General features: G+C 41.1%; 10 protein-coding genes across 16 annotated transcripts in view; 6 read left to right on the top strand and 4 right to left on the bottom strand.

Annotated features, from left to right (window-relative positions):
* Window positions 1–1781: 1781 nt before the first annotated feature.
* gpr135 (G protein-coupled receptor 135) lies at window positions 1782–13433 on the bottom strand. The gene is made up of 3 exons (XM_084013397.1): window positions 13064–13433; window positions 12170–12427; window positions 1782–4939 (listed from the first exon to the last, which is right to left on the bottom strand). The coding sequence occupies exons 2-3, from the start codon at window positions 12283–12285 to the stop codon at window positions 3595–3597; spliced, it is 1461 nt and encodes a 486-aa protein (XP_083869523.1). The 5' UTR covers window positions 12286–12427; window positions 13064–13433; the 3' UTR covers window positions 1782–3594.
* A 1394-nt stretch (window positions 13434–14827) lies between these two features.
* On the top strand, window positions 14828–21720 carry jkamp (jnk1/mapk8 associated membrane protein). The gene is made up of 7 exons (XM_084013122.1): window positions 14828–14932; window positions 15672–15751; window positions 17178–17332; window positions 17662–17868; window positions 18615–18796; window positions 18902–18978; window positions 19919–21720. The coding sequence occupies exons 1-7, from the start codon at window positions 14929–14931 to the stop codon at window positions 20135–20137; spliced, it is 924 nt and encodes a 307-aa protein (XP_083869248.1). The 5' UTR covers window positions 14828–14928; the 3' UTR covers window positions 20138–21720.
* Window positions 21721–23109: 1389 nt separating this feature from the next.
* fam241a (family with sequence similarity 241 member A) lies at window positions 23110–27567 on the bottom strand. Its single transcript, XM_084013568.1, has 2 exons — window positions 27310–27567; window positions 23110–25671 (listed from the first exon to the last, which is right to left on the bottom strand). The coding sequence occupies exons 1-2, from the start codon at window positions 27457–27459 to the stop codon at window positions 25375–25377; spliced, it is 447 nt and encodes a 148-aa protein (XP_083869694.1). The 5' UTR covers window positions 27460–27567; the 3' UTR covers window positions 23110–25374.
* Window positions 27568–29833: 2266 nt separating this feature from the next.
* Window positions 29834–37021, top strand: lrit3b (leucine-rich repeat, immunoglobulin-like and transmembrane domains 3b). The gene is made up of 6 exons (XM_084013858.1): window positions 29834–30016; window positions 32299–32673; window positions 34142–34227; window positions 35077–35370; window positions 35459–35518; window positions 36518–37021. Exons 1-6 carry the CDS (start codon window positions 29907–29909, stop codon window positions 36979–36981), a joined length of 1389 nt encoding a protein of 462 aa, XP_083869984.1. The 5' UTR covers window positions 29834–29906; the 3' UTR covers window positions 36982–37021.
* Window positions 37022–39460: 2439 nt separating this feature from the next.
* Window positions 39461–61733, top strand: enpep (glutamyl aminopeptidase). The gene is made up of 20 exons (XM_084013418.1): window positions 39461–40135; window positions 41541–41682; window positions 43638–43772; window positions 43905–44025; window positions 44380–44534; window positions 46802–46915; window positions 47008–47142; window positions 47435–47500; window positions 47623–47688; window positions 48313–48473; window positions 51223–51305; window positions 51551–51687; window positions 52404–52459; window positions 52544–52694; window positions 54318–54391; window positions 57200–57304; window positions 57875–58048; window positions 58494–58634; window positions 59503–59584; window positions 60437–61733. The coding sequence occupies exons 1-20, from the start codon at window positions 39513–39515 to the stop codon at window positions 60581–60583; spliced, it is 2868 nt and encodes a 955-aa protein (XP_083869544.1). The 5' UTR covers window positions 39461–39512; the 3' UTR covers window positions 60584–61733.
* A 582-nt stretch (window positions 61734–62315) lies between these two features.
* Window positions 62316–74164, bottom strand: rrh (retinal pigment epithelium-derived rhodopsin homolog). The gene is made up of 7 exons (XM_084013334.1): window positions 74051–74164; window positions 72646–72836; window positions 68880–68979; window positions 68549–68702; window positions 64413–64581; window positions 63076–63254; window positions 62316–62555 (listed from the first exon to the last, which is right to left on the bottom strand). Exons 1-7 carry the CDS (start codon window positions 74160–74162, stop codon window positions 62450–62452), a joined length of 1011 nt encoding a protein of 336 aa, XP_083869460.1. The 5' UTR covers window positions 74163–74164; the 3' UTR covers window positions 62316–62449.
* A 2189-nt stretch (window positions 74165–76353) lies between these two features.
* Window positions 76354–79580, top strand: cox8a (cytochrome c oxidase subunit 8A). The gene is made up of 2 exons (XM_084013149.1): window positions 76354–76549; window positions 79238–79580. Exons 1-2 carry the CDS (start codon window positions 76433–76435, stop codon window positions 79331–79333), a joined length of 213 nt encoding a protein of 70 aa, XP_083869275.1. The 5' UTR covers window positions 76354–76432; the 3' UTR covers window positions 79334–79580.
* Window positions 79581–80812: 1232 nt separating this feature from the next.
* Window positions 80813–84725, top strand: LOC311016245 (glucosamine-6-phosphate deaminase 2). The gene is made up of 7 exons (XM_084013838.1): window positions 80813–80921; window positions 81261–81399; window positions 82264–82365; window positions 82543–82725; window positions 82840–83024; window positions 83339–83513; window positions 83919–84725. The coding sequence occupies exons 2-7, from the start codon at window positions 81276–81278 to the stop codon at window positions 83975–83977; spliced, it is 828 nt and encodes a 275-aa protein (XP_083869964.1). The 5' UTR covers window positions 80813–80921; window positions 81261–81275; the 3' UTR covers window positions 83978–84725.
* Window positions 84726–85980: 1255 nt separating this feature from the next.
* On the top strand, window positions 85981–111802 carry dglucy (D-glutamate cyclase). 3 transcript variants are annotated; one of them, XM_084013831.1, is made up of 15 exons: window positions 85981–86020; window positions 86704–87078; window positions 97539–97692; window positions 102263–102349; window positions 102774–102927; window positions 104715–104865; window positions 105175–105297; window positions 105393–105629; window positions 106155–106272; window positions 107207–107349; window positions 107967–108066; window positions 108855–109003; window positions 109676–109795; window positions 110638–110786; window positions 111030–111802. In XM_084013831.1, exons 2-15 carry the CDS (start codon window positions 86964–86966, stop codon window positions 111189–111191), a joined length of 1962 nt encoding a protein of 653 aa, XP_083869957.1. In that variant the 5' UTR covers window positions 85981–86020; window positions 86704–86963; the 3' UTR covers window positions 111192–111802. The 3 variants fall into 3 exon arrangements, with proteins under 3 accessions (XP_083869957.1, XP_083869958.1, XP_083869959.1); XM_084013832.1 differs by lacking the exons at window positions 85981–86020; window positions 86704–87078 and adding an exon at window positions 90017–90209; XM_084013833.1 differs by lacking the exons at window positions 85981–86020; window positions 86704–87078 and adding an exon at window positions 91910–91982.
* Window positions 111803–120408: 8606 nt separating this feature from the next.
* The window catches only part of gpr68 (G protein-coupled receptor 68), an 18443-nt gene continuing 16462 nt past the window's right edge, over window positions 120409–122389 (bottom strand). For all 5 annotated transcript variants that reach the window (XM_084014273.1, XM_084014274.1, XM_084014277.1 and 2 more), the window contains exon 7: window positions 120409–122151. In XM_084014273.1, coding sequence (XP_083870399.1) covers window positions 121655–122151 — 497 coding nt within the window. In that variant the 3' untranslated portion in view covers window positions 120409–121654. The remainder of the gene's footprint in view (window positions 122152–122389) is intronic.

The following is a 122389-nucleotide window of genomic DNA, read 5'->3' as shown; positions in this document are numbered from 1 at the left end:
AACACATTTGGTTGGACATCACATCACACCATTCGTTCGTCCCCTTTAATCATTCATTTGCTTTTCTGACTTGAGTGTCACTAGTCCAGCTAGATATTGACTGACAGATCATGAGTAGATGACAAATGTATAAACCAATGGGATGTGACATTTTTAATTTGAACTTTCGGGTCACTTTTAAGGGCTCAGATGTCAGAATGGTAAAGTCATCTCTACTCTGTTATATGAGAGGATTTCACGGCCACATCAAGCCAAACGTTGCCAGGGTGCTGTCTTTTTCCGTCCTCTCTCAGATCTCCTTGTCTTTAAATAGACCCTGTAGGGTAACAATCTTCAAAGAAAGGTGACATTTAGGCTTCAGTAGAGGAGGGGAACTGATCAACTAGCTTTCATGACACAGGACAGCAGCTACCCTCCTAAACAAGCTGCTGCCCCACATTCACTCTGCCTTAGTTACCATTTAAAACTGTGGATCAGTTTATATTACATTACATTTCTTCATAGACACAGTGGGCCCTAGTTTCGTGGCGCAGCGCAGGGTGGCGCAGGGTGGCGGAGCCGGCGTAATGCAAGTTTCGACCCGCGCAGCCTTGCGCACGGTCAGTTTGGCAGTTTGGTGGATCGCCTGCGCCAAGATGGGTGTGGCGGCGCAGCAGGGGGAGGCGTCACAGATTCAGCTTGGCGCAGCGGAAGTTTCGTGGCAAAAAGCCTCGCAGAGACTGCGCTGAAAGCTCGCCAGCTCCAACCTGGTCTACTCTCGGTGCAAGGCGCAAGGCGCAAATAAAGTCCATTCATTCAAGGCGAATCACAGCTGGTGGAGTGGAAGTTTGGCTGACAGCGCGCAGTGCGCACACGTCACCGAGACCTCACAGGCAGGTTTCCACAGTTCCAGGCACATTTAAATGCAATACATAATCACAACATACACTATTTAATGCAACTAATTGAATCAACACGTGAATTTATATCTATATAGATTGTCCCGTCACATCTGACGTCAGATCAAAGGCGGATGGCACGCGTAACGGAAACTCAGTCTCTCGGATCAAAACATCTCCCTCTCTCTCTCCTGTTTTTTTTATAATATCGGCATTGTTATTATTATAGGCGCGTTTCGAATCAAGCATGCGCATGCGTTTGCCTCGCAAAACCAGGCATTCTGTGAAAAAAAGTCACAAAAGCTGGTGATAACTTCCCTTTGCGACATGTCACATGACTTTAAAAACTCGCGGTATCTCCAGGGTACCTCCCTCTGCATGCTTTTCTGTGCAGATGGTCTCAAATAAGTGCGGACATAAGACACTCCCCTCAACGTTGCCCTAGTTGGTTAGAATTATCACGTGAGAAAATTCCTCAGCCTCCGTCAACAACGGGACTTCAAATGCCTCGGCTCGAGTTCGTCAGCTACGAAGAAAGCCAGCGCCACTGGGTAGAACATATTATTTGTGCAAAGTCCGTGAAGTTTCCACTGGCGCGATCATTTTTGTTATGTTTATAATTATTAATACTTAGGAAGAAAGCACTGACAGACAGGCAGGCCGGCCAATTATTTTCTCCGGCCCGACTTTTTTGATTGGACGTGGTTTTTACAGTCCTGCTATGTCCACAACATTTTTAAAAACATTTTTATGTCAGAGCATTTCATTTATGCATTGCTATCGGTATGTTAAAAGGATTAAGATAACAGAAATAATATAACAGAAAGTGTTTCTGAAAAGGATAAATTCACGGAGCACCTCTGTTGCAATTAAATGTAATTAACAAAGCAGATATAGATAGACGTGCTGAACTGGACGTAACAGTTTTAACAGTCCCAAGGCTTCACATCTGACTCACAAGGTTCCATCTTTCACTGTATTTGTCAGAATGTGACACAAAACCTGTTAAGAAACGTTCAAAATGACAACTGTACACAGATAAATAACCATAAATACAATAAATATTAATGTTTTACCTCATCAGTGAAAAAATTGTAATTCCACAACAGACAGAAAAGCTGATCCCCATCCCTACAATGAAATAGTATGTAGCCTTTTCTTGACACAAAGTAACGTATGAGCACCTCACTACTGGCCTGGTAACACCAGCATTTAAAGTGGCAACATCAGGGCAGAATTTATTCATTTCTACGTGGATCTAGTCATAGAGGTGAGGTATCCAAGCAAAGTATTTTCTTATTCATGCATACAAATCAGTTAGCTTCAGTTAGTTAGCTTCATAATTCAAAGTCAGCTAACAGCTAATAGCTAATTGCATTGGCAGCGTGGTAGCAAGGCCATGGTAGCGACCTGTCAATCACATGCTTTATGGGCTATTTGACGCTAAATCGGAACATAATTTACTCAGTGAACATCATGCTGTAGGCTATTGAAGAAGACCTGAAACTAGCGATTGAGACCATAGACTCATGTTCACAATGTTTAATGTCATAGACTTCCATGCAATCGGACTTCTTTTTGCAACCAGAAAGGTCGCCCCATGATGGCCAGTAGAGAGAATTCACCGGAGTGCAGCATTCACAGCCACCCAAACAACTATTTCAATTCACAATGCCACTTTCTGATGCGTGACCAGGCCTTTGCTTCTGAAGGAAGAAAGTTAGGAGCTATGGGTTATTTTAAGAATTTAAAGATTGTCATTTTTCCAGAGAGGACAGTCTGAAAATGTACATGACAAGTACAGTCCATATATGTTTTAAGCATGGAAGGTTTAGGATTAGGGAAAAGCTAAATCCTATCAGTTTTCCACATCCACATGCTGCATTTACAGATGAAATGACACAAGCACAAACCTGTCATGGTTCTCTACAGAAATCCTTTGCATCTCCTCCCGTGCTTAATCACTGAAGGGATGCCAGAGGTCCTTCAGGTGTGGATCCTGGAGGGGAACTGATGGTGGCCACCAAAATCAGGAAGGAATTTCATGGACCTACTTATTGTACAACAGCACCTTCAATGGAGTTTTCCCTATCATAACTTTTGTCTTTCTACACTATAGGGCTGCACGATATTGAGCATTGGTAATGTGATGTGTGCATGCACAGTATTCACATGTGGGATGTGCGATGTTGACAAATTAATCAAACAATTTTGCTGCTTGATAGAAAGTAAAACTCCATGATTTTAATGTTCATGACTAATTCCGTATTTCTGATTAATGACCTACAGTCTAGGTCGGCCAGTTTCAATATATTTCTACACACACCAGCTACTCTGTGTGGGAGGATCCTCTCACCAGTCAGATCATTTCTCCTCACCCCTCGTCGTGACCTCACTGCTTCCTGGCCCTCTCCCCTGGTGGGATGTATGTCTTGTATTATTTTACATAAAATACATTGCATAAAATATATTTTTGTTTTGTTTCAGTATCGTGCAGCCCTACCACAAAGTGTCAACTGTAATTTAACAGTAGTATATGAATGGCACAAATAATCCTTTTCATTCCTGGAACAAAATCTGATCAGGTTTGACTCACAAACGTTTGAGTGTGTGATCGCAAGTGACATGGTTTCCAAAAAAACGTTGACAGCAGTCTCTAGATCCACAACAACACACGCAAACAAGATGCAATCGATGGATGAGTGAAGCCAGGATGTCACAGGCTGGTGTCAGCTGTCTTCATCTTCGGAGTGCTGACAGAGTTTGCTAGTGTTGCCGTGTCGGGCTGGGCATCCCTGCAGAAGAACACGGCAGGGTTTTTACAGGCCCACATTGCCACCTCTCCTCCCCCTTTTCCTGGACTTGAACGTGACAGTCGGCCATTATTATTCACCCCTACACGACTCACGTAGCGGTCCCTTATCCTCTCTGCTTGGTTGAGCCGACCCTCCCGGTTCTGGGTTTGGCTGGAGAGGTACGTGGCAATGTTTCTGGTCCGATAGCCCTCCTCTCTGCTCCGCCCCAGCAACATTGATATGTTGGGGTTCCTCAGGGCGTAGATCAGAGGGTTGATAGCTCCGTTGGCCCAGGCCAGCCAGATGGCCACTGTGTCCATTGCAGGGTTGAACCTGTAGTCCCCCAACGCTGTAACCAACCCCATTAAACAATACGGCCCCCAACAAAAAATAACAAAGACGATCATAATCAGAACCGTCGTGGCCGTTCGCATTTCACTGTAAAATCGCAGCAGGTATGCGTATGTGGTCACCGGCCTGACTCGGATCTCAGAGAGACGAACGGTCTTACAGATGTTATAATGACAAAAACACATGAGGGCGAAGGGCAGTAAGTAGCATATGACGATGAGGCAGATGCTGTAAGCTGTTCCCATGTGCGACGTCCCAGAGTGGAACACATACATACAGTGGTAGAAACCTCGCTTATGGATTTCTTTAGGCGTTTGGACTAACAGATACCAAGGAAGAGAGAAAATGACTGCAGTTAACCACACGGCTATCAGCAAGTGGGTGGCTTTCTGGCGCCCTATTTTAGCCTGAGGCTGTCTGACTATGGCGTAGTACCTGTCGAAGGAGATCAGAGTCATGGTCAGGGTGGAGATGATGCCAAAGCAGGTGTTGAAAAAGCCATTGGCCACACAGAAACGGTCCCCGAACATCCAGACACCATCCTTGCTGAAGAGCATGACGAAGGAGAACGGCAGACACAGAACGGCTGTGAGGAAGTCGGACAACGACAGTGACATGATGAAAGCGTTGGTCACCGTTCGGAGCTGTCTGTGTTTGATGATGACGATGATGACTGCTGAGTTGCCGAGACTGGAGAGGAGGAAGATGGAAAGGAGCACCAGGGCCTGAGTTGCCACCGTGATGCCCTGCAGGACGGAGTTACTGTCGGCAGCGCTCAGCACCGACGGGGTCGACGCCTGATGGATCAGACTGAGTTCGCTCCCTCTTTGGTCTCTGAACGTCGACATGTTTCCTGTGTTTCCCACCATGGCCTCTGTGGTGGCGGTCACTAGGTTGGTCACTATGGAAACAACCCTAAAGAACCACATTGAGAAAGAAAAGAGACATAATTGATTGTACAATCAGCATAGTTAAGATAAAATATATTCTCACAGCACTAATAAATATTCCCTAAAAGATTATGTGACACAATATCTGAGTTTCAGTACGCATACCAAAGCAATACTGACCAATGCCTGACTTAAATATACATGTTTTTCAACAAAAAACGTCTTGTCGTTTAAGAAAAGAATCTCTAAAATTGTGAATGTTGTCGTAAAGTCTGAGGTAATTTGGAAAAAAACACAGAAACTTTGACTTTGAAGGCATCGCAGAGCTGAAAAAGTCCCGCCCCCTTTGTTCAGACCTGTTCAAAGCCGCTCCCCCAGAACGAGTGCTTGAGATCGGCAGAGTGCAATCAGGAAGTAAGCATCGACAGACAGACAGGCCGTCCAATTATTTTCTCCGGCCCAACTTTTTTGATTGGATGGGGTTTTTACAGTCCTTCCACGGCCACAAATTACATTTAATAGACATTTTAGCATTTAATATATTCATTGCTATCGGTATGTTTTGAGGATTTCTACTAATATAACAGAACGTGTTTCTGAATAAAATCACATCAACTTACAGCTCATCAGCTTAGCTAAATAAAATAATTTAAAGAAATTACAGGAAGTTCTTTGGCTTGGATTTGAAAGAGGTCTGCATTATCTTGAGTTTCTTGATACGCAATATGGTATTGGTCACTTTTTCAGTGCTCTTGTACGTAGATTTGGGTATCTGAAGACATAAGTCAACCAAGTTTTTGTGGGCTGTCTAGATCAGAAAACATGTGATTCAACAAGCCCTTCTGATTAAGCAAAGAACTATCGTAACATTGTGATGTCATCAATTGGTTTGTGGACTACAGTTTTGAAGCCTCGACCATATTTGGACTGCAGAGGAACTACGGGTGGATCTAACGAACACAAACAGCAGAGCGTCACCCCCGAGCAGCAACCTTAGTCGATCTGGATCCGCCTGGCTTCTGGTGTGATGTTGTTCACAATGTTAGCTTCATAATTCAAGGTGAACTTTACAGCTAAGTGTTTAACTAATTGGAGTAGCTGATTTCATTGGTTGCATGGGAGCGAACATACCCAGCTTTATGGTCTATTTGACACTAAATGGACCATCACTTACTAAATGAAGATCATGCTGTATTGAAAGAAGACAATTAGAGATTGAGACCATAAACGCATGTTTCATCAATTAAAAGTAAAGTAATTCATTCATAGCCTTCCATGCAATCAGACGTCTTCGTTGCCCCCTGATGGCCAGTAGAGAGAAAGTAAGTTTAAGGCGCTTCAGCATTGCATTGTATCTGTGCCATATGTAAACGTAAGTCAACGCCTGCATCCATCTCATGATGCACACTTGCCATTTTTGTTCCTTTTTTCATGGATGTAGTGCGGTAACTTGCTATGTAGGAAGCTGACATTCTGGTTCTTAAAGATCATCACTTCTGTTCCCCTCTGGTTCAGGTTCCTACCAGAACATACTTTTAATATATTTTCCATCCTGGCTGTGCTGCAGCAGTTCTTCTCAGCTTCTCTTTCAAATGCTCTGTTTGAGCTCCTGACCCTCCCTTCCAAAAAAGCCCAGTGTGCCCTGATTGGTCAGCTGGCCCACTCTGTTGTGATGGGTCACCTTCTTAGTGTTTTTGTCAGAAATGTCCCACCCATTACTATCACCAGATAACAGGAGTTGTACTGCTGCACCTCAACTTTCTTCAGAAGTCCATTCAAAGGACATTTTTACAGCAGAAAACAGCGTCTTCTCAACATGGAGGCTCTATGCTCAGCTCCTCTCTTACTAGCTTATCACCACTTTATGGAAGTAAAGGGAAGATTGGAATTGAGGCGTTTGAAACAGGAGCAGCGTTTCTCCAGAGTAATTCCTTTTGGAAATTAACTTAAGCCTTTGACACTACGGAGACCTTTTACATGCACAACAATCTATATAACACACTAAATAAAAGGGCTAAAGCAGAAAATAATAATAAGTCCACTTTAATGCCTGGTGTTGTGTGTGGAAAAAAGTGTTGTGGAAAAAATGAATCTGCCCAATAAAGATCAACAACCAGGATCAGCTTTTTCTCCAAGGTTTATTCCACAAAGAATTTTCGTCTGCAGAGGAAAATAATGTTCACCCCTGCCTTCTGATGCAAAGGTTCAGAGTCAGCAGGAACGACCCTGAGTCTAACAGCAATCTCCCTTTTGAGGAGGAGGAATGGTACCGTATAAAGACAAGATGTACAGACAAAGACAAGATTTACAGAACACAGATGTCATAATGTCCTCTGAAATTATCTTAAGTCAGGTGGCACTCATGCTCATATCACCTACAAACAGGCATTCATTTTAGTCATAGCATAACAGTCGAGAAGAGGAGATGCGGATCAACGTCTGGCCTGACAAAGATTCTGATTATAAATAACAAACATCCAAAATTCCCATTACACAATGGAGCTGTGGGCAGAGATTCAGATGGTTAAAAACAGGCTTAGTCAGATTCCTTTGTAACAGGTCAGCACACGGTGTTCCTCACATGTCTGGTTGATTTAAGATTATGATACAATAACATCAAAATGCAGGGGAGTTAGAGAAGATTTAAAGATTTCCCTAGCTACTGAGTAGAGAGTGAATCGAGTTAATTGGTAACACTGAAATCAGAAGATTATCAGTGAAAAAATCAGGTTCCTCTGTTGCTTCTTTCTCTTCCCGCTGATAAAGAGTCACTAGATAAAACATCCATCCATCCATCCATCCATTTTCTACCGCTTTATCCTGTATTCAGGGTCACGGGGGGGCTGGAGCCGATCCCAGCTGTCATTGGGCGAAGGCAGGGTACACCCTGGACAGGTCGCCAGTCTTTCGCAGGGCCAACATATAGAGACAGACAACCATTCACACTCACATTCACACCTACGGGCAATTTAGAGTCACCAATTTACCTATCCCCATCCTGCATGTCTTTGGATAAAACATATCAGGTAAAATAACGCTACATTAGTGATGGAACGAAGCTAGATTAGCTAGTAGCATGTTAAGCTAACGTACATTTTGTCAGCTGAGAAGTGTAGTTCACTGAGTGGTTTCACACAAAACTAAAAGATACTACGACAAACCTACCAGAGTGTGACTTTCTTGACGTGTAAAATTATATTTAAAAACATCATATGTGTAATTCATGGTACAATTCAAACAGGATAAAAAAAAGTCTTTCATTGTTGGCTAGCGTGTATATTCTTTCCTAAATAGTGTGCCATAAGGAACACCAGAGTTGGCGTGACTTAGCCTCTCTATAGCGTGAATTAAAAAAATTAATATCACACCACTCTTAACACTGTGAATTATGCAATTCATTTGGTGTTACTTTGGATTTTCACACTGATGGCTTTTTCAACATGCCAGATGTCCTGAGGGAGTTGTTTTCAGGAAAATGTAACCACACCACCGACACTGATATCAGATTATTTTATATAAATATACAAGTCAACCATCTACTCTACATTTTAGACATGAAATCAATTCCCTTTGCTTATTGTTTCTCCGGTTAAATTAGCTGGTTTCTCTAGTTTCACAGTTAAAAATGTTTGTGACAGCTGTCGGTCACTGTAGCTGCCAGAAAGGGTCTTTAGACTATATTTTAAACACATCATCACTAAAAAATGTGTTAGCCAACGCCAGTTAGCTTGTTGTAAAGCTGTCAGCTATCGGTCATTGTAGCTCCATGAAAGGGTGAATGGACGGCGTAACCATTCCTTCTTTAAGGTGAAGTCCTTAACAATGCTTATAGTTACGGCTGGCTCAGATTTCCCTTGCTCTTATGCTGCTATAGGCCCAGACTGCCGGGGGATTGTTTTTGTCCAGCAGTGTCAGCCAGGGTTCTGCCCGACACTGACTGCTACCTGGCCTGATGATGGAAGCACCGTATTGTGGTCCCACCTGCCCTGCTGTGAGGCTGCTCAACCTTGACTGCTTTCTGGTCTACGGGGACATGTTGGAGATAGAAACATCTAAACGTGGCTACATCTGCCACCATGGACGACTACTGCTAATATTACTACTACTACTACTACTGCATCACGTAGGCATCAAAGGCACAGCCCTGAAGTTCTTCCAGTCCTACCTGGCCAACAGGAGCTTCTCTGTACAGCTTGGTGATTCCATCTCGTCTGCTGCCCCCTTCACCTGCGGGGTCCCTCAAGGCTCCATACTCGGCCCCATTCTCTTTCTGTTGTACGTTCTACCCCTAGGGGAAATCCTAATCAACCACAACATCTCCTTCCATTGTTATGCAGATGATGTCCAGCTGTATCTCCCCCTCAGGGTTGATGGGCAGGCTGCACTCCATCCACTGCTTGACTGTCTGGCTGACATCAAAGCATGGATGGGTGCAAACTTCCTCAACCTCAATGACAGCAAGACCGAGACCATTGTTTTTGGAAAAACCTCTCCAGCCTTCTCCAACGATGCCCTGGGCCCTCTCGCCTCTACCATCAGGCCTTCTGTCAGAAATCTGGGCATGATTTTTGACAGTGCCTTCAAATTTGAGCAGCAGGTCAGTGCAGTAGTTCGAAAAAGCTTTTTCCACCTGAGAACTATTGCCCAGGCCAAAGCCCACCTGCCCCAGAGTGACCTGGAGAGAGTCATCCATGCTTTTATAACTTCACAACTGGACTACTGCAACGCCCTATACACCGGCATCGACCAATCACAACTCCGCCGCCTGCAGTTAGTTCAAAATTCAGCCGCCCGACTCCTCACCCGTACAAAGAAGCGAGATCACATCACCCCGGTCCTTGCATCACTCCACTGGCTCCCCATCCGCTACCGCATTGACTTCAAACTTCTCCTGACTGTTTACAAATCCCTTCATGGTCTGGCCCCCACCTACCTGTCTGATGTTCTCCACCGCCACATCCCATCGAGAGCACTCCGGTCAGCCGACCAACTGTTGTTGGAAGTGCCCAGGTCCAGGCTAAAAAACCAGGGGGGACAGAGCCTTCGCAGTGGCAGCCCCCAGACTCTGGAACTCCCTCCCCCTACACATCCGGGCAGCCCAGTCTTTAAATATTTTTAAACCCCAGTTAAAGACCCACCTTTTCTCCCTTGCCTTCGATTAGTGTCTTTTATATTGTCTAACTCAGTCGTTGTCTTTTAACCCTTTTCTTTTCTTTCTTTTTCCTTTTAAGTGCATTTAGCACTTAAAGACAAGCACTTTCTGTGAAGCACTTTGGTTGCGGCTCAGCCGCTTGTATATGTGCTATATAAATAAAATTTGATTGATTGATTGATACTATGAGTACTATTACTACTACTGTTAATACAACTACCAAAACCAAATGCAGATGGAACCAAACTGGTGAGCTCTAGATTTTTGCCTGAAGTGCTTAAATGCAGTTTTTTCTCGTATCTGTCTAACTGTAATGCTTGCTCCTGGGTGATGTTCCATCCATCCATTGTCTACCGCTTAAGCCCAAGTTATGCTTCCGCGTTGACACAACGCAAGGGGGCTTGCGGACACCTCCCAAAAATCCTTGACGTGCGTCGAGGCGACACAACACCAACGCAACACCAACGCAGCGGCATTGGCTGTGATTGGTCCGCTAACTACATCCGCTGGAGACCGCTTTTCCGGTTTCCACTCATAAACACCGCCATTTAAACTTTTAATAGGCTACTTTTATTGTTTGCACCTTGTTTTATTGTTTGCACCTTGTCGCTTTTGCACAAAGAAATAAAACACCAAGTTCTGAAAAATTGTGGATGTTTAAAGCCGGAAGGTAAACAAATAGGCTATAACAAGGCTAACGACGATATACGTCAAGAGTCTCGGTCGGTCGTTCAGTCTTTACAAAAAACATAGCGCCCTTTACCGGTGTGGCTTTGAATTGCATTTCGACACGTAAACCCAAGGCAGAACCATCACGGTCTCCCAGCAACTGCGTGGCCATTGCGTTGCCATTGCGTGATCACTACGCGGAAGCATAACCGAGCCTATCCTGTATCCAGGGTCGCGGGGGGCTGGAGCCGATCCCAGCTGTCATTGGGCGAAGGCGGGGCTAACATTTAGGGGCCGTCCAGACGAAGCAAAACAAACTTTTTTTCTCAGTTTTGCCTTGGCGTCGTTTCAAGAAAATCCGCGTCCAGACGAATCCACTGAAAACGACTCAGCGCGCTGTAGTACATATTCCAGGCCCTTATGCGGCGCTGTTTCTGCTACAAAAACGCAGAAGAAGAGACGGCGCTTGACCGGATGTTTGCCATTGCTATGGCAACACGTGAGAGTTACGGCTAATCTCCGCCCAACCACCCGATCAATAAACACCCATAAGATGACAATTTGGCCCGTATAAATAAAACCAACAACAAGCATCAACAGCCGTCACCCTAAGGACCTTGACGAGGCGTTGTCACACGTTGGGATGGATTAATTAGACAAATAAATGCCTACATTCATGGGAAGTTAGCTAGCGGTTGTTTGTTAGCATCGTAATAAAGTAGCTTTTTCCCCGGAATATCGTACAGACGAGCAGAATATCTGCTATGAGCACGGAGGCCGCCGTTATTGTTGTTGTAACGAGACGTCGCGGGGGAAGAAGTCAGGCTCGAGGGTCGAGGGGGCAGGCCGATGACGTCAGCATATTCGTTTTCGCCGTCCACACGAAAACGAACACGAAACGGAGGGGTGCCGTTTTTTTCTTTTCCACCCTGAGAGCTGGTTTCAAAAAAGTGTGTTTTCACGCCGCAAAAACGCCGGATCCGTATGGACGGCAGGGCGAAACGCACAAGACTTCTGCGTTTATGCACTGAAAACGTTTTTGTGTGGACAGGCCCTCACATTCACACCTACGGGCAATTTAGAGTCATCAATTAACCTATCCCCATCCTGCATGTCTTTGGACTGTGGGAGGAAGCCGGAGAACCCGGAGAGAACACACGCTCGCACGGGGAGAACATGCAAACTCCACAAAGAAGGAACCCGAACCCAGGAATCGAACCCCGGACCCTCTCGCTGTGAGGCGACAGTGCTACCCACTACACCACCGTGCAGCCCACCCTGAGTGATGTTTAGACTCTGAAATTCCTTGACTCTTAAAAAGTCATCTATGTGTATAGTGTCCTGAGACAGTGATATGACACTATAAATAAAATTGAAATTTCCGGACAAGTTGCTAACCCCAAGTGATTCCTTCCTATATAAGTATGAAATTACCTTGGCACCACAGGTGAGGAAGTGCCATGGTGGTTGGTGAAGCTTGAACCCGAGGTGTCGGCTGTGTAGTTGCTGCCGCCGCTGCCCTGCAGGGCCGTGCTAACAGACGGATCCATCGACGAAGCCCAAAGACAGCACAGTAGAAGTCATCCCACGTCTCACTCACATCCATTCAGATTACAGTCGGTCCGTGTCGGTTTCATGGATTCAAACGTAGCTGCTGATAAGTCCTGCTCGTCCATTTGTAGTTTTCATTATCTCCAAATTCATCGACATAAGAAGGGAAAAGAAAAGGATAAGTCAACACAGATGTTTTAGGCTGCTTTGAAATAGTCGTGCAATATCTAGGAAGACAAAAATGGCAGCAAAACGAAATAGTTTAAAATCCGAATATATAGAATAACCCCTGACTCCATCGTACAAAAAAGGCAATTTCAGATATTATTATCTAGAACTTACAATTGATTTGTTCATCAATATATATATATATATATATATATATATATATATATATATATATAGACTAAAACAAGATTTACGATATTATAGAGAACATTAGATTTACACTCACATTAACTAAACAAGAAAAACAAACAATATATATATCTTGTTTTTATGAATTGTGTCTGTAACTATATGATATAGCAGAATACTTGATACAGGTGTTAGTAGTAGTGTAATACTGTCGCTACAGTGAAAACCACAGAAGGACATATTAGCCTACTATAGTCTGAATTATACAAATGATAGCATATCGCTATAAACTAATTTGTTTTAGGTTGAGCCTGATGTTACCCAAACAGTCAGTAACTCACCCGGAAGTCATCTATTTGTTTACATTCCCTAAAAACGGCCCCTCGTATTGACATGTATTCCCTCTCGTCCTCGTGTTACCTCGTATTTTGGTCATTTGGTTACAATCCGTCCACAAACACGGAGTGGGTCTCCATCAGTCATGCTGGTCCGGACGCTGGTTTTCCTCGTGTTTTGGCGTTTCCTCTGGGTGTTTTACCGACATGTGTTGTTCAGATGTTGGCCTTTTGAATCTCTCCGTACGGAGACAAGAAAGTCAATTTATTTTCTCCGTAGCTGCTTCTGCGGCGCTGGGAGAGAAAAGAAAACATGGTCGGAGAGACGGCGGCTCCCACCCTGTTGATTCCTGGAGGACAGACGACACTACAGTCCGCCTTCTGCGCCTCTACACCCCCATCACAGCGGCTCAGAAACCAGGAGACCCGCTTCACAAATCCAGGGTTTGGACTCGATCCTGCAGGAGCGCACCAACTCTCTCTCTCTCTCTCTCTCTCTCTCTCTCTCTCTCTCTCTCTCTCTCTCGGGGTCTCTCTACCTGCCTACGGTCCCTCTCTGGAAACCACGCCTTCCAGATGAACGCGCTCACATCTTCGTGTGACGTTGAATGCTGTTGCCATGGTAACTGGTGATAAATTTTGCACCCATGTCCATGTAAAATGACATTGTAAGGTGTTTGCAGAAGACACTGGTGAAAACTGATACAATAAGCAATAAGCCACAACACACTGGATGTAGGCGGTTTGGTGAGTTTAACAGCTGGTCTGGTTCTGACCGTACTGGTCTATAGGTGCAGGACTACAGAGCTGAGGTTTTTCATGCTGGTACACTAGTTAGACAAGGTAATACTGTAAAAATGTCCCCAGCTGCAGATGTGGTCAGACAATGAGCAGCAGAAATGGCCCGTTCTGAATGAAAATAACCACCGTCATTCATGATGTGTCTTCAATAGCGTTTTGATGGTTTGTGCATTGACATCTGTCTCGTTATCCAGCTGGACCATGACATGTTATGGTAGTAATGACTGTGAGATTACAGCAGACGTGACACTGGAAGGCCTACCTCATGTACATAAAGCAACATTAATTAAACCATATTTATTCCAGCAACCTTTGCACTCTGTCTCATTGCATGTTTGTATTACTGTCTATGCAGTGTGCATATATATCACAAAGAGGGGATGCTTTGAAACCAAACATCTTAGCTAGCTGCGAAGGCAACAAAGCAGATGTCCAGGACGGCTACAAATACCTCAGAGTATTGCAGGCAAATGAAAACCATCAAGAGACCAAAGAAAGTCCACACCAGACCCGCAGGTGCTAGCTGTGCAAAGATGACCACATAAAAATCCTGCATTTTAGGACTTTTCATTTTAGTCAGGCTGAGAAATGCTGGAAATACATGAGATTGCCAAACTTCATAAGGCCAACAGCCAATCAAGGAAGTATCCGACTGTTTGTGGGAAAGGTCTAGATCTGATCTGAGAAAATAAGGATTAGAGGAAACTAGAATGAAAAAACTTGCTGGGTTATTGCAGGAGTAAAAAGGGGGGCAATGTTTTTTTTTATGTATGTATATATACAAATGTAAATTATAAACATTATATCTCCAGTTGCTGGCAGCCCTGGGGTTCAAGCATGGTTCATATCTGTATTTTTTTTGTATATGTTTTTTAAATACAAAATGTACTTTTATGAGTAAGAAATAATATATCATTCTTGTATTTTTACTTTTATTCCTATTTTCTTTTAATTAAATTTCCGTATTCAATATATATGGCTATTGTCAGTGTTGTAATGTTATTGTTTTTAATAAAGTCTTAAAAAAACGTTTTCCTGTTGGTGTGACGTCACTTTGGTCTACATCCGGTTTGCGCAAACATTGCCTGCCAAATGAAAATACGGTTTCACAGAGGAGGGTGAACTGTTTTAGTTAGTATTGGGCACACAATGGGTAGGTTAACGCTGTCTTTGATTCTCACTTTTCACATGAATACCATTAACTTGTTACGTTTGACCTTCGCGTCAATCATTGTGTGGTTTTCTCACGTTAGCTAAGCTAGCTGTGAGCTAGCTCGTTAGCTAACAACAACCCACTGCACCTTCAGTAGGAGACAACGCTTGTATGAAATTATTTTGCTGCTGACATTTTTTACAATTAACCTGCGACACTGGCTTGTTGGTCGTGAAGCGTTTTCGTGAAATGATGTTCCGTTCTAGAAAGCCATTCAGTTTGAACCTAGCTACACCATCTTGCCAAAATCTTGGACATATTTGCTGTTTGCTAACATGCAGCAGTAGTTTGGAGATCTCCTTGCTGTCAGGCTTCTGTGGACAAATGTGTCAGCCTGTTTGCTTCCACAGTGGAATGAAAGAGCACAGATGTACATACTTTTGACCTGAAATAATGAATGAGGAATACAAATTGTAGTAAAATTGTACTTGAACATTCATTCCAAGACACACCGATATCAAAATGTGAGAAAGGCATTCAAATGGCTGTCTATGGACATATTTATTTGCTGCACTGTGTATTTGTACACATTTAATGTGTATATTATTTTTGATCTCTGTATTTGGTGGCAAATGAGGTTCCCCATCAGGGGTGACTAAATATGTCTGATCAAATCCAATGCCGGCAGACATGTTTACCGGTGTTGACTGCTGTATAAGGTGTTTGTATTTCCTTGCAGCTGTGGCCATGACTTCAACATGTCCAGGGATGTACTGTGGCAGGATGATGGTCAATGGATCAGTGGAGGGAGAGTGTGGTGTGAGTACTGACCATCAGATTTGTGTCTGACTGCTTGTTTATGTGTGGGACTGTGGGGCATTTCCTGTCATGTGTCTTCTGGAACAGAGAGCCAGGATTGATGTGCTTTTGATGAAGCTTTCATGCTGGTATCCAGTCTTATGTGCTGTAGCAGAAGGGTTTGAGTAGCTAGGATTATGTGCTATTAGAAATCAAGTTACTTCAGGAGTGCCGGGTATCGTTGCTCACTATTAGACACTGACTGAATCATGGCCACTGAGGGCGGGACAACCTGTTCGGACTCATCTATTGATCCATTTATTCACATAGTATAATGTCACTATTACAGTGTGATAGAGCCCGACCAGTATATCGGCGGGCTGATAATATCGGCCGATATTAGCCATTTTCCAAACTATCAGTTACTATTGGTAACTTTATAATATTTATATTTATTTAATAATAATTTGGTATATTTATAATGGCCGATAAATTCATATTTTAAAAATAAAATAAAAACGGACAAAACACCCTTATAGAACTTAACAGAATTTGTCTCCAGTCTTGTTCAAAGTTATATTTATGAAGCTTACCAAGTCTTTTAATACTGGTAACTTTGTGTTTGGTTGTTGTTGTTATTGTGTTTTAGTTCAAAGGACTTTAAGTTTTATATCTTAAGTTTGTATTTTTATACATTTTATTTATCAGAACTTTAATATATTTTGATGTTCCTCTGTTCCGTTGTGACAATAAAATAAACAAGTTTATTTTAAAACTGCATTATCATATTATTTTAGTGAAGTCTCATAAATAACAACAAATAACAAATGTTGGGAAATCTGTTAATGTTTTGTTACGCGTTTCTGAAATAAAATAAAAAAATATCGGCCGATATGTCGGATTTTTTAAATCAACAAACATTTGTATCGGTATCGGCCTTCAAAATCCTTTATCGGTTGGGCTCTACATTGTGAAGATGCCAACAATGTTTGATTTGGGTTTCCATTCAAAGATCAATAAACTCACACCTGATCCTCATCAGCAGGCACTTATGTACCGGTATATGCAAATTTGTTTCACCAATGTAAATGATCACCTGGCGGTTTCCAAACATAGAGCAAGCAAAACGCATTATAGCTCCAACTTGAACTAATATCTCTTGATTGTCATTTCAAGAAAAATGGTCTCATGATTAGGCTATGAGATTTTCATTCATATGAAGTATTGAATAAAGTATTGTTGTGATATCTGTATCGAATTCAAGGTATTGAAAATGTTCAATCAAAAGCCAGTCCATGCTTGAGGATATGTTTTAGATATAGATGAACTACTGGTTTAGATCAGGGAGGGAAAAGAAGGGATTGAGGGCAAAGAGGGGGGCTGTTGGGCTTGAAGTTACTTTTTCAGGGGTTGTTTCTAATTATAATGTCTCTGTGTGTCCTGCCAGGTTTGTCCTCGTGGAGAGCGGGCCAACCTCCAGAATGTGTGTGAACCCTGTACTGAGTCCCCCGAGCTCTACGACTGGCTCTATCTGGGCTTCATGGCCATGTTACCCCTCGTGCTGCACTGGTTCTTCATTGAGTGGTACTCTGGAAAGAAGAGGTGGGGCCACACAGGATCACACACTATATATGTCCCTGTGTTTTGAGGTTCCTGATATAATAACTAATAAATAAAGCACAGCAAAGTTTCTTTGTGCACAACTATTTCCAATTACTTAATAAACACCCAGCTGTCAATGTGTCGAGGCACACGTTGTACACTACAGATGCACGGATCAGCTGTGACCTACACATAAATCATCATCATCAAATCCTAATTTTCTCCGATTTAGAGATTGATGTAAAATGTATTTGTATGAAATATCGTATAAAATGTTTTCAAAAACAGCCACCCAAAATGTTGAGTGTTTGTTGTTTGACCTTGTTCAGTTCCAGTGCTTTGCTGCAGCACATCACAGCCATGCTGGAGTGTGGATTGTCAGCTGCGGTCACCTTGCTGGTCACAGAGCCAGTAGGAGAGCTCAGCATCCATTCGTGTCGAGTCCAGATGCTGTCTGACTGGTACACCATGCTGTACAACCCCAGTCCAGACTACATCAACACACTGCACTGCACCCAGGAGGCTGTCTACCCGCTGTAAGTACTGGAAATCTCATTCAACAGTTAAAGACCTACGATAAAACAAAATAAAACAATCGTACAACTGGCAAAGTCTTTGAGACAGCATTCAGGGAAAATAAAATAAATATGTATCCTTTCCAAAAAAATCTTGCAAAAAGAATGTTCCAGTATATATAATTTAACAGTTAAATGATTGAAAAGGGAAACATCTGAATAATTAATAACAACAAAAAACTCCAGGCCTTTTTTCGTCTCAGGAGGACAGGGGTGCTTGGATGTGAGTGTTTTATTAAAAATCCTGTTTGTAGCACCCAGACCAGATTTGACTTTTTAAAAGGGGCGGGACTTATCCTAATTATTCTAATTCCATACTTCAACATGTTATTACCATAACTATTCCATTTGTATCTTCTTCGCCTCATGTTTAAAGTAATTTAGTCACTAGTACCATTCTTACTGGTTTGAGTTAACAATGTGATAGTGTTTTCTTTGCTGAGCAGTTCTGTGTGAAAATAAAAGGCCGTTCCCATAAAGACGTCTGTCCCAAATATACACCGGTTGAGTTCAGTGGTTGAAGCTAATAAAAGCCAGACTTTAAATTTCAGTTTTCCAACACATGACATTTCTTCTTCTTAGTATTGATCACTGATGCACGGGGGATTGTGATCTGTCAACCTCAAATCATTTCATGTTTTCTGCTGTTGGATTCCATCATGTGACCTCTAGTTTACTGTGATTTCATCACCTTTTCTCTTCCTCAGCTATACCATCGTGTTAATCTACTATGCATTCTGCTTGGTGCTGATGATGCTGCTGCGCCCTCTGCTGGTGAAGAAGATAGCATGCGGTCTGGGCAAATCTGATCGCTTCAAGAGCATCTACGCCGCTCTGTACTTTTTCCCCATCCTCACGGTGCTGCAGGCTGTAGGAGGAGGACTGCTCTGTGAGTACTGAGTCCACTTCCAACTGCGACCAATGATTGTGACCAAATTCCAGTTTGATGCTTTGTTGACGTGTGCAGCTGTGAGTGACGGTGTGTTTCTTTCAGATTACGCGTTTCCGTACATCATACTGGTCCTGTCTCTGGTCACACTGGCTGTTTACATGTCTGCGTCTGAGATACAGGTAACAACACTCACCTCACTGCTCTGTGTTTCATTACATACAGCATTACAATCAAATCATTAACAGTCACTGGGACATTCTTGAAGTGAATGGTTAACTGCAATGTAAACGTCACACATCGACCACATCAAGGTGGTGAACTTGACTCATTGTGTGGACTCTCAGACTTCTGAGTTAATCACCAAACTGATAACTGATAAAACTGAGTTTCTAAGTCAGTATTACCTAGAGCATAGGAATCCTATCAGTGAAACTACACACAAATACACACATTCATACTCAGGCGAATACTGCCAGTCTACTGTGGTCTATTTTCATTTTAAAAGAGGAAGTGAAACATCGCATTTCCTTCAATCTTGTTTAACTTCTGGAACTCTGACAGACAGAGAACCAGCCTGCCATAGCCTTACATTACAAAAGCATGATTTGTGCTGTGGAAGTCTAAACCACTCCTTCAGTATCAGGGATTTGAGTCTGCTCTACGTTTCTAGGGAGGGAGCCTCAGGATTTTATGATTATTGATATCTTTCTTTTCAAATGAAGATTGATATGAATCATAAAATAATTTGTAGGATTGTGGTTCCTTTGTTGGTATTTGATATTTGTCTTAATATTATTGCAGAGAAGATTGTCAAGTCCAATGTGTGTGAAACATGCCTTAGTATGTGTCTGTTGGAAGCTGATCAACCAGTGTGCATAGTTCTGACCTGTGTGTGTGTGTGTGTGTGTGTGTGTGTGTGTGTGTGTGTGTGTGTGTGTGTGTGTGTGTGTGTGTGTGTGTGTGTGTGTGTGTGTGTGTGTGTGTGTGTGTGTGTGTGTGTGTGTGTGTGTGTGTGTGTGTGTGTGTGTGTGTGTGTGTGTGTGTGTGTGTGTGTGTGTGTGTGTGTGTGTGTGTGTGTGTGTGTGTGTGGGGTGTGTGTGTGTGTCCCTCAATCACCAGTCTTTTAAGAACCTGGTTGCTAAGAAGAAGCGTCTGGTTGTCCTGTTCAGCCACTGGCTGCTCCACGCGTACGGCATCATCTCCATCTCCCGACTGGACAAGCTGGAGCAGGACCTGCCGCTGTTGGCCCTCGTGCCCGGCCCCGCCCTCTTCTACATCGCCACGGCCAAGTTCACCGAGCCCAGCCGCATCCTGTCCGAGGGCGGCAACGGACACTGACGGATCCCGCAACCATACCGTTTCACAAGTTGCTGCTTCCATCTGAACTGACAGCAGTGTGTTACTGAGGTTAAGAACGGGCTTCAGTTTCTGACATGATTTGATCTCACGAGCTCAACCAATCGATGGACAGATGATGATGAGGTTACTTAACATCGGGGAAACAACTTAGTCATGGTCAACACATAATACAGTGCAAGTATACGAGCAAGTTGGACATTATTACTACTCTAGGTTTTGTTTAATTCATTTGATTCTATTCATGATGTCTAAACAGGACAAACGGTCTATGATTTGTATGATTCCACTTGAATCATTCAGCTGGATGTTGCCTTATTTAAAGAGTAAAACACACTTACACTTATATTTAACCTGGTGTTTATATTTACATTCCATACCAATTCAAATACTGTTTAAAATCAAGTCTTATCTTACAAGGACAATTCTTGGATAGAGTCCACTGTTTGGGACTCCATCTCAGAACATCATGAATGAAACAAGATCGCCCTTCCTCACCTCTAACCACGGTGTCTTTCAGTGTAGCATCACAATCACGCCACAGGTCTGTTCTTTCTTTCCATTATAAGCTCCCACCACATTATCACGCTGTGACAGGAGGAAGCATTAACTCATCTCATTTGTTCACAAAGCGGCTGGCCAGTTAGCTCGCTGAGGTCAGTTTACTGATCCCACCATGTTTCCGTGCTGACGTTACAGATAACGAGCAGAACATCAGGCTGGGTGGCTGCTTCCCACCGCTCGGAGACTATAGCCAGGGGGACGGTTGCTGGTGAGGTAATCTCCCAGCTGCAAAGAGTGAAGCAGAGACTCGTAAACCCTAATCCATAAAATTTAGTCAGCCAAGCCACTGTGGACGTCATACAAGAGTGATCTCTCGGCCCCTTGCCTACTTGGATTCTTCAAAATGATGCAGTGGGTTGGCTTCAGCTCAGACCTGGAGGGGAAGTTATTTATCGTATAACTCTTCCTGAAAACTAGCTCTTAGCTACACTTGTTCGCAAACAACCCTTTTCATTTCATGTTACCACAGTTGCTACGAATGACACTCTTCATTCGACGTAGATTAATCTATCAATAATTTAAATCAATTCTCCTCCACTTCATGACGATGACAAACACCAGTTAGAGAGGGGGACACGGGGGCCAATGCCTTTTCTCACAGCCTGCCTCTCAATTACTTGTTTTGACTTGACAAATAAGCTGATCTGTTTTATTTATACGTGTTATGGTACCACAAACTACCTGGTTCTGTCTCACGTCTTATTTAAATGAGTTTTTTGCACTGTTGCCTGTCCTGCACATGTAAATACAGTAAATGTTGAGAATGAAGATTGATGTTGCATCAGGTTGTGATGAGGAGGTTCACTGGGCTTCATGTTGAAAACAAGATTCTGTGTGCTGGATGACGAAACTGATTTTTAATCAATTTATAGCAGCAACCGTTTCTTAATCTATATCAAGACTGTAGCTAGAAACGACACGTGACTTTACCTGATTAGTACAAAACTCATTTTATGAGTTCTTTATTTGTCTATATTAATGTTAATAAACCATAGAATGCTTTCATTTTTCCTGTGTTGTACAAAGCGAGCAGAGATAAATAGACTTGCAAACTATTTCATGGTGCCGTGGACAGATTAGTGTTTTTGACTGCCAGAATCCTCCTCACTAATACGGATATAAATATATGATTGACAGCATATTTACACACACATGACAATATATATATATATATATATATATATATATATATATATATATATATATATATATATATATATATATATATATATATATATATATATATATATATAGTGTCATGTGTGTGTAAATATGCTGTCAGTTTTGTGATGCTTTCAGTTTTATCCTCGGTGTTCTGAACCAAGGTGTAATCCTTCAAAACTCTTGCTGTTGATTGTTGAGTTGAAGCTGCTGCTGTACTGTACATCCTGTATATGTTGTATATATATATATATGCTTGTAAATACCAGCGTGTTCAGTAGGATTGGCTACATGCACACACAAGCTCAAATTCCAACAACGGCATGAAAGGGTTTTTATGGTCGTTGTCCCTACACGTATAATGTAATGAGCTCAAACCTGAAGTATTTATACGAGTCGTGTACCTGCAGTCAAAGTGTTTGAACACACACAGCTTTTCTGTCGCTTCCTCAAAGTTAAGTGGTGTAAGCTATCTTCCTCATTTAATTGATCTTATAGTATAATGCAGCACATTGAATCAAGTGTTTCTACCATTTATTCGTCCGCTTTTAGAACACAAGACGATTTATTTTTTAAATTAGGCTGACAAATGTGTTGACAGTTTGGTTGTTGTTGCAAATATAAATCCAAGAAACTTTTTATTATTTCTTGCCATATGATTATTCAATTTCTTTAACATAGTATGGGTTGTGTGTGGCCTATAGGAAGTATGAACATTTCTTGTTACGATTGTATTATTTTATATATATAAAACTGTTAAAGAGACATACCGGTATGATTCATATTTTGTTAAGAAAATATAAGTATTGCTCTACACGAGACATATTTTTTAGTGTTAAATCAGGTGATCAGAGGTCTCCCTGCATTTAACATAAATACATTTTAAAAATGTCTATTTTTCACTTTTCTACCATGATATCGAGCTAGACAGCTTCTTCAAATCACTCGTGACGATATTTACAATTATCCCGATAACAGAAACTCACCACGATCTACAACCCAGTGCGTACTCGACTGTACATAACAAACCGCTGTGAACTCACTGACAGACAGAGAACATTTTTGTCGACGCTTGCCTTTAATCGTAGACCTTGCAGCAAATTCTGATCCAATATTTCTTTTATAGCTTTGTGATGCATAAAACTCTCAGTGCAAACACCGTAGAAACAATAAGTTATGATCAAAATCATGAGTTTCAGTCTTTGACAACAAGAACAACTGCAGCATGTCGAGAATGAGTCAGCGTGAACATACTGCACATCCACCATCAGTGGCGTTTGTTTTATATCAGTAGTGAACTTTAAAGTCATGTGTGATGTTCAATCTTCTGCAACAGTGTGGACATCTTCACATTCAACGGTACAATAAAGAGTTACAGAGGTCCAACTGTAAAAACTACCTGAGACTACCAGAAAAAACTAAACAAAACAAATGATTAATTTTCCTTCAACCTGCCTTAACAGCCATTTTTCCTAAGTTTTATCCCTGCACTCAAATGCAACTAGTTTGCATTAAATCAAACCATTTATGGTGAAACAAAATGCAGTGAATGTTTTTTTTACAAGATATGTTGATGGTGACCGTACAGTGTTTTCAGAATATATTCGACCTTCACTTTTTCACATTTAGTTGTGTTGGAACTGCATGATAAAATAATAATAATATCCCTCATCAATCCACACTAAATATCCCATAATGATAAAGCCAAAACATCCTATTTTTCAGGATGTATTTGCTGAACTATCACGCTGACATCAGCATCCAGGCCGTCTGCTGCGACATTGAGCTCGGCTGCCTCCCATTGCCCTTGATCACCAAATGAGATGTCTCTACACTTTGATTGGAGTCCACCTGTGGTGAAATTCAGTTGATTCGACATGATTTGGAAAGACACACCTGTCTATGGAACGTCTCACAGATGACGATGCAAAGCAAGAAAGCAGTGTGTGGAGGTCTGGGAGTCACAGTGGCCTATGGTCCTTATCTGGACCCCCCATGACTTTGTAAAGAGCCGAGTAAGAACCGTTTCTTCAATAACTTTGCAAATATTCCTAAAATCCTGTTTTGGCTTCGTCATTATGAATGTAAATGGCCCCTAAAAAAGCTGCAATGCTTCATGGGAGATGGGGTTGGTCTCATCGACTTCAGTTTTTGTAGTTTGAACATTCAGCTTTGGATTTGTATGCTTGTGATTGTGGACCTATTCTTTATTTAAATACACCTGAGCCCGAGAAGGCTTCCAAAACAGACGCTATATATAGTAACCTCAGAGGATTTGGAGTTTGATGACAATCAGATATGATTATTTAGTTGTTGTTGTTTTTTTAAAGAGGCATTGTGTGTTAATTGCACTCAAATAAAATGATCTAATGTTATGTATGTTGACTGTAAATTTAAGGCATTTCAATAAATAAGCAAAACCCCAAAACAAAAGTTGCCTGATAATAATAAATATAATATTGATATGCAATACTCATAAACAGCCTTGAATGTCAGCTCCAGAGTAGCTGTCAGACAACTGGAAGACTACACACCCCTTTTTTTGCACAAAAAATAAAGGTTTACTTTTGTCGCTCCACAGGAACACTGCTGTATCTGTTGAACACTTTTAGTTTTCCACACAAAGATGGGAGAAGTCATACATACTTCCCATTCCTGTCAGTTCCCTTGAATTGGCTAAGAACAGGCACCAAGACAAAGAGAGGAGAGACTGTGGTTCCAGCTGTCTTGTCTGGCTCATCCCATCACAGAAGTTCCACTCTTATTTAGAGCTGATCATGTAGAAGCAGGTTTTGCAGCCGGCATCCATCTCTGCAGCTATTGCAAAACGCATTACTGGACGTAATTACCGTTTGATTTTCCACTATTGGAACCAAAACAATAATTACATTTTCTCAGTTATCGGCCACCACCATCTCATGCATCCCCAGCATCGACTGCAAAGTAAACAAAGCAAAACGGTTTCGAGAGAACGTAACACGTACTGTGTGTCAGCTTTACATTCAGACACTATTTCTTTTGACTGATTATTGGCGTTTGCACACATTAACATGTATGTTAGCAACGATCTCTGATCTCGAGTGGAACCTTCCACATAGAGATGTGTGCAGCTCCGTTTCCTGAGTGCTGGGACTCCCGGCAGCCTCAAACAGAAGCAAACCATTTCCCACAATGCCTTCCTGTTCCTTTCTAAAAAAAAGCTGATTGAGACCACAGGACAACATCGCTCTGGTTACTTAGGGACAAACTCCAGAACAGACCTGAAGAATGGACCCAGCTTTGGATTAACTCACTGAACAAGCATCAGACCATGTTAGGACGCTGCTAAGCCCCCATCACTACAGCGCGGGGCAGTCCTCTCCACAGCTGCCCCCCTAGAAAGCACAGACCCACCGCAGATTCCAATCCAAACATCCATTCGCGTGAAATTAGTCCCACATATGTAAGCAATAAACAAAGAAAACCGCAGGCTCCACTCTGACCATCCGCTCTCTTTACTTCTGGATATAGATGATGATGATGCACAGAGTTCCCACCAGTCCCAGGGCCTGGATTCCCAGGAACCACAGGAGCAGCCAGAAGAAAACAATCACTACTGGTTCCACTATCTTGTCCCCAAAGTACATCTGGCTGAAGCCCATCCGCCGCAGGCACTTGTTGAGCATCCCGAACAGAGTCCCCATCCGCTCACAGTCGTCCAGCAGAGGCTCTCTGGTGGTGGGGTTGTCCTCGTGGGGCCATCTAGTGCTTGGATCACTGGGAGGTCGGGGTCTGATCTGGCTGCCATCAACCTGTGGAAGAGAGGTTAAGGACAGGTTCAAATACACCAGGACATATGCCACACAGTCATTTGGTCATAAAATCCCCATCGATGCAGCAGGACTAAAGGACGAACCAAAGAAAGCTTTGTTCAACCATTACCACTCATCATCTCTTCAAATAAACAGCTATTACAAGGTTACACAGTTCCCAGCTGTATTTCTTAATGCATGCTAATGTGAACGGTGAAAGTAAAACAACCGTGGACTTCCACCATTATTACAGCATTACACCATTATCTCCCTAGGCAATTCCCAGAATGCATTGTAAAAAGCTGTGTTGTTTCCTCATTATGTGCACTGACTAGAACTGATATGAGCACTGTTCAGATTCAGACGTGCCAGTTTTAAAGCATGTACTGCAAACTGACCACTGTTAATCATTGATTATTCCCTTATCTCACCCACTAGTCATTTCTTTAATTGCATTTCGCCTCTACTCCTTTATCATTTTCTTTTCATGACACTAGATCATATCTTTGTTGCTGTGGAGATACTTGTTGGTCATGATGCCTTCATCTGAGGGGCGCCCCTCCTGCATATATAGTAACAGAATCAGTAACGTTAATCCATGTGGCAGCCTATAATCCCGTTCACTGCTGAACTAGACACACCCCATCCTGTCAGCAATGATACACACTACACTCGCTCAAACGCACTGCACCTGCTAACTTTCTGAACTGAACACACACAGTATCTTTACATAAAGAAATTGACAAATTGACTAGAAATCAGAACAACGGAAGGCTACATCCAACATGAATTTGAAGAGAACAGAAAAAGTGAAAATGACAATTTAGGAACTAAAAGTGTAAAAGGTTTAATTCTAGGAAGGCATCAACGACAGTAACGTTGCCACGAGCCAATGGTTGTGGGAAATGTGGTTTTACTTGTTAGCCTGAGGGAGTCACAAGCTAGTGATCCAGCCAGTTTTAACTCAAGGTAATGTTCATCTGGCTGTTATTATTAAATAATAAGTTAAGATGCACCAAGGTGATGACGTCCAAATAGTGGTTAAAGCCCTGCTACTTGAGGTGACACGTTAACAAACTCAATGTGACAATAAATTGTAATAACACTTTGTCAAACTGACAAATTATTAGTGATTTACGATAAGGCCCTGGCATATGGTGATATCTCTTGTGATGAGGAAATACCACCAATCTACATGTATTAAAATTGCTGTCGCATCCTAACAGGAACAACAGGAACAACAGGAAGACACGCCGAGTAGGACCTGAGTCGAGACTTTACTTCGGGGCGTGTAAGCTTCTGTATTGTCACACACACAGCGCCGAATTTGAGTTTACATCCTGTTTATTCGTAATAAGTAGTAAGTCCCGCTCTAACGGACGTGTTTCGTTTTCGTTTTTAAAAGAAACGTTCAAGTGTCAGATTTTTTAATCGGAATTGGTTACTCGGTAACATATGCTTACTGAAAACTGTTCAAACTGACGTGGTGTAGTTTAGTTAAAGCGACACCGACGAGCTCTTCCACTACCGGTACATAACCGAGCTTAGCCCGAGAGGAGCCTCTCTCTGGGGGCGACTAGCTTAGCTTGGGATCTAATAAACGGCTACAGCTAGCTTGTTAATGTACTTTTGCTTTACCCGGTGCCGCTGCTGGTGTAGTGCGGTCTGCCTTGCATCGTGGTCGGGTTGAGGACTGTGCCATCTTCTCTGGTTCTCTGGCGGAAGCTCTTCACATTCACGTCGACGGAAAACATACCGGTCATGTGCAGGTTGCGTTACAGTGGACATTTCACAGCCGGTCCACTGACGGTAACTTTCGGGAATCAAAACATGCGAGTCGAGTGATTGATAGTGCCCGGTCCCGACGTACGCTCGCCCTGAGTAACGAGCCGCGCGCTCCCGATACATTCGCGAGAGCTCCGCATCATCCAATAGCAGAGCCGCAGCGCCAGCAGTTCTACACATGTCCGCACGCGCCCCCTACAGGCTACGGTAGTAATAACCACAGCAGGACTGCTTACAAATATTAGTTTTAGTTTACTTTATTGGGACGGTACTTTTAGTCACACGTTTAGGTATGACATTAATCTTTTTCTAGACAGAAATTTAGATACTGAAGCTTTTAATTTAATTAATTTGGTCCTGTTGCTAATTAAATACCTGTAAAGAAGATATTGTATATATTATCAATCTAATTATTTTATTAGGTAAAATTATATGTACACGTCAGCCAATTTTCTATTCAGAAGCCAACCTCACTGTCTTGATGTCTTACTTAAAATCCAACTCTATACTGTACAAAGCTGTGGAAACCAGAGCCTGAAACTTGTTGTAACTTATTTTATTTAGTATGTTTCACGTCTTATCCTCATGTCTTTGTTTAGTTCTTTTTATTTGTTTTCACATCCATTGCCTTATTTCAGATGAGATGAAATAGCAAACCTGTAGTGAATTTCATTATATATATATATACACACATTGTGTGTGTGTACCAATGAAATTGATAAAGAAGTTCACACAGAGCTAAATAGAACACCCTTCTTTAAGGTGTAGGGTAGATTGTGGCAACACCCCTTGATTAGGACATCCCTGTTAATTCAAAGAATAACTTGATGACACATAAAAATGAATCTTGCTCTAGTTGGGTTTGTGGAGCTCATGACTATAGACTACAGCAGCTATTTCTATGTCAGACTTAAACAACATTTCAATGAATACAAAGGTCTGTCTCGGTATCTGCAGAAACGACTCAGACCGGGACCAAAAGCATTTGATGGAGACATCCCTTAGTTGAATACAACCCGTCCCATTTCTCAAATGGTATTATGTCATTGTGTTGTCGAGCTTTGTTCAATCATTACTATTTATCATCTCTTCAAACAAATATTACGACCTGGAAAGCTTTCAGCAAGATACAAGGTTACAAAGTTCCCAGCTGTATTTCTAACTTGCATGCTAATGTGAACGGTGTGAATACAGTGACTTCCGCATTACACCATTATCTGCCTACACAATTCCCAGAATGCATTGTAAAAAGCTGCAGCGTTTCCTCATGATCTACACTGACTAGAACTGACATACAATTGAGATTCAGATGTGTCAGTCAGCAAGCATGTACTGCATACTGACCACTGTTAATAATTTATTATACCCTATAATAACCTCTAGTCATTTCAGTAATTGCATTTTACCTCTATTCCTTTATAATTTTCTTTTCATGACACGAAATCCTAAAATGTTTTGATCATGATGCAATCTTCTGGGCTGCACCCCATCTCTAATTGCATTGGTGGTAGCGATGGTAGCAAGGTAGCATCATTTTTCAGCAGTGGAGGTTGCTTCCCCGCTTGTTTTGATCACTTTGAACAGGTTACTGCAAAGCAATATGAAAAAAAACAATGCATACTTTCCTCTAAAGAAAGAACTATATTCGTGCCCCTAAAAAGGGATATAGAGTATCCATCCATCCATCCATTATCTACCGCTTATCCTGTATTCAGGGTCGCGGGGGGGCTGGAGCCGATCCCAGCTGTCATTGGGCGAAGGCAGGGTACACCCTGGACAGGACGCCAGTCTATCGCAGGGCCAACATGTAGAGACAGACAACCATTCACGCTCACATTCACACCTACGGGAGTCATCAATGAACCTATCCCCATCCTGCATGTCTTTGGACTGTGGGGGGAAGCCGGAGAACCCAGAGAGATCCCACGCTTACACGGGGAGAACATGCAAACTCCACACAGAAGGAACCCGAACCCGACCTGGGAATCGAACCCAGGACCCTCTTGCTGTGAGGCGACAGTGCTACCCACTACACCACCGTGCAGCGGTATAGAGTAACCGAATACAAGACATACTGTAATACAAAAGGGCTATTTTTGTGTACTTTAACTTTTGGTATTTTTTACTCATAATACCTCAGTCATTTTACCTATAAGTGAGATTATGAATGCAGGACTGCCACTTTCCTTACTATGTTTTATACTACTCAAAGTGAAATACTTGCAGGGTGGGGTGGTGTCCTCAAGGCCCAAAAAAGGCTTGCCCTGATGTTGTGATTTGTTATTCTGACAGGGAGGCGTAGGATTACATGCCGCTTGTAAGCAGAGTAATCCCAGCTAATCTGGGCTTCCGTTTCACTCTGCACTGTGGACACAAACCTCAGACTGGAGAGGACTGGGAATATGGAGATGAAAAGTGCCTGTCTGAGTATGCCGCTCATCTGATGAAGCATGTATCTGCTGGTCCTCGTTCACATCTTGCAGTCCTCTCTGTCGGCGGTCCAGTCCTGTCCAGCTCCATGTGCCTGCACGTATGGGGACGGTGGAATAGCAGAGCTCAGGTAGCGTGAGGCTGATTTCATTCTCAGCTCTGCATTTGTGTGTGCAAATGATTTGTTTCTGCCGGGAACACGACTCATTATAGCACATTATATTTAAATAGTCATCATATCATTGAACTAACACAGAAGTGCTCATGCAACAAGTGTGATATTTGGTGATGTCACTATTTGACATGTTCACTTATCAGTAATATTAATAATAATAGTACATTTTATTTATGGGTGCCTTTCTAAACACTTAAGGATACCTTACAGTTAAAAAGAAGCAAATAAAGTTAAAAGAAGCAACATAAAAACAATACAAAAACATACCCATGAATTTAATAGAGAAATAAAGTGGAGTTAAGTGGGATAGGCCCGTCTAAACAGGTGTGTTTTGAGGGAGGTTTTAAAGGTGGGGAGAGCCACTATGGAGCAGCTGGAAGGAGTTCCAGAGACGAGGGTCAAAGCGTCCGAAGGCTCAGAACCCCACCGTGGACAGGCAGGCAGATGGTGCGGAGAGCTGGGAGGAAGAAGAGGATTGGATGGATGGATGGCGTGTAAGGCTGGAGGAGGTCAGAGAGGTATGGAGGAGCGAGATGATGTAGGGCTTCGAAAGTGAGGAGGAGAATCTGAAAATATGTTATTGGACAGGGAGCCAGTGAAGTAGTTAGAGCATGGGAGTGATGTGTTCAGATGATGGGGTAATACTGCAGGCAGTTGAGTTCTGGACTAATTGGAGGAGAGAGTTACAGTAATCAATACGAGAGGTGACGAGTGCGTGGATGAGCGTAGCAGTGCAGTTGGGTGTGAGTGATGAACAAAGGTGGATAGTGCAAAGGTGAAAGTAAGCAGACAGAGTGAGATTATTGATGTTTTTCAAAAGAAAGGGTGCTATCAAGGATGATACCCAGACTCTTGACCTGTGGGGAAGGAGGAACCATGGAGTTGTCAATGGTGAGGAGAAATTGGAACATTTAGAAAGGGTGGATTTGGAGCCAACAAGGAGGATTTTAGTTTTGTCGCTGTTGAGTTTCAAGTTGTGAGCGAACCAGGTTTTAATTTCTGCTAACAGTCAGACAGGGAAGAGGGAGGAAGCATGGGTTTGCTGGTAGAGCTGGTGTCATCTGTGCAGCAGTGAAATTGAATGTTATGCTCCCTAAAGATAAAACCAAGGGGAAGAAATATAAATTGTAATAAGGGGCGGCCCCAGGACTGAGCCCTGGGGACCACCACTGGTGACTGGGGAGGGTTGTTATTGGATATTTTTAAGATCTACAAACTGAGTGCGGTCCGAGTGGTATGAAGTAAGTCACACAAGTATCCCATATTGCAAAAGAAAGGTGTAATCATAAGATCTCTCCCATGCATAAATGTTTACATTGTTTGGAAAATGGTGGATAGCATTCAGGGACAGGGTTGCAGTAATCTTGTTGCAACCAAATTTAGTCACACAATGGACTCAAACATGGGCTCACGTGCATGCTAGATAGGCCCGGCTATGTAAACAAAGCATGAGGTGTCAGATTACAACACACACAGAGGGACTGACTTTGTTCTCTGCTCAGGTAGACATTACTACACTATATATTTACAAAGCATATCATTGTTTGCCGCTACATCAATGCTCTGTATATCTTAAAGAGAACTAATAAAACGTTTTTACCAATAGTGGTGCTGTCGAGCAAATGGTGGTCGTAATTTTGATTCAATTAAAATCTAGTTGTACGGTATACAAAAGCAGTTCAAAGTGCTACATAAAACTGAAAAAATTAACAAATAAACATAGATGTGCATGCATACATACACATAAAAAATACATAAGTCCATACATGCATACATACAAAGTCACACTATGTTATGGAAATCTTGTGTAAAAAAGAAGGGTCTTTGGTTTTAAAAGGAGATAGGCTCCATGGTGAAACCCACATGTCGAAAGTGCTTACATGGAGTGTTCCACCTACCCCGGAGAGATCTGCTGGGGTTAAGGTAGATGCCCCCCTGCCGATGTTCAGAAGCTGGAATTTGTGATGGTGTAGTGTAAAGCAATGAGCCCAGAGAGAGCACCTGAATTAATTATGCTTTGACAGCATTAATTGAGTTGATTCAATATAAACTCTAAAAATATGATGATGACATGATAATATCATTACCCAGTAATACTTCTACTCTCATATTGTTTTAAAAAAATGAATTTGATTTTAAAACTGAAAACGGTTTACAGAATACAAAACTAAAAAATAATCATATGGTGTGAATGACTACACTTTGTTTATGTGTCCTAACTGTGTTTAACCTCACAGGTTAGTGCAGTGCAGTGACCCTGGCATCTCAGCTGTTCCCATCAATGTCCCGGCTGATACGGTCAAACTGCGTCTAGAGAAGACCTTGATCTCCAGGGTGCCCCGGGCAGCCTTCTACAACCTGTCAGAGCTGCGTTTCTTGTGGCTGACCTACAACTCCATCACATCCATCCACCCCAGCAGCTTCGTCAACCTGAAGGCCCTGCGTGAGTTGCGCCTAGATGGGAACCTCCTGACATCCTTCCCCTGGGAGGGGCTCAGGGACATGCCCCGCCTCCAGACTCTGGGTCTCCACAACAACCGTCTGTCCAGCCTTCCTGCCCACGCCACCCTCTTCCTTCCCAACATCACCTACCTCGATCTGTCCAGCAACAGGTTTGTCCACCGGGAGGCAACCTCCAGTTCTGAATAGTGAAGCAGGGGCGTAATTTGTAGGGGGGTTACAGGGGTCATGACCCCCGCAAACCTCAAGCCCAGACAATATAACCCCCCCAATATAATCACATAATTCCGATAATTATTTTGCATGCATAATTTTATCCATTTTATGTACCTGCAAAATAGTTTTGTGTTTAATCATGTGGTAATGTAACCCCCTCTCCCACCCCTACCCCCCCTACACACACTTGGTATTTCCCAACCCACGTTCTCTAAAGTTTACATTTGAAGTCAGTCACTCGCCGCTATGAGTTCGGGAGAGGAGAAGTAGCTCAAGCAGTGTCAGGCTAACATCATGAAAAGATCTTCAAAAGGCGGACAAACAACTATTTTTCACTGTTGGACTTCGGCCACTAATAAAAAAATAAAAATTCATGAACAAAAGGAGGTAAATATAGATGCACATGTTGTTAAATTAGCTGAGTGGCTAGCTAGTTGTTCTGCAGCAGCCTCCTGTCAGCATAGGCGTAATTTATGGGGGGGATGGGTGGGTTGCAACCCACCCAATTTGATATCATAATTATTGATATTGAATGTTAAGCATTGTAATCACAACAGTGTGGTAGATTTTCTCAATTTACCAGTAAAAAATAGTGACGTTTGTCTGTGCCCCCTCCCGCTCTGAGATTTGGTTTCGCCCACCTTGCCGGACCTGCGCTTCTCTACTGTCTCTCCGGTCTCTCCCTGCATCAGCGGTGGTATGAAGAAAGCACGCGAAAAAAAGCAAAGAATAAAAGTATCTTCCCAACAGGAGGTAGCTACTGCTAGGGCTCCAGTGCCACCACTCACGAGTCAAATCATGTTACTGAACAAAAGTAATAATAATAATAATAATAAACAAATTGTGTTTTAGTCATTTTTGTTTTCATCTTTTCTTGAATGCTTAAACTCATTATGGGCCATTTAGAGTCAAATAGACCATAAAGCAGGGTATGCTTTTGGGCGTGGCTACCCTGTGAGTGATGGGTCACTACCAAGGCTTTAAACAGCGGCCTCGCTACCGTGGCCTTGCAACCGTTGCTACCCCACTAGCAATGCTATTAACTACTAAGATGACTTATGAGATAGCTGTAAAGTTGACCATGAATTATGAAGCTTACTTTAACAGCTTTGTCACCAGAAGCCAGATGGATCCAAAGCTAGTAAGTTTGCTGCTCTGGGTTGTGGCTTGCGTTCGTTAGATCCACCCGTCGCTCCTCCACAGTCCAAATATGGTCACTTCCATTTAACTAGTTCCAACATTTCACGATGGCTTCAAAATTGTAGTCCACAAATGGGTGATGTCATGAGGACTATGTCCACTTCTCATACACAGTCCATGGTTTGTCCAGATACCACAGAACCACGTAGCCTACATGTAGAAAACTACAGTCAGTAGTATGAAATGTTTCTGTCCTCTCCTTAGACTGACTATTTTACCTGCTGAGCTGCTGGACCTTTGGTTTCCTCTCCCAGGACAACAGGAAGGACCAGTACTAAGAAGAATTCTGGGTAGGCCTACAGTACGTTTTGGATAATATATATTCTATACGCTGGGTGAAGAAGCGTCACTTGATTTAGATCAGCAAACATGAAGACGCCAATGTGTAAATATCTTTCAGACAAACAGAGCTCTATTCAAGTAGGACCAAGTTTTAACCCATCCATGTTTATTATTAGTTAAGGTTAGCAGTCCGTTTGGTTTACATTTGTAGTTTTACTGTCATGTTTGTAAAATACCACATTTATGTTCCTCCTTCAAGGCAAGGTCTCATCAGTGTATTTTTGTTCTTAATACCTTTCGAGAAGCATTGGTAAAGAGGTACCATCAAATGGGCTCTAGCGTCACCTTTGGATGTCAGGGACAGTGTGTCCAGTTTCTGCTTGTTTCAGGCATACTGTCCCTTTTCAAAATAAACTTCCAACATAGGTTCACTTAGTTTTTAAGTTTACACAACAACAAAACTACTTGGTAAGGTTTAGGAAAAGATGGGGTTAATTATGTTTGCTAAGTAATAGTGCTGGTTACAAACTGGTATTACTAAAGATACATAATAAAACTGCTAGGAAGTATTAGAAAGTAAACAATTTGTATTGATAATAAACAAAAAACAAAGTGAAGCCTCTTCCCTGCCACAAATACCGATGAATTATGTCACGTGATGCTACGTCATATGCTACTTCCTTAGCTTCAGTTCCGTAACAAGCATCTCTGGTACAAAGTCTTTCAAAGGATTCCACGACTGAACAACAATATGGAAACATGTATTGCGTACAATTTAGAAACTGCCAATACAATATTGCTTGTATGACACAAACATGACAATTATGTAAATAAGTCAAATTGTCCTGAATATCCAGGTCTCCATGACAACCCCTGGTTGTGTGACTGCCAGATCTCCATGGTGATGTCCCTGTCCATGTCCCTGGGGAGTCCCGTAGTGCTCATGGACCAGCTGCTAATATGCCGCAGGTCTCCAGGTCAGTCAGGGATGCTGCTGAGCCAGGCTAAGCTGTCCCGCTGCATGAGGCCTTCGGTCCAGCCTGCAGCCACCAGAGTCATCTCTCCACTGGGCAGCAATGTCATCCTCCGCTGTGACGCCACCGGCTACCCAACACCAACGCTGACCTGGATCAAAAGCTCAGCCTACAATGGTAAGCAAGCCAGTGTCCCTCTCATCTGAGGAAGTGGTGAAGATGTGAGCATCAGTCAAGTCATGTTGTGATCTGGTTCCCTGTGCAGATTGTTGCCAACAAGACATCATTGAGGGCTCTGACCAGCTGCCCAGGAATTTGGAGAGTTGTAAGTGGTGCTTTCTTGTCTTTTTCAACAAACTCTTTCACATAATTTTTTTTCAGGGCTCACATAATAATCTCTTACAACCAGTGTTTCCTCACATATTTTGGTTTCTGGCCAAGGAGCTCCATGAAAACCGGATTCAACTTCACTCAATTTATAGCTGAGATGAAGTTTGTTATCTTGTTGCATTGAAAATAGGTATATTGAACATAAAATTAAAAAAAGTAATATGCACGACTGATTTATTATACATTTATTATAACTTTTATAAATCCCACTGCAGTACTCCAAAGTACCCCTAAGGGTAGTAGTACCCCCATTTTAGAAACACTGGTATTTAATTACCACTGAGGCTTATAGCTGTAGCAGCTTTCAGGCCACAACATACCAGTCTAATTCTGACTCTCCATTAGTAGAGATTCCCTTCAACGCATTTTGTGCCATTCATGTTGAAACAGTGTTTAAATACATTCTACAAGACTGTTTGTGGGTTTAGGTAACTCCACCTTGTGAAAATCACGGCATTGTTTATTTGATCTTAAATGACTGTATTATCACTGACGTCGCTGAATTAGCATTTTAAAAGATGTTTGTTGTCATCTTGCAGACAGACCGAAGAAACCACAACTTCATACTTTTTACAAATCACCATTTTTATAGTGATTTCAGCATCCCTTGTATCTGTTTATTGCATCAAATCACAGCAATATTGTTTATTTTGGGTTATACAGCTGTAGTAAACCAGCCGATGTGTTTCACTAGATACAGTGAATACAGCTTTGAAGTTATGAATTCTATTAGGTCGGCATTTATATCCTGGCGTAACATGTAAAGCAGCAATCGGGGTTATTTCAGCCATGATTGATGAAACCTTGCAGGTAATGCCCCCCTCCTCTCCAGCGTGAGATGAAACGATGCTTAGCGTTTGGTGTTAACACACCTTTTAGAAGGAATGGACAGGTATGCTGAGAGCTAAAATGTGCAACTTTTTCCATGTTCCAGTTATGCAGGAATCTCCTCGAGTTGGGGTTCGCTGGTCAATAATCAGCCTGAACGGGTTATCGTACAAGGATGCCGGTGAATATCGCTGCCAGGCACGGAATATGGCTGGAACATCGGAAGCCCCTATTAAACTGAAGGTGGTGGGAGTCACGAGACTATCCCGTCTTCCAAAGAAGAAGTCCCCAAAGACTCCACCCAAATCATCATCAAAAAACAGGAAACCAAACCAGACTCTTAACACCCCCTCAGTGAAGGATAATCAGATACTCCAAAACATTACACCACCTTCCACTAACAAGACCCAGACGGCTCCTAATCCTTTGCCCAAAGTGTTCCCCATAGACAAGTACATTAAACGGCGCAAAGTGAACTTAACAGATGCAAAGACCCCCAAATCCATGAAGTCTTCTCCTGCATCCCCAGAAAACTCTACAACTGTGGTATTGCCAGAAAGACTTGTATGAGACGCACTGAAGTTGGTCTGGATCCGTTGGTTGACTTCAACAAAGGATAGCAAATTAAGCTTAATTATTTGTCAATCTTTATTTTTTTTCTGACTTTTTTGGGTCATTCTGGCAAAAATAATTCAGATTGTTGATGAACTATCCTGTAAATTAAACTTTTTTGTAAAAATAAAAAGTGTGAGTGTGTCTGTGATGTCTATAATTTATAAAAGGATGTTGTCTCAAATTACTGGCAGAATAAGGCTCCCTCACAATTTAGGACTTATAGTTAAATTTGAGACAGAACTCTGTTCATCATTTTAGTCATTTATTTTTAACCCAGTTGTCGTAATAAATGTTAGCATTGTGTATTCTTACAAACTATACTATACGTAAAATTTTAACCTTTCAGAGCATGCGTCTCACAAATATGTTTCATATCTTTGTCTATTATTCTAGCTTCCAAATAAGCAGGGTGAGAAGTGAATATACCAGGTATTCCTGAAAAAACTGAACACTCATTTCAAGCAGCACATCCAGCATCCATACAAGGCCCTATTTATTTATTCAGGGCCACGAGGCATGTTTTCATCTGATGTCACTTCCTGTCCATTTCCTTTTCAAGAAACCACAAAACAAAAACATTATTATTATTATTATTTCCTTGGTGTTGCTGTTTTGTTCTATCTTTGTCGATTGGAATTGTGTGACTGACTGTACATTGTTATAATTAAATTTAAAAAAAGCCATATACATTGTATAAAAATGGAATAACAACTATGGATTGCTCAGTATGTCCATGGTGAATGCCTTACAATGGGATCGTTCGAGATGAGCCAGCTAGAGAAGAATTTGTCACCGATAATCGCCGCTGCTAGACTTGTGTTAGACATTACTGCAAACAGTTCTGATGTTATTTAGTTTTTAGAGCCAGACACAGCAGTTGCTCTCCTCCATGTATGTAAGAAGTGGATGTGACTTCACACATTTCTGAACTGCCCCTTTGAAGCCTCATTTTTTCCATCACCACCTATATTTTTGTCCGTCACCATCTTGTTTTGTGGCCATCACCATCATTCTGCATTGTTGAAGACCTGAAACTAGAGATGGAGATATTTAAGTCATGTTGACAATGTTTACTGAGATGATAAATCAAGAGAGAAATAGTTTTTTTCATAGACCTCCATGCACTCTGACTTCTTCTTGGAACCAGAGGTGTCGCCCCCCTGATGGCACTTGAGCATTGGCATGAATGACATGAATATGAAGAACATGAAGAACATTTTCTTTCTTTTCTTTTCTTTCATGATAGAAGCTTCTAAATGTGAGAGCTAATTGACTTTCATGTAGATGTTTACTGAAGGTCAAGGATGACGGAGCCATAACATTTATGAGTGTCTTATCGCTGTGAAACTTGTAAAAAAAAAAAAACCCATAAAGATATAATGTGAGGAAGAAGCTCAGGGTCAGAGCGGTTGTATATTAAAACATGGGAAACATGACTTCTGACTTCCCCCTGTCATCGTCTACTCAATGTCTACTCCTGCAGCATAACACAACAGATTTTTACTGTAGTTGACTTCTCTTCTGTTCTTTCTTCATTGACTTGTACCTTTGACTTTTGATCAAAGAAACAGATATTTTCTAACACATTGTTCATATTTTGTATTGATGATTCAACCAGGAAAGTCTCGTATTCATCCAAGCCTTAAAAGTATCTTACCTAACATTATTTGTAGGAAAGTAAACAGGATTCTTAGTTCTGGAAATGATAGACGCTTCCATTTTGAACGTAAGGCTATTGCATATCCAAATGCAAAGGGCAAAATCACTTGGGATCATCCTCTGGGGGTCATGAATATTCATCTTTCCATTAGGTGTTGACATATTTGGACATGATTGGCATCATCATCCTCAGACTGTTTGCTTATGAAACAAGATGTTGGTGCAATACAATAAAGACATTGTTTTGCTTTTTTTTAACATGTCACTCTTTTGCAGTAACTACTATGTTGAGCAAAGAGCAAATGCAATAGGCAGTGTAGTTATTTCCAAACAAAAGACCCTTGCCCTTTGCTTGGACAGACTTCACTGATTCAACTTACTCTGAAATTCAAATTCCTCTGACAGGGATCCAAAACAAACACATACAACCGTTCACTTACTCTTAAAGTTGCCCTGACTTCATGTTCTATTCACGTGCATACAAACAGAACGACATGGAGCATTTTTGAAAAACAAGCCACATAAAGTTAAACTTCAGCTGTTGATTTACAGGCAGATTGTAGATGTTTAACAGGAGGAGGCATTTTAACAGCACGAGGACAGAATAAATCTTGCTCAGTGTGCAAGCTTCCCTCTGACAAATTTCCTCTCCTCACTTCTCCTCCTCTTTCTTCTCTCCACCCCTCAGCACAACAGAGGCAAGCTTTGGATCAACTCATGCTGCTAATCTCAATACTGTAAGCCTGCAGCTCTGACTTTAGGTCAACTTTAGGACCTGGAGGAAGTTGTGTTTTGGTGCAGTGAAGTTTTCAGCTTTGGAAGGCACCATGGTTGACAGCATGGACATGGAGAAGCAACAGAAGCGTTACTGCATCCGCAGTAAGCATGTAGTAATTATCTGTGTGACGGTGGTGGTGTGCTCTTTGGCAGTGGGCCTCGGGGTGGGCCTCTCCAGGTCAGACACCACCCCCACACCGGCCCCCACAGCACTGCCAACCGAGCCCCCCTCGCCTGCCAGAGGACCATGCCTACCTTCCACTGTCTCCAGGGGGGACTGGGTGAATTTCCGTCTCCCGAGCTACGTGAACCCGGTCCACTATGACCTGCACCTGGAACCAGACCTGGTCGACGACACCTACACGGGTACCGTGGATGTCCACGTGGAAATCAGCAAGCCCACTCGCCATCTGTGGCTTCACATTCGGGAGACATTTGTCAGCAGCGTGCCCAGGCTGAGGATGCTGAACAGCCAAGCGGGCCAGAGGGACGTGGCGGTGAAGGGCTGTTTTGAATACACTCCTCAGCAGTATGTGGTGGTGGAGGCAGAGGAGGAGCTGGCAGTCACCGGCCCGGGAGAGGTGTACGTGCTGAGCCTGGACTTCCAGGGCTGGCTCAACGGCTCCGTGGTGGGATTCTACCGGGTGGTCTACACCGAGAACGGGGTCACCAAGTAAGTTCTTTGATTTGATTCAGTCAAAAACACAATAAAGTATTTGAAGTTAATGCCGGTAACGCTTTGTGAAATAAATGAATACATATTTATAACACATAAAATGTGTTATAAATGTATTATTTGTTATAATGTAAGTATACCTTTTAATTATGTATTAACCAGCCTAATATTTGACAGTTTACACTGTAAGTATTTGTTTTTCAGAGCATGATATCCATTTTTATAAATTAAGGTCTCACTGAATGTAAAATAAGAATAAGATGATAAAGCTGGATATGATTGGGGGCGTGGCTACCTTGTGATTGACAGGTCGCACTACAAATGGAACTAGCTACTAAAAAGACTTACATCACTTAGCTGTAAAGTTGACCTTGCAAAGCTCACTTCATGGAAAACAAAATATGATACATGTTTCCAACAGCTAACCAATGATATCATGACATCCATTCTTTGAATAGAGAAAAGGTCGTGAGCTCATCTTTTCAACAACCAAATCAAATTCCACCCAATGTTATGTCTCGCCTGCCGATCCTGTTTCACTCAGAAATGCATCACGATATGGAAATATCTCTACTAAACCAACTAAAGTCCAGCTGAAATGAAAAATGCACTGGTTGCCATTTAAGGTTTTTTTTTACAGTACATCCCACAAAATCACACATCTTCATGACATATTGAACATAAGTGAGTTACAGTTTTGTAAAAAGAAAAAAAACACGTTTTGTTTACGTTTTGTATTGTCTTGTCATTTGCGAGTCCCTTCCTCATTTCAAGTGTGTTAGTTGTAAAAAGTTGTAAAAAGAAATATTGTTTCTGAATCTTGAAGGTTCAGTTTTGACCTTGGAAATAATAGATCAAATCAAATCAACCCCAGCCCCAGTTTGCATGTTGCTACTTCACTGCTGGCCTCAGTCTGGGTTCATGCCAGTTACAACGGATTCCAATAGTGACACATGTTTACACTTCAGGGAAAAAATGACCAGACCATACAAACTGTTCATACCACTCCAGAAACATAATCCACTTCAGTCCAGCATGCTCAGTATGTTCCAGTCTTTGTTTTTATATTCATACTGAGCATGTAGATGGACAGCAGATTTGTGGATTATGCTGCAGACGAGGGTTGAAAACATTCTATGGATACACTATTGGCTCCTTTAAAACTCAACTGATTTCAATCCATGTCTTCAGGGGTAAAGTATTCAAAATTTCACGTGTTTATTCCCTACTAATAAAAAATATACATTCTTAGGAGAGACATTTATACGTTTAGTAACAAATCCAAAAGGTGTTCTCAATCAGAGATGAAAACTTGCATCTCAACATAATATTACACAGAATTTTCTTGGTTAAAAACTATGTGTTTACATTTGCAATAATCTGTCTTTCATTTGATCACCAGAAAGATTGCTGCGACTGATCATGAGCCAACAGATGCTCGCAAGTCATTTCCTTGCTTCGATGAACCCAACAAGAAGGCCACCTACAAAATCTCCATCACTCATGATAAGGCATATGAAGCTCTGTCCAACATGCCACTTGAGGTAGGACTCATTTTAACCCTAGAACTCAAATTCAAAACACCATCACTAACGATTTTTACCCGAGATAATAAACCCAATAAAAAGTACTTCAAAATATATAAAAACATGATAATACATGACAAATTTGAGTAGTGTTCTTTTATTTTAAACTGTGTCATGTCTAATAAAATGAAAGAAAAGCATCATGAGGGAACCATATAAAAAAAAGGTCGAAAATTACTGGAAAATTAGGGGACAAAAAATGTATTAAAAAAAAAAAGAAAATAATGAAGATGGAAACTTGATTTTTGGTCCACCCATTCCTGGGATATTTGAGACTTCCCTGGCGGAGGCTCAGTGTCCTTGGCACACAAATAGTTGCAGGAGAGAGAAACAAAATATGTCATATTTTGAATGAGTACAAAAGACCAGCTGACTAAAATAACTTTATCATAATATGAATTATCTTAGAGATCACCACTTTGTGATAGTTATTCATAACCACTGCACTTAATAAAGACAACATGCAATTCTAGGACCAATCTTACTTACCTTATTCCTTACATGCAATTGGTACACGCAGATAGTAAACTACTTTACCTTCTATCACTATTGCTGGGTGAAAATCACCCAAATATATGCCTGTAGAAAAAAGTGTGTTTTGGATTAGGAAATAACCCATGCCATCAAATCACATGGCATAAATGTATTTGCTCGGGTGAAAATCACCCGGCAATGGTGTTCTAGGGTTAAATGCTGTTTGAATTCAAATTTACCTTTGAAACGAAATAATCCTAACTCTATAAAACCTTTGTGAGCATGCCTTGAAGATGTCAAAGCATGGCTGGCATTTTAATGACAGTAAAACCGAAGTTCTGGTGTTTGGTCCCAGCAATGTCCATGTGTCTCCTTCTGGTGATTTGGGAACCCTTCAACTGTTTGTGAGTCACCAATCTAGGGGTGAAAATTGACTGTGACTTTAAGATGCTTTTATGACTTCTCGTCTTGATTATTGTAATGCCTTGTATGTTGGCATCAGGCCTCACTCTCGCTTGCAGTCCAGAATGCTGCTGCTCGTCTGCTAACGGGTACTCGTAAGCGAGTACTGGTTTCCCCTGTACTGGCTTCTTGTGTGTTTTTGGATTGATTTTAAGGTCCTTAAAGTGCCTGAATGGCTTGGCACTATTCTACCTCTCGGACCTGCTGAAACCCCCACTCTGCAGGGGTTTAAATCACGCCTCATAACACATGCATTTCCTTGGCTTTTGATATAGCTTAAGAGACTTGACTTTTTTATGTGACATACTGTGTATGTGTGCTTTTGATCTCTGTGTGATTTGTTGTTTGACTTGTACAGCACTTTGGTCCACTTTGTTGTTTTTAAATGTGCTCTATAAATAAAGTGGATTGGGTTTAAATGTATCCAAAAAAGAAGGCTTAACATTCATTTTTGTTGTGGCATGTCAGTTTCAGTTCGTTCGTGTTTGTTAATTCAAAGATTTTGCATAAAAACAAAGTCACATTTTGTTGTATAACTTTTGTAGTAGTATTAAGGTGTGTTCATACCAAAGCCAAAGTGTTTGTTTTTTTTTGCATGGGTTGAATACAAAGTGAATGCAAAGACGTGAATAGAGAAAGGGATTTTGAATGGAGACGATCCCATACTCTTTGGTAGGTTATTTCAGTCAATCGCTAAAAGGTATCATGTACCAGTATCCAGGATTGCATTTTTATTGACAACAGTGAAACTGTTAACAAGCTTGTTAGCTTGTTAGGATAGTTGCTGTAGCTTGAGGAGCATAATTACTTATTGGAGGGGAAAAACAAGGGGAAGCCAGACTAGGAGCGACCACTTTGAATACTAAAGCAGAGGAATCAATCTTGTGCCTTTGTTTTTGGGCCATGGGATCCACCCATCTCCGAAGTCTATGTGGCATCCACATTAACTCATTAGCCTTTTTGCTCTGCCTCTCCAGGGTTCCCCTCAACAACTGTCTGGCAATAAAGAGAAGACCTCCTTCCAGAAATCCATTCCAATGAGTACCTACTTGGTATGTTTTGCTGTGCACCAGTTTGATCATCTGGAAAGAATTTCTGCCGGAGGAATTCCTGTGAGTTTACCATTATGCGTCACTAATAAATCCATCAGTTTAAAACCAGTATTCAGATAATAATATTAGATTTACACTGAGAGGCAAATGCCAAACGTACACTTGTGTGTTTGTGTTCATCTCCCTTCATAGCTGAGAATCTACGCCCAGCCAAGTCAGTTAGCAACTGCAACGTATGCAGCCAACACAACCAAGGTCATCTTTGATTTCTTTGAGGAATATTTCAACATGACATACTCCATCGACAAATTGGGTACGTTTTGGCCATACACGATAGAGAGTCTAAGTCCCGCCCCTTAAAGTGGACCACCATGGGTCCTTATTTTGGAAGAAAACAAATTAAACAAATTAAACAAATGTATGGCAGTCAGTAGTGAGAGAACTTATAATCTATCCAGTAATGGGAACTTCGTTCTGCTGCCAAAGGAAATATCCAGATTTTGAATGTCATTTAAAACAATTAGGAATCATCTGGGGATAAATATCATCCTTTCCATCGTCCTGAAGATACAATCTCACTGTCTCACAAGAATTAGTAAGGCAGTAATGCAGTAAACGATATGATAAGCGTTTTCTCCAGTGGACTCTCTGTGCCGTTTTAATCCAGATAAGATAGCCATCCCTGACTTTGGGACTGGTGCCATGGAGAACTGGGGCCTCATCACCTACCGGGAGACCAACCTGCTATATGACGTTAACCAGTCGTCGTCCTACAACAAGCAGCGAGTGGCCAGTGTTATCGCCCACGAGCTGGTTCACCAGGTATCACAATCCATTTGTGTATTTTATACATGCGGCAGTCAGAGTTTAGCAGAAAGACTATACATCACATGAAGGATGCTTTTCCCTACTTTGTCATTTACTCAAGTACCATCATTTTAAATATATAAATAATACAAATATTGTCACTCTATTTTGGTGTGATGTTTTTGGTGGACTAACAGTGTCCAAACGAAAATGCATGGGCTTGAGAATAAAAGCCTCAAATCAGGGAATTCTGTCTGCCCCTTTCTCTAATAAGTGACTGTATTAATGTCTTGCATTGTTTTAAAGGTTGAGTAGGTGATTCTATTCAGAAACACTTTCTGTTAATTACTTAAAATACTGATTGCCATCAATCAATACATTAAATGCTTTGACATGAAGAGAAAATGTCATCTGTGCTCATGGCAGGACTGTAAAAACCCCGTCCAATCAAAAAAGTCGGGCCGGAGAGAATAATTGGACGGCCTGCCTGTCTGTCAATGCTTACTTCCTGATTATGCACACTCTGGTGTTCTGGGGAAGTCAACGTCTCTGTGGTTTTTTTTGTGACTTTAAATTACATATATCTCATTCAGAGGTGATCAAGCTCAATTAGATAAGTTATTTTATAAAAAGATAAACTGCAAAAATGCAGAAGCAGATTTTGTAATTTTTTTTTTTAATAATTAAAAACATCTATAATTACAAAACAAGGATCAGCAGAGGGGCAGTTTTGTGTCTTCTACTGTCCACAGATTATTTGCTGAGTTAAGTAACTTTGTACATTTTAAGACAGCTAAATCGTGCAGGAAAGAGCAATGAAGACATGTCATGGGGTGACGAATAAAATCAATGAGGTTTGTTAAAGTAAAGCAACACTACATTCGTTAAATATTTCCACAAAATCTCTCCATAAATCTATACATATATATTTGACGCACGAGAATGTGATGAGAATGTTTTTCTGAAGACAATGATAGTTATCTTTTCCACAGTCTGATATATCATAAGTGTTCAGGAAGTAACCAGCACCTTGTTTTTTTTAGGAGATGATATTCAATTCAACATTCAATATTTCCAGAAAATAATGTGGAACATTCCAGTGTTGATTACGCTCTGTAATGCTTTTTCCCAAAGGTAGGACGGCTGTTATCTTTATTTCACACGGATGGAAAGATTGGTTCATTGAAGAGGAACAAAAAGAGTTCAGAGTTCAGAAGTGTAAATGTTTAAAATCCTTTATGTGCTATTGTTCAAGCTTTTTATGATGCAGACATCTTTCCACGACAGCTATATTACTATGAGGTGAGATAAGAGGCCTTGAGGCAGTCAATAGAGTTTTATGAACTCTTCAAACTGACAGGAATGAGGGATCATTAGTGTTTCATTTGTGTGCAAACGATGATGTGATCTTCTGGGCAGTAAGCTTTTATGAGGCCATCTTGTACTGTAAGTGTCCGGTTCTCTATCCGCTGGGTCAGTGCACCTCGACATCTGACACCAACGCACCAAGACGCCCTACAGCCAGTGTTGGCAGATCAGACAGTTTCCAGCCCAATCACAACTTATAACCTAGCGAATTCAATTAAAACTAGCCCAAATCACAAGTCTGCCAAAATCCCATAGAAAACACATCATAAACATTCTTCATATCCGCATCAAATAATGCAAGGATAAATTGTTTGATAAATAAGCAGCGCTCAAGGAGTTGTCTGAAAATCAACATACACAATACTCAATACACAAATTAATGTAATAATGCCTTTCCTGCCTTATTCTTCATAAACCATCTATAAACATTATTTGCATGGCTTTTATAAAGCTGCAATTGACAATTCTACTACTTTGTAAAATGGTTAATAAATAAACATATAGACACATTACCATTAGCATTAGCATTACCAATAACCACTAACAATTATTCATTTTCATTTTAAAAACAGTAATGAAAAAAACTAGCAACTAAAAAGGTTAAATTTATTGATAGCTATTATAAAGGGTTTCCCCTTAAGTTTTGTTTTACCTCCTAAGGGATTCCTTAAGTGTAAGACCAAGGTAAGGTAAGTAAACTGTGCAACCGATTTTATTAATCAAGGAAACCTTGATTAAGATGTTTTGTACAACCAACCCTGGATTCTCTCTGCAGGCAGTTTCTGAAGAGTCAAAAGGGACACACAGCTTATTTCTACAGCCTTGTAAACCCCTAGCTCGTTAACTCGTCCCTTCAACTTCCATATCATTTTCTTTGTTTGGACCCTGGAAACTCACTTGTCTTCTTCTTCCAGTGGTTTGGGAACATTGTGACGATGGATTGGTGGGACGACCTCTGGCTTAATGAGGGCTTTGCCAGTTTCTTTGAGTACATCGGTGTGGAGAAAGCCGAACCCAGCTGGGGCATGGTGAGTTCTCCTTTAAAGGTACAGCAGTTAATCGCACTTACCCAACACCAGTCGTTGTGATTCCTCGCCTCGTGTCCTCCTGTGGTAAACAGCGAGACATCATGATCATCAGTGATGTGCTTCCTGTCATGGTGGACGACGCCCTCCTCTCCTCTCACCCAATCATCGTGAACGTGTCAACCCCAGCAGAGATCACCTCTGTGTTCGACGCCATCTCATACAGCAAGGTACGACGCCTGGAAAAGCTCCCTCTCAGTTTCAGTAAAACGTGGTTCCCATGGAAACAATGGCTGCAGTTAGAAAGTCTTCGTAACGAGTGAAATGACCGGAAGTATCGTCAGCCATGATTAGAGTTGTTTGAAGTTTTTTTCCATCGAGGTCACGGAGAATTGTTCGGATTTCTTTTTACTTTTCAACGGCAGCCAATGACACATTGTTTACATTACCAACAAGACACAGATCATTTCTCATCCTGCAAGAAAACCCTGTTTGTAATGAAAATGCTCCAACTTCATCTAGGGAGCGTCCATTCTCAGGATGTTGGAGGATTGGATGGGTAAAGACATGTTCAGAGACGGCTGCCGAGTGAGTCTGATACTTCCTGAGCTTCTGATGGGTGGAGCTCTTTTGATTAATGTTCATTTAAGATTCAAGTGTTCCAGCAGCTGATTGATGACAGCCTGTTTTTTTTCCTCTTCATTCACCAGAAATATTTGAAAGACTACTACTTCCAGAACGCCAAAACAGCCAACTTCTGGGCATCTCTCGCCAATGTATGTTTGAACTTTCCCCATTTTTTAACCTTACAGTGTAAGACAAACAGGTAAGTATAGTATTTTGGGAACAAATGTTTTTTAACTTTATTTATAAAGTGAGGAGATGGATATTTATTTAAGTTTTATTTAAGTTAAGTTCTTTTGTCTGTGTATCTCCTGTTGTATTAGTCTTGTCAGCTTTGTTTCTACCATGTTGTCTACATGTCTTTCCCTGTGTCTGTGTCAAGTGTTCGGCCTTAGTCCAGTGTCTATGTTAACATTGTTTACTGGTTTGTTGTCTAGTTCCTTTGTATTTCTCAGTCTTGTCCCTCAGTTTTGTTCCGAGTGTTTTTTTTCCCCTTTTTTGCTGTCAGCTTTAATCATTAGAGTAAGGATGTGGTTAGCCTAGCTTAGCATAAAGACTATAAACAGCTAGCCTGGCTCTGCCAAAACTACACCTACCAGCAGCTCTAAAGCTCACTGATGTTGATCTGATGTTGCTGATGTATCCCACTGGTTCAATATTTTAGTATATCTGGACCTGAAAGCTGCAGCTGGTCCCTTTGATACAAAGTTGGTGGTTCATTGCTTTAAATTTAGAATTTTTTTTCGGAGTAGTCAAGTTCTCCTCTCTGTGTCCAGGTCAGTGGGTTGCCGGTTGCAGACGTTATGGATACATGGACCAAACAAATGGGTTATCCTGTGGTGGACCTGTCAGTCTCAGAGACGAACGCCAAACTGAGCCAAAGGCGATTCCTCCTGGATCCTAAAGCTAATGCAAGCCAGCCTCCTTCACCTCTTGGGTCAGTGATACAAAGAAGATAAAAACGAACCCTTCCACTCCTTAAAACCTATGCTGTGTTCAAACACAAAGATCATTTGTGCCTTGCTTTCTTGCGGGTGTTTCGTAACGGGATCATTGGTGTTTATTTATATCACTCATGCTAGAGACCAGAAAGGAGGCGGGGCTTACCTCCATGTAGACACCAACAATGTTTCATCAATCATGGCTGAAATAACTATTATTGCTTCTTTGTGTTGGGAAGTCCCAGAAACGCTGGAAACTGAACACTGTTACGGTGCATGAAACATTTGCTTTGTGATTGATGTGAACACAGCATTAGAACTGTCTAATTTGGATTAGGATGGCATAGTTTCAAGTTATTTCCAATTATTAACTGATACGCTATTTCACATAGAAAGCCATTTGGATGCAACATGAAATACAAGAGTAATGAAGACATTTATGTTTAATTCATTCACCCATCTGTACTTAAATGTGATTGTTTGTTCGGGGTTAACAGGTTTAAAAGCAAAATACTGTTCAAGAGGTACTTAATAATTTAGCTGTAAGAGTTTCCACAGTCAACATCTTCTCATGTTGGAATTTTGATGTACAAAAGGACACAACCCTGTCTTCTTATCATCTGTATCCAAATGTATCCATTAAAGTCGCAGTAATATCTTTACAGTAATAATGGCTGTAATGTGAAAGATAGGTGGGGGATGCGTTGGACATCTTCTCCACACTTTCCGTATCTGTGCCCTCTGTCCCCACACTTTTTGCAACCGCTCATTTATGTGTTGTCGTAACACGTTTTTTTACGAGCTGTCCTTAAACGCACCATGAATGACGGTGGCATACTGATCGTGTCACTGAGTTGAGACATGCACTGGCAGAGCTGTTGTGATAATGTTCAGGAAACAGGCCAGCAATGTCAAATCAATTAGTTGCCAATATAAATCAGTTAACACTAGAACCGGAAGGGGAACCCCATGCTTTTTCAAATACATGTAACTGTTAAAATATCTTTTGTGGCCTCTCTAAAACCCCATCAGTCAGATCCTATGATTATTGTCAGTGTTGAATTTGGCAGCTTAAAATTTAGATATTGCTTATTTTACTTAAATCTGTGCCGTTCTGTGGCAAAGCTTCTTCGGCCGCTAAGGAGAGGCACAATTGAATCCAAGGTTGATAAATCAATCAATAAAAGGCTTACTCCTGAACAATCTGTCCCCCTCACTTCTGAAATGATGGCTACGTCCCTGGTGAAAGGTGTCGCTCTCAGTGACGAACACAAAGAATTGTCACCAACTCTGTCGTTGTTCCCCTGAACTCATGGAGATTATTTAGCATCTTTCACTTTTTTTTTGTTCTACGACTTTCAACTTAAGGTTACTGTGAAAAAGCTCCAATGAATGACAATGCGTGACGACGGAGCAACAATGTGCTCTGCTGGCGTGTGTCGTCGCCATAACAACTAACCGCAGTCACAATTTTCAAGTCAAATGACCAGGGGCCCGTTTCACAAAGCAGGTTCAACAAACTCTGAACCTAACCCTGAACTCTGAGTTGATCAACTCTGAGATGGGCAACTCTGAGTTTTCGGTTTCAGAACAGCGGTTTTGAATTAGTTCAGTCAACTCTGAGTATGTAAACTCTGAGTTACGCGTGTGCCTGCCGACTCTATAAAGCCATCATCAATGGAGCTCCGATACTACGATTCACCATGGCAACGGGGAGAGCGTCATTAGATATTACCGAGTGTTTATGTAGAAAACGAGCTCATCCTGAGAAAGCGGAGCAACGTAACTGCAGCAAAGTAGCGATAGTTGGCGTGGCAGACAATTACTGCCTGATCTAATGTGTATAACTGAATGAAACAGTCTATTGATCTAAAGGTAATAAGTGTTCATTTTCAGATTTGCAGAGCGACACTGTGGTGTAACAGTTAGCAACGCTGCCTATGGTGCAGGCGACAGCGTTTCAATTCCCGTAGTTCACAAAGTAGCGCAATGAATAAATTATCATTTTCATTGGGTGTAATCCCCCCAGGCACAGAAAGAAAGTGGCTTCAGTTGAAAATTAAGCATAAGAATATTGCGCAAATACGTTGACTAAGGCATATGATTTTAATCATATTTCACATATTAAACAGTAAATATAAGCAGGTATTTCAAAGCTAGCTCCGCAAAGAATCTGGTTGCGGATTATGTCCATGATATGAAATGTTGAAAATGTCGGAGAATATTGTTTAGATAATATCTAATGTGATTGGAAGGAAAGGTAATCAAAATCCTCTCCCGACGCAAAGCTGCTAGAATCACTTTTATTTCCGTATCGATTAGGTTGACGATGAAAGGACGGCACAATTTTTCAGAGTTGGTTCAGATTCCGGAAAAAGGCGGAGACATGTAGGGAGAAACTCAGGGTTTGTTGAAGCAAACCTGCTAGCGAGCAGGTTAGGTTCACGGAGTATGTTACCCGGGTAACTGACTCAGATTTATGCTGAACTGGCTTTGTGAAACCGAAAAACCAGAGTTTCCCTCATCTCAGGGTTAACTCAAGGTTTTCACTAAACCTGCTTTGTGAAACGGACCCCAGTTCAATGTCCTTTCTATTCTCATTCTATTTATAAAACAGTTGGTGTTGGTGGAGAACAAAGCAGAGTGAAAAGAAGAGATGATAAGATGGCCTGAAAAGATTTAAATGTATATGTGGAGGTTTTGTATACAAGTGCGATTAAAACAATGAATGTATTTTTGGTGCAGGTACAAGTGGACGATTCCAGTCAAATGGCACGCTGTGAAAAGTGACACAAGCATGTTGGCGATGTTTGACAAGAACAGCGCAGGTAGTACTGTAAATGTGTAATCACCTTCAAACAATCGAGAATAATCAACATATAATCAGTACTTCATTAAGACAGCAAATGAATGTAATCTATTTTCTAATCGTCATAGTTAGACACCTAATTGTTAAACAGTAAAGAAATAATAAAATCACAATTACAAACCAAACATTGACTCTTTTTCTTGTTTGTATTTCTAATCCAGCCAACAGTGACACACTAATGTGCTCTTTTAACATCCTTTACAGAGCACGTCATCAGTGACTACTTGCCCTCGAGGGACGGCCTGTTGAAGGCTAACAATGATCACATTGGATTCTACAGAGTCAACCATGATGAGCAAATGTGGAACGCTATCAGTCAACAGCTTCAGATCAATTACTTGGTAACCGAGTTACTTCCGAACTTTGGCTCCGCACACGAAATACATCATGACTGTGCAAACACAAAAACAATGTGGCAAACTAAGATGTCATTTTATTTTTGCAATATTTTCAACCCTATTTCCCACATAATTATGTTCACACACAAGGAAAAGCACTATTTTTTTATAGTATGTCTTGGTATGGTTGACTGATTTTAAGGTTGCTGTGTTGAATGCAAAACAATTAGTAATTTTATTTCATCATTTTATGAGAAAATAATGTGTAAAACATACAGATGAAATCTAATTCACCCAAACGTATCCTATCATGCAAAGGTTTGTTCTGAAAACAATGATATAACACCTTTTTTCTTCTATACTATGACTTAATATATTATTATATATTATATTATATTATGACATTTTACTTCAATAACTATTACTACAATTTTCATGTTTATTGATATTTTTTGGAGATATTACAACTTTATTCCTAAAATCTCTGCCACACTTTTAATCATCATTCAGCGAATGTTACGTTCAAAACTACCAGACATGTTTGTGTTATTTCGAGTTTTATAGTTGACTTCTCAACATCAAGCTTTTCACCTTTTATGCCAAATACTTATCATTTAATGCTTTGGTGTCTGCGCTCTCTAATTTCTGTGAGATGTTTATCAATAAAAGAACTCCCTGTACCGATACATTTATATTCCATTAATCTCTTTCTTCAACAGGAGTTTGATGCAGCTGATCGCACAAGCTACATCGATGATGTGTTTGCTCTTGCAAGGTAAGATTTCATCTTAAAACACATCATAAACATTCCTGACGTAATTCACAAATATTGCAACCACTGTTTAATTTCACTATTCAGGGCAGATGTTCTGGATTATGGTAATGCCTTTAATCTTACCAAGTACCTGATAAACGAGACGGACTACATAGTCTGGGATCGCATCGCCTCCTCTATCGCATATGTTCGGAACATGCTGTCAGGAAATGTTGCACTCTACCCAAAGTTTCAGGTAAGGGACCTGATAATCTGTCCACGTGTTATCAACTATCAAACTTCTAAACTCATTAAGTGTGAAATGTATCTTAAATTTCAACAAGCCGCCTCATCTTAATGAGCATGTTTGTATGGCGCCCTGTTAAGGCCAGTGTAGGTAAAACAAATTAATGAATTACGGCACCAGTGGAGGGGGGTATTATTCAGATACAAGGCCTCACAGATTAAATTCGCAAATTTACGAGTAAAATACTTGGGTAACACTTTAGATAAGGGAACATATATTAACCATGAACTAGTTTCTTATTAGCTTATTCTTATTAAGTGGTTTACAACAACTGCCTAACTCACTATCAATAAGAAGTGATTAGGAAATTATTGATGGAAAACTCTCACAGTAGTTCGGCCTAGTAGTTGCAGAATATGATCATGCAGAATAAGGCATTAGTAAGTGATTTATAATGGCTTAAAATCAGCCAATATTCTACTAATGTACATGCTAATAACAAACTAGTTCATGGTTAATATGTGTTCCCTAATCTAAAGTGTTACCAATACTTGCATATTTTCTGAGATTTAAAATTCTAAATTTACAAGAAAAAACTTTCAAAACTGTGGTAACGTAAACCAACGTCCATCCATTACTGCAGTGATTAACAGTACTGTCAGTGATGAGGTTGTTCCTTTAACAAAATAAACACTATTTCTTCAAGTTTTTTCTTGTAAATTGTTTTTTTTTCTTCTCAAATATAATCTCCCACTTTATTCTTGGAGAAAATAATTTTTCCCCTCAGAAGAAATGACCCCTCCTCCCTCGGCTCTGTAATTTTTTCTTTTTTTTTCTTTAATTTAAATCATAAATCAAGTCACTGGTGTAATTATGTGGTTTGTGTTAAAAGGTGAATTACATTATATTCTGGACATTTATTTTGAAATGTGCAGCATAACCCAGTAAATATACTGATTTGAACCATTACTCAATGATGTCTGGTGCAATTTTTAATTTGTTATTTTTTATGAGAAAGCTTGGGGGAACGGAAAGTACCAAGATATTTAAATCCATTATAAGCCACTGCAGGATAAGGGATTAGAGCTAGAGACATTCTTGCTTTGGAAGTTCTCCCTCATGCTGATCTGTAGTATCTGTATATGTTAGTCTAATTCTCTGGAGGTTGCTGGTCTTCTGATATCATGTCATATATATATATATACATACATATATATACATATATATATACATATATATACATATATATATATATATATATATATATATATATATACACATATACATATATATATATACACATACATACATACATACATATATATATATATATATATATATATATATATATATATATATATATATATATATATATATACACACACACTGTATCTGCCTCCAAGGGTTAAGAGAAAGAAACTGCCACAGAAATAATATCCAAAACATGGCACATACCAGAATCTCAGTTTACAAGTTCAAGTTTGTGTGCCTTCTATTAATACAAACATTGTGTGTTGTTGTGTCATGTTATAATATAAATTCACTCGTGTTTCCTTTAAAGTGTGTGTCATTGAGGTTCTGTATAATGCTTTGGTGATCATTTGAAACCATGTTTTTGTATATTTTCTCTAGAAACTGTTCCGTGACCATGTTAAAGAAATCACAACACAACTTGGATGGACCGATGAAGGAACACAGATCAGGAGGTAGCAGGAAGATTTCATTTAGTATTTCAGAAAACACCTCAGATCCTCCTATCCACATGGCGGGTGGCAGTCATCCTAAAAAATGGCCGCCATTATGAAATTTCAAGTCGATGTGGGTGGTTTCTTGTCAAATGACCCTGTTAAAGGTATGCAACCTTGTGGTGTGAGAGAGTTGACACAGCACTCAGAGGACACGGAGGTTCGGTAGAGAAAAGGGATACTTTTTATTTTCTCCCAAAAAAGGCCAAAATGGCAATTCATTAAAAAAAAAGGTAACATTTCAAACAACAAAACAAAAATGACATGATAGTCAAAAAAACAACAACAAATACTTAAGCTTCGTCACTTGAGGTTGAGATTCCCATGTGCTGAGAACCGAGCCTGGACAGTCACCTGTTTTCCACCAGCCCTCTTGTCTCCTTGAACACCTGGCCTTAAATAGGCCCTGCACTGATTACCCTAATTGGTAGAAACCAAACTGCCAGTTTGACAGGGGTGCTTCAGCACAACTAAATGAGGCAGTGAAATTACCCTTATGTATATTTATATATATTTATTTGTAAAGACTTGTAATCAGCCTAAAACTCATGGACAAATCAGATTTTATTTAATGCTAAACAATGACAGAGTCAAATCAAACCCAGCAGCCTAAACAATATTTACTTTTGCTCTTACTTTTACTCTATTTCAAACGTTCGGATCTCTATGAAAATAACAATACATGTGAAATGAAAACAAAGTGTAGCGTGGTTATTTGTTACATATGAAATGGAAAAGGAAATGTATTATTGACGATCGCCCCTGCAGTGTTGATATTTATCTGGTGCGCACGCTCTAAACAGCTGCAGGAGTAACAGGTGAAATATGACTTGAACCGGTTAACGTGGAGGATGGTAACAGACTATAAACAGAGGAAAACTAAAAAATACAGCAACATAAACATAAACACACAGTCTTTTAATGAAGGCAGCGCATTGCTGCCGTGACGGGCTGCTCGTCCCGTCACAGACCCTTTGAGAGAGCTCATGGCAATTTTCATGATTGTATTACCAATGTTGGGGTTGTAGCAGGGGCAGATTTGGTTATCAACAGTTAATTATTAATATCAATATGATTATCGGTATTAATAATTATATTTAATATCTTATCATGATATAATCATGAATAAACGGGGCACCACCCTGGGATCAGGGAAAAGATAACCTAAAACTGTATTCAGTCTCAATATAAAGGTTTTATACTCACATGCCAACCATCGTGATCATTGGCATGGAAGCATAAAAACAATTAAAAGGCGTGAAATTCAAGCACTAGCCTTCACAACCTGCTGTTATCCAGTGACATATACACAACAAGCACAAGAGACCGCTAGTTATAATATAATAAGATTTATTAAAATCAGTAATAATGATCACAATCAATAACACTGCAATTAACAAAGCCTTATTACCTAACTACCTAACACACAAAACTAAGCTTAAACAGAAGGAGAGACACACGTGGAGTGTGTGTGTGTGTGTGCGTATGTGTGTGCATGCGTGCGTGTGCATGTGCGTGTGCGTGTGTGTGCGCGTGTGTGTCGAGAGAGAGAGAGAGAGAGGGATGGCTATGTGCGGCCACCAGATGGAGCTATTCCTCACAGCGTTCAGGGGCGGAGCCACTGACGTTCGATGGAGTAGCGAGAGAGGGAGAGAGAGAGAGAGCGAGAGATGGCCGGATGCAGCCACCAGATGTAGCTATGTCCCTAGCGTCCGCCAGGAACAGCTGGCTTAGGACACGTGTGTGCGGCGTATATGTGTGTGTGGCGTATATGTGTGTGTGTGTGTTAGCGGGACACAAACAAAGAGAGAGAGAATGCGCGAGCGATATTCTGAGGCTCAGAAGGCGTGCCGCTATCACCCGGGCGCGCGTGAATGAACTGGCGTTTATTCCGCGAGACCGGTCTTTTAACTGATAGTAGAGGCTTTCTGAGCTCGCGAATATGGCGGAGGTTAGTCGCAAACACTGTTACAGAAATCAACCCAGCTGCGTGGGTACACGATCAGCATTCACATACAGCAGCACATGAACAAACGGACTCGGCGGTCCCCGATCAGAACTTAAAACACATTAACAAGAATTACAAGCATATCCTACACTATCGAATCTCTGCTTCTGCCCAGACAAATAGCCTCTTACTTTTGTTGATGTGAGGGTTTCGTCCCGTGCGGTGATGGCGTTCCTTGATGCAGGCAATGGACGGCAGTTCATGGGCGCTCGTTCAGCGCCGGATCCAATTGGTTGAAGAAAACCGTTAGTAATTCTTCCTTCTGCAGGGAACGATGAACAATCGCGGGGCTCGGCGATTTAGTCAGCTGATTCAGACAAAGACGGGTCGAGTTATCCGTTCTGCTGGCAGCTGGGATGAAGAAAGTTTTTCTTCTTTCCGCGGGGAACGGGAGAGTCGCGCTGTCGCGGTGGTCTCCTCAGGATCCAAAATGATAAACAAGTTTGAACATATCTTGAGAATTGTTATGGCTCCACCTAGTGGTAAAAAAAGCTTAATTTACAACTGTCGGAATAAGAGAAGATTATTTATTATTGTTAATAATAATAATAATAATAATAATAATAATAATAATAATAATAATAATAATAATAATACAGAGGTTTTATATAGCGCTTGTGATGGGGTCAGATTAGCGGGTGGAGGTCAGCATACGGGCAGCAGAGTTCTGAACATATTGAAGTTTATTAACTGTGTCCTTATTCTGTTATTGTAACCCATGCACTAATTTACCAACCATGACTGTTGGCTGTGTGTGGCAGGTTGCTACGGGAGACCGTGCTGAGCATCGCTTGTCAAATGGGAGATCAGAAGGCTTTGGATGAAGCCTCTCAACTTTTTGACCAATGGATTAATGGAAGCATCAGGTATCATCACTCAAACTTTACATGAATGTGGATTTCTTGTGGTTATGGATCAGACGATATAGGATTTGATTGTGATTAAAAAAAACACAATAAAGAATATTTTAAGTATTTATCCTTTATTTATGAAGGGAAAACTTCTTATTATTTAAGATTATTTGATTTTTTCACTAGTCTTATCTGTGATGTAATACAATATTTGTTTCTTAACTCAAGCATCTCATTTCAAACGTTTGAGGGCCATTTTAAGAGTTTTAAGCATATTTTGATGATTATCGAGACGATAATAAATTGGCCAGCATAATAGTGACATGACATTTTCATATCATGCCATGCCTACTTGTGGTTAATTCTGCTCACAGACTGACAAACCTAAAAAATAATGTTTTACCGATCGTGCATACAAAGAGTATCCAGACTGTATATGATATCAAAATATATTATTACAAACTACACCCAAACCTTTACCATTGATGTTTCAAATAAATGACACATTTTAACCCTGTAAACATTTTTCTATCAGAACGACAGATGTAAGCTGACATTCACATGTCTTGACCTTTTGACCTGCAGCAGCGTGGCTGTGAACCTGAGGCTGTTGGTCTACCGGTACGGCATGAAGAACTCAGGCACCGAGGCAAAGTGGAACGTAATGTTCCAGAGGTACAAGGATACTTCTTTGGCTCAAGAGAAGGACAAGCTGCTGTATGGACTGGCGTCTGTGGAGAACGTGGAACTCCTCAACAGGTAATTCAACAGATCCTCATGAAAAATGATTCATTCAGTTTCATGACGTCTCTTTGCTGTGATCAGATCCCTTATTTGGTTCGGTTTTTTTTTGTGAACTGCAACAATGTGCGTCTTTTCTCAGGATCTACATCGCAAACACAAAGCTGTGTGAAGCCTGGTGTCTCCTGGCAATGATTTATTGGCTGTTTTTGTCTCATTAGATGCCACATTATGAGAGAACTGGTGGCTACAAAAGTAAAAAACAAGTTGCAATCAAGCATTGTTTTACTTGAAATCATGCTTTGGCCTGGGCGGTGTGCTGGTGTGAGGATTCATCCTCAGGGACGCCAGTTGTTTGCAATCTTCAGTCTGATCATTATACTGGGTTTTACATAAAAGATCAGCTTTAAAATAATTCCAAATAATTGTATGGAGAGAATTTAACCTTTGTTCTGGCCAACAGGCTCCTGGAGGCCAGTACAAATGAGAGTGTGGTGAGGAGTCAGGATCTCTTCACTGTGGTGCGATACGTTTCCTACAACCCACTGGGAGAAAACATGGCCTGGGACTGGACCACACTCAACTGGGAGTACCTGACCAACAGGTCAGTGCAACAAGGACCGGGGAGGATGCTGTTGATGGCCTGGTGGACTTACCTCTTAGAAGAAACAGTTAGAAAGGGTGCAGCTGTAATGTTCAACCAACAACCTGTTTGCCAACGACTTTGCGAAAGGAACATAATCTGAAGGATGTTGAGGGGTTAAGGGAGGATAGTTCTGAAAAGTGAAGCCAGAGTACCTTAAACATGCATTCTCTCTGCTGGCCATCAGGTGGCAAAGTAGTCTGATTGTATAGAAGTCTATGACAAAACGATGCAACTTTTCAATTATTGTTTTTCACTTTTTTTTTTTTACCACATGAGTTCATGTTCTTAATCTCTAGTTTCAAGTCTTCTTCAACACAGCATGATGTCCATTTAGAGTCAAATAGACCATAAAGCAGGGGATGCTTGAGGGCGGGGCTACCGTGACTGATGTTACCACGGCATCACTACCACGCTCAATAACGTAATTGACTACGAAGATAACTTTAATACTTAGAGCTCTGTAAAGTTGACCTTGAATTATGAAGCTAACTTTGTTAACAGCTTCACACCAGAAAAATGAAATGCCAGATCAGTTCAGTGATTTAGTGAACATACAGGCTTATTATGGGCTTACTGGCAGGTACAGGCATCATGAGGCATGCAAAGGTCAAAACCAGCAAGGCGGTCCAAACAGGGAAACAAATCCGATGAAGGGTAGACAAGGGAATTCATAATCCAGACAGCTAATACATGTCAGAATCGAGGTTTCAGGTAACATACAACCTATTACAGAAAGACATGGCAATGATGGGACGGACGGAGATGGACGGTGACTGTGTTTTGTTGTGTTTTGCTGATCACGGTAATACATTTTCTTTCTTTACAGGTACACCATCAACGACAGGAACCTTGGTCGCCTACTGAGTCGAATCAGCACCAACTACAACACAGAGCTCCAGCTGTGGAAGGTTGGCACTGTCCTTTGTGAAACTTCCTCCCACTTGGGTTATCATTACAGTAAAACTACTGGTGTCTTTTTATCTTATTGACTTGAACATGTTTGTTATTCAGCTGAACATTTCAGTGGGTAGACCAGCAGTCTCTCTACATCTCTCATGCTGCAGTACCACTCTCCACCTGAACTGCTACTGACTAAAAACGCCTCATTAAAATCTATTTATTGTGATATCTGGTTGCATATATAAAGTTAGCTATCAAAGAAATCACATGAACTCTACAACTCCTCCAGACCCTCATCTTGTTGTCAGCCAGCTGATAATTAATGTGAAGGGGGTTAGCCCGAAGTTAGCAACAATTACTGTAGCCGTTCTGGCTCAGGAACACTTAAGGTGGACTGACCTTTAAGGTGGACCAGCGTTTTTCTCCTTTAAGTGACAAGCTGCTCCTCTGACTCTCTTAGCTTTTTTATCTTTAATATTTATTTGAACTGTTTAACAACTAGCACGGTATCAGGAAAACACAAAGTTGAATGTTAAAATGTAACAACAGCATAATGTTTTATTTTTAATTTATTGCAGTCAGAAGGTGAGGATTATCTGCTGATAATAAAAGATTTCAAAGTTATTGTTAGAACTGTAATTATTAAGTACTCTATTATTCAGCAATGGTGAAATATAAGTACTTGTACTTGGTTTGTATCGTGCATTCGTATCGTGAAAACATTTTGTAGTTATGAATTAAGGCCTCATGAGGTTTTGGATGTAGTATTTCCAACTGAAAAGGGGATAAATGTTTTGTGATGTTGTCTGATTGAAAGCCAGTCGAGTTGAAACATATTTTTCTCTGTGCTGGTCTCGTAGATGCAGCATTTCTTCAGTCTGACACCAAATGCGGGAGCCGGGGAGATGCCTCGGCAGCAGGCCCTGGAGACGGTGAGGAACAACATCGCATGGATCCGGAGGAATGAGGACGAGATCAGAGGGTGGCTGGAGAACAACGTCGCCTAAAACCTGTAAAACACAGCAGGGATCGGTCCGGTTCAGAACTGGAGCCTCCTCGGTCCCCTGTAGATACGTGGGGGCCTTTCAGTGCATAGAGGCTGTTCGGAGGGCCAAAGTAAGGGGCTGCTGATCTCAATCAACATTACAAAACAGAAAATCACAGGAACATAATTCACCTGATCTCTGAAGTGCTACATTTTGCAAATTGCTGTAGTCCACAAACGTCCACATTCCACATTCGGCCCATTTAGCAGAGTGGATTTAGGCTTTACAAAGGAATTTTCTCAAGTATGCATAACATCCACTGCTGTCACCAATATTAATGCACACAGTAAGTCAGTGTAAATAGGGTAAAGGTAGAAGATATCCACTATAACAGCTGTTTGTTTTTACTACTCACACATGTGGAAAAGACATTCCAGACCGAGAGTTTTACCAAGAAGGTTTTGACAGCACAGTTGTTGTTCATGTAGCATGCTAGTGGGTTTAGCCCAGTTAGACGGGTAAATTAAGCTTAATGGTCTATGAAACTGTGTGCCGACACTGTAAACTAAAGCCAGTTTCACGATACAGAATTAAAGGATATGGTCAAAGTGCTCGAGCCGCTACAATGAGCCTTCACATGTGTATTTTAGTGTGTTGTGTCAAAGCGACAAGTTTAAGTTCAACATTTCAGAGACAATAATGGAGCATTATACAATCAGAAATATGTTTGTTAAAGTAAGAATTGTGGCCAATGAGCAACAAAAAAGTTGATCCCCTACATTTTCCTGGTGTCCCCTATTGTACCGAAATGTACTGAGCCGACCCAAAAGCCAAGGTCACAAAGTGTGATTTTTTTTGTACCCTTACACCCCTCCTATAGCGATACTGTGGACTTGAAGTTCAGCTTCAGCGTTCTCCCGTCATGCATCTCAAAATGTTATTTTTACACAGCCCCTTCTCCTCCTTACTGTAAACATTTTATTACAAATCCTTCCGATATATATTTGTCAGAATGAGTTTTCTATTGTTTTTTATGTTATATGATAATGCATTTTGTGTTCGCTTCCATCAGTGTGCAGCACAAACCACTCTCATGTTCATTTGTATTTATGAGCCATAATGGAGCTGTAGGAGTGATGAAGAGTTGAATAAATACATATTTACAAAATATATTACAATTTTGAGGCACTTGTACTTCAGTATTAAAGTTATCTTGAAGATGAACATCTTGCATACAAAACATCTAATAAATGTAAATAACGATGACAGATAATGTGCAGATAAATCCAAACAGTGTCCAAGTTACAAGACAAAAAGTGTCCACAAGTCATCATTAAAATAATGTTTACATGATAATGCATCAAACATAACTGTCTTGATAAAACTTCTGTAAATGTTAATTGCTTTTACTTGTAATTGACTATTTGTACACAGGTATTACTACATTTACTTCAGTAAAGGATCACGGTACTTTTTGTCAATGCAGCAATTTCCTATTAGGTTTAATGAAGAAATTAGGGGCTTTAAATGCAACATGCATATTGCTGCTGTGTGAAGGCTGCAGGTGGAGTTGGTCAGCTGGAGACACAAGTGAACATAATCCATCGACAACATGTCTGCCTTGTTTGTATGTTTTTATGTGTTTGTGTCAATTCATCCACAGAACGCCAGCCAGAGGAAGAGCTTCATCATTATTATTGTTTATTTTCATAGTTTGTTACTGAAGTACCTACAACACAAACAAAGACTACAGTGAAATGTACAAAGAAAACACCACAGTGCAATAGATTACTCAACAGGGAAATAGAATAGAGAGAAAGACACTGACAGTGATTCATAATAGCAATCTTTTAATGCCAGGGTATATTAATACAATGTGATTCGACCTCACTGGGTCAAGGGTTGTTGGGAGGTTGTCATGGGAACCTGGGTATTGATGGTGATTCGCTGCCTGGTCTGACATCGAATCATCCCAATGATTGCTCTTCTGAACCTGTAGGAAAAGATCATCCACTTACTATCATAGTAAAATACAGTACAGTACTAAAAAGACACGACTTACGACACCAAAACAACTACCGAGAGATGAAAACTCGACTATGAAAATTGAAACGAAACAACCCCAAGAAACCCCACATAGCAATTACAAAAATACTTGAAATGAACACAACAATGACAACTACAAAAAATGAGACAATTACAAATATACTCAAAATAACTACAGTGACATGCAAAACTACAAATGCATGGGGCAACGACAAAAAAACAACGGAGAGATAAAAACACTTACAAGGTGACACAAAGCAACGATAAAGAGACACAAAACAACAACACAAAGAGAAACAAGTCAGTGTGATTGCTCATATGCAGAGGAGGTGGTGGGGCCTCTTCCTGTCTGTGCCCAGGGGCCCGGATCTCATAATCCACCCATGATCCACTCTCTTACCCCACAGCTGCTTCACATCTGCACACATGCGACATTTTATCAGAGCATAATGACGAGAGACACTCACTTTTTGTTGGCAACAACGTAAATGCAGGGGTTGTAAAAGGTGGAGGACTTGGCAAAGAGTGGAGCGATGATGGCCATGGCGGCAGGGATGGTCTTGGGGTCCCCAAACGATGCCCAGAGGCACACCAAGGAGTACGGAGACCAGGCCACCAGGAACATGACGATCATTACGATGGACATCTGCCAGACACAAACACAGCTTTCATATAATACGGGCAGAAAATTCTAATATACTAACATGATTTAGTAGCTAAGACCATACGTGATATTTGTAGTTTGTCTCAAACTAGTATGAAACATTACATGAAGTATTACAGTATGCAATCACTGGACACGACGCCGGCTTATATATCCCACAATGCAATGCGGTAGTGATGACAAAGTTCGTAACAGATGATAGTGGACAGCTCTGTAACGTCAATAATACTTCAATGGAAGTGTAAGTACGACATTCAATGTTGCTGGACGTAATATATTTTTAAAGTATGTTGAATGCGAGTATTACGTATGAAGTATAAAGTATTGATTTCGGACGCAGAGAAATTTAGAAGACAGACTTTAACGGTTAAATAGGTAATTTGGAAAAACCTCTGAAACTTTGACTTTGAATGCATCGCCAAACTGAAAAAACCCCGCCCCCTTTGTTCAGACCTCTGTTCAAAGCCCCGCCTCCAGAACGAGTGCTCGAGATCAGCAGACTGCAATCAGGAAGTAAGCATTGACAGACAGGCAGGCCGTCCAATTATTTTCTCCAGCCCAACTTTTTTGATTGGACAGGGTTTTTACCGTGCTGCCACGGCCACAGATGATATATATTTTATTTATGTACGAAGATTTTAAGTAATCACTTACTGAACCTTTAACGTGAAAATAGGCAACTTTAGAATTAAAAAATGTAAAATTTAAAACATGAGGTAAGGGTAATTTCTCTCTTAAGTTAAGTTTATTTTTTTATCCCATTGTTTCGCAACCAAGATCTGCAGACTCCTAACGGTCTGAAAGAAATATGTGTAAATAATCAAATTTTTACTTGAGTACGATGGAACAAAATAGAATTGTCTTTTTGAGGTCTTTGCACACCAAGCCTGGATTATTCATCCAAAATCATCACACGTTTGAAAATAATTACAACCGTATGTGTCCAACATTTGGACACCGACTCCCAAACTTCCGTCCGTTGTTTAAGTTGTTGGAACAAGTTTGATTTTCTTCTTTATCGGGATGTTTGACTACTTTGTTTAACCACCAACGTGATACCCGACACCAAAGCGGCATGCTTGGTAACCCCTGTAAGTAAGTCAGCAGAGAAGAGTGAGCTTGACGGCTATACGTTTTCACCTTTGTGACATCCATCTGATCTGACCAGTCAATGTTGATGCTGTCCAGGCAGTTGGTGGCTTTGTATCTCTTCACAGTGGCCGACACGTTGTAGTAGCAGTAAAACATGACGGACAGAGGAATCACAAAGTTCACAGCAATCACAGCCATCGTGTAAGAGACGAAGGAGCTGTGGAGGAAAACCAGAGTCAGTTATAGTGTTATACTCAACATACTGCATTATGTTTTAGATTGGTTGAAAATGCTTTAAAAACCTTATCATTTACCTTTATTTAATTATTATTACAGTGGCTAAAGTTAAATACAGTATTACCAAAGCAGGCGCAGGATTACAATGTAAGTGTAATGATAAGAAAAACAATCAACCAAATCAAAATCCAATATGTTTCTTCCTGGAAAAAGAAATACTTATATCAGCTAGTATCAACCAATAATATCTTGACATCCATTCATCCATAAATCGATCAATCTGTAGGCCTAACGTATCAGCACAGAGCTAGAGAGTGTGTTTTTGTTTGTTTGGATCGTTTTATTTTGTAGGTTTTTATTTCCAGCGTTGGTTTATTAGGATGCACTGATTTTATAGGGAATTTTAACCTCGAGAGAGTTTAAAATACCTGAAGAGTTTGTCACAGTAGCAGCAGAGTTAGGAGTGGCAGCATTACTATTTGTTTCATCATTATTAGTGAGCAGTTCTCTTCGTAGTTTTAAAACTAAATTTGACATGTCGTTGGAGAACAATATAATATGATATAATATGATATGCTCAGACATCTTCTAGAACTGACTTGGCTGTTTGCTTCCCATGGTTGTGCAAAGGGTTGTTTTATTATTCAGGTGCCTCAGCGGATAAGGTGGTCCTTGGTCCCGGAGACGGCTCAGTCTATAATACACAAGGTCACTATGTCTCTGGAAGCATTTGGTGTCTGAATGTGTCTACACAACCATACTGTACCAAACGTTTCTCTGCTGCAGATACTTGTATTAAACTATATACTCAAGTGAGGACAACTGAGGCTCACAGGTTTTCTTTATTCATCTTCGAGAAATCATCAACTATGGCAAGTTTTCCACCACAATTGGTGTCACAAACAGGATTCAAATAAAGACGGATACTGGGTAAGTGAAGAGAGTTCATTTCTTTTCCTTCATCTTGCCCAGTGTGCCTCTTGACGCAATAGAAGTACATTTAGGAAATTGTACTAATTTGCTAATTGAACAATTGGCAATGTAAAAATTGTATTGCAAGTTGCATTGAAGACTGTGACTAAGTGTAAACGCATATATGTGAATTGCTTTGTAGGCTTCGTAGAGCTATGAGGGATATTATGGGATTCACAGACCAAATTCTAAACCTATAAGCCTCAAGTTGCATTGAATATATGGTCCTTGTTTTATGTTGTGTCATTGATGCTGCTGAAAAATTGCTTTTCAGAAACTGCTTCTCTTGCCTTTGACTTCTGCCTATGCCAATGTGTCATGCAAAGACTTAGTACAAACGCTTCTGATCTTTAAGTACAGAAAAGACCTCAAAGACGGGGTCCAACAATTCTAAGAATTCTAAGAACAGAGGTTGACTATGGAGGTCCTAAAACTCTGATGCATCTGCAATCAAAAGTGACCAAACCAAATAAGCCAAAGTGTAAGTGCAAAATCCCTCTCTCTGCTTCCTCATGCCTTATTGATTGAGCACACCAAATTAGTAGCAGTGATGGCTAAATATCCTGGTAAAATAGAACAACAGGCCACAGCCTTGTGTCATATCTGGGCTGATTCACAGCCAAGTCCCGGCAAAGATCAAAACATCAGCTCATTTCTAGAGGTTTAACTGAAGGGTGGCTCCCAAGAGAGGAGGACCAGACCACGGGCCTCTGTCCAAAACTGGCCGCTAACCCAAAACCAAGCCCGGCTGATGCAATGTGGCTACTGTTAGAATATGCAGCTGCATTAGCTAGCCATGTCGGAGACGCTGGGGTTGGGCCGGAAGCGGATCTGGTACGGGAAGAGGAGGAGTAGTAGTAGAGGCCTCCTCAACAACCAGGATTGCAATATCAGGCCCTGGCACCCCCACCCCCTCCTCCTCACACCATGTCTGATCCTTTCGTAAATCAAAATAATCCACAGGGGATGCCAGTCTGCTTGAGAGCTGTTGCTGCAACAGCTAGCACAGCTGTTGAATAAAGAAATCTGCACCTATTGTTATCAGCTCTGAATGCAAAGTCTTCTTAATTATTTTTTGTGACGGTTCAGCCATGAGGTGCTCGGATGCTCAATATCATGCAGGATACGCTGTCACTACTGAAACGCACAAAGGTGTTGTGGAGTATACGCCTTGACGCGAGCCTGTATTCTGGCTGAGAATCAAACCGCTACAATTTATGTTGACTCGCGTTACTTTTTCGGTGTTGCGTTTGATTACGGTTGTCTTGGTGAATCCATCCAAAACTCTGTCCTCATAACAAACCTGCTAAAAGCAATTATCTTGCCCTGATGGAGTCAGGCTTGTGGCTCCACCCTGATGGTCGGCCGGTCTGTCCCAGATCCCTCCTCCATGTCCTGGCCCAGGTTGAACATGGTCCAACACATGTAGGGAAAGGATGGATGGATCACGTAATAAGGTCACAATGGTTTGCGCCAGGAATAACGACAGTGACCAATTAATTGGTGTCCAGGTGCACAGTGAAAGAATCAAAGGAGACAGAATCACAGGGGAATGAACTACCTCCACCATCAGCCTTTTGTAAATATGTAAATTGACTGTGTAAATATGCTACCAAGCCTGGGATTCAAATATCTCCTTGTTATGATGGACTCATTCTCAAAGTGGGTTGAGTGTTTTACCACAAGAGAGAGCGAGTCTTCTTAAAGATGTAATTCCAGATAGGGTATTCCCTTTCACAGCAAAAATCACTCAGCAGCTGAGCAAAGTCTTAGGAATAGATTGGAAGTTGCGTGTGCCTTATCATCCTCAAAGCTCAGGACAAGTGGAGAGGACGAAAGGCATAATTAAAGATAAGCTAACCAAAACCATGCAAACCACAGGTTTGAAATGGCCAGAAGCTTTACCTTTAGTGCTGTACTCCATCAGTTCACCAAAGAGAACCAAAGGGTTAAATCCCCATGAAGTTAGATGGGAAGATTAATGTCCACAGGTGTAAGTGTGCCTCTGACAACTCACAGAGCTACCGTGTTATGGACCGATGAACTTTTGACTATGTGATAACTCACAGGTGGCAGGTGTTGACAGGTGGCCTCAGCCTGGGACGGAACCTGCTCATCCCTTCAAGCCAGGTGACTTTGTGTTTGTGAAATCACTGGATAAAGTCTCTCTATCTTGCAGGTGGACAATCACGCATCAGGTGTTAACTACTTGGACCAGTTCGCAGTGAAGGTGGAAGGGAAGCTGGGATGGTTCCGCACATCCCTGATCCCATTGGTCAATGTATGTGCCGCTGGTGTGTTTGACGTCAAGACAGACTGTTGATATCCCCACTTCGACCTTCTCACAGCTAGCTCTGTGTTATTCCAATGAATCTGATCCGGAACCCGCTGGCTGCTGTGTTTTTTCTTCTGACTAGGGCTTAGATAAGTAAAACATTTCAAGGTGACGAAAACAACAGGATTTCAGAGCACACTGTGTTCTACCGCTCTATCAAGAAAAAACTTTAAGATAATCTTAAATTGAGTGAGTGTTCAATCGATCAAAAAGGAGGGACTGTGATATGATGTGATATGCTCAGATATCTTCATTCTGGACTTTACATACGTCCGTGACTACCAGCTGTTTGCTTCCCATGGTTGGACGAAGGGTTGTTTTATTGTTCAGGCGCCTCAGCAGATAAGGTGGTCCTTGGTCTCTGAGACTGCTCCCTCTATAATACACATGGTCACTATGTCTCTGGAAGCATTTGGTATCTGAATGTGTCTACGCAACCATACTGTACCAAACGTCTCTCTGCTGCAGATACTTGTATTAAACTACAGAATATACTGATGCAAGGACAACTGAGGCTCGAAGGGTTTTGTTTATTCATCTTCTAGAAGAATCATCAACTAGTGCAAGTTTTCCACCACAGTTACTGTCTGTCATGTCGTGTAAAGAATGCAATAACATCTGGATTCTATTTATAACTCACGCATCATTCTGTCTCCAGTTGATGGTGCACGTAGCCCCAGTGGGGTCGGGAGCATATCCAGCCCAGCCCACGATAGGCATGGAGGACCAGAATACAGCATTCAGCCAGGCTGCCAGAATAAGGAGGTTGTAGGATCGCATCGTCATTTTCTGCCCTGGAGAGAGAAATTACAGGAAAATGACTAAACTAATAATTCAGTGTGGAGATACTGATTTTATTCGGGCGGAAACCTCCGGTTCTGAAAAGTGAAGCCAAATCTGAAAGGGCTTAAACTTGCATTCTCTCTACTGGTCATCAGGGGTCAGGGGTCATTCAGAAGATTAGTTAGTACCTATATCTGGTCTGCAGATGGTGAGATATCGGTCGATGGCCACCACAGTCAGCAAGCCAATACTGGCCATGCCAAAGAAGATGTTGAGAGCTGCATAGACCTGGTGGCAAAAACACAGAAATGTAACAGTGTACCTGTTTTTTAGTCAATAGATACAATTATTGTATTGTCTTTTTTGTTTTGATCAAAGCTGACATTGATCAGTACGATCTGAGAATCCTGACTGACTGAATAGATGTGAACATTTTTGACAAACCAGATATAGTAAAGCTAGACAGTATTTATAATAATAATAATAATAATAATAATAATAATAATAATAATAATAATAATAATAATAATAATAATAATAATAATAATAATAATTCATATGATTTGTATAGTGCTTTTTTAGGTACTCAAAGACATGTTAGCTGCAGTAGGTACTGTTTCGGAAACACCCGCTGCCCCGTTACAACATTCGACTCTTTGTTTCCCTGCTCTGCTTCTCACTGTAGACTGAATCATATGGCTCAACATAACAGAGACTAAGGCAAAACATAATCCGCCAAAGGAATCCAAGCACGCGACCTTCTGCAGCTGACGTGAACGTGCTTCAGCCTCACAGGTCAATGCTCGTGGCCAGAAGAAGTCACGTTAGTTAGTGTGATTACAAAGGTTTTAGAAAACATGAGGAGAACTACGTGTCTGGGAAACTCTATTTCACAGATTTTTCATCTACCATACTATACAATACTTTACTATACTATTCTTTACTTTACTTTACTATACTATACTATTCTTTACTATACTATACTATACTATACTATACTATACTATACTTTACTATACTATACTATTGTTGGGGACCTAACCGTTAGGACTACACAATGCGGCCTACAAAAGCCTACACATGCGGCCAGAACAAAGGGACAAAGGGGATTAAAAACTACACCACCATTTTAGTTTCACATCTCACCCAGGTGAGAAATGTGACGTCACACAACTGGTGCCCTATTGGCTGACAATCTTCAGGGAACCCCGGGGGAACGCTCTCTTTCCATCGTAACTCGCGTTACACCAGGAGGTGAACATTACGTCTGCAGCGTTTTCCTTTGTCCTAGGCCGCAGTCTTTCCCCCAAACTCGCTGGACGAGCAACAGACTGTTTTACCCCTCTTTTTCTCTACTCGTTTTATTTTTCTTTTGTTTATCATTTTGGATCCCGAGGAGACCACCGTGACAGCGCGACTCTCCTGTTCCCTGCGGTAAGAAGAAAAACTTTCTTCGTCCCAGCTGCCAGCAGAACGGATAACTCGACCCGTCTTTGTCTGAAATCAGCTGACTAAATTGCCGAGCCCCGCGATTGTTCCTCGTTCCCTGCAGAAGGAAGAATAACTAACGGTTTTCTTCAACCAATTGGATCCGGCGCTGAACGAGCGCCCACGAACTACCGTCCGTTGCCGGCGTCAAGGAATGCCATCACCGCACGGGACGGAACCCTCACATCGACGCATCTCACATCGACAAAAGTAAGAGGCTATTTGTCTGGGCAGAAGCAGAGATTCGATAGTGTAGGACATGCTTGTAATTCTTGTTAATGTGTTTTAAGTTCTGATCGCGGACCGCCAAGTCCATTTGTTCATGTGCTGCTGTATGTGAATGCTGATCGTGTACCCACGCCGCTGGGTTGATTTCTGTAACAGTGTTTTCGACTAACCTCCGCCATATTCGCGAGCTCGGAAAGCCTCTACTATCAGTTAAAAGACCGGTCTCGCGGAATAAACGCCAGTTCATTCACGCGAGCCCGTGTGATAGTGGCACGGCTTCTGGGCCTCGGAATATCGCTCGCGCATTTTCTCTCTCTTTGTTTGTGTCCCGCTAACACACACACACACATATACGCCGCACACACGAGTCCTAAGCCAGCTGTTCCCGGCGGACGCTAGGGACATAGCTACATCTGGTGGCTGCATCCGGCCATCTCTCTCTCTCTCTCTCTCTCTCTCTCTCTCTCTCGCTCTCTCTCTCTCTCTCTCTCGCTACTCCATCAGACGTCAGTGGCTCCGCCCCTGAACGCTGCGAGGAATAGCTCCATCTGGTGGCCGCACATAGCCATCCCTCTCTCTCTCTCTCTCTTGACACACACACACACGCACATACACGCACGCACGCACGTACACACACACGCACACACACACACTCCACGTGTGTCTCTCCTTCTGTTTAGCTTAGTTTTGTGTGTTAGGTAGTTAGGTAATAAGGCTTTGTTAATTGCAGTGTTATTGATTGTGATCATTATTACTGATTTTAATAAATCTTATTATATTATAACTAGCGGTCTCTTGTGCTTGTTGTGTATATGTCACTGGATAACAGCAGGTTGTGAAGGCTAGTGCTCGAATTTCACGCCCTTCTTAATTGTTAGATTGTTTTTATGCTTCCATGCCAATGATCACGATGATTGGCATGTGAGTATAAAACCTTTATATTGAGACTGAATAGAGTTTTAGGTTATCTTTTCCCTGATCCCAGGGTGGTGCCCCGTTTATTCATGATTATATCATGATAATATATTAAATATAATTATTAATACCGATAATCATATTGATATTAATAATTAACTGTTGATAACCAAATCTGCTCCTGCTACAACCCCAACACTATACTATACTATACTTTACTATACTATACTATACTATACTATACTATACTATACTTTACTATACTATACTATACTATACTATACTATACTATACTATACTATAACAATACAGTATTTATCTTGTTATAATGTGAATCGTGATACTTGGTATACTGTTATTGCATGACATGTTTCATGTTTCAACGTCATAGCTTGTGTTGTTATGATGTGAAAGTCACGTCACTACTTATCGCAATATCATGCACCGTGCTGAATAACAGCAATTGAAGTTGAATTTAAACTGTAGATGAGCCATTTTTTTCAATGTATCCATGTTTCTCATTATAACAACAGGCTATTGGAAGTTATCGCATGACACGATTCATGTTATACCATGAATATCTTCGTACAGAAATATGTTCACTTGTAATATGATACTTTTTTTTCTTTTTCTGGCTTGACAGCAATACACTACCATAGAAAATTCAATAAAATAATTTAAACTACCTCGATATTCCATTTGTTCCGCAGAAACTGTTCATGTAAGGGACTGATCACATTGAGACTGCAGCGCATTGGTTCCAAAATGTTATGTAACAACCAGAACAACAATCATTTTTACATGTGTTTTGGAGGTATAAGTGTGACTACATTACACACAGTCATCCCAAATGCATCATCCGCAAGACCATTGTTTTCTGGTACGGCGTTCCTGGCGTACGCTCCTCTCTTACCCCTGCGTAGTGTTTTTCTAGCAGTTCACATTTTCTCCACTTTGAGTCGTTGAGTCACATCACTCATCAATATCCCACTTGGCCCAGGCAGCCACTCAAATCAAACAAGGGCCAGGGTTACTTCTTTTACCACTTCCTTACAGTTTTGTTGCTGGTGGATATGGTCGGAACGGACAACAGCGAATACAGACGAAACCTTAATATAAGTGGTTTTTAATTCCGATGAAATATAAAAATGTTCACAAATGTTGTGAATCCAAAACCTCCAACACCATTCAAGTATCCAGCAGCAGAGCATCACAAGCTCCGGCCCCTATCAACATTAAATCTGGTGCCATTTACATGACTTTCCACTCTAGCTGTAGGTTGATGCATGCAATAATGTACATGTGAAGATGCATCTCACCCACCTGACAACCAGTGTAGCCAAATTTCCAGCTGCCGTGGATATCTGAGGCGGCTGACATGGGGTAGCCGATCCCCGCCACTCCGACGTCAGTCAAAGCCAGGTTGATGATGATAAAGTTGGTGGCAGTCCGCAGCTCCTTAAACTTCACAAACATGAGCAGCACCACGATGTTGCTTGCTAAACTTACGACACCTGCGAAGAGAAACGAATATCAAGACCTCTAATCGCATATTTATTCAGTCATAGAGGACTCAAGAACACACAAGTATTACAAGTATAAGCTGCTTTTCCTCTGCTGGCTACAAGACTAGATCAAGTCATGTCAATAACTCTCATCAACAAGAAGTGAGAGTCTCAATAATCAGATCTGATCAGCATCTTATATATAAAAAATAATTCTATAATCTGCTGTCAGTCGCTGATACCGTGTGATGTTGTGTCTGACAGATCTATAATTAATGTCACTTAGTTCCAGCTGTGCTGTTCTGTCTATGACGAGTCAATCCAGTTGTTAAATAATTAACGAGCGCCTTTAGCGGACTTTTTTACTTAACGTTTTGTAACAACCATAACAATGTAAATAGCATAAATATTTGTATTTAGCACATCCGTCTTGCTTGTTATACTCCTTATTTTACCACATAACATTTAGTGACATTATATCATGTCATTCTCAAAATGGTCGATCGATATACTACCTCGCTTGCTCAGAACAAATGCAGAAAAGTTGAAGTAAAATATCTGCTGTGAAATGGATGATGCAAACAAGGCTATAAAATTCAAGTCAGAAAGATTTACTCAGAAAGCAAATTGCCACAATCAGTACAAGATGGACAGAATATTGACAAAGAAGCAAAACTATGTATTTGTTTTTCGTTAAATTGTTTTGGTTATTGATAGAATCGGTTTTGCAGCCAATGCATTCTGTCTACTGTTGATTTATGTTTCACTGTGTTAATGAAGTTGTCATGAGAGAAATGAAATGATTAGGAATTCAAAAACAAAACTAACTCCGACATGGAATATAATGGAAACACCTTGAAAAATTACATAATATTAATACTCTATTTCAAAGAAGAACAATGGACTACATTCTGTTCACCATTAATGAACTTGTCATGTTTCCTTAACCAACAAAAAATGAAAATCACTTAAAAATATTTACTGTAAGTGTTATTCTTTTAGAATAATGAATCAATCGTACTTGGATTTCACATATTTCCTGCCAGCTTACTATTGATGGTTTATTGAGAGTTTGCTTAAACACCGACTGAATGCAGGCTCTTCTGAAATACTACCTGAGAGCTACATACTGTACAAGATCCAACAGAAGAGCATCATGCAGAGAAATCACACTCACCACTCATCATCTATTCTAATGCCGCTGGTGGCCTTCTCTTTGTTACCTGCAGTAATGAGATATCCAGCCACTATGTTGTGCTCCAGTTGGGTGAAGGCACTTTCTCCCCCATAAGGTGCAACATCACCGGAAATATTGACTGCAGAGTCAATCCCCATTTTCTGAGGTGTTCGAAAAATACAGCAAAAATGATGTAAATTACACAGAGAGGCAATACAAAATGGGGGGAAATAGGTGGAGAGAGTCAGTGTTGCAAAATGCTTCGTCTAAATGAAATGTGTTGGGTGTTGTTGTGGAGACGTGGAGGTCGGTCGTGAAGGGGATTATTACATACCACTGGCCCCCAGTTGGTAGGAGGCAACAGGGCTGCACAAGAGAGGATTACCACTCACATGGAGTTTCTTGCAGGTTGGGCTCTGGCCAATAGGCTTTGACATTACAAAAATGTAGTTAAATTAATGCCTGAAGGCTGTTCAGGCCCTGTTTTAGGGCACCTGCAGCAGGGACCCTGGCCCCTCAGGGTACTCAGGTTCACTGGGTGGCAATTTAGTTTTAAGAGGACCAGTTATGCTTTTCTGCATCTTCCCTTTCCTTTATTGGGTTATATAGTTGTTGTTTTTTTTCATGTAAAAGGTTTCCAGAAGGTCAAAGCCCATCCAAAGGGAGTTAGGCCTACTCTCCCGCAGAGAAACTCTGATCCTGAACTGCTTGAAACGCCTTAATTGAAATCTTGCCTTTTCTTACGTAAAGTGGTGATGTCACCAAGTCACAAATTTGCATAATATCTGTCCAGCAGCTAGTTTGCCACGCGGTCAAACAAAGCTGGAGCTGAGCATGGAGTCTCCATGTTGAGAAGACGCCGTTTTCTGAAGTGAAAACGTAAATGTCCTTTATAGGAAACGTTGGATGTTCACAGAAAGGTGACGGGATGTGTGACAAAACTGAATAAACAGTTGAGCACATGTACTGTTTTTGCCTCATGTGTTTCAGTGCTCTGAATGAAAGGAGCATATCTGAAACATCTGAAGAGCGATATACACAAGCAGTTTGAAGAAGACATGGCCAACCATTTTATTTTGGTGATCTGCTCTCACAGCTTTGCCTGAGCAGGGGTGAGGCAATTTTATCAACAACAACAAAAAAATGCAATCCCTTAGGGGAATAATAATTTCTACAAAAACAATACGCTCAGTGCCAGGAACAGTTTGGCCCCTGGTACTTCCATGCTCGGGCCCTTATGACACCATGTGAAAAGTTTAGAGGGGAACAAATAACAGACATCTGAAATACAAAAAAGTGCTCCAACCTGTCCAACCAATTTTGTACAAGACACTATATTTTAGATAATCTTATATTCTTCATCTAAAATTGTAATAGTTAATTTGTCAAATAAATACTGTACATTTTGGGGGAGCGACTCATCTTTAATGTAGTGAGATAATGTTGCAGGGGGCACTAGGACCATGCGAAAGCTTATGGCCAATCAGCAGAGAAACTGTTTAATAGGCTGATTGGCAGCAGGTGAGACCTTCGGCTTCACTCCAGCCCTCCATGTGGCTGAAATGTTTGACTCTGGTCTGGTGACCCTGGTTTTTTTCATATTCATTTTAGTGTTTGTATTGTGTTATGATCAGGGTGCATGCATACACATATTTGTATTTTAATCATTGTGTAATAGGTCTGCCAAAATGTGTGTTGTAAGTTAACAGGAGTAAATACTGTGACTGGATGCTTGTGGAGGTATGAAAGGGATCGAGGATGCATATTTTAAATTATACCGTAAATTATATCTCCCCATAAGTTAAACAATGTTTAGCTTGATTCAAGCAAAGCAGTGACTACTGTTTTTATTTAGTGATCTGTTTTAAAGATTTTTGTTTTTATGGTTCTTATTTTAGTGTATAGTTTTAATTCTGTCTCTGTGTTTCTAGTGCTGCGGCTGATGAAGTCCTCACGGGGATGCTGGGAGTTCTCACTTTAGATGGGGATATTAGTTGTGGTGGTATATCTTTTTATGCTTCACATAATACACCAATCAGCAGGTGGTTGGACTTCCAGTTGCATGACTGTCTCTTATCTTTAATTCCTGTACTTAGATTTTATAATATTTAATGAACCGCTGTGAATGGCATGACACCCTGTTGTGGCCTTTTTATTGAAGCTCCTGCAATTAACTTGGTTACAATAAAAAATTAAATAACTATTTGCCTCTAAATGTAGTGGTAACTATAAAGGAATATTTAAGTACAGTTCTTGAGTTCGGATCGTCGTACATCGATGTACGTCCACCTCCAGGACGCTAGGTGTCACTGTGGGAGCCGCTAACAATCTCTTGTGCGTAGAAGAGCAATGACGTTGATCCACTTCCGCTCCGCAACATCGCCGCCTCTTCGCTCTTGAATACGAGACTTCATCGCAGCAGATAAACATGTCGGGGCTCCTGAGGACCATCGCTACACGGGCTGCTCCCGTCCTGCGGGGACACGCCGTCACCCAGAAGGCTAACCTCTACGCCGGCCCAGCCAAGGAGAAGATCGGCATGGTTGTAAGTCTGCTGTGGCACTTTGGGCTAATATTAGCGTCATGCTAGTTAGCAGCTGCTAGCTTAGCTGTCCTTGGCAGACGAGGTCAACATCGATGTCTGTAAAGGGAGCGGCAGTGTTGAACATGTGTATTTAGACAAGCTCAAGGGTCTGTTTGACAATAATACCGAGTTTAAATGTCGCAGCTGAGTACTATCACATTAACTGACCCCGGATAATCTGTATTTAACCAACATGGGTGTCAGAAATCTGAGTCAGTCCAGTACGTAAACTAACGCATCCTCATGTAACTTCACACCGCTACATGCGTGAAGTTTGACCTCTGCATTTAACCCATTCCGCATTAAGGAGGCCGTTGTGAACGAGCGAAATGGTTACGCCGTCACCTTACGTTGTCTATAAATTAGCAGAGTCGGACGCAGTGACGTCAGCGTACAGTAAAGAGGGTCATTGGCTTTGTTTACGTCCTTGGGATCTGCGCCGGACATTCCTATCTAGCAGGGGTGGGTTTGCGTTAACTGGTGATCCCGGTCCTGAGCCTGGTTCTTAGCCTGGTCTGGAGCAGCCCCACAACATAAATATTACATATACATATGAAACATGGTTTCATGCAACTGGATCACAGCTAACTTCACCCAGGATGACTCGTTCTACGGCTAGCAATTATTTTACATTAGATTAATTAATCATCTTTTCATTAGTCTTTTTTTTTTTGTCAGAAAAATATATGTAATATATGTAATGTATTTCGGTTCACAATGATACCCGCGCATGTCTTGTTCAACCAACAGTCCAAAATCCAAAGATTCCATTTACGATATGAGAGAAAAGCAGCGAATCATCACACTTTCAGCCAGATACTGTTGGTACTTGACATTCAAGCTTAAATCATTATCAAGTCAGTGAGACACAAACAATGAAGTGACTGCTCATTGCTACGGCACAGTTCTTCAAGATGTTTTCAACAAAATGTATTCACACAGCTAATACAAATATGTAAACTTACACAAAACTATAAAACAAAAACAATTTGGGATGGGCTGTGCAAATAAATGGGGAGGAAAAGACAATGGTCTCGTCCCCCCAAAAAATCTTCCAAAATATGAGCATTGCTTTTTAAATTGGGGCAGCAGCTTAAAGGCGCCATATGTAAGAATGTGGCCAAAAACGGTACGACACTCAAATTCAAAACACTGCGGCGAGTCGTAGCCGCCTCCCCCTCCAGGCTCGAGGTTGCCAGAGCTGTTGGCTTATCGGAGGAGAGACGCACACAATGATTAAGTGGATAAACGGTCCGTGTACGCTGCGGCCATCCGACTTTCGACTTTTGAAGTCAACAATCGCAAAACGGATAACGAGTCGTTTCCTGTTTTTCGCTTCAATATAAAAGAACGGAAAACAGAAAAATTACTCATATCCCGTTATTCGTTTTAAAAACGGAAAACGACTCGTTAACTGATATTAGATATTGTGTATGGGATTCGGGGATGAAATAACAGTGCCATTTTTCATTCCAGATTTTGCCGTAGGCTACGTCTTTTTTTACCCGGAAGGTGCTGTTATGCCGCGAAATTACCTGAAAGCCTACTTTGAGACATTTAGAGGGAGCTCTGAAACACTGTTCATAAACGCTCTGACAGCGTCTGACGCTCGCATTTTGAAGTAAACCCACTGTTTTAAACACGCACCAAAAGCGTTATGACGCGGACATAAAATCGGAGCCTCAGCGCCGCCGCCACTCAGCTGTTGATCCTCGGTGACTGCCGGGGTCTGCGCTCCGACCGACCGGGAGCCGCTCCGTGAGTCGGTGTCCAGTTCATGGAGCCTGTTAACAACAGCGATTAATTAACAAAGTGTAGAGTTATGATTAGCATAAGTCTTTCCTGCTTCCTAGTGTTGCGCAGCCAGGTTTTCAACCTGCGCAAGGTTGGGAAAGAGCGCTCGGATGCCGCAGGGAGGCTGATGGGGGGCGGATGGGAGGGGGTGCGGCCGCACCCCTAGTTCCGACGTCTATGCTGCTAACATTTGTTTCTATGATCGGAATGAATAACGTTGTTACTCGACAGTTCAAATTATTCGGAATGTCCATCCCCGTCAAGCTATGATGCTAACTTAGTTAGCCAAACTCACCTTACCTGTCTAGGAGAAGAGTAGCCAATTCTGCATCCGATTTCAAATTCCTCTCAGCTTTCAACTGTCTCCAACATTCAAATGCATCCCCTATATAGACCCTCGCTTTGCCTCGGTTTTTATCTTGGCCTTTTTGTGAATCATAACAAGCTCTTTTGGGTTTCGTTGCCTCCGCCATTGTAGCTCAGTCGAAACTGGCAACCCGTGGTTGCTCGGCAGCTGAGACTCTACTGACTGCAATGATTTGTAGACGCCAGTGGGTGGCGCCACGTGCCAAAACATGTTTTCAAAACATAAACATGATTTGCGGTCCGCAAAAGATTTTTTATAAATGCGAATATTTTGGCTGTACTGTTGTTGTTGGTGAGTTCAGTATGTTATATGATCATTATTCCTGAGTCTCTATGACATATTAGGATGATTTTACGGCCAGTTGCTTTAGATTTCTTACATATTGTACCTTTAAACACAGCCTGTTACACACCTGTCAGTGTGATTTATGATCTTGTTTTATGTAGCAGTAGAGGTGCTGATTGGTTGAAATCTTCTCTGTTGTCCAGGAAACTACCATCGCACTGGCCATGTTCTCCCTGGCCATTCTGGCTCCATCTGGATGGATCCTGGCCCACTTGGAGGACTACAAGAAGAAAGACTAAAGTGGACATTTTAACAGTCTCATACCTGGTTCACCCAAGTCTCCAATGACAACCTGGGACCATCGTCATGTTCTGCTGCAGAGAAAAATGTGGAACAAGTTTTACCTTCACTCTTCTACCTCTCCGACAGTTCCTCTCCACATCCCAGACAGAAACCAGCTGTCTCCAAACTCCTGACGCTTGATGCATTGAAAATTGTGTTCTTAGCTCTTACACAGCATGTTACAAGATTAAATTTTAAACATAATTGTGTTGTGTGTGTGTGTATATCATTTGGATGCAGCTTTTATTTAGAGCCTTGTTGTCTATCTTTTAGATTAAAAGACGAGTTTAAATTTGATTTCTAAATGTTTAAAAGTTGCAGGGATTTGTGCTGCCGGAGAGTTCTGTTTAATAGCGTCTGCTGTTGATGGAACAGAAGAAAAAATGGAGACTAATGGGCAAAGATCCACTGCTGATGCTGCAGGTTTACTGCACCCTCTCAGTGAAATGCTTATCAGCAGTTGTCAAAGAAGATCCTTTACTTAAAGGCACAGTACATAACACTTGGGGATCTTTTGCAGGTTTATTTCTTTATTGCAAGAAAGCAAACAAAGGAAATCATGGCTCCTGTTGCCTCTCAGTCTTTGGTAAACACAAACAAAACATTTAACCCTCCCAAGTGCGTGCTGGTCCTGCCGAGACTCCAGTCTTCGGTTCCTTCTGCCCAGTTTCTACAAAGTAAACCAAAAAAATAGACGACTAATAAAACCACAGAATAAATAGCCCTGGTTATTTACAAATAACGTGTGATGCACTTTACAGAAAGTCACTATATATTAACATTACAAAATAAAAGTATACAGCTAGAGAGGAAGAAAATATGTTTAATTTAGTGTGAAGGATTTAGTGGCATCTAGTGGTGGGGTTTAAGATTGCATCCAATTGAATACCCTTCCGTTCACCCCTCCCTTCCAAGTGTGTTGCTGATCTAAGGAAGCCTTTAAGTAACGTAAAAGAAGTGGAAGGACCTCTGTAGAGCCGGAGTTGGGTTTTTCTGTTCTGAGTTAGTGTAGAAACATGGTAAACCCCATGACCTGCTCCCTAGATATTGAACGCTCATTCAAAACCAAGAAAAACAACCTAATTCATTTGTTTCAGGTGATTATGCACTAATGTCAGCATAGTTATAAATAATGTATTTAATTTCTGCTAATAAATCTCCCCTAATCCCATACACTATTCCTTTAAGGAGCACTAGCCTTGAGATGACACTGACTTAGTAAAAGAAGAAAGTGTTTGTGTTTTTTGTTTGTTAGTAATGTATTCAATGCTTCCTAAGAAAAAAAACCCTTTAAATGCAGGAATGGGTGACTCTGAAAAGACACTACTCGTATATGATTCTTAATTAAAAGTTCTTATTAATTTCTACATAATTAAATTTCCTTTAGAGGTTATAACGTGCTGTTATTGTTTTTTTTTCAATCTATTTTGTCCCACTCGGACTTCCGTACTTTCCGCGTAGAGCTCGCTTGACTGGTAGATTGTCACGTGACAAAATACAAAACATACGTCCGACTTGTTTTGCGACGATCAGCGTAAAAAGCAGGTAAAACACGTAATTATCTAACTGACAAGGAACTGACTATTAGTTTCAGATCAGCTGACTGACATTAGCCGCTGCCTCCAGCCAAAGATCAGACCATTTAGCAGAGTTCTGCTTCCGGACAGTGTTCGCTAACTGTGACGGCTCGTCTGTTTCTGCCTCGCTAGCAGCAGCTAGCCCTTGTTGAGGCAAACCGATATTTGGTATTTTAAAATTAGCGACGCATTGTCCTGCGACAACTGCTAACTGTTAGCAAAGCACATCTTGAGTTGGCGGTTTTTTGAATGTGGTCTGGCGTGGTGTTTTCACGCTGCTACTGTAACTTCGTTCTTCTTTCTTTAGTTTTGAGCCGGCGCGATGAGGCTGGTCATTCTGGACGAATATGAGCTCGCCAGCGAGTGGGCAGCGAAATACATCCGCAACAGGATCATCCAGTTCAAGCCCTCCGCGGAGAGATACTTCACCCTCGGTTTACCGACAGGTGAGGCACGAGCCTTCCGGTGGAGCACGGGACCTTATTTCAGAATACATATGCACGAGCTCAGAGTCACGAGACCAATCATGTTTCATCCCGTATGGATATGATGTTTGTACATTTAAAAGATAATTTTAGGTGGATGGATGTCCGAAGGGAAATTCAATTGTCAAAAAACAATCAAATACAATACATGGGATGTACAATAACATTACATACAGTACAATTATGTTAAGTAAAAGACGTGGATACAATAAAATACAGTAAAGTAAAAGCTTCCCATCCAGCTGAGGGCAGAGCCTCTTTTAAAGCAGCCCTGAAAACCTTTCTGTTTATGAAGTCGTTTGACTGAAAATCGAATACAAATACAATCTATTATTATTATTATTAATATCATTATTCATATTCATATTATTTAAAGCCACAGTGTTAGTCCAAACGAAAGCTAAAATCACAGTTCATGAGCTGACATTTTATTTATTTGTACATAATTTGGTCATATTATGATCTTTTCATATATTTTTTTTATTCTATTATTATTTATTATTAAGGAAGTCACATTCTGATGTAGAACCAGGGTTCACACTAAAATAAAAAATATGAGGAACTGAGACTTTCTGGACTTTAAAAATGATCTTTTAGGTTGACAAACATCAACATGACATTCATGGTACAATTAAAACGGGGTAATAGAATTGTTTGACTCTCACCATTGACTTCCATACATATTTTTTACGAAATATGGTCTCATGGGAAACACAGGAAGGGGCGGGACTTGGCTCTCTATAATGCTGGGTTTGTGGCCAAGCTTTCTGTGACTTTTGTCAACATTAAGTGGTGACGTATTTGAATGTGTCTCATTTCTTTCAGGGAGCACCCCCTTAGGCTGTTACCAGAAGTTAATTGAATACTACAGAAATGGAGATATCTCATTTAAGTATGTGAAGACCTTTAACATGGATGAATATGTAGGTGAGTTAAACGCTGCCCAATTAAACTCTCAAATATTCTCTCAATCTTATACTCATGTTGTTCAACTTAAGTATTAAGCATAACTGTGTTTTTAGGGTCTTTTTAGGGTCTAGGATCACAAGATCGATAGTGCCGTTCCAGCTCTACTTCACTCCACTGTATCTCATTGCTCTCCAGGTCTACCTCGTGCTCACCCAGAGAGCTATCACTCCTACATGTGGAACAACTTCTTCAAGCACATCGACATCGATCCAGCCAACGCTCACATCCTGGATGGAAACACGGATGACCTGGAGGCAGAGTGTCAGGCCTACGAGCAGAAGATCACCGAGGCTGGAGGAATCGAGTTGTTCGTAGGAGGTCAGACGCCTTGTTTTGTCGGCCATATCTCACCAGTCACACAGATCTGTCGATGCCACAGGGATCATTTCATCTCGTGGCCGATATAAAGCTTCTGGTCTTTATCTTCTGTAGGTATCGGCCCCGATGGTCACATAGCGTTCAACGAGCCCGGTTCCAGCCTCGTTTCCAGGACCAGAGTGAAAACGCTGGCCAAGGATACCATCGTGGCCAATGCTCGTTTCTTTGGCAACGACCTCACCAAGGTTCCCACCATGGCGCTGACTGTGGGCGTAGGGACGGTCATGAATGCCAAGGAGGTCAGATTAACAGGCGGTTAATTCATCCCTCCATTGTCCTGCAATAGAATAGTCTTGTGTAACCACGTTAAGATATGATGTACCATAATATGCACTATTTGTAATCATATTAATGACAGGGTAGCTGTGGATTAATCATGATTAATTAATCAAAATATACACAATATTCCCATTTTCTCTGTATATTGTTGTGGAACATAAATACGGCAGCGCCCTGTACCCTGTATACATACAGTGTGAGTCTGAACCAGGCAGTTCTACTCCCCTGCATCCACAGCGAGTGGTCCAGTCTAACGCTGTCGTCCTCTGCTCAGGTGATGATTCTGATCACAGGAGCACACAAAGCCTTCGCTCTGTATAAAGCCATAGAGGAGGGAGTGAACCACATGTGGACTGTATCGGCATTCCAGCAGCACCCGCGCACCATCTTTGTCTGCGACGAAGACGCCACCCTGGAGCTACGAGTCAAAACGGTCAAATACTTCAAAGGTACGGACCACCCCTGCACCATCCGTAGTCTGCTGGTGGGGTAGAATAGTACATTATTTACCATCAAAGAAAGGAAACCCTCTAATGTCTGCGTATGTCCGTGTCCTTCGCATAATCCCATCGACTTCACGCCTGTCAGGGGTTCTTGCGGACCCGAGGAGGTGTCTCCATATTTAGCCAAATACACGTATACTGTATATTTGGCTAAATACTACCAAAGGATTCTATCCACTCACTAATAGCACACATAGGTAGAAATAATTAATTGTGTTTGCATTTGTGGTCTTTGGTGGTTCATGTTAATAACGTACGTCATCACTGTTTACAAATTGTATAATATATTTTTTTCAGAACTATATGTATGTAACGGGTATGCTTTCATTATCCTTTTTGTTTTGGTTGCAGGTTTAATGCATGTTCACAATAAACTGGTGGACCCGGTGCTCAGCATAAAGGACCAGTGAAGACAGGATGGTGAAATATCCCTGAACCAACATGGACGATCGGCCTTCATCCCTCTGGTGCCGATCTGAGGAGCTGCAGAGTGACTGTCGTGACCTCCTCGTACTGTCGATGCATAGACTTGAACCGCCTTCGGATTGTAATGTTACAGCTAATTAAGGAGAGGGAAACGATGAAAGGAGACGTTCCCTCTGGGCTTCTTTGTTTTACAAACTACTGCTTTTGTTTGCTCCGAATCCTGAAGTCCAGATTTACAGTCAGGACCGTAAACGTAAATCTACATTTTGTTGAGTATGTGAACCTGTGACTGAAACGGAACAGTATATATTTCATAACTGTTCTTTATGTTAGCTTTGTTTTTCATCCCCAAATTAGTGATCAGACAATTGAAACACATACTGCATAGATATTGGTAATATTTATTAAACCATATTGCAGTTATGGGACTTAATTAACACGTGTGTGAGCATATATGTATCCAGGGAATGTGAACGTAGCTTTTTCAGAGCTTTTAACTGTAGTCACATGACAACAGGTATATGTCGGCGAGGTAAAGATCTTTCTCCAGCTGTCGACTGACTCCTCCTCCATGACCTTTGACCTCCATTTCCCCCTTTAGCGTTTGGTTACAACGTGCTGCTCCTCCTGTTCATCAGGTTAGACGTGTTTTTCTATTCAGTATTTGTACACATACTGTAGTTTTTTTTGTACTTCTTATTTTCTTATTACAATAAAACGTTTGGTGCAATATTTTTGCTGCATTCTTGTTTAAGAAACACATTTTAAAGGTGAAGTCAACCCCCTTTAATGTGACTATGTTGGGGTGCAGTTCCACTGTACTTCATGATCTAAAACCAGTGGGACCCGTGTGTGCTCTCATCTCAGTCTGGATTGTTTTATTGCAGACGACACCAATGAGGAGTTGATTTGGCCGTTTGTGTTCTTCCTTCTGCTTGCTGCAGGTTTGAACACAGTTTTGGAAGCGCCAACATTTGCCTGTTGGTGCCCGTTGGGTCCTGTTGGTGCCTGTTGGGTCCTGTTAGGGCCCGTTGGGGCCTGTCAGCGCCCGTTGGGTCCTGTTGGTGCCTGTTGGGTCCTGTTAGGGCCCGTTGGGGCCTGTCAGCGCCCGTTGGGGCCTGTTGGGACCTGTTGGTTTTGGTTTTGCATACATTCTCGATGTGCTGCTGTAGGCGGAGGTTTTATGAACAAAACCGGCTCACACACCTCGGGGGGTGTGTACCAGAGGCTGGTTTATTGCGTTTACCCTGAGAACAGGGATACTCTCGGTTTTCCATTCCAGAAAGAGAGAGGAATTAAACTTTTCTTCACCAAACTTTTTCCAATATTTCATCTGGCGGATATAATCTTTGACCTCTTTGACCAGATTGTTTGGGTTACGTGTGTTGGAGCAGCATTCTGTTGGCGGTAAAAGCTACTTAGTTTTACTAAGGGTAAAACTTCTTTGAGCAGCCTCGTTGGTATCGGGTCGAGGAGACCAGTTGATGGTTTATATGAAGAGATCTTTGATGTTAGTTGGTGAAGGTTGATCTAAATATATATCAGGTCTTATTGCTATTTGTAAGACGGTGGCCTCGCAGTTGAAGAACTGGCTAATTCTGCGTTGGAGTTATTCTGCTTTCGCCAGAAGAATGTGTGTGTGTTTTTTTTTAACCCTATGCTTTTAGATCACATCCCTGGTCATAATATTCACCTGTCTAACAATAGATGCCAAAAAACAGATTTCTTTGTATTTTTAACTAAAAATCCAATATTTGTTTTCCTTTTTTTCCTGGAAAACAAAATATAACACAGGCTCCTTCCTTCCTTCCTTCCTTCCTTCCTTCCTTCCTTCCTTCCTTCCTTCCTTCCTTCCTTCCTTCCTGAATGCCATGGTTACACACGCCACACAGTAGGGGGCGGTATGCCCGTTTAAATCCGCTGTAGCTCCGCAAATAAACACATAGCAGATTAAGAAGCTTGTGCTTGGATCGGTCATCAGCAGACCTTTGATTCCTCTCTTTTTTTAGGACATTGGACTTTATAAGGTAAGAAATTAACGACTGGAGAGTTTGGTTATTTTCCTCTGATGATGGCATTAAAATACTGGATGATTTCTATACGACATATGAATACTTTTGCTTACTGACATTACAAACTGCGTTTAATAACGTGTTTATTATTGTTTACCGTTCCACACGTGTGCTAACATAACTCGGCTGTGTGTTGAATGATAGATATGTGCTGTTAGCTAACTTGCTTTACCGTTATTATTATTATTATTATTATTATTATTATTATTATTATTATTATTATTATCATTAGCCTGTGGAGACAGACCTGCGTCACGTGACACCTGCTAACCAGACTACATACATTAATTGAACCATTCCTCAACAATAAGCTAATGTTGTGGCCTATATCCGCCTTCTCTCTACCAGCTGTAGAGGTTGTCCTTGGATGGCAGCTGCAGCCTGGGGAGCATTACAACTGCCATCCCAGTGGAAAGGCAGGCTCTGCTCCAGTGTAATAGAGGCCATATAGTTTATGGTTTATAGTTAATGGCTCATCTTAGAGCGTCAAGACAACAAGCACAGTTAAGTTATTAGACATTCACAAATATGACTTTTACCTTATAGAACGGTTTTCACAGAGCCAACTGTTTCTCCCTGTCATTCTCTTGTTTCATAGATTTTCTTCCATCTCTTTTAACACCGTTTCATCTCCACAGGTGTTCCTCTCTGTTAATAGCTCTCCCTTTAGTCCCCGTTTTCTTCCAGATCCACTCAGTTTAAAGATTAAACACAGTCTTCACTTAAACAATAACTCTAGTGAAGCGGCGAAGAGTCTCCTTCCCCCACTGTGGTTTGCATCGACTGCATCTGCGGATCTTCTCTGGTCCAGAGGAAAGAACCGAGCGTTTGCAGAAACCAATTTGTCTACATAGAAGAAAGTAGTTGAAGCAGCAGTTGGAGCGTCGGGTACAAAAGCATGTGTTCTGTAATGGAGCACTCAAATGATTTAAATTCTCTGAGTCCTGCTGAACTGAGGCTGTTGATCAGGCAGGAAGATCCCAGAATAAGCATCACGTCTGGATTAGCCAACGGTAAGAACCAGTTTCACCATTAAAGAAAAACCCCTAAGGCTGAACTAAGAGGAAAATATATCTTTTATTTCAATATTGCAATTTAAATTTTGAATTTCTAGGCCTGTATTAGTCTAGATATGATTGTACCAAGCTTTATCACAAACGTAGTAGCTTCTTGTTGTTTCGCTTTAATCGGTCATTTAGAAAAACTACACGCAAACACACAATCACACAGAGTGAAGCAGGGAGGCTGCGGTGAGACACTGAGGTGAACCAGGGTAATGTTATCGTAACTCCACAATCTATGAATAGGCTGGGCGTAGTCGACTAAGAGCTGTCCTCATTGAGTTTATCCCTGCAAATGTGGAATTGTGAAGTTTTTTGCGGCCTCTCCTCTCACACGTCTACAATTGTGACAGAAGTGCTGTGTGACCATAGGTCCATGTATTTTTCTTTCATTGCTTTCTTTTCAAAATCTTTTTTTCACTAAGCCTTTTTTCTTTCTAAATATGAATGTTTGGAGAATTACTGTCACTTCTTAAAATCTTGCATGTTTGTGAGCCTGCCACATTAGGACGCCAAAAAATAGATTTCTTTGTATTTTGAACTAAAAATCTAATATTTGTTTTCCTTTTTCACATGGAAAACATAAACACATAGCAGATTAAGAAACTTGTGCTTGGATCGGTCATCAGCAGACCTTTGATTTCTCTCTTTTTTTTAGGACATTGGACTTTTTAAGGTAAGAAATTAAAGTCCCAGTTGGCAAGTCCTGCGGATCGAGGGCACTCTGTCAGATTTTGAATGTTTCCAACTCTCAGGCTCCTCCCCCACGACCACCGAGCTCCTCCCCCACGACCACCGAGCTCCTCCCCCTCAACTTAGTGCCCTTTGAAATCCCTTAGATCACGCCACCTTTGAAACACGGGTCCGATGTTGACTCTGGTTTTATCACGGGCACCGTCGCAATCTTTCTTTTTTTCCTTCTTCTCCACCGGTGTTTTCTTTTCCTTGGTTGTTTTGGACCTCCTCGTTTCGGTTTTTAACGAGGAATCGGAAGCTTGTTACTACTTCCCTCCCCCTCCTCCCTCGTGATAGTGGAACAACCTGAGGGAAGAGGGGCTCTGTGTGCATGAACACAGCCCTGCGTGCTGATTGGACAGGATGTTCCGGGCGCTGTCGATTTTTGCAAAACAACAGGCTCTACATGCACGTAGAGGCACGCTTTTTTTTTCTAAAACCTGATGATTTATGTTAGGGATGTCCCGATCCGATATTTGGATCGGATCGGCCGCCAATATTAGCAAAAAATGCATATCGATATCGGATCGGCCTGCACGGGAAAATCCCGATCCGGACTCCCGATCCAGTTTTTTTTTTTCAAAACTCCGGTCCGTGTTTTCCAGCGCACCGATGTAGGTAATCCATTCCAGTTTATTTCCGCTTTTCCGCAAAGTCCGGTCCGCGTTTTCCAGCACACCTAGCGCACACCTCGCGACCTGTCCAGCATCCACTAAACAACAACAAGACGGACTTGTGTGCATGTCCAATGTTTCCCCTACCATTGTACAGGCCATAAAATCAATATGCCAAAAATAAGCCACCTATCAATTCATTCATAAATCAATAATCATTTACATTAGGAGCGCCTCCGCGCAGCACAGTAGACTTGCTCCGCAAGACGCGCAGCCACAACAATCCTCGCCGCGCGCTCCCGCTATGTTCTTCTTCGTGTACTTTACGCGCTTTCAAATCTACTTGCCCTGCCTAAATTCTTACTTGCCCTGCCTAAGAGGTTCTTTTTGTGGCGCCGCGGTGTTGTGCAAATTTTCTTCAAGACTTATATCTTACTAAAATCCATTATCTGTTGACTGTAGACGACACTACACAACACTTCTTCTGTCAGAAAGCTGTTTTTATTTTTCATTTGTCATTACATTTCATATGAAACTTCTCCCTGCTCTCTTCCAACCAATGAAAGAAATGTTGTGACATTGTATCTTGACCCGACGTCCACTCCATTTGTCGTCTGGAGATTTAGAAGAGATGCATACTGCGTGAACGGCTGCTCCGTTTTGGCGACATGATAAGCTGTCGTTAGACATTTTTTTATCTGGTTGTGGCTCTCCAGGTAGAGTCTTTGGACACAACGGTCCATCGGTCCGGGAACATTTCGGTGTTTTTTAGCCTGTACGCAGGCCAGGTGAGGAAGTGACTTGCTATGGCTGTCTAAATTTTGTTTGCGATAGCTGTCGTTCCCGCGGAAGTGAAAAAACGTCACCGTACGTCTGCGTCGGTACGTCAGCACGTCAGCACAGAGGCTCAAGGTACAGACACACCAACTCCGGCAACAGACGTCAAATCAACGGATCCCATTCATTGTCTATGTAGAGCAGGAGCTCCGCATGATGGATACGGCACGTCGAATTGACTGCCCTGTCGCCGTACGTGAATTTGCATAAAGTTCGATGGATTGAACTTTATGCAAATGCCGTCCGTCCAACGCAGTGCCGCCGGCTCCAGAAACTTCGTTCAAACTATCAAACTAGGCAGTGTTGATCAAATATGAATCCAGATTCTGTTACTGCACTACACATTTCCCGCCTCAAATGTTTTCAGAAACATGCTTTAGCGTGTAGTTCAACTGTAAAATGAGATCGTTTGTGGCCCGGCCGCCATGTTGGAAACGGCAGAGCAAAACTCAAGTCCCGCCCACTTCGCAGGACGTCTATCCAATTGATCCAACTTGAACACAGAACTGCCCACTCGCGGGTGCGTTCGACGGTCCGTTGCGTCGCTGCCGGAGTTGGTGTGTCTGTACCATTAGCCAATCGAAGCACACACAAAAAAAAAAAGCAGCACACTGCAACTGCCGCCTCCACAGCAGCAGACAGATGATACGAATTTGTCGGAGTTTGTGCTTGCCCGACCGGGCAAGTCTGAACAGAGAAAAGAACCGAGCGTTTGCAGAAACCAATTTGTCTTCATAGAAGAAAGTAGTTGCAGCAGCAGTTGGAGCGTCGGGTTCAAAAGCGTGTGTTCTGTAATGGAGCAGTCAAATGATTTAAATTCTCTGAGTCCTGCTGAGCTGAGGCAGTTGATCAGGCAGGAAGATCCCAGAATAAGCATCACGTCTGGATTAGCCAATGGTAAGAACCAGTTTGACCGCTAAAGAAAAACCCCTAAGGCTGAACAATTAGAGGAAAATATTTTTTATATTTCAATATTGCAATTTAAATTAAAACTGCAAGCAGTGTCGTGACGGGCCCTCACTCACGTGCGGTCGTGGAGTGCCTGCGGTCACATGGCAGTGTCGTAGCCGTTATCTACATACACTATCCCCGCCTGAAGCCATGACTACAGTACCTCTATGGTTGAGGTACTTTCCCTATGCCTTTCCAAGACAACATCCTTTTGCCAGTCTTGGGCCTCCTTCTTAGACAGAGGTTCTTTCAACTCTAGCCTAGGTCTCGAATGTACCCCCGAAAATCTACATGCAAGACCGCTTTAGCCTACTTGGGGGCTGCTGTTGTGTCACTTCTTTCATGCTAAAGATATCGGTCTCTCCGACCCAGTGGGTGAAATATTTTGTCTGAGTCTAGCTTACATTTATGATATCTCACTTTTGACTTAATTCCTAGATGTTAAATAAAAAAAAATTTGATGACCTTGACAACGTGGGGTGTGTCTTGGATATTTTAGATGTAGACACAGGGCCATCCTTAGCTTAAGCACAATTTGATTCGGGGCCCTCCCGTTCTCTTCAGCTACGATAAGACGATTGACCATGGTCAATGTGCGATCATAGCACACCTACTGTAAATCTAACACTGACATTATCAATTATGAGTTGTAAAGGCTGTGTGTTTACCCTGCTCTGGTTTCTTAAAATAGCAAACTCACTGGAGTGGTCTGGCATTAGTGTGCACTTTAATATTCAAAGTGGCATGTATGACATGTACATAAAAGTAACTAAATAAACCAGGAGAAAATGTATTAACTAACTTAACTAATTTAATTGCTTCTGGATAAATAAACAAAACTGCAACTTTCCCAAGAAAATGCAAAATGCAGTCATTCTGCAATAAAAATAAATAAATACAAATGTAAAAGACATGCTTTTGGTTGACAAACGGGGGAGGGGGTGTTAGCTCAGGAGGTAGAGCGTTTGGCTGGCAACCGCAAGATTGCCGGTTCGTTCCCCAGCTCCTCCTAGCTGAGTGCCTGGTGTCCCTGAGCAAGACACCTCACCCCAATTGCTCCTGACAAGCTGGCTGCCGCCCTGCTTGGTTGACTCCACCGTCGGTGTGTGAATGTGTGAGTGAATGGGTGAATGTGTCATTCCTGTAAAGCGCTTTGGAGAAAAGCGCTATATAAATGAGGCCATTTACCATTTGACAAAAAAATGCATCATGCAAGACAAAAGTGCAGATCATTAAAAACAAAACGTGTAACAGTACCTCCCTAACATTACCACCCCTTTCTTCTTCTATACAAAATAAATATTAAATTAAAACTTACATAATGACTCAGAATGAGCACAGCAACCAATTACAATATTACAATAATGCAATCAAGTGCAATGCGGAATTATTTGTTTTGAAATTTATGCGCAAAATGTTCAGAAAAAAACAATTAAAAATAATTACTTTAATGCAGACACTCCGTGCGTCCGTGACTTTCGTTGCAAAAACATCCGTTGACATGTGCACAACGTGCAGGGTGAGCATGATGAACGTGACCTCAGATAACATTTTTTGCAGGAATTTCAACATGAACTGGCTTGACAATAAAGAAGTATAAATGGCAGTGGTTTTGTTACGGAGCTTTCAACCTTTTAAATTATTTGAGTCCTGCTGAGTTGAGGAGATTGATAGAGCAGGAAGATCCCAGAATAAGCATCATGTCTGGATTATCTGATGGTAAGAACCAGTGTTTCACTTCTATAATGCCGTATAGGACACTGGACCACGCTGTTGGAATTATCTACATTTACATTTACATTTAGGTCATTTAGCAGACGCTTTTGTCCAAAGCGACTTACACTAAGTACATTTGTCAAAATATCTCTGGCTAACTTGTACAACCCTAAATCATGTAAAACAAACGAACAACTAAAGCTGTGTTCACACCACAACGGAAATGTTCCTGTTGCGTTACTCACGCAGGTTTGGCCGCAGGACCAGTTTGTGGGATCAGTTGTGTTTGTTTTCCATGTAGACACCACAATGTTTCATCCATGTGGCTGAAATAACCAACTATCGCTGCTTTGTCCAAGATACACCGGCTAGTCAAACGGTGTCCTGCCTGAGTTCATCACCCAGAGGTGCTTGAAGAATTTAATTAAATTGGTTAAAATTCACTGTGAATGGCAATCCACACATCGTCTGGTTTACTTCAGCATTAGGAACCCAAATCAAACATTTTGGTGTGATTTAATTGCAATAAATGGATTAAGTAAGACAATAAGCAAATTACTTTTAAAATGCTTGTTTTCTGAAATGACGTTCAGATCGATTGAAGCTAGGCTATGCTAACACTGTAGCTGCTCCATTAACGCTCCAAATAAGGTAATCTAGACATAAATACGGCAGCAACCTTGTTGTTGATGCCATAGACAGTCTCTGGTTTATACATATAGATTTGTTGGGTCTCTGTACTAATGTGAGGTTCTATCATAGAGCTCTGAGTGATGACAGGAGATTCTCAACACGGATTGGTTTTGTGTCAGAGTATGGAGCTAGAACAGTCTCATAATTCATAAATGCACACAGAAATTCATAAATGCACAAAAAAGATTTACAAATGTATTTGGGGATTTGTATATACATGTGACTCAAAACACAAATACATTTTCAATGCACACACAAATATGTTTCATTTCATATGTAAGTAAAAAATATTCACATATAAAAAACAAGATTCATAAACATATTTCCAATGCACACACAAATCTAAAAAAAATCACAAATACATGAATGTTAAAGTATTTGCAATCTTCATCAAATACGCATTTGGGGCTTGTTACATTCATATATGACCTGTATTTACAAAGTGCTTTTCATTTGTAAACCTCCCTGCATTTGTGTGTGAAACTTTTGAGACTCCCCTGACGTGACTCTGATCCACAAATGCGTTTTTTCTAAGAGGAGGTTGTCTGTAGCCAATCAGATGTCTCCCTCCTTTACAGCCAATCACGTGAGTGTCTCCCCTCCTCCGGACGGCGGAGACGAAAGATGGCCTCTGGCAGTTCAAATGTAAGTAAAAAGTACTAATTTCTTGTGAATCTTTTACATAAGTCATATTCCAGAATTATGAATGACTGTTTAGCATGAATCGTGACGCTAAATCAGGTCTGAAACCTTTTTTCAGTGACAGAAAGTAAATGCATTCAGCTGTATTTTTTGTTTGGTTGTTTATCGGCTGTGTTTACCATTTCGGGTGCGACCGTATGCTGGTTAGTTAGATAAATTAGTCCTCAAACACATCATACAGTTTGACATGTTAGAGTTAGCATTACAGAAGCAAGTTAGGTTTAAGTGTCAGGAGTCATTCACCCAGCGGCGTCATCGGCCGTAGCTTACGGCTCCGCTAACGTTCATCTTTCCTCTGTCCTGTGTACTGCGAAGCCAGTTTAGTGGGTTAGCGAGGTATGTTGAGTCTGTACTACAAGTCAGTCAGTCAGGCTGTACTACAAAGGTGGCTCTCTTTTAGATCACCACGGTAACTTATGCTTAGGTCCCGACCAGGTTATGTTCAGAGTTTAATCATAAAACCGGCTATAAAAGCGCTGCTGTTTCACTATTTAACTAATTTACAGCTTGCGGCACCTTTACTTTGAAAGTCCAGTGGAGCTGGATCAGAACGGAGCGTTTGTACGGAGGGAGAGATCAGCTGATCCGCTGCTGTTGACTTTATCTCTGAGCGTCTCCGCCTACAGGTGTTCTCCTCACCCGTTGAGCTGAGCGTCAGGAGCTCATTATATATTAGACTATAGTCTATATTTTACTTTTATATACAGTCAGTCACCACTGATAGAAGTTGTTCGCTCGCAGCAGGACGGATAATCAGATGGATAATCGGTTAAGTTAATAATTTAACTTAATGTGGCCGTGAATGAATTAATTCCGATGTTTCGCCTGTTATATTTCAGTGTCAAACAAAAAATACAGCTGAATGCATTTACTTTCTGTCACTGAAAACAGGTTTCAGACCTGATTTAGCGTCACGATTCATGCTAAACAGTCATTCATAATTCTGGAATATGACTTATGTAAAAGAATCACAAGAAATGAGTACTTTTTACTTACATTTGAACTGCCAGAGGCCATCTTTCGTCTCCGCCGTCCAGAGGAGGGGAGACACTCACGTGATTGGCTGTAAAGGAGGGAGACATCTGATTGGCTACAGACAACCTCCTCTTAGAAAAAACGCATTTGTGGATCAGAGTCACGTCAGGGGAGTCTCAAAAGTTTCACACACAAATGCAGGGAGGTTTACAAATTAAAAGCACTTTGTAAATACAGGTCCAACAGTTCATATATGAATGTAACAAGCCCCAAATGCGTATTTGATGAAGATTGCAAATACTTTAACAGTCATGTATTTGTGATTTTTTTTTAGATTTGTGTGTGCATTGGAAATATGTTTATGAATCTTGTTTTTTATATGTGAATATTTTTTACTTACATATGAAATGAAACATATTTGTGTGTGCATTGAAAATGTATTTGTGTTTTGAGTCACATGTATATACAAATCCCCAAATACATTTGTAAATCTTTTTTGTGCATTTATGAATTTCTGTGTGCATTTATGAATTATGAGACTGTTCTAGCTCCATATCAGAGCGTCACACGCAAATTATTTGCCATCATTTGGGCATATTCAAGTCTTTGCATTAACTTTATATGCAATTGAGTTGTGTGAAAAATGTGCGTCTGGTGTGAACACACCGTAAGTCTGAACAATTAGAGGTAAATTGCCAAGACTAGTGGAAAAGTTAGTGGGGAGCACTGCTTTTATTCACTAGCACATTGATTCAGTTAACATTTTTGTGCACATCCATACATTAACATCTCTGGCACCACAAGTGTAATACATATAATACCAGCTGTAACCATTTGTTAATTGATTGACAAAATGAATTTGCCTATATCGATATATCGCCTATATCAAGTTCCAGAGTCTTAAAGTCCCAGTTGGCAAGTCCAGTGGATTGAGGGCACTCTGTCAGATTTTGAATGTTTACAACTCTCACGCTCCTCCCCCACGACCACCGAGCTCCTTCCCCTTGACTCTGTGCCCTTTGAAATCCCTTAGATCACACCACCTTTGAAACACGGGTCTGATGTTGACTCTGGTTTTATCTCTGGCACCGTCGCAATCTTTCTTTTTTTCCTTCTTTTCCACCGGTGCTTTCTTTTCCTTGGTTGTTTTGGACCTCCTCGTTTCGGTTTTTAACCGAGGAATTAGAAGCTTGTAGCTACTTTCCTTCACCTCCCCCCTGTGATAGTGGTACGACCCGAGGGAAGAGGGGGCTCGAACACAGCTCTGCGTGCTGATTGGACGGAGGGGTATTCCACCAAACTCGCTAATTAAGGCGGCGCTTACCTGGTTAAGCCTGGTTAGAACTAACGCCAACTTCCACTTGCGGCTAAACCCATTCCATTAACGCATTTCAGCCGCGCCTTGTTGAGGCTAATTCAAGCCAGGTTAACGTTGTCATGTGTTACGCAAGTTCACAGGATATGAAGCCAGACCAGAATCGTGAATGTCGAATCATCGAGAAAATGGCAGAAAAGACCAGAGCAAAAATTATTGATGGAACTGTATGAGGAGTACAAACCCATCATAACCAATAAAGGGAATACTGTAGTGATAAATAAAAATCGCGAGGCTGCTTGGGCAAGAATTGCCGAGCGATTAAATACGGAAGTACCGTTAAGAGTAACATGTTCTAATATAACACTGACTACGACTTCTCGAACGTGAGGATAGTGTGGAGGTAACGCGCCGGCTTTGCACGCGGCCGGCCACGGTTCAATTCCCGACTATGGAACTTTGTGAAACTTCTTTCTTTGGCCGGAACTCTTTCTCTCTTTTTTTAAATAGGCCTAGTAAATGCATCTACATTGACCAACTCATTTATCTCAACAATTCAATGAACACATTCAATGGACCTATTAATGAACTCACCTGAAAGGAATTTATGTGGCTGCATTGCATGCAGCAATGCCTTTGTCATTGGGATCTATAACATGCTATTAATAATAACATCTTTATGCCTATCATGTTTTTGCAAGTTATATTTGGGTTCTGGGGAAATTGTACGACATATTTATCATAGTTCAGGTAAAATGTTGGTCTAATTCTCTGATCTAAAGACAATTATACAAGCAAAAAAAACACACACATGAGATGTCCTCGCCAGGATGTGAACCTGGGATGCCCACGTTCGGGTGCAGGAGCATCACCACTCACCCAACTGGGGGCTTTTGATAGTGATTTGGCCAGTCGGTCTTAAACAAAATAAACAATTTATTCATATTTTTTTAATTGCAAGCGTGTATTCTTAGACACTTGATGAAAACAAAGTCCGTTTGTACTTAATATATGTCATTTTGGTAATTTCTGGTCTTTGACGTGATGAAATCACGAGGACTAGGCTTGGCGGAACCTTCTGCTGGTACAGTTGTTTCCGACAGACGGACTTCTCGGAAACCCCCGCTAAAGTAAGCCTGATGGTTAGCCTGCCCCGGGGCAGGCTAGTTTGGTCGGATAAATTCCCATGGTTACTTAGCGGAGAGTGCCTCAAGTCACGTTGATGGAACGCAACTCTCGCTAAAGGTAGCGAGGCTTATCGAAATTAGCCCGGCTTTGCGCTTAGTGAGTTTGATGGAATACCCCTCAGGATGACCACAGGCTTTGTTGATATTTTTGCAAAACAAACAACAGGCTCTACGTGCACGTAGAGGCGCGCTTTTTTTTCTAAAACCGGATGATTTATGTTGTTCTATCGGAGCATAGTGTCGGCTTCAGTGAATATGATCAAAATGTTGCCGACTGGGACTTTAAATGTGAACATTTTCTGTTTTTGCTTTTGTAGTCCTCTACAACTAAACTGAATAACTTTGTGTTCTGTTAGTTGGGACAAAATAAGACTTTATTTGAGAAAAAATGGTCAGAATCCTGTCAGAGTTTTCCAAAGCCAAAATGTATAATGAAAACAATCATTAGTTGCAGCCCTATTATCCATCAACCATACTTTCAGCTGGCAACATTATGACACAGCATGGCCCAACACTATCAGTTGTAAACTAGCTGCTCAGTTAGCCTCACAAACCAGCCAGTTCCCCAGCTGTGTCTTATTTATACTATCTTTTGTTTCTAATGTGATTATTGTGCATGGGATGTGGCACCTGGACATTGGCAACTCCAACCCTAACCCATGCATAAAATGTCTGTGTCTGTGTCAGGTTACCAGCAGGCTAATGTCGTCATCCTGCCCAATCACCTGGCCAATGACTTTGAAGAGTTCTGTCGCAGAAATCCCGCCCCCTTGCCACTCCTTTATCGCAGCCAATCAGGAGAGACTTCCTGTCCTCCTATCGGGAGACATGCTGACATAAGGTAAAACACACACATAATACACACTGAGCAACTATCGTAATACAAAAAGCTTAAATAAACATCAACTTACGCTCTTGAGATGGAGACCTGAATCTGGTTCGCCTTTGTAGTCTCTGAATTAATTATTTTCCATCGTGAGGTTATAGAATGACCCTGCCTTCGCCCAATGATAGCTGGGATCGGCTCCAGCCCCCCCGTGACCCTAAATACAGGATAAGCGGTAGACAATGGATGGATGGATGGGTTATAGAATGATTCACATGTATCAGATGTCAGCAGATTCCACATTAACTTTGGTTGATGTTTATGACTGTATGTTAGCTCTCTTTTTTTTTTTGTCTTTTTATGAATGTTTGAGCAGCACCCGTACTCTAGTCATAGAGATAAACCAATCAAATAAAACATTGAGAAGATTCTATGCAGACGACAGTATGGTACTCCCGAACTGTTCAGGGATAATTCAGTGATCCCTGACCTGCCACACAGACAGTGATGGACAAACATGTCTCCCACCTCATATTCACAGAGTCAATAAACTTTTTTTTTTTTTTTTTTTCAAATCTTTTTATTAATTCACAGTTGCAGTGGACAGTACATTCGGAAAAAGTCACATCTTCATTTTTTCATTTTCTATATAACCCAACACCCACCCTACCCTTTCCGGAGAACTATACATCCGGGCCAAAAAAATAAATAATAATAATAATAAACAATAGATTAATAATAATAATAATAATAATAATAATAATAATAATAATAATAATAATAATAATAATAATAATAATAATAGTAAGATTAGAATAAAAAAATAAATAATAAAAAATAAAAAAAATAAAAAATAAATTAAGAATATAAAATAAGTAAATACATTGAAAAAAAAAACATTCATTCAACATACATTGTTGTTTGCTGCCTGCGTCTCTGCATGTCAGGTTAGCCAGTTAGCCAGTCGGCCAATCTATGTGTGAGGAGTCATCTCTAAGGGGAGGGGGAGGGTCGATGTATCAGTAAGGTGTGAGTGTAGTCAGGGGTCAAGTCAAGTCAGGGGGACGTTTCAGTGGCAGGGAGTTTGTCGACATACTCAAGTAGAGGTTTCCAGTGTGAATAAAACTTCTCAGGACGGCCTCTAAGACTGAATTTGATTTTCTCCAGTTTCAGTAAAAATAATAAATCTTGTAGCCAGGATTTAAAGGAAGGTGGCTGGGAGGATTTCCATAAGAAAATAATCTTTCTTCGCGCAATCAAAGACGCAAAGGCTATAACATTATCCTGCAAGGATGTGGTTACAAGTTCATCAGGAGACACTCCAAAAATGGCTATCTGTGGCGATGGACTAACAGATATTCCAAGGACGTCAGAAATAGTTTTAAAGAACAATTTCCAATAGTTAGATAATTTGGAGCATGTCCAGAACATGTGTGTTAAATTGCAGGGTGTCTGAGAACATTTGTCACAAGCTTCAGGAGTCTTGTCTGGGTAAAGTTTGAAGAGTTTGTCTCTGCTATAGTGCAGCCTAAAGAGTACTTTAAATTGGATGACAGAGAGTCTCGCACAACTAGAAGAGGAGTTCACAGCTTCCAACGCTTTTTTCCATAGAGTATCAGAGATACTTATCTGGAGTTCAGTTTCCCAGTCGGCCCTGCACTTATTTACAGATGTATCATTTATTGGTGATAAGAGATTATAGAGAAATGAGACATGGCCCTTAGGCAAAGATTTAGCCTGGAGTACTAAGTCTATACCGCTGCGGGGTGGGGCTTGGGGGAACTGAGGAGAATGAGTTTGTGCGAAGTCGCGGAGTTGGAAGAAGCGAAAAAAGTCTGTGCTACCTAGTCCGAAGGTTGAGCGTAGTTGGTTGAAACTGGCGAACAGTCCATCTATGTACAAGTCTCCCAGACATTTCAGGCCTTTGTTTTCCAGAGCTGCAAAGCGCGAGTCAAGCTTGGCTGGTACAAATAAATAATTATTACAAAGAGGTGTAGTTTGGGGGAGGGAGAGCCATCCAAACCGCTTCCTGATTTGAGTCCAAATTTTTAATGTATGAGTTACAATGGGGTTGGATGTGAAATTTGCAGGAGAGATGGGGAGGGTGCTACATGCTAGAGCCTGGAGGGACATGGAACAAGAGTTTGCTTCTAACTGGCACCAACTATGTTGAGGTGCGGTGAACCAGAGCAAAATTTTTTGTGCGTTAGCTGCCCAATAATACCCTAGGAAGTTGGGCAATCCTAGACCACCCAGTGATCTGCCCCTCTGAAGTAAGGATTTATTCGCTCTGGCCCGTTTACCTGCCCAAATGAAAGTGGATATAATGCTGTTGATAAGATTGAAATATGATCGAGGGAGGTAGATTGGTAAGCATTGGAAGAGATAAAGGTACCTTGGTAAGATGTTCATTTTTACAGTTTGCACTCTACCCGCTAAAGACAGTGGTAAACGGTTCCATTTCTGAAGATCTTGTTTGACTGCTGCCGTCAGTGCTGAGAAGTTCCGTTCTTTCAGTGTGCGCATAGATCGTGTTACCATTATGCCTAGGTATTTTATGCCCACCGCTGTGGTCTTGAATGGTATAAGGTGAGTTGGGATTTCAGTAGCCAATTGATTTATCGCGAAACACTCACTTTTGGAGATGTTCAATTTATACCCGGAGAATATGCTAAACGAGTCCAGAATTGAGAGAATCGGTGGAAGGCTTGACAGGGGATCGCTTACATACAGGAGTAGGTCATCAGCGTACAGCGAGACCCGATGCTCCTCTCCATGTCTCCTTATTCCTTTGAATCTTCCTTCTGATTTCAATGCTATGGACAACGGCTCAATGGCAAGTGCGAACAACAGTGGAGAAAGGGGGCACCCTTGGCGTGTGCCACGGAAAAGGGGGAAAGGATCAGAGCGCTGTGTGTTCGTACATACTGACGCCTGCAGAGAGGAGTACAACAATTTAATCCAGAAAATAAAACAGGAGCTGAACCCAAATCGCCGCAAGGAAGAAAAGAGGTAGGGCCATTCCACCCTATCGAAGGCCTTCTCGGCGTCAAGAGATATAACCACTTCCGGATCTATAGGGGAGGATGGAGTATGGATGACGCCGAGAAGCCTTCTGACATTGGAAAAGGAGTGTCTCCCACCAATAAACCCTGTTTGATCCTCCGAGATGATTAAAGGCATAATGGGTCCCAAGCGACGAGCTAAAATTTTCGCAAGTATTTTCACGTCGACAGGTAGAAGGGAAATCGGCCTGTACGATGCACAGTTTAAAGGGTCCTTATCTTTTTTATGGATGAGGGAAATAGAGGCTTGCAATAAAGTGGCTGGTAGAGAGCCATGGCTGTGTGAATAGTTAAACATCTCTAGAAGTAAAGGGGCCAACTGATTAGAGAATCACTTATAAAACTCAACGGGGTACCCGTCAGGGCCCGGTGAAGAGTCAATAAACTTAATAAAATTCTGTCATAAACGTTTACTAAAATGGTCAAGTGTTTATTTATTTATTTATTTTTAAATGTCCACAACTATTGGATTTACTCGCCAAACAGTTTTGTGTAGTGTAGAAATCCGTGAAGAGTGATAGTGATACCACTATGGCGGTATCCGGTCTTTTGAAATGAACTTCAATAGGTTACTTACTTAATTTAATGATTACATATTGGTATTATGTGTTCATTCCAGTGACCCACATTAAGCTGTGTGAAGGTACAGAAGATGATTAGAGCCATATGTGAGTGACTGGGTTTAAATCCAGAAATCTGACTTAAATCTCAGAAAAGAATAACTTTTAACCCAGAAATCTGACATTAATTACTGGTTGTGTCTGAAATCAATCACTCGCTTACTTCCTTCTCACTGTCCATGAGTTCTGCAGAGAGGACATGACAGTGAGAACATCAGCAAAATGAAAAACACTTTAACACTACTCTTTCTTTTTCATATAACGAGTGTATATTGACACGCCGTCACTGATACGTGATAAACTGCTGCTAGGGGGCAACGTAGAGCGCCATATTTGAGTTATTTGACACATTGCAGTGAGAACGCATGTGTTTTTGTAATTATTATTCTATACTACAGTAACTTTACTATACTTAATATTTACGTCCCCCTGATAAACAATAATGCAGTGTACACTGTATGTCAAGGGCCTTCATTTTGAAAGGTAAAAACAGTAAAGTGGTGTGCGCTGCCGTTTTCAATGTGGCAATAAGCGTATTGTCCCCAATTAATAAATAAATAGGACATGGTGGCCGTTGTGATGTGCTGCCACATGAGGGTTTTTTTCTTCTTTTTTGTTGCTGCTTTCTCTTCTATCTAATTTTTCCCTCATCGCAATGCATGATGGTATATAATGGTGTACGTTGTCAAATTTTTACAATGCATTGTGGGATACTTTGAGTTCACTATATAGGGTATAATAATTCTCACTATACATTCCAACATGGAGAAGTCACGATATAGTGAGTGATTTCAGACAAAGCCTCAGAATTCTGACAACTTAAATAAATGTTTCACATGTGACGCTAATTTTCCTCTTCTGTAATGTTCTTCCTGTTTGTGTGTCTCTCTGTGTCTCCAGGACAGACATTTCTCAGTATTGTGTGTACGAAGAGGGTCGCTGTGTGAAAACCGTCTCCAGTCTGCTGAGTTACAGCACTCAGCCGAGGTATTTCGACAACGACAGACAGAGTTCTGCACTAAAAGCAGTTTAGTTGCCTTCAGATATGCAGAGGAAACTCAGATTAATCAGGATAACATACTAGAAGAAAATAGATTTCCTGAGGTCATATACTCAGATAACTGACAGCAACAAAATAATATCACCTCTAATTGTGCCTGGGTCCAAATCATATACTTAAGAATATATATATATATAGTGTTTTAAGCCTGATTTATATTGTGTATGTCTACAAAACACCATCATCATTTTTAAACAATTCAACATTTTCTTTCTGTTATCAAATCACTGATTTGTATTGGGCTTCCCGTCATTGTCAGACTCCCAAAGGACTCAAAGAAAATGCCAACATTCCTGACTTGTTGTTATCCTACCAGCCTCACTTCTTCTTTTGTTTTAATTGTGCTCCTAGGATTGCTTCAGAGCAGCAGGCTGCTCATCATGACCCATGGTCAGAAATGGTGTGTTTCTATCTGGGCTGCAGTTTTGGCTTTGAGGGCCAGCTGAAGAAAGCTGCAATCCCCGTCAGAAACGTGGAGCAGGGAACCAATGTCAGCATGTACAGGGTATGTTACTGATGCCTTCACAGCTGTATATGTGCACCAATTACCTGTCTCAGTGGTGAATACACGTAACAAGGCCAGGACCAAAATACAAATGAAGCGAGCACACATGATCTGAAGAATATTGCTGTTGGGACCTCAGGGTTTGTGTCTGTGAAACAATGCATGGATGCAGATTGATTTGTTTCTGAACATTCGGATTGGAGCGTCCTCTGTGTGGAAACACAGCCACGCACCTCCACAGGGGGTCTTTCCTCCTCCCCCATCTGCCTGCAGGCCTGTGTCACTGGTCCTGTATCTGCTCCTGCTAGTTCCCCAACATTGCTCAAATATGTAGACTAAGGCATATGGTTTTAGTCATATCTCACATAATATACTGTATAAATACTGTATATCTCACATGCCTGTAAGCAGTGTTGGGTATAGTTGCTTTGGAAAGTAGTTAATTAGGTTACAATGTTACCATCAATTAAAAGTAATCAGTTATGTTACAGCGTTACCTGTGAGTAACGCGTTAGAGTACTCATGCGTTACCAAAAATTAAAAGCCGTTTGCAGCGTCTCGCACATTCTGTAACTTAAGTGACACACACAGCCTCCTTTAAACGCACCGAGAAGTTGTGACAATGATGAGTAACGTCAGTCATCCAACCAAATTAACTCTGCAGGATAACAATAAAGACAGTTAGCAATATGCCACATAGCGCTTTATTAATTAATTATTTTTTTTTGATCACACAACATATGAATCAAAATTCACACCTACCCAGCCCAGGTAGCCTATATATGAGCACCAAACAAGATTAGGTAACTCCTGAATTTCTTTAACCCGAATGCAGTTATGAAAGTGCATAAAGTGCGCTTACTTGTAAACACAATCTGAGGTAAACAGGTAGCAGATTCAGATCCATTTAGAAGTTAACGACCAGTCAACGATCTAACAGGAATGTTAACAGCTGGATCTATGTCGAACAAAAATGATCACAGGCCGAATAAAATCGCTCACTGGCACACAGGCAAATGACAAATAGCCTAATAGCCGAACTAAAATACTATTCAAGTGTCACAGGCCTAAATTCACTTTACCATCGTCCACTTACGTTTACTCTTCAAAGTAGTGGTTAAAACGTAGCAGAAGAAGATTTTTGAAACGTCTGTCCGACAGTCGATTTAAGAACGAGACTCCCGAGGCTGAAAAACCTCTCACGGGTGTGCTGGAGGGTAGTGGGGTATTGAAGCGCTGACACAGGTAACGTAGGTCAGCAGCAGGGCACAGACGCATCGCAGCGCTGCGCCTCCGCTGACACATCCGCAGGTGGAACACTACTGTCTGACAAAAAGCAGGCTGCAGTCGTATCCGGAGAAATTCTTAAAATAACGGATTACTTTTATTAAAAAAAATAACGAAGTTACTGATTGCTTGATGCACGACAAAACATTTTATTTTGACTCAGTAAATCTACTCAATGCTCCTTGGTGTATATACCTCTTCATTTGATGTATGTGTATATGAGACAACCTGCTGCTGCTCAAAATCAATTGCCCCTTGTGGGATTAATAAAGATGTTTGAATTGAATTGAATTGAATTTGGACGGAACGCTGTTTATGTCTCGGCTTCATTGTCACTTTTGATCTGCATTTTATCAGTTGTTATAAGGTCATTGCACCCTGTGTGTGTGTGTGTGTGTGTGTGTGTGTGTGTGTGTGTGTGTGTGTGTGTGTGTGTGTGTGTGTGTGTGTGTGTGTGTGTGTGTGTGTGTGTTTGTGTGTGTGTGTGTGTGTGTGTCCAGACTGCAGTTCCCTGTGATCCTGCAGGAGTGTTCAGCTGCCCCACAGTGGTGACGATGCGTCCTGTTCCTGCTGCCATGCTGAATGCAGTAGTGGAGCTTACTCACCTCAACCCACAAGCACATGGAGCTCCTCTTCACATAGGAGACCCAGGTAAACACACACACACATACACACACAAACACACACACACACACACACACACACACACACACACAGGATAATAACTTCCATCAGGTAGGATCCACCACCCAGTATGGAAAAACTTGGAGGACTGTATACATCTTGTTATTCACAGTGAAAGACGGTTGACATTATCATTATCATTTCAAGAAAATTAACGTTTTCATAAACTATTTCACATTTAGTAGAGAAATGAGTTGTAGTCATAGTCAACAGAGAGGTTTTCATTGACACAAAGGAAACGCATGGTCCAGTACATAACTTTATTTCTGTGTGCAGCTCTCCTCGGCATACAGGACCTGTCCAGACCAGACTATGGGGATCGAGTAGAGCAGCAGCCTGGTGACGTCACAGTTTTCTGGGCCTGCGGAGTAACTGCTATAGAAGCAATACGTAGCAGCAGTGAGCGATATGATTGGCTAATGCTGTATTCATGACATAACCTTCTCCTAGTTTCTAAGAAACGATCATTAATTCAGACTTCCGTCTCTCTCCAGAGCCTTCTTTGGCGTTCAGTCACTCGCCAGGCCATATGTTCCTGACTGACATCCCAGACTCCTCCCCCACACAGCCACCCTCTGACAGCGAGGTAGACTCTCCCTCCACAGATCAGAATCCTGAACTGATCCCCCTCTGCTTTCTGGTATCCCACAATCCCTTGTTGTACAGTTTGGCATCTCAGAGGGCCGTGGCAAAGATCCGACAGCTGGAGACGATCATTGGAGAAGACCCAGGTACACACATTCAAAGAGTGGTAGTGCTGGAGCTTTGTCTGATTGCTATTTTATTTCAGCAGCAAATTATGTCATTATTGAAGTTATTAGGCTGCAATCTACATGTTTGTGTTTGCGGAGCACGTGGTGACATTTTTTACAGGTATTAATGTTCTCCTCAGGATGAATTTGTCGAATTCCGTGATTCCATCCGCATTATCATAGGGTCCTACTCAGCCGCCCTGATGAAGTAGATGCTAAAAAAACTACATAATATTCATTATGAAAGTGATTTAAAAGTCTGAAGTCATGATTTGTTCAGTCTGTCGACAGCATGACAAGCAAACAACTGTTAAAATGCTTGTTTTCTGAATGGAGTCTGGTTGAAGGGTGCTAGGCTATGCTAACATTATAGCTGCTCCTTCAACACTCACAATAACGTCATCTTGACTTAAATACGGCAGCGAGCTTGTTGTTTGTACCACAGACAGTCTATCTTTATATGGAGAGTTCAGTGGTTACGGCTGGTTCCCTTTCTCTCACCAGGTCAACGAGGGATCAGAGGTTTATATGTTCAGGATGAACTTCTGCGTTCCTGTCTGGCACTCTCCCATGCATCCTCTGTTGCCATAACAACCGGCTTTCCTTCACTCTACATGCACAGGTACCTACACATATACAATATAACTATTGTCACACAGGTATATCTACAAACCGTCATGCAGTGGTTCTCACACTCTGAAGTATTCTTACAACACATTACTCTCATCACCTTTTTTTAAAATAGCGTGCTGAAACACGTTGGTATATAATTAACTTTTCACTGACTTGTTTGGTGCCAAAGTTCTGTTTTTGTATCACGCCAATGGAGATAACTTCTCTTAGCTCTAGTTAAAAGTGAGAATGCGTAGATCATTGCTGCACCTGTTGGGAAACACATGACCTCTTCTGCTCCTTATCCGGTTGTATTGCAGGTTCCTACTTGCACATGTTTACATATTTTAATATTTTTTTCTATCCTGGTTGTGCTGCCACAGCTCTACTCAGCCTCTCCCTGAAACTCTCCCTGTTTGACCTCCTGCTCCTCCCTCCCAAAAACCCCAGTCTGCTCTGATTGGTCAGCTGATCCACTCTGTTGTGTTTAGTCAGCCGCCCATCACATAACCAGATAACAGGAGTTGTACTGATGAGGAATAGTGATAAAAGGAGTTTTTGCCTCTTCCTGTTGGAGTTCTTACAAAGGACTATGGCGACCACTAACCCAACTCTTCAGGTTAAAGCTAGCAGGTATTACCTGGCAGGTATTATGCAAATGTGTTAGTTGGTGACTGATCACTTTACAGAAGAAAAGGCAAACATTTGAATTGAGGCAAAGCAGTTCAGGAGCAGAGTTTCTGTGGGGGAGAGTAACTCCCTTTGGACATGGACTTCAGGCGTTGAACCTCTGGAGAACTTTTACATGAACAAAAAAACAATAGAAAACACTCAATGAAAGGGAGGAAGCAGAAAAGCAATTCATTATTACTTTAAGTTTTGCAAACAGGAACCTCAAATCATGGTTCCACAATATTGATTTTTATTGGTGTTTCCCATTTTAGTCCCCCTGACGAGACTGACGGCCCACCTGGAGCCATTGCCATGGCAACTATGCTGCTCTCCCTAGGGAAACAGGTGACATTGATATCGGACAGGAGAGCCCTGGAGATGAACCGGGCCATCATTGATGAAGCTGTGAGGACGGGTAGGAGAGAGATGGACCTTACCCTGCCACCAGTATATATGTATTGTTTTCTTCTGCTTCCTCCCTGTCCTTCAGTGTGTTCTCTCTGATCGTTTTTTGTTCATGTAAAAGTTCTCCAGAGGATCAAAGCCTAAAGTCCCCGTCCAAAGGGAGTTACTCACCCCCACAGGAACACTGATGCTGGACTGCTTGAAACTAAAGCCTGACTGATTTATCCGTCGACCGATTTAATCACATTGATATGAAACGTCAAGTGTTTAATTCATATATGAATTCCAATACTATGGAGTAAAACCATTCTTATATTGACTTGTTCTTCCACTCCTCTTCCTTTAGAAGTAATACAAAGGACAATTACATTTTCACAGCAGAAAACAGCGTCTTCTCAGCTCCACTTTACTAGCTTTGTTGAGGGCATGACGGACTAGTGGCTGGACAGATATTATGCAAATGTTACTTGGTGACATCATCTCTTTACGGAAGTAAAGGCAAGATTTCAAATCATTTCAAGAGCCCGACCTGTGTGGGATTTTGTGGACTGATTTAATCAACTAAACGTTTCTTTTCTTTTTTAAAGAGCCTCTACTTGGTTTAATAATCTGTAATACCACCCTTAGGTGTGCTGAAATCTGCAATCCCATTGGTCACATTTGAAGACAGCGGCCCAGACTCTGCACTACACTTCTTGTGTCACCATGGAGACGCCAGCAAGCCCAGGTTAGCTGACCTCTCATATGTGTTTGTCAGTAAGGATGAGGACACAATAAAGGACATCTTCAAGCTTTTATGACGAAAAGCAATGAAATGTTTTCACTCATTGTGTGTGTGATGTGTTATTTTTACACATCACACACACACAGGCCCAATACACAAGCGTTAATGTAGAGACACGAGAGCAAGGGGCTTCCCATGGACAGGTTGGTGGGTTGGTGCCATGCTCGAGGGCTCCCAGGTGTGAAACTAGCACCTCTCCGGATGCCAGTCAACACTCCAAACTTGGTCTATAAGGGGGCTTGAAACAGTGAGCCTGCCTGAGAATTTCTGTTATGGAGACAATTGTAAATACCGTGAAGTTACTTGAAAAGCTGTCCAGCTCACTAGAAGTAAAAAACAAAAAAAATACATGTGTTTATTAATTTAAAATTTATTTATGCAGATATTATGATTTATGACCATCTTATTTAACATTATATGATTGTGTTTGCAAAAAAATGCATGTCTCATCTGTGTCACAATACAAATATTAGTTTCTTCACAAAATGTCAAGTGACTGCATTTTAAGAGTTTTAAGCATATTTTGATGATTATTGGGATAATGAATTGTAGTTATTTTGACCAAAATAATCGTGAAAATACATTTTCATGTGGTCCCATGCCTAGCCCCAAATACTTCTTTACATCACGACTGATTTTCTAGTTTCGTCTGCAACCTTGATAGAGTCAAACGATGAATCTCTCAGCTTCAAAAGTGTGAACGTCACGTGCTTGTCTTTTTTTAATACCAGGTATGACCACCTGGTGGCGATAGAGCGCAGTGGACGTGCTGAAGATGGAAATTACTACAGCATGAGTGGAGTCAACATCAAACATCTGATTGATCCCATTGATGACTTGTTTATTGCTGCCAAGAATATACCAGGAATTATCACTACAGGTATTAGTTGTCTTCATTTTACTTTCTGTATAATACCTGTTTTAGAAATAATGGAACAACCATGTGGATCATGTTTTGCCTTCAAACCAAAGCATAGACTGCATGTTTTCCCCAGAATAATGACCCAATATTTGTGTGAATTGTTTACTTATCTATCATCCTATAACAATGTTAAATATTAATAAAACCCGGTTAGATCACGGTTACAAAATCCAGAATATTCTTTGAGTGAGGAATCAAAATCAAAACAATCTCTATGGAAAACCAAACTCATACCAATAATCTCTGATCATACATGTTTTGAACTGTTATAGTAATGACAGAAGGTTTTCTTTTATCATTTGCTTGATGTGACACACAGACTAAAATCATGGATACACCCATCCCATCACATTCAGCTAGGAGATGTAACAAACTCCAAACTAAGTCACAGCTCCAGAAATGAACTGATAAAGCTGTTGCTGTTTCCAGGAAGTATATTGCATCAACTTGGAAGCCAGAAATGTCCCGCCCCTCACCATAACCAGATAAGAGGAGTTCCATTGAGTAATAGTGATAGTGGAACACTCACACAGCTGTATTCTTCTGGAAGTATTTATAAATATGTCTGTTGCCTCCCATCCTCTTCACTTCCCTACATAGCTCATCAGATATTCCTCTGTCACCCTGCAGGAATCGGTGATGGTGGAAATGAGTTGGGGATGGGCAAAGTGAAGGAGAAGGTGAAGGCTCTGATACACAAAGGGAGTCTCATCGCCTGTGATGTTCCTGCTGATTACGCCATCACTGCTGGTATGACTTCATTCATCATTAGACCAGCTGTACGAGGTAAACACGACCTCAGTGCTGACTTCAGCTCCTGCAGGTTGGATGCACTCTGACATCCAGGTCTTCTTACTCCACCCAAACTACAGCAATGTCCCGACATCCAATATGATTTTCAACATTTCAGTTATCTTGTCTTAAAAAGTGGATTATGAGACGATAATGGGCCTCTGAGCACAGGCATACAAAAAGCCTCACCGCTTCTCCTACATATGAGCAACGCACAGACTTTAGAATTAGCCTCTTTTTGTTGTTATTTTGTGTCTGTTTGACATAATTTTGCATCACTTTATAGTTTTTTTTGTTTTTTTGTTGTTTTACGTCCATCTGTAGTTGTTTTGTTTCTCTTTTTTAGTCATTTTTGAATCTCTTTGTAGTTGTTTTGTTCCTCTTGATGATCGCTTTGTGTCCCTTTCTAGGTATTTTGTGTCTCTTTGTAGTCAATTAGTGTCTTTTGTAGTTGTTTTGTGTCGCTTTGTAATTGATTTGATTTCTTATCTGTAGTTGTTTTGCCCCTTTTTCTAGTTAAGTTCATCCTGGTTGGTACGTGTCTCTTTGAGTAATATTTTTTAGGTGAAGGAATCCATTCAGTAATCCATCCATGGGGCAGACTGATGAGTTAACAGACATACTTTTTTGGCCAGAATACAACATTTTGTCTAACCTTGTGAAAGTTTTGTGCTTTTAATTACAGTCCCCATGATCATTAAGAATCAACAATTAGGCTTTAAGCAGTAAACGACCTTTCCAAGTTGTCTTCCGGTTCATCTTCCTCCTCCCAGTCTCACCACCGTCCTTCCCCCCTTCAGGTGTGTCTAACTGGGGAGGATACGCTGTGGCCTGTGTGCTCTACCTGCTCCAGACCTGCCCCTCCCACCAGCGATACAGAAGGAAGGGACATGTGACACCCCGAGCACAGCTCCAGGACTGGACCGCTAACCTGCCATCTGTGGACAAGGTGAAGCACAAACACACCTTTCTGAATATTCTCAGCAGGATGCCCTCTCTTTAGGATGCTTTCTCTCACCCTTTTCATAATTCGTTTTGGGAGTGTTTAAGATATGAAGCAGAATATGCTCGGAAGTGGTAAACTAAAGAATATCCAGCATTCATGTATAATAAAAAGCTTTTTGATTCCAGGTAAGGCCGACATTATTATAGTACACCTCTAGGACTTTAACACACACTCTTTCTCCTCCAGGAGGAGTCTTTTCTTTCCACTCTGGTGGGTTTTGGGATAAGATGTGGGAGATCAGGTCTCCTGGCCATGGAGGTGGATGGTTTGAGCTTTCACCCCACACACGCTGACATCATCACACGACTACTGGAAGTCACACTGGGCAGCTCCACTCCGAACCTTTAACCAGCTCACTCTGTTCAGTCTCAGCAATAAACTGCTGAGACTGGCATTATGTGTCCTTTCTATTCTGATTGCCAAAAGGAAGTGAGAGACAAAAAGACAGAATACAAGAAGAGCTTGTGTGTGTGTGTGTGTGTGTGTGTGTGTGTGTGTGTGTGTGTGTGTGTGTGTGTGTGTGTGTGTGTGTGTGTGTGTGTGTGTGTGTGTTAGACGCTACCTCGGTTACCTTTCAGCCCTCTTCCTTGAATACCGGTAGCAAATCCGAATCAGTTAAAATCAGCTCTATTTTCTCCGTCCTCGGCTCTTTGCTGTCTCAATGATGAATTAATGAAACACAGTTCTGACACTAAATCAAAATGTTTTAAAATGCACTTTGTAAACGTTTTCTGTGTTGTTATTGACAGCAATTAGAAGTTGTTGAGATTTGCAAACCTAGATTTTTTGCTTTTAATGGGCTGTGATTTTGTCTCTCTGAACACAGGTTAATATAAATATAATATATTGGAGAGTTTTTCTTACAATCAAAGCATTGCTTGAAATTATTAAGGCATGTTTTAAATATTGATGTCCTTTATGACCTGGAGCCTTAGTGGCTGGATGTTATCAATGTTGTCAAAAGCTAAATTATATTTGTTATGCAGCTTACTGAGTGATTTTCTATAACACTACACTGATTATGTAATGTAGACATTTAACAAGTGTTTTAAATAATTTTGCATGAATTATAATACAATTTTAATAAAAAATTATCTGAAGTCTGTCTTATGTATGCTGACGATTTAGTAATTTTTTGCCCATATAGTGCTGGCTTACAACAGTTATTGAAAATATGTTCACAATACGGCCTCGACTTTGACATCAAATACAATGCAACTAAGAGCAACATTATGATTGTCAGAGGTAAAGGTGATAGGAAATTAGTTTTCCCTGAATTCTTTTTATCTGGTTCTGTTCTTAAAGAATGTAATGAAGTGAAATATCTTGGTCATCATATTGTAAACGATATGTCTGATGATAGAGACATAAACAGACAGTGTCGGAGGCTTTACTTGCACGCCAACATGCTTGCACGGAAGTTCAGTATGTGCACTAGTAATGTCAAGGTAGCGTTATTTAGAGCATACTGTACTCCCCTGTATACTGCACACTTGTGGAGCGTTTACAGTAAAAAAAACATGCAGAGACTAAATGTGGCCTACAACGATGGCATGAGGATACTTTTAAAGCTACCCGGATGGTGCAGTGCCAGTGAGATGTTTGTTAATGTTGGAGTGCCAAACTGCTCTGCTGTAATACGCAATCTTATGTATAAATTTATGTGCAGGCTATTAGCCTCTAGAAATGATATCATTTTGTTTCTGTGTGATGGTGAGAAGAGCTCATTAAGGTTCTCCTCAAGACTGTGGAGCCACTGGCGCTCCAGTCTGTATGTGAGGGCTGATGTCTGTCCCTCTGGGACCGTATCTGGTTGATATTGATGGCTATGTTTGTGATCGATGTTTGTTTTACATTAACTGTTGCCATGTTTTTTATTGTCTGTCTTTTATGTATTTCTAGTCCCTATGGACCTCTGATTGTGTCCTTAATAAAGTCTTATTATTATTATTAATGATTGTGGTTTTTGTATTTGTTTGTTTAGTTTAGCTACAGGGATCTCTTGTGCTCCCTTAAAGCAGCTAAGTGGTACATTTTATTAGTGCAGCATCAAGCAGCAACTTCTGGGGCTGAAAAATGAAGCCAATGCAGAAATGCCAAAACTGCAGTTCCTCGATAGACCAATTGAGTCATCATTATGTACAGTAGTTATGTTAGCATAATTGTTCTTCATTTATTGCAATCAAATCTCAACAACATAGCCAAAATCCAAGATAATGAAATCTAAAATCTTCAAAGCCGTCATCCACAAACTCATGGGGGGCGTCATGTTGACTACATCCACTTATACAGTGTAACAGAATATTTGAGCAATGTTATAAGAGGGATTTAATCCTTCACATTTGATTGGACGCCTAAAAAGTGGGCGGGCTTGAAACACAGGAAGGATGTTTTACAGGAAGAAAAGATTGGATGGATTTTTTTATAAAAATACGAAGTAATTTTCTGTCATTCTTTTACATCTTTTGTTTAATATATGCACAATATGACCGGGAATGTGATCTAAAGGGTTTAAAAAAATGTTTATGTCAACTTGACATTAAAGTAGCAAGAAAACAAGCCTTCAATGGATCAACGAGCAGCCTTCAATTCCTCTGTTCCTCTGCTCGATCAGTTTCTGACCTGTAATTTACCCAAAGCAAAGAACGTTGAGAAGCAGGAAAAACAGCAGAGCTTGGTTTCCCAGATGGAGTTTGAAGAGCCGCTTTGTTTGGTGACGGTGTTTCTTGACTGTGTGTACGACGACAGTGACAGTAAGTAATCAGCTCCTGGTTGGAAGGCTAAAAGGCCTATATTGAGTATATTTAGTGTGTGAGAGGAGCAAAGCAGCCAGTTTTTAGACCTTTTATTCAACCACATAACATGCTGATAGACAGTCACCCTGCACGGATCCTCGATCCATCCCAGCTCCAGTGTGAGCGCTCCCAGTCCATAAACAGTGCTGGTTTGTGCCCAATGTGTGTGTTTCCACTCCATTTAAATGTGCTTTCTCGTTCATCAGCTTGAATCAACAACTTACGCAACACAAGAACATGGTGTACTATTAGGAACAAAAGCACAGTAAAGGATGACTTTTATTAAAAATCAAATTAGTAAATCAGATCTATTATTAATGCAGCACACTGGATTATATATAAGATAATTTAATGTATTCATGTTTGAAAGTATGTTTTATTCTTACTCTTCCTTTGTAATTTACATGATATGATTTTGCCTCACAGCTTGAAGACACTGAACAGATATTAACAAAAGGTTGCAGGTAGAGTTAATCAAGCCTGCACATACATGAGTTTCCAGGTATAACCTTATAACCTATATACTGTATATATATATATTCAATAAATGTGCAAGCTTAGACAACTAGGATGAATAAACATTTCTAATATTTTGGTTTTGGACACTTGATGAATGTGAGATTATTTAAAAAAACACATTCTCCCTACAAATAAACAAAGTTATTATAAACCACTTCATGCACTATGGTAACATTCAACACACGATGTGGTTTTGCTGCTACAACCTTGATCTGAGGTTATTTTAGCTTGTTTTAGTCAACTTTAGATAAACGTTGCTATGAAACTCAATTTAGAGCAAAACATATTTTCTCCCAGATCACAGGTTTTTTTTTAGCATTTTGAATTGAAACCATACAAAATCCCAACAAAACTTCTTTGTTTCATTTGTTGCATTAATGTTGACATAAGTTGACATTTCACACATTAGACAAACCATGTGTTTGTTTGAGCGTCCCATCCCCCGACCTCCTCCCCACACAGACTTCTGTGGACTTTGATTAGAAGATATTTGATACGTCAAAAACAATCATGTGACAATCAAGTTTCCCGTGAAATCTAATTGACGATGCACTTTCGTTGCTACAAAGCTGCCAAATGACGATGTCTCCAAAATGAGGTCATGTGAGATGAGGTCATGACCCTGTTCCTCTTCATTATCTTCACCTCGGCCAAACAAGGCACATTTGATGTGTCCTTATCAGGGCTATCGATTTAAATATTTAATCGCAATTAATCACATGATTGTGATAGTAAATCTCAAATTGATAAATGTTTTTAACTTTAAAATGAACCTTAAAGGGCATGTTTCAACATGTTCAATACTCTCACCAACATGGGAGTGGATGCTCATGAGGTCTTCCTCAGGCTGAGCCTCTTTGCTCCTGAACTCGTCCTCATTGCAGGCAGAGGCAGCTGGGTGTCCACCGCCTGTTCAAACAAATCATCATCACTGTCTCCCCGCTTCCACCACCCTGACACTTTGGATAAACCCCTTAGGTCTGACATCAATCACAAGAATAGGGCTGCATGTGGGGACGAGCGACATCCTGTACCAAAATCAATTTGAACCTCCTTTTTAACGTTAAAAAGAAAACTATGAAAAGTCTGCTTTTATTTCTGGCCCATCCTTTCTCTCTGTCGCTCATCCTTTCATCCTCAGCCCGGGTCGCACTTTAACATCAGTAAGCACTGAGAGCTCCATCAATAACTTCTCCTCTCACAATTTGGATTTTATGTTCCTGACAGAAACCTGGCTTCACACTGGAGACTTTACCCCTGTCTTGTTCCTGGCTGTGACTTCCTCATCATCTGTGTTTAAACCCACGTTCCAGACTTTATCTCACACCTCCTCCAGCTTCAAGCTTTTTCTTCAGTCCCGTCAATGTTCAACTAATTGTTCAAAGATTTCAGAAAGAGGGTAATACGGATTAGTGTGAATATTAAAGAAGACAATAATGAACATGTTTACCCACATCCAACTCTCTGCTCCAGCAGGACTTCCTCACTACTTCCTTGTAACTCCGACTTCAGTGCCGTAGCCAATTAGAACAAAGGTGAATGCTTTACTAGCGGGAGTGTGTCTGAACTGTGTGTATCTGTGTGTGTGTGTGTGTGTGTGTGTGTGTGTGTGTGTGAGTGTGTGTGTATGTTTAGCCAAAAGATCCTTCCACCATCATGGTGAAAACGTCCCATATTGAGGGTTGGTCACGCCCACATTCACTCTTGTGTGCTAAATCATTCTAATTTGCATATATAATGTAGGAGGAAGATTTTCTCAAGGTGATTCGCTTTGTGATGTCACGTGTTGACCGTTCAAATAACTGATTTGCTGTAAACTCCAAAAGCAACTTCCTTGACAAAACAACATCCTCTCCCAGACTATCTAAAGCTTTTTCATTTTAAAAATATAATAAATGGAAAGCATCTTTCTTTTTCATGTGCAGTTAAATGTTTCATCACTTCTTTTGCCATGGTTAGCCTTGATTTATTCCAACATAATCCAGTATATTTAGGTATAATTTGTTATTTAACATATTTTTATCGCTACCCAGTTCAGCTGTTTGTTCCAAACAGAAATATGAAATGCATTCCCGGCTTTTTTTAATGGGTTTACTGAGTAGGAACATCAAGTAAATATTTAATGATGTAAAGCCAAAGAATGTTTTTTCTTCCATTTCTTCTCATCTCCCCTCATCTCCTTTTCAACTGTGACCTTTGACCCCAGTCCGACCCGAAGTTTAGTGTGACTTCCTGATGTATGACAGCAGCAGCCAGGAACAGCTGATACTGCCAAGATTAACACACACACACACACACACACACACTCACACACACACGCACACACACACACACACACACACACACACACACAATCACTCATCCAGAGGCAATGCACACACTCACATATCTCTCTCTCTCTCTCTCTCTCTCTCACGCACACACACACACACACACACACACACACACAATCACTCATCCAGAGGCAATGCACACACTCACATATCTCTCTCTCTCTCTCTCTCTCTCTCTCTCACGCACACACACACACACACACACAGTCCTTTTATTTATCCTACTACTGTGAGGAGACACACAAACACTCACAACATCACAAGTGCCTCCAGAGGAAGGATTCGGTTACAAAAAAACAAATACAACGACACACAAAAAACACTTTTTTAATTTCACACACAGTCAATTAGATTTTCAGGCCCGACAGCTGTGTTTATTGATCTTCTAAAAACCAATAAACACTAATACGTCACATACAGCCAACCATAACTTTACTTCTCTGCAGTAAGAAGACAGAATACTAAAACAGATTCCCTCCAAAGGCAAGTGCTGCAACGCAAAACTGAGAGCAACCGCCCTCAAGCATGAAAAAGTATGTCCTTTATAAATATATATTAGTGTTTCTATTTGTAAAGTGAAAGTCACTGTACCTCTGGCATAAAAGGCTTAGAGGGATAGTTTGTAGTGGGGTTGTTCCATAGTCCATATATCATCCATAGTCATTGTATTACCTTAGTATGTTGAAATGACAGCTGGGATCGGCTCCAGCCCCCCCGCGACCCTGAATACAGGATAAGCGGTAGAAAATGGATGGATGGATGAATGGATGTTGAAAATGACTCAAAGTTATAGTATTGTAGGTCGATCAAAGTCACAAAAAAGTAATACTGTTTTTTTTTATTGCCAAACGACAGAACTGAAGTCACATGAAAACTCTAACACAGTCTTTGGACCAAACTCGTTTTTCACTGCTTGAACACAGTTTTAAAACTCTCCACACTTCTCTGCTGACTTTAACCACAACCTGCACAACACTGGATTTACACACTTTGCATTCAAATGAATGATTTCAGTTGCATCCTTACAGTAAATGAAAACACTACAGGAACGGATTTCTGTATTGCAATCATAGAATATTTACACGGATATATACTAACAGTTTTTACTGTAAAATATATATTCACAATTGGACCCAAAGGCAGGAGGAAGAGGAAGAATATGTTCAGATGAGCAGGGAAATGCTGTTGACGTGGTTGTTGTCAACAATAGTAAAACTGTAAAGATAAAAAAATTCTAACTTGTGTGTTGGTGTTTGATGGTAGTGTGTTTCCGAGTGATGGTTTGTGTTGTCATGACGATTGTTCAGTGTTCACTGCACTGAGCCACTTTTGGAGGTAATTAGCTTAAGTGACTGTTGGTGAACCCTCTTGCTATGAGGCGACAGTGCTACCCACTACACCACTGTGCAGCCCCGTGATATAGTTAATAAAAAATATTCTTACAGTCATAGTATGTTGAAAGAGGTTATAGTATAGTATGTCAAAAAATGTCATAAAAAGAGTATTGGTAGTAGTATAGTACGTTGAAAAAGTAATGAAAAAGAACACAACGCACAAAGAAAAACACACAACACACACACAGACACACAAAATGAGAAGCTGCCCTTTATAGTATATAATTTCAAAGGTTTATGAAAATATTGTTTATCACATTCATTACGTTGAAATATACCATTTGAACATTTATTACATTGTTATAAGATGTTTCGTGTCAGACCAACTGAAGTTCTGAGCAGCGTATGATACTCATGAAATCTTCCACCATTAGGATTTATACATTTATATTTAAATGTTTTACAATAAACTTAATTTTTACAATATCAATATTTACAGCTATATGGATGCATAGAGGTGCCACTACCATGCGTCAGTGGTTATTTATTTATTTTGCCTAAAGAAAGACGCATGCCAATGCTAAAAATCCACGACTGTTCTAAAGCCGGCATCATGCTGCATTCACTGACACCAACGTGTGAATTTAAAGTAACCCAAAGCCATTTGTTTACAAATAATATCATCTCTTAATATGACAATTTATTTAATAAATAGCAGCCAAAACAAATGTAGGGGATTAAAAACCTTGAAGTCACGGTTATAGTTAAAGTGAAGTCTGGTGAAATGATAACAAAATTACTGTTCAAAGCAAGATTGCATAACCTTCAATAAATAAATAACAAATATCCTCTTTCAAATGTAATTCATTAGCACAATTAAAAACACAAAGGAGTTTTGCTGATACAGCCTTACTTGGTCTGGTGTGACCACTAGCTGGTGGCTAACGTTAGCTAGCCTGTGAACTTTAGGTAGCTATTGCTTTGTAACAGACATTACTGAGTCAAGTGGCATGACTGGACAACTCTGCTCTACTTGTGTTTAACATTAACCATAATATCTCATTTGTTAATTATTGGCCGGCGGCTGCTTAAGTTACAGAGTATTCCTTTAAAAGTTAAAGATTTCTAAATAGATGCTAATGTGCTAAAGTCCAGGGAAGTTGCATTGAACTCAACACTGTAGGTGGTTGGTTGGCTGTTACATTAATGAACAACATTTTAATATATTCAAACCCTTGCCAGAGGCCCATCAGAAAATCAGACATTTGTTTTTCATCAGACAAGAGAGCAAACATCAGAAAATCCATTACATTCATTAAAATGGCTGCACCAAAAGTAGTCCCCCTTCCAATTTAGCACATTGTGTTCACGTGGTCTTTAGCAGTTGTGATCAGCACTACTTCAAGTAAATGTTCTGGTAATGAATGCTCTGTTACTTTATCTTACAGGGTCAAATCATTGAAAAGGTCTTGCAGTCTTTTTTCTGGGTGGCAGGAGGGATGCTGATGGATTATGTCTGAACTCTTATCAATATTAAAGGGTTTCTGCCAACAGATCATTATAAATACAAGTTTAAATGAATCTTCTCACAGTTCAATGAGGAGATAAATGTATCCCAAATGTAAAAGTCACATTATAGATTGTTTCTAGGAAGAGAGGAGAACTCATAACTACTAGTTTCATTCATGGTTTTCTGCTGAGTCATTTGGTTCTGGATGTTAAAACATCATCCATCCTATGTTACTGTACAGTGGCACACGACTCAGCACAGTGGTGGGGCATATTAAGCTAGCTGCTTTTAGTTAGCATATTGTTTAAGCTTATCATTTGAAAGGTTGGGTGTATAAAAAGAAAGTTCAGCCATTCTCAAAACTGCACCGTGATTCTTCAGCTCCAATTCAGCCTGCAGGAACCAGAGATTACCAAACCCACTGGTCACCATCAAACAGCTTCGGGAGGCTGAGTGGAGGGAATCTAATAGTGTGTGATTTTGTTGAAGAAATCCTTTTCTCTCTCTCCAGAGTGTCCAAGCCTAAAGTCCATGTCCAAAGGGAGATATTCTCCCACACAGGAACTCCTGAACCTCTTCAAATGCCTCAATCGAAATCTTTTTCTGTTAAGTGGTGATGACGGCAAGTTGCAAATTGGCTATATAGAAGAGCTGAGCTTGGAGTCTCCATGTTTTTCTGCTGTGAAAGCGTAAATGTGCTTTATGTGGACTTCTAAAGGAAGACGAGTTAAAGATCAAGAGGCTGAAGTCCGTTTTATCACGATTCCCTCAGCAGAACAACTCCAGTTATCTGGTTATGTGAGGGGCGGGACATCTCTGGCAAACGCAGGGGTTGACTAAACACTACAGAGAGGGCCAGCTGGCCAATCAAAGCAGACTGGGTTTTTTGGGAAGGAGGGGCAGGAGCTCAAACAGAGCATTTCAGAGAGAGATGCTGCAGCACCACTGGGATGGAAAAAAGAAATTGAAGCATGTAAACATTTTCTAGTAGGAACCTGAAATACAAGTATGATCCAAAATAGGAGCAGAACAGGTCCTCTTGAATAACATTTCCGTGGTATATTAGTAGTATATACTTTCCCAGAGTCAGAAACTAATAGATGCAACAGGACAGACTTGTTTAAAGCATTATACTGAGTTTCCATATGATCAGATAACATAATTATGATCCAATAAACCTCCAGGGGGGTGAGGTGGCAACCTTCTCCAAGCTTTGTCTGAGGGGAGGCCCACATGCCATAGCTATAAAAATAACTATCATTTCTTAAATTTGAAGGAATGTTTCAGTCCAATGCTACTGGATGATGATGAGGATGATGATGATGATGCTTAGGATGCTGATGATGATGACAATGATGATGATCAATGCTGATGATGATAATGATGGTGGTGGTGGTGATGATGATGATGATGATGATGATGATGATGATGATGATGATGCTGATGATGATGACAATTATGATGATCAATGCGGATGATGATGATGATAATGTGATGGTGGTGGTGGTGGTGGTGGTGATGATGATGATGGTGATGATGATGATGATGATGATGATGATGACGATGACGATGATGCTGATGATGCTGCTGATGATGATGATAATGAAGATGATTATGATGATGACGATGATGATGATGATAATGTGATGTTGGTGGTGGTGATGATGATGGTGATGATGATGGTGATGATGATGATGTTGGTGGTGGTGGTGGTGATGATGATGGTGATGATGATGATGTTGGTGGTGGTGGTGGTGATGGTGATGATGATGATGTTGGTGGTGGTGGTGGTGATGATGATGATGATGACGACGATGATGATGATGATAATGTGATGTTGGTGGTGGTGGTGGTGATGATGATGATGATGATGATGATGACGATGATGATGATAATGTGATGATGATGGTGATGATGATGATGATGATGCTGGTGATGATGATGAAGATGATGATGGTGATGATGATGATGATGATGACGATGCTGATGATGCTGATGATGCTGGTGACGATGATGATGATGAAGATGATTATGATGATGATGATGATGATGATGATGATGATGATGATGATGATAATGTGATGTTGGTGGTGGTGGTGATGATGATGATGGTGATGATGCTGGTGATGATGATGAAGATGATGATGGTGATGATGCTGATGATGCTGGTGATGATGATGATGATGATGATGATGATGATGCTGGTGATGATGATGATGGTGATGATGATGCTGGTGATGATTATCATGATGATGTAAACTGAGCAGGTTCTCATTAGAGCCACTGCTGCATTGAGTCTTTCCAGGCAGACTGGCCTCCACTAGCAGGGCTCCTGGTTGCTCCTTGGATTGTTGTAGCTGCTCTCCTTCTCCATCCCTTCATGCCTCCCTGTATTTTGACTCTGTCCTTCCATGCCGATCACACAGCTTGGCTTCCCCTCACTGTCCACACATTTGTCAGAGTGTCCATTATTTTGTACAATAAAAGGTACGATACTTTTTTCATGAGTCCGTGTGATTAAAATGGTGTTTTTGTTTGAGGTGTTGGTTTTTAATTTGTTGCTGGTGTGCGTGAGCAGCAACACCGTCGGCTGGCCGTTGTTCTCGTCCGTTGCGACCTCGTTGGAATCAGTGGCAGGGTTGGAGGGGCTGGCGTTACCACGGCGACAGCAGCAGCATAGTATCCTAGCAATAGGCCGGAATATGACTCTGTACAGGCCGCGGCGGGCGCCTTCGCTTACAAAGCAGTAGAGAGCGGGGTCAGCCACGCAGTTCAGGGTGGTCAGCAACAACGACAGGTGGTAATAGTTAAATATTCCTGGAAGATGAGAACAGAGCACAAAAAGTTTCTTCCTTAATGTCTGAAACATGACTTTTTAGATCACATCCCCATCATATTGTTCACCTATTTAACAACATAAGCAGACAAAATAAATTTCTTCGTAATTGTATTTCAAAATCCATTATATTTTTCTTCCTGGAAAACAAAACATGATGCATGCTTACATCAGCTAGTACCAATTTCAACCATTAATATCATGATTATATCCATCCAT

The sequence above is a fragment of the Eutrigla gurnardus genome (genome assembly GCF_963514095.1).
Source record: "Eutrigla gurnardus genome assembly, chromosome: 7".
In the NCBI taxonomy this organism is placed as follows: domain Eukaryota; kingdom Metazoa; phylum Chordata; class Actinopteri; order Perciformes; family Triglidae; genus Eutrigla; species Eutrigla gurnardus.
The sequence above is the reverse complement of the archived record's forward strand: the minus strand, read 5'-3'. Positions and strand labels throughout refer to the sequence as shown.

What these genes read in the sequence shown, in the direction of transcription:
- lrit3b (XM_084013858.1), top strand. Translation starts at nt 29,907, where the DNA reads ATGTATCTGCTGGTCCTCGTTCACATCTTGCAGTCCTCTCTGTCGGCG. An exon ending in AGTACTAAGAAGAATTCTGG is followed by an intron (nt 34,228 to 35,076) that starts GTAGGCCTACAG and finishes CTGAATATCCAG; the next exon opens with GTCTCCATGACAACCCCTGG. An exon ending in CAAAAGCTCAGCCTACAATG is followed by an intron (nt 35,371 to 35,458) that starts GTAAGCAAGCCA and finishes TTCCCTGTGCAG; the next exon opens with ATTGTTGCCAACAAGACATC.
- gpr135 (XM_084013397.1), bottom strand. Translation starts at nt 12,285, where the DNA reads ATGGATCCGTCTGTTAGCACGGCCCTGCAGGGCAGCGGCGGCAGCAAC. An exon ending in TCCTCACCTGTGGTGCCAAG is followed by an intron (nt 4,940 to 12,169) that starts GTAATTTCATAC and finishes GTGGTTCTTTAG; the next exon opens with GGTTGTTTCCATAGTGACCA.
- dglucy (XM_084013831.1), top strand. Translation starts at nt 86,964, where the DNA reads ATGTGTTCTGTAATGGAGCACTCAAATGATTTAAATTCTCTGAGTCCT. An exon ending in TGATGAAGCTGTGAGGACGG is followed by an intron (nt 107,350 to 107,966) that starts GTAGGAGAGAGA and finishes TACCACCCTTAG; the next exon opens with GTGTGCTGAAATCTGCAATC. An exon ending in GGAGACGCCAGCAAGCCCAG is followed by an intron (nt 108,067 to 108,854) that starts GTTAGCTGACCT and finishes TTTTAATACCAG; the next exon opens with GTATGACCACCTGGTGGCGA.
- cox8a (XM_084013149.1), top strand. Translation starts at nt 76,433, where the DNA reads ATGTCGGGGCTCCTGAGGACCATCGCTACACGGGCTGCTCCCGTCCTG. An exon ending in AGGAGAAGATCGGCATGGTT is followed by an intron (nt 76,550 to 79,237) that starts GTAAGTCTGCTG and finishes TCTGTTGTCCAG; the next exon opens with GAAACTACCATCGCACTGGC.
- fam241a (XM_084013568.1), bottom strand. Translation starts at nt 27,459, where the DNA reads ATGTCCACTGTAACGCAACCTGCACATGACCGGTATGTTTTCCGTCGA. An exon ending in TACACCAGCAGCGGCACCGG is followed by an intron (nt 25,672 to 27,309) that starts GTAAAGCAAAAG and finishes TCTCTTCCACAG; the next exon opens with GTTGATGGCAGCCAGATCAG.
- enpep (XM_084013418.1), top strand. Translation starts at nt 39,513, where the DNA reads ATGGTTGACAGCATGGACATGGAGAAGCAACAGAAGCGTTACTGCATC. An exon ending in ACCGAGAACGGGGTCACCAA is followed by an intron (nt 40,136 to 41,540) that starts GTAAGTTCTTTG and finishes TTTGATCACCAG; the next exon opens with AAAGATTGCTGCGACTGATC. An exon ending in AGCTTCAGATCAATTACTTG is followed by an intron (nt 51,688 to 52,403) that starts GTAACCGAGTTA and finishes TTTCTTCAACAG; the next exon opens with GAGTTTGATGCAGCTGATCG.
- LOC311016245 (XM_084013838.1), top strand. Translation starts at nt 81,276, where the DNA reads ATGAGGCTGGTCATTCTGGACGAATATGAGCTCGCCAGCGAGTGGGCA. An exon ending in TAACATGGATGAATATGTAG is followed by an intron (nt 82,366 to 82,542) that starts GTGAGTTAAACG and finishes ATTGCTCTCCAG; the next exon opens with GTCTACCTCGTGCTCACCCA. An exon ending in CGGTCATGAATGCCAAGGAG is followed by an intron (nt 83,025 to 83,338) that starts GTCAGATTAACA and finishes TCCTCTGCTCAG; the next exon opens with GTGATGATTCTGATCACAGG.
- jkamp (XM_084013122.1), top strand. An exon ending in TGGTACTCTGGAAAGAAGAG is followed by an intron (nt 17,333 to 17,661) that starts GTGGGGCCACAC and finishes GACCTTGTTCAG; the next exon opens with TTCCAGTGCTTTGCTGCAGC. An exon ending in TGTAGGAGGAGGACTGCTCT is followed by an intron (nt 18,797 to 18,901) that starts GTGAGTACTGAG and finishes TGTTTCTTTCAG; the next exon opens with ATTACGCGTTTCCGTACATC.
- rrh (XM_084013334.1), bottom strand. Translation starts at nt 74,162, where the DNA reads ATGGGGATTGACTCTGCAGTCAATATTTCCGGTGATGTTGCACCTTAT. An exon ending in TGGATATCTCATTACTGCAG is followed by an intron (nt 72,837 to 74,050) that starts GTAACAAAGAGA and finishes TTCTCTTCGCAG; the next exon opens with GTGTCGTAAGTTTAGCAAGC. An exon ending in ATCAGATGGATGTCACAAAG is followed by an intron (nt 63,255 to 64,412) that starts GTGAAAACGTAT and finishes TGTGTCTGGCAG; the next exon opens with ATGTCCATCGTAATGATCGT.